General features: G+C 43.0%; 1 non-coding gene across 1 annotated transcript; it reads left to right on the top strand.

The window, feature by feature from the left end:
- Positions 1 to 49,038: 49,038 nt before the first annotated feature.
- Trnat-cgu (transfer RNA threonine (anticodon CGU)) lies at positions 49,039 to 49,112 on the top strand. The gene has a single exon. It is a non-coding gene; the product is annotated as a tRNA-Thr (tRNA).
- The last annotated feature ends 95,067 nt before the right edge of the window (positions 49,113 to 144,179 follow it).

The following is a 144,179-nucleotide window of genomic DNA, read 5'->3' as shown; positions in this document are numbered from 1 at the left end:
TACACCAACAGCTTGCCTTACAACATAAACTTATAAAACAACACGTTCCCACATACAAGTATGCACCACAAAATGTACTGGAGAATGACGAGTACAAATTATACTGGAACAGAACCATTATAACAGATAAAACAACACCACATAACAAACCTGACATCATACTCACCAATAAAAAGAATAAATTAACACAACTAATCGAAATATCCATACCCAATACAACAAATAACCAAAAGAAAACAGGAGAAAAAATTGAAAAATACATCCAACTGGCTGAGGAAGCCAAGGACATGTGGCATCAGGATAAAGTAGACATTATACCAATTATACTATCAACTGCAGGAGTCATACCACACAGTATCCACCCGTACAACAACGCAATACAGCTACATCCAAACGTATATATACAACTACAGAAATCTGTAATTATTGATACATGTTCAATTACCCGAAAGTTCCTAAATGCAGTGTAACATATACCGTACAGTTAAAAGGAAGTCATGCTTGATCAAGGTCCACCTCACATTCCATTTTTAACCTGACATAACGTCTGAGAAAGAAAAGAAATAACACTAATAATGATGATAAAATAATGGAGATTAAGAATGACATTTGTTTAAAAGAGAGAGAGAGAGAGAGAGGGAGGGAAAGAAAGAACACATACACACTCACACACAACCACAATCTCTGGCAGCTGAAGCTGAATCGTGGTATGCTGTGCTTATCACCAACTCAGCATCTCTGCTGTATGGTGTAGCAAATATCTCTTTCATAATACTGTTACATTCCATCCTGGATTCTCCATTGTTTAAACTCAATAATAATAATAATAATTTGCATTATTAACAAAATTAATCATTTGCACTAATAATAATGTAGAAATTAAGTTTGATATTGATTAGGTTAGCACTTTTGAACCCTTGTTTGGTATTAGAAAAAGTGGAAATGATAATGACAGAGGAGAGGATTGAAATGAAAGTGACAGTGGTTGCTACGAAAGAAGAGAATTTCTATAGAGAACTCTGTAGACAAGGGGAGGACAAAGTGGAAGGATGAGGAGAGTGATCTGCAAGAAGAGAGAAATATTTTAAAGGATTTTAATTTCTGTAATATTTTGAGGAAGATTGTTCCAAAGTCAGGTTCCTGATACAGAAAATGATTTAAAGAGTGTGGTAGTGTTGTGTAGTGGTACAGAGAGGACTTTAGTTTGTTGGAAGCCAGTATTTCTTCCATGTTGTTCAGATAGCAGTGCAAGGGTTGAAGATAAATAGGAAATAGTGCAATGATTGAGAAGCAGATATAGAAAATACAGGGTATGAAAATCTCTGCTCTTATCAGCACATAGCCATGATAATTGTTCATAGGAAGGAATGAGATGGTCGAGATAGTGTACATCACAAATGTGTCACATACAAACATTCATTCCAATTCCAGCTGATGTGAGCTCACATATGAAAGTCATTGAAGAATAGGATCACCATAATCAAGGATGAGGAGTATTAGTGACTCTAAAGAGTTTCTTTTTAAATTTGAGACAAAATACTTTTTTATATTTCTATAATGAATGAAGTGATGCTGACACCTTCTTACAGATTGCAGTTGTGTGTTCAGTCCAGTCTAGGTGATGATCCGCAATTATCTCCAGATTCTTTGCAGAAGAAAAGGTGATTTCTGGGCTGTTTAGGATTAATGATGGAAGAGCTCCTCTGCACTGAGGCGTAATAAGTCATTTGTTAACATCTAAGATTGCTTGCATTTTAGATGGGTTAAGTTTCAAACCTATGTCTTGCGCCCATTCAGATAAAGCAAGTACCGTACGCAGTGGTTAGCACACTGGACTCGCATTCGGGAGGACGACGGTTCAATCCCGTCTCCGGCCATCCTGATTTAGGTTTTCCGTGATTTCCCTAAAGTCTTTTCAGGCAAATGCCGGGATGGTTCCTTTGAAAGGGCACGGCCGATTTCCTTCCCAATCCTTCCCTAACCCGAGCTTGCGCTCCGTCTCTAATGACCTCGCTGTCGACGGGACGTTAAACACTAACCACTACTAACCACTACTACAAGTACCGTAAGTCAGCATTTGCATTTGGGTAACATAGCTGAAAACAGAATGGAATCACAAATCTTGTCAAGCAGGCTAGTGTCATAATTTAGTACTGATCAAAAGTCCCTGTAATTCTGGTCCTACATCACAAAAGATAATCATGTAGATACCAGTAATACTTTAAGGAGTTAGGCATTTTGACTACTGCTTCACAACATGGAGTTTGTAGGGAATAAACCGCTACAATTCAAAAGGAACAGTGATGTCAATAATTACAATTCCAGATGAAAAAACATTTATTATTCCACATTAAGGTTCACCACAAGAAGGCATGCAGAATCCTGGCACAAAAATTAGATCACTTACCCATTGATATAAACTGTCTGACAGCAGCAAAGTTACACTTGAGAGCTAGCTGAAAATGTTTCTCATTAACAACTTTCTTCATTACACAGAAGAATTTCTCTTTTTACAATATGTAAAAGGTGATGGGAAGGAATTACTAATCCAAAATCACATTTTTTTACTGAAAAAAAGAGTCATTTGTAAATGTTCAAAATGTAGCCATATATGAATATGAAATGTGAATGCAAAATGAATCATTCCACATCATAATGATTCATTATATAAATAATGCGTAGAATATAAAACTAACAAACTAACTTGAACAATATTCAAAGTTTACAATTCCTAATATCTATGTGCACTGGCAAAAGCTGACCTCTCTAAAAATTCTCTTTTTAGCATTGACATACTTATATTTAGAATTGTTGTCATCATAACTATTCCCGAATTTTCGAAATCAAAATTTCTGTGTTGTTGTCTTTGTAGTCCTAATTTCCTGTTTCTAAAATGTATAATTTTCCTAGAATGAAATATTAATTTATTAAATATTTCAATTAGAAAATTTGAGCTGCTAACCTGTTGAATGAAATTAAGGCAAGCTCTACATCTGAGAATTGAACTTGCACCCAATATCCTGTTATTTGCTGGATATATTCCAACCTCTGTTTTCATCTATTGTTTTCATCCTTTGCAGCTCCCTCCATTTCCATGGAAGGGATTCCCTAATGTCTTAATAAATGTCCCACATCCACATCTATGTGATTATTCTGCAATTCATAATTAAGTGCCTGGCAGATGTTTCATCGAGCCACCTTCAAGGTACTTCTCTACAATTCTACTCTCAGACAGTGCAGTTTGCAGCAGAGCTTCTGTGAAGTCTGGAAGCTAGGAGATGAGGTACTGGCAGAATTGAAGCTGTGGGGGTGGGTTGTGAGTCATGCTTGGGTAGCTCAGTTGGTAGAGCACTTGTCCATGAAAGGCAAAGGTTCTGAGTCCAAGTCTTGGTCCAGCACACAGTTTTAATCTGCCAGGAAGTTTCATTTCAGTGCACACTCTGCTGCAGAGTGAAAATCTCAGTCCAGTGCACAGGAAAAGTGAACACTCAAATTTTCCCATGTGAGCTCTGATTTCTCTTATTTTATGATGATGATAATATCCTGTCCCTCCTTCCTGTCAGTGTTCTCCATATTTTGCTTTCCCCAACATCTCTGTGGAGAACCTCCCCATGTCTTATCTTATTTGCACCATCTTTCTATAACCATCAGCTTTTATTCCATTGGGACCACAATGCACAGCAAATGTGCTGTAATTCAACCAGCAATCAGCTGTAACTCAATAGGTACTTTATTGCTGATCTTGATTTCAGTTGCAGCATTTATTCAGATTTGAATTAAGCTACGTTCATGCTAAAGTTGAGTAATATTGTGCATTTACAAACCTGTTGAGTCTATATGTTTTACTTCATGTGCGCTGATAATAGCTATACTTTTGCTGAAATCTAGATCTACCATAAAGTACAAATTGAATGGTGACTGACTGCTGATTCACTTCCAGTTTCACTCCTTCTACAGCACCACATTCAGTCCTTTCTGTTGCAATTTTCCCACTTTCCATTTTTCACTATCATACAATACATTGCTCCAGATGTCCAGTCTCAGAAATTTTTTCCTCAAAAGAAACCCAATCTTTGGTACCAGTAGCATTCTTTAGCCCAGGAATGCCCTCATTGCATGTCCTAGTCTGCTTGTTATGTACTTCCTTCAGCAGTCATGTGTTACTTTACTTTGAAGGTAAAAGAATTTCTTCACTTCATTTACTTCATGGTCACCAATTTTGATGTTAAATTTATCTCTAATCTCATTTCTGTTACAGGTTATTCTTCAGTTTACTGTCAAACCATATTGTGTGCTCATTAGACTGTTCTTTCATTCAACAGATCTTGTACTTCTTTTTATTGTCAATGAAGACAGCAATGTCATCAGCAAAAGACTGCATCCCTGTCTTACACCCTTTGCAATATGAACAATTAATTCTTTGTCTTTCATTCTTATTGTTCCCTATTGTGTTTTGTACATTACTCATCTTGCCTTATGGCTTACACCTATTTTCATGAAAATTTCAAACATCTTGCAGCATTTTATATTACTGAATGCATTTTCTAGGTTGACAAATCATACAAATGTATATTTATTTTTCCTTAGTCTTATATCTATTACCAAGTGCAAAATCAAACTGCTTATCTGGTGCCTTCACTTTTTCTAAAGCCAAACTGAAATTCATCCAAAATATCCCCAATTTTACTTTCCATTTCTCTACTTAATACTCTTGTAGCAATTTACATACATCAGCTATTAAGCTTATTGTTTGATAGCTCCCTTCACTATGATGGGAGGATTAAAACCATTGCACCTTTCAAAAACAGAGTAGGTGGCACAGCGGTTAGCACGCTGGACTCACTTTCAACAGGAAGATGGTCCAAACCCACACCTGGCCATCCTGATTTAGGTTTCCTGTGATTTCCATAAATCGTTTCAGGCAAATGCTGGTTCCTTTGAAAGGGCATGGCCGATTTCACTTCCCATCTTTACCTAATCCAAGCTCATGCTCCATCACTAATGACGTCACTGTCATTGGGACATTAAACGCTAATCTACTCCTCCTCTAAAATAATGGAAGAATGAGACTCCTCCCCAGATTGCTGCCATGCTCACAGACATTGGTCCTCCCGGCTAATGCAGAATTTATGAGCACAACGCAATGTCATTCATCAGTAGGTATTGCTTCCCAGTGTTAATGGCAGCCTACACCTGGGTTGGTAATTCCTTAGTGCAGCTACTACTAGTTCCCAACTAAAGGAGCAGAATGACAGACTGTTGATTTACATAAATGATCCTGTTGATGGTATTGACAGTGGCATTAGACTGTTTGCTGATGGTTCAAATGGCTCTGAGCACTATGGGACTCAACATCTGTGGTCATAAGTCCCCTAGAACTTAGAACTACTTAAACCTAACTAACCTAAGGACATCACACACATCCATGCCCGAGGCAGGATTCGAAACTGCGACTGTAGCAGTCGCGCGGTTCCTGACTGAGCGCCTAGAACCGCTAGACCACCGCGGCCGGCGTTTGCTGATGATGCTGTAGTCTACAGGAAAGTAGTATCACACGAAAGTTGTGATCAAATAAATGAGGATTTGCAGAAAATAAATGCGTGGTGTAATGACTGGCAGTTATCTCTCAATATTAGTGAGTGTAACCTACTGTGTATAACAAGGCAAAAACCCTCATTAATGTATGAGTACAAAATAAATGCTCAGTCTTTGGAAGCGGTAATGTCCATCAAGTATCTGGGTGTGACTATTCGAAATGATCTCAAATGGAATGATCAGATTACCCGAGTAACTGGCAAGGTGAACTCTAGATTGTGGTTTATTGGTAAAATCCTGAAGCAATGCAGTCCTCCAACAAAATAAATTGCTTACAACACTTTAGTTCATCCAGTCTTAGAGTATTGTTCATCTGTATGGGACCCTTACTGGTTGGGTCTTATTCAAGAGATTGAGAAGGTCCAAAGAAGAGCAGCAACGTTTGTTACTGGTGCATTTAGCCAGAGTGTTACAAATCTCATAGAAAGTTTAAAGTGGGATACGCTTGCAGACAGATGACGCTCTAAATGGAAGGGGCTGCTCACTAAATTCTGAAATTCGATCTTTGCTGAGGATGTAGAGCATATATTACTATCACCAACTTTCATATCGTGCAATGATCACCATTCAAAGTTACAGGAAATTAGAGCTCGTACTGAGGCGTTGAGACTCGTTTTTCCCTCATGCTGTCCGCGAGTGGAACAGAGGGGGAGAAATATGACTTTGGCACGAATTGTGCCCTCCGCCACACACTGCTTGTGGCTAGCAGAGTATGTATGTAGATGTAGATCATTCATAACTGGTTCGTGGATGGCAGGTGCAGTTGTGAATGGGTTAAGATGTGCTTGGTGCACAATGGGATGGTCAGATTTGGTTGCAGGAGACTTGGTACCAAGTTTTTCTGCCCTCGTGCTTCCAAGCAGTCTGACATTAGGCCACTCGCAGATCCAAATACAATACAAATCTGGATACTGCACAATTCGACTACCCGGCAAAATGCAGACTCACAGTGAGGCCACTTTAGAACTCTGTCAGGTGCTGAGTAGATGGCATCTCCATTGCCTTCACAGTAATCTTACAGCATGTGTTGCTGTTCACACCCCTTATACAATGTATGTTCAAAAAATTCTGGAACATTTGTAATTTTGCACCAATGGTGTCTTGGAGCAAAATGTTGTTGGTATCCCTGCACACGCCTGTGTTTAATGTGTAACTGCTGGTAGTTTCATTGTTGTATGTCTGTTAGTTATTGTCCAGTGCTGTATTGAGTAGAACTCTGTGCTGCACAGTTTCCAAATTTTGAGATAGCAGAGTTAGAGGAGCTATGCATCTGCATTAAATTTTGTGTGAATCTCACTAAAATCTTTACAGAGACACACCAAATGATGTGGGAAGCCTACTGCGATGAGTGCTAAAGCCATATTTGGTATTACAAATGGTTCACACAGTTAAAAAATTGCCAGACAGAAGTTGAGATGACCCTCGTTCATGGCGCCCTTCGACATCTACCGACGATGCTCATGTCAAGAACGTCAACGAAACTGTGTGTGTCAATTCAAGACTGGCTGTCCGACAGATTGCAGAAGAATGTAGGATTTCAGTTGAACCATTTTATGAAATCCTGACGCAGCATCTTGGAACGCATTGTGTTGCCACGAAGTTCATTCCACAGCTCATGAGTCAAGACCAGAAAGATCTTTGCCTCACAATCTGTGAAGAGCTTTTGGATCATCAAATGAGAATGAGATGTTCCTTAACAGAATCATAACTTGTGATGAGACATGGATGTATGGTTATGATGTTGAGATCATGATTCAATCTTCACAATGGTTCGGGAAAGGTTCTCCAAGACCAGAAAAAGCTTGTGAGGTCAGGTCAAATATCAAAGACATTCTGACAGTTTTCTTTGACTTCAAGGGATTAGTTTATCATGAATTGGTGCCACAGGAACAAACTGTTAATGGTACTATCAGGACGGTTTGCAATGCTTGTGAGAAGGAAATGGTCTGAAATGTGGCAAGACGATTCACGGCTCTTGCATCATTATAACTGACCCAGATATTTATCCCTGTTGGTGTGTGACAATTGCTCAAAATACAAAATTAATCTCCTTCTTCATCCCCCGTACTGTTCAGACCTGGCCCCTGCAGTCTTTTTTCTATTTCCAAAGTTGAAAATCTTGTTGAAAGGATGAAGATTTCTGACAATAGATGAGATAAAAGAAAATCTGCAGACAGAACTTTGCTCGACCGAGCAAGAGCTGTACCAAGAGTCTTCTGGAAGTGGAAATGGTGCTGGGAGCAGTGTATGAATTGTGGAGAAGAGTATTTTGAAGGAGGCCTTGCACAATACGTAAAAGGTAAGCATAGAAAAATTTTGTGGACAAAGTTCCAGAATTTTTTGAACAGACATTGTATACCATACCAAGCCTGGTAACAACACTAAACATGAACATTACTAATGTTCTCTGGTGGCTGTTCTACCTTTCCCAGAGAATTGCAACTCCAGTCATTGACATACCTACCAATGGTGTGTATGTGTACGATGTTGTATTGACATCCCACATCTTCCAGCTGCTTTGCTTTTTTTGTGAAGCATTGTAGTATATTATTATCTGTTGCATGTCTTTATAACTAACATTACTGCTTGCCATGTAGCAGTCGCTGAACATAGACTTCAGATAATTTGTAGAAATAATGGCTAATGCAGGTTTTTAATTTTGTTTTGAGTTGGGAGCAATTCCCAATTTCTTCCTTTATATTGGACAGGTTCTTTTTTCTGGATCTTAGAAATGTGGAAGATTTGAAATGAATGCCCTGTATGTTCATTATCAGAAACAGGAGGAGTTATATCATTGCAACTCAAATTTTCAATGACTGCTAGTATCAACATCATTGACAGGAGATCAAATTTGATGCTAGATTAGAAATTTAACTATGTTCAGGACTCAGCTATATTGCACATTGGTAAACTTGGATCCATCGAAGCAGTTTCAGATTTTATATTAGGTGGCACATAACATGCTTGGCAACATGGCTAAAATTGGCTGTCGACGCAATTATCGTGCTTCAGCTGCAGATATTTATTGTACATTGTAGATACACAGAGATTATCAAAGGTATTGTGCTATAACCATGGGAGCAAGTAAACAAAGGTAAAGGCAAGGAGAGAAAATGCTGCTAATTCTCTTGTAAGACTGATACCTTATGGACAGCTCTGCAAGCTGTTGCTGTCTTCTTTAAACAGATCACCAACCACTATTTGAAAGGTTCCTGTGGTGTAAAATCTTAAGGTTAACAGCAACATGCAGATTGTATTCAGTGATTGGTTTCTTTTGGTTTGTTTCATATACATCTACATCCATACTCCACAAGCCACCTGACGGTGTGTGGTGGAGGGTACCTTGAGTACCTCTATCAGTTCTCCCTTCTATTCCAGTCTCGTATTGTTTGTGGAAAGAAGGATTGTCGGTATGCTTCTGTGTGGGCTCTAATCTCTCTGATTTTATCCTCATGGTCTCTTCATGAGATATACGTAGGAGGGAGCAATATACTGCTTGACTCTTCGGTGAAGGTATGTTCTCGAAACTTCAACAAAAGCCCGTACCGAGCTACTGAGCGTCTCTCCTGTAGAGTCTTCCACTGGAGTTTATCTATCATCTCCGTAACACTTTCATGATTACTAAATGATCCTGTAACGAAGCGCGCTGCTTTCCGTTGGATCTTCTCTATCTCTTCTATCAGCCCTATCTGGTACGGATCCCACGCTGCTGAGCAGTATTCAAGCAGTGGACGAACAAGTGTACTGTAACCTACTTCCTTTGTTTTTGGATTGAATTTCCTTAGGATTCTTCGAATGAATCTCAGTCTGGCATCTGCTTTACCGACGATCAACTTTATATGACCACTCCATTTTAAATCACTCCTAATGCATACTCCCAGATAATTTATGGAATTAACTGCTTCCAGTTGCTGACCTGCTATATTGTAGCTAAATGATGAGGGATCTATCTTTCTATGTGTTCACGGCACATTACACTTGTCTACATTGAGATTCAATTGCCATTCCCTGCACTATGCATCAATTCGCTGCAGATCCTCCTGCATTTCAGTACAATTTTCCAATGTTACAACCTGTTGATATACCACAGCATCATCTGCAGAAAGCCTCAGTGAACTTCCGATGTCATCGACAAGGTCATTTATGTATATTGTGAATAGCAATGGTCCTACGACACTCCCCTGGGGCACACCTGAAATTACTCTTACTTTGGAAGACTTCTCTCCATTGAGAATGACATGCTGCGTTCTGTTATATAGGAACTCTTCAATCCAATCACACAATTTGTCTGATAGTCCATATGCTCTTACTTTGTTCATTAAACGACTGTGGGGAACTGTATCGAACGCCTTGCGGAAGTCAAGAAACACGGCATCTACCTGTGGACCCATGTCTATGGCCCTCTGAGTCTCGTGGACGAGTAGCACGAGCTGGGTTTCACACGACCGTCTTTTTCGAAACACATGCTGATTCCTACAGAGTAGATTTCTAGACTCCATGTTGTTGTTGTTGTTGTGGTCTTCAGTCCTGAGACTGGTTTGATGCAGCTCTCCATGCTACTCTATCCTGTGCAAGCTTCTTCATCTCCCAGTACCTACTGCAAATTACATCCTTCTGAATCTGCTTAGTGTATTCATCTCTTGGTCTCCCCCTACGATTTTTACCCTCCAAGCTGCCCTCCAATACTAAATTGGTGATCCCTTGATGCCTCAGAACATGTCCTACCAACCGATCCCTTCTTCTGGTCAAGTTGTGCCACAAATTTCTCTTCTCGCCAATCCTATTCAGTACCTCCTCATTAGTTATGTGATCTACCCATCTAATCTTCAGCATTCTTCTGTAGCACCACATTTCGAAAGCTTCTATTCTCTTCTTGTCCAAACTATTTACTGTCCATGTTTCACTTCCATACATGGCTACACTCCATACAAATACTTTCAGAAATGACTTCCTGACACTTAAATCTATACTCGATGTTAACAAATTTCTCTTCTTCAGAAACGCTTTCCTTGCCATTGCCAGTCTACATTTTGTATCCTTTCTACTTCGACCATCATCAGTTATTTTGCTCCCCAAATAGCAAAACTCCTTTACTACTTTAAGTGTCTCATTTCCTAATCTAATACCCTCAGCATCACCCGACTTAATTCGACTACATTCCATTATCCTCGTTTTGCTTTTGTTGATGTTCATCTTATATCCTCCCTTCAAGACACTGTCCATTCCGTTCAACTGCTCTTGCAAGTCCTTTGCTGTCTCTGACATAATTACAATGTCATCGGCGAACCTCAAAGTTTTTATTTCTTCTCCATGGATTTTAATACCTACTCCAAATTTTTCTTTTGTTTCCTTTACTGCTTGCTCAATATACAGATTGAATAACATCGGGGAGAGGCTACAACCCTGTCTTACTCCCTTCCCAACCACTGCTTCCCTTTCATGTCCCTCGACTCTTATAACTGCCATCTGGTTTCTGTACAAATTGTAAATAGCCTTTCGCTCCCTGTATTTTACCCCTGCCACCTTTAGAATTTGAAAGAGAGTATGCCAGTCAACATTGTCAAAAGCTTTCTCTAAGTCTACAAATGCTAGAAACATAGGTTTGCCTTTCCTTAATCTTTCTTCTAAGATAAGTCGTAAGGTCAGTATTGCCTCACGTGTTCCAGTATTTCTACGGAATCCAAACTGATCTTCCCCGAGGTCGGCTTCTACTAGTTTTTCCATTCGTCTGTAAAGAATTCATGTTAGTATTTTGCAGCTGTGGCTTATTAAACTGATTGTTCGGTAATTTTCACATCTGTCAACACCTGCTTTCTTTGGGATTGGAATTATTATATTCTTCTTGAAGTCTGAGGGTATTTCGCCTGTTTCATACATCTTGCTCACCAGATGGTAGAGTTTTGTCAGGACTGGCTCTCCCAAGGCCGTCAGTAGTTCCAATGGAATGTTGTCTACTCCGGGGGCCTTGTTTCGACTCAGGTCTTTCAGTGCTCTGTCAAAGTCTTCATGCAGTATCGTATCTCCCATTTCATCTTCATTTACATCCTCTTCCATTCCCATAATATTGTCCTCAAGTACATCGGCCTTCTATAGACCCTCTATACACTCCTTCCACCTTTCTGCTTTCCCTTCTTTACTTAGAACTGAGTTTCTACCTGAGATCTTGATATTCATGCAAGTGGTTCTCTTTCCTCCAAAGGTCTCTTTAATTTTCCTGTAGGCAGTATCTATCTTACCCCTAGTGAGATAAGCCTCTACATCCTTACATTTGTCCTCTAGCCATCCCTGCTTAGCCATTTTGCACTTCCTGTCGATCTCATTTTTGAGACATTTGTATTCCTTTTTGCCTGCTTCATTTAATGCATTTTTATATTTTCTCCTTTCATCAATTAAATTCAATATTTCTTTTGTTACCCAAGGATTTCTACTAGCCCTCGTCTTTTTACCTACTTGATCCTCTGCTGCCTTCACTACTTCATCCCTCAAAGCTACCCATTCTTCTTCTACTGTATTTCTTTCCCCCATTCCTGTCAATTGTTCTCTTATGCTCTCCCTGAAACTCTGTACAACCTCTGGTTCTTTCAGTTTATCCAGGTCCCATCTCCTTAAATTCCCACCTTTTTGCAGTTTCTTCAGTTTTAATCTACAGGTCATAACCAATAGATTGTGGTCAGAGTCCACATCTGCCCCTGGAAATGTCTTACAATTTAAAACCTGGTTCCTAAATCTCTGTCTTACCATTATATAATCTATCTGATACCTTTTAGTATCTCCAGGGTTCTTCCATGTATACAACCTTCTATCATGATTCTTAAACCAAGTGTTAGCAATGATTAAGTTGTGCTCTGTGCAAAATTCTACCAGGTGGCTTCCTCTTTCATTTCTTAGCCCCAATCCATATTCTCCTACTACGTTTCCTTCTCTCCCTTTTCCTACACTCGAATTCCAGTCACCCATGACTATTAAATTTTCGTCTCCCTTCACTATCTGAATAATTTCTTTTATTTCATCATACATTTCTTCAATTTCTTCGTCATCTGCAGAGCTAGTTGGCATATAAACTTGTACTACTGTAGTAGGTGTGGGCTTCGTATCTATTTTGGCCACAATAATGTGTTCACTAGACTCCATAAAAGTCATTATACTCGAACATAATATGTGTTCCAAAATTCTACAACTGAGCGATGTTAGAGATATAGGTCTATAGTTCTGCACATCTGTTCGACATCCCTTCTTGAAAACGGGGATGACCTGTACCCTTTTCCAATCCTTTGGAACGCTACGCTCTTCTAGAGACCTACGGTACACCGCTGCAAGAAGGGGGGCAAGTTCCTTCGCGTACTCTGTGTAAAATCGAACTGGTATCCCATCAGGTCCAGCAGCCTTTCCTCTTTTGAGCAATTTTAATTGTTTCTCTATCCCTCTGTCATCTATTTTTATATCTACCATTTTGTCATGTGTGAAAATCTAGAGAAGGAACTACAGTGCAGTCTTCCTCTGTAAAACAGCTTTGGAAAAAGACATTTAGTATTTCAGCCTTCATTCTGTCATCCTCTGTTTCAGTACCATTTTGGTCACAGAGTGTCTGGACATTTTGTTTTGATCCACCTACCGCTTTGACATAAGACCAAAGTTTCTTAGGATTTTCTGCCAAGTCAGTACATAGAACTTTACTTTCGCATTCATTGAACGCCTCTCACATAGCCCTCCTCACACTACATTTTGCTTCGCATAATTTTTGTTTGTCTGCAAGGCTTTGGCTATATTTATGTTTGCTGTGAAGTTCCCTTTGCTTCCGCAGCAGTTTTCTAACTCGGTTGTTGTACCATGGTGGCTCTTTTCCGTCTCTTACGATCTTGCTTGGCACATACTCATCTAACGCATATTGTACGATGGTTTTGAACTTTGTCCACTGATCCTCAACACTATCTGTACTTGAGAGAATACTTTTGTGTTGAGCCGTCAGGTACTCTGTAATCTGCTTTTTGTCACTTTTGCTAAACAGAAAAATCTTCCTACCTTCATCATATAGTTTCTGAATGTTAGTTCCAACTGTTCTACAGTACTTTTCTCCAAACGAAACCTCAGCTTAAATGACTTGATATTTAACTTCAAGAGTGGGTTCATTCTTTCACAGAACACCCAAGTAGCTCATTGTGTCTTATCATCATCATCCTTAGTGGACATGAGTGATTGCTCAGGTAGTTGTAAAGTAAATGAAAGGAAACAATCTAATTCACTTCGTGTAGGGTTGTTGCACACAGAATTTTGCCCAACAGTAGCCAGAACACATGGAAAAAGGAGAATATGGTATGGTTTCAATGCTATGGAATGGCATGGTTATGTTGTTATAATTATCTTTATGAGCAATAAAGTAGGCAAAGTAGTAACAAATGGAAAAAAAATTCAAGAACTGATATGGGTTCAAACATGAGGTATTCTACTTCTAAGTCCACAATGCAACCTCTGAGCAACCAAAATGAATGAAACATTAGTAAGTGGTTAGTTTGTGTCAAAATACTTGCTTATGTTCTGCTTATCATAACAGTTTAAGGACTTGTTTGGTAGTTAAAAATTTAATGTAAACTGCATAGTTACTGGTATTTGAGCCGAAATAGAACTTATGTAAGTGATGTTGAATTGTTATTGGCTACTGTCAAAATTCCTGTTCTTAACTGTTCATTGCAAATATTTTAAATTTTTCTTTCTTACTCTGCTGCCAAGTGTCTATAAGATGTCTTTTAACTAATCACATAAATTAAAAATTGTCTCCTAAGAGTTGCTATGAGATTGTTCTAGTGATCCTAAGTTTGATGAAATTGTTAGTCAGTGGATGAAGGAAAATGTCAGTGAAATATGTCAAGAGGTACACAAAAAGGATGGTGATTTTACAGCAACAACTGATGATAGTTCAGCTAGCAAGCAAGATGATCATTTAGAGGAAGAACTTCAGTGCAGCTGTGATGGGAACCTTTTTTGTTTCTCTAGTAAGGTACTTAAAATGTTAGGTGAAATCAAATGTGTCCTGAGTGGTAATAAAGAAAAAAGTAGTTCCCAGTACTGAATGTCACTTTTGAAGACTTTTTTTGTATGCATTTCAAGTGCTATTTTTAAAGGCAAAATTAAATCATCAAATTTAGTTTTATGTGGACATTTACTTACTACAGAGGTACTACAATTTTGTAGAATGTAAAACTCAGTCCTCCAACAGTTCATTTATGTGTACTATTTGATAAAAGATGCACAAAAGCATGTGATTTTGTGTGATAACAAGCAAAATACTGCAGGCATCATTTAGTGCAATAAAATTAACAAGGAGTATTTAAACAACACTTAAATAATTGTAAAAATAATTGTTGTATAAATTAAGTCAAATATTTTCAGATGGTTTGTGCCTTAAATCTCTGGTTAAACATAGGGGTCCCAGAGACCCTCCTTGTAGGTACATTAGAGAAATGTCACCTAGTCTGTTAAGGTTTGAGGATGTCTGATGATCCCATAAAAGTGAGTACTATAGCTGGTACCATTATATTTTAAAAATAGTCATTAAAAACTCAAAAACTGCGCATGTCACTACTGAAATTGACAACTCTAAAAACATAGCTAAAGCGATCTGGCAAGTTATAAATAGGGAGAGTGGGAAAAGTAGTGTGTCTGTCCAATATATGAACAGAAATAAGTTCCACACCAGACACAGTAAAAAAAACACCTTCAGTGAATAATTTTTTACAGCTGCACAGAAAAGTGGCTGTAAAGTATCAGTGAGTGAGGTGGTAGCCCTTCTGCATAAAGCTAGCAGCACTAAAGTCAGTCATTGGTGATTCAAACCTGCATCTCCTGCTCCCTAGGCAGATTTGGTGATCTCTGCACCATACAGACACAGTGGTCTTTGCAAATATGATGACTAGCTTACTACTTATTCACACATTTCTAATGTAGTGCCACTTGTCCATTATCCTCACTTGCGTCTGACTAGAAGCATCCTATGGTAATCTGTACAGTTGCAATGACTACTATGCTCAGATGGTGCAGTGGTCAGCACACCTGCCTAGTAAGCAGGAGATATAGGTTTGAGTCCCAGTCTGGTACAAATTTTCAACTTTTCCCATTGATTTAATCAAGGCCCACTTACAGCCAATGTCTCTAATTTCTGTGTGTTTTAATTCATAGTGTCTGTTCTTTTGGACATGTCTGGAGAACAGGCACCATGTATACGTAATTTCCATGCTTTGCTAATGTGGGATCCACAGCATCCTATTCCTTTTGGGTCCAGCTGGTATTACTGGTCATCCATCTGACTTCCTGTTGTGGCTGAAAGTGCTCATCTGCATATTTTTGAGGCTGTATTAGCCAATTTTCCTGGACAAATATTCAGGATTTGTGGTGAAAATGCATTGTAATTTGATTTTGGATATTTATTCACCATGTTACTGAGTAGCATGGCTGTGCTGTTTGTGTACACAAGACCATAGTTTTTTTCCAGTCTAATTTCAAGCTACCTATCTGGTATATTATTTGTTGAATGCTCACCATCCTACTTCATTTCATTGATTTTTTTGCAGTTTATTAAAATAGTGTGTAACATACTTACTGTTAAGTTTAAGTGTAAGGTATCTGTATTCAGTGTTTACCAGTCTTGTTTTATTAATGTATGTTAGAGTAGCGCTTAACACCTTTGGTGGCAAACTTGTTTGATACATTGGTGTTTGTATTTTATTGGATTAGTGTTTAATTCTCCTTATACATGTGTGTTACAGGACAGATTAGCCGTTATTTAATGCCTTGTTTATGAAATTCAGAAAGAGGCTTTATTGTATGCTTTGGTTGGGCCTGTGGCATTCACCAAATCATTTTGTAAATTCATCACACATTTGTGGAAGAGGTATCTGTAGCAATAAGTAAGCTGGCCAGTTGATTCAAGTAAATCCATATTACTTGTCATTAGCCAATTTCCAAACCAGCCACCTGTGTAATAGCTATGTTGTGATTTGTTTATTTGTTTTTCTGTCCATCAAGCTTAGCTCATTCTGTCTGTGTATTTGGTCAGCTATTGTCATTGTTTGCCTACCTGTTACCTCTGAGATTAAACCTCTGCCTCCTTGACGTTTTATATTTCAGTTGTATATAGTTTGATGCAACTGACTTCTTTTAAATCTTGCTTAAGTAAATTTATGCAACACCATTTGTGCCTTTAGTATAAGTGCAGCCTACTGTTTTGGTTGGCCATTGTGCCATAAAACTCACTGTATTTATAAATCTAATAATGTGCTTAAGACCCCTCCAAAGGTTGGTAATTACTCATATTTTAATCGAAATATAATGTAAATCCTATGGTACCTTCTTCTTCTTCTTCTTCTTTTCAGCAATAACAGGCCTTGTCAACCACATGCTGCGTCAATTATCTGCTTCTATCTCTCACTGTCTCCCTCCACCGTGTGGGGATTCCTAATGCTGCAATGTCCTTCTCTCTATCGTCTTTCCACAGTGTGTGAGGTCAGCCCAACTGTCTTGTTGCTTGGTGACTGCCCTCAGATGTCTTCTTAGGAATTCTCTTGGTTGCCATTTTATCCACATGCCCAGCTCATTGGAGATTCCTGCTTTTTAATTTCTGGACAATAGTGTGTTACTTCATTAACTGACAAATTTCAGTGTTCTTTCGAACTCTCCATATGTCGTCCTCCAGCACAGATCCCCAGATTTTTCTCATCACTTTTCTTTCAAAAACATTCAGTTTTTCACTTTCTTTCTTGGTAAGCATCCATCTTTCCAAACCATACAGTACTACTGGGCAGATGATGGCACTATGATCTTCATCTTAATGATGACTGACAAAGCTTTACTTTTGAGTGGGCTGCTTAGAGAATACAGAATGAACTTTTATGAATTTAGAATGTGATCAATTTCAAAGTGTGGTTTGGGTCTATGACTCAACCTAGTTCCATATATTCTGTTTTTCTTGGTTTATCAAAAATCTCATTTTGCTGGCACTGTGCCTGAGAGATCTGTACCTGTTGTTCAGATCTTCTTCTGTTTCTCTGAGTAAGACTATATCATCCGTGTATGCCAGGAATTTTACTTCACTGTGTTCGAATTGGAGACCATTGTATACTGTAAATTACTCTCTCGAACCACTTTCTCTAACGCAGGATTGAAGAGAACACATGAAAGTGCATCTCCTTGTCATAAGCCTGTTTCGATTGGGAAGTTGGGGGATTGCCCTTGAACTACCCATGCACAGTTGTATCATCCTAATGAGTTTACTGGGTATCCTAAAATCTCTTAGTTTGTTGTAGAGGCAACTTCTGTGGAGGCTGTCATAGGCTCACTGGAAATCAATGACCAGACAGTTGATGTTTTTCTTAAATTCCCAGTATTTCTCAAAGATCTGCCATAGGGTAAAAGATTATCATTTGTGGAATGGTTTGGTCGAAATCCAGCCTAGTACTGTAGAACAGTGTTTTCTGTGTAAGGTTTAATTTTTTCAAGTATGATCATTGCCAGAACTTTGTATTTTATGTTTAGCTAACAGAATCCTCTGTATGAAACTTCCTGGCAGATTAAAACTGTGTGCCAGACTGAGACTCAAACTCGGGACCTTTGCCTTTCGCGGGCAAGTACTCTACCATCTGAGCTACCCAAGCATGACTCATGCCCCATCCTCACAGCTTTGCCAGTACCTGTGAGGACGGGAAGTGAGTCTTGGTCCAGTACACAGTTCTAATCTGCAAGGAAGTTTCATATCAGTGCACACTCCACTGCAGAGTGAAAATCTCATTCTAGATTCTTCTGTAGTTTCCACATTCCATTTTGATTTCTTTCTTGTGTATGGGGCAAATTATTGCAGTTTTCCTGTCTTCAGATAGTTCAAAAATGGTTCAAATGGCTCTGAGCACTATGGGACTTAACATCTGAGGTCATCAGTTCCCTAGCACTTAGAACTACTTAAACCTAACCAAGCAACGGACATCGCACATACCCATGCCCGAGGCAGGATTTGAACCTGCGACCATAGTGGTCATGCAGTTCCAGACTGAAGCGCCTAGAACTGCTCGGCCACAACGGCCAGCTCTTCAGATAGTGTTTCAGTTTTCCGGATCATTGTGATAAAATTATAAATGTCTTTGTATAATTTGTTTGCACCCTCTTTTAACATTTAGTTACATGTTTAACATTCAGTTACATATTATTCATATGTGCACTCAATTCTTAGCTGTGGCATTCTTTTTTGGGGAACAAATGCACAAAATATGAACACAGTTTTCAAACTCTACAAAAGAGCCATAAGAATAATAACCAAAAATACTAGTCAAGCTCTTTGTAAAGATCTGTTCAAAATGCTGGGGATTTTAACTGCTCCATTTGAATACATTTACCAGTCAGTTGTACACATTGAAAATAACATTGGTAATTACTGCACAAAGCATTTTCTACCAAGGAATAAAACTGTACAATAAATTACCAAAAGAGATTAAAGAAATTGCAAAAATCCAATCATTTAAAAAGGCAGCTAAAAAGTATCTTTTATGCAATACATTTTATACATTGTAGGATTACTTAGCTAAAACAGAGTAGGGGTTTGATAAAAAATGTTATACAAATAAAAAATAATAATAATAATGATTAAAAAATATCCAACATTCCACGTAACACCTTCACTTTATGTTTTTTTCCTTATTTTTTTCCTTTCTAGAAATACTTAACCCCAAGCTATGCAAAGCACAATACGAACATGTCTTCCTCTTTCTGAGCTCAAAATCTCACTCATTATGGAGGGATGCTGACTCAGTTTTTCAGGATAGCAAATGGGAAGTTCCAATACAGAAAATGGCCCAGAGATCACCAGTGTGTGTGTGTGTGTGAGTGTGTGTGTGTAGTGAGTGAAGTGTTATGAAACAATGTGTGTATCTACGGATGAATAAAGCTACAACTACTACTACTACTACATCTTTGCTGATATCTGGTCCTCACCTACAGCCTTGTTGTTTTTCAGCTTTTGAATGGTGTGTACCATTTTCTGTTCTTTGATGCTGTATTTGTCAGTCTTACTGCTGTTACTCTCAGTCACTGCATAGTTGAAGGTTATGTGAGAGTCAGTGCAATTTGGTATTTCTTAGAAATACTCTTTGCATCTTGTGAGAATATCTTCCAGTTAGCATATATTGATTTTTATCTTATATGAATAGGTTTTCACTCTGATAACATCTCTTACTGCTCTTTGTATATTGAAACAGCTGCATTGAGTCTCTAGTACTGCTTTCCACTTCTAGAGATGCCAAAACTCCAGTTATATATTTCCTTTTCTCTATTCATAGAACTCCTGCCGTCTGTCTCCTCCCTGTGTTGAAGATCTCTCTCCTGTCCTCACTCTCCATTATGCAGCCACAGCAGCCTGGCTTCTTTCCTCTTTTCCATCTCTGACACTTTTCATTGAACCATTTCCATTTCTTCAGTTTCTTTTTCTTGCCCAATGTCATTTTTTGCTGCATCTCTTATCACTACTATACCTTCATCAATTGTAAAGCTCATTTGCACTGCTGCCAGCTGTTAATTTAGTTATACTGTATATGCTTTAAATATTATTAAAACTTCTTGTAGTGAATTTCTATTGACATATAAAATTTAAGCTCTTTGAATTATTTTCGGCTTCATTGTGCTTGGCGTTTATCATCTGGCCTTAAGCCATTTGTGTAGTTGTTATGAATAATTTTTTGCTTGATCTTTACTCGTAATTCTCTGTTAACCACTTTTACTGAGACTGTTTAGTTCCTTAATTATTTGGTAATTTTATTTTGGCATGACAAGATGGGGCGACTTTTATTTTCTTTAATTATCATGTTATTCCACTGCATTTCAACTATTGTATTTAACTGTGGATTTTCTCACTGTAGAAGGTTTACTTTTTTTTGTTCATAAATTGCTGTCATATTCTTGATTTTGTGGTCCCATAACCTTTCCATTGTGCAACCAATTCTGTGCCACTTCAGTTGTGTTGCTGAAAGAGATTGACATAGAGATATCAAAGATAGTGCTCAGTCATCAGCATGAAAAAGCCAAAACTGTAGTGGATGCTGCACAAATTACTGGATATAGATGCCTGAAGTGACCTTGTATACCCTATAGCATCCTGCACTATCGCACCAGGTGCATGAATGGAAGCTGGCAGCATTTGTTCTCCTTGGAGCCTCCACACAGTGAGTGCATCCATCATGATGCTGTATGCAGAACTAGGCTGATCTGAAAAGATCACATTCGGCCATTCCTGTGCCCATAGTTATTAGTGGGTGCCTCTCCCTGCTGTCAAGTCGAGGAAAAATGATCACTGTGTAGAGCAGTGCTTCTCATCCTGTGAAGTGATAATAAATGGTAGTTGCAAGCAAAAGAAAAAAATATTAATTCAAAAATTTATTGATTTACTGAAAGGAAGCAAAGTAAAATACATTCTGATATAATAAAAAAATGTTTTGAAGTTCCAACTCTAATAGAGTGAAATAGGGGATGAAGTTTGTTTTTTTTTTTTTTTTTTTTTTTTAAATGTCGCTATTCAGACAATACTGAAGCTAGACCAATGAAATATATGATACTTGGTTTCTCGATTAGAAATAAAGACATACATATTTCAGTAGCTTTGGAAATTTAACACTATTGGGGTGAAATAGTAGATGAAAGCTATTTTAAATATATCATTATTACAGAAAAAATACGTGCTTATTGTTTTTGGAAATTCAACCCATAAGAGGGTGGACTCACTGACCCATAATCAACTAGCTAAAACCACTAAGTATAGAAACATGAAGTTTAGAAAGGGTGTGGATCTTATACTGCAGGCATTGTTTAAGAAGGTATCCTCCAAAATCCCACTCCTAAGGAGGGGAAATAGGAATTGAAAAGCTTTTTGAATGTATGTTACTATTAAGGGACTTTTGGTGCTAGAACTATGAAAACTGGTATTTGGTTTGTCAGTCAGAAAATAAAAACTATGTGTTTCAGCATTTTTGGAAATTTAACCACTAAGGAAGTAAAATAGTGAGTGAAAGTTTTTTTGAAAATAAATAATTATTAAAAAACTACTAAAGGTTTGTAAGCCTACATCTATGACAACTGGTATTTGACTTCTCAGTCAGAAATTTAAAAAAATACGTGTTTCAGAGTTTCTGGAAATTCAACCCCCAAGGGAGTGAAATAACGGACAAAACTTTTTAAGAAAATATTTTGTTACATTAAAAAAAATTAAAGCTAAATGTATGAAAATTGCTGTTTCACTTCTCTGTCAGATACAAAGAAATATTTGTTAGGGGATGACAGTTGCTATGGAAATATCTTCACAAGAACACAAAAGGCATGATTAACAAAAACGTTGAACTCCAGCTATTAGAATAATTTATGGTCAGAAGTACATTGGGAAAAGACCATTGGTTGCAACTTGCGAATAACATAAAAATTTGATTAAATAAAAACAAAAAAAATCTCTGCAAGCTATAAAAATTATGCGAGCAAAGCAGCGGGTGCTAAGCTACTGGGTGCATAAATAGGACTGCATTGGTACTACACAAATGCACATAACAATTAACTTTTCAGTAATGAAAACAAGTTTAGTAATTATTAGTGACACCCTGGTCCTGATTTGTAAAGCAAAGTTTTTGAAGGCAATGTTAATGTTAGAAACAGAGGTTATTAATTCTTTTTCTATGTTTAGCTGAGCTGTATTTTGACTTAAATTCAGCTAATATAGAAAATTTGGTTTCACAAAGGTGGGATGTTGAAAATGGTAACTGTACACTAAATGCCCTTGTTTTCAGTGCAGAAAACTCATCATCCATCCCTGCCCAAAATTCAAAGAGTGATTTATTACTAAATTGTCTTTTGGTGTTACCACTTGCTGTGAAGGCTATGAAGATTTCATCTTAGGCAGTTCAGAGACTTTTAGGAGCATTTTGAAACGGATCCCTAATGTGGCACCAAGTTCTCATCAGAAAGGAAATACTTGCTAAAATTCTTCTCCAGCATGGTTAAGCCAGTTTCAGTGGTTATGAAAGAATAGTTTTGACATGTCTGTCTTCAGCCTTGTGGGTTTTACCACATTCATCCTCATTTGGAAACATTTCTATAATTTTTTGCTTCAAATTTCTGCTCCACAATTCCAATTATCTATAAAAAGTATTAACTTTATCATTCATTTCCAAACGTATGAGCATTTGCTTCTCGGAGATGAAGGTATCTATTTCTTGAATATATTAACCAAGTAGCTCAATTTTATCACAGATAAAAAGTCTCTGAAATTGTCAGCTTCCAATCAGTTATCCTCTTCTAGAAAAAAGTTGCGAAACAGCAATAAATATACCTATTCTTGGTAGTTTGTAAGGTTTGCAATTGTTAGTTCTAGTACCAAGATACTGAAAACAATATTGTTATTGTTTGTGAAAGGGGGAGGGGGCAGCAATGAGAATTATGATTGGGGCTGAGATATGCTGGTGTGGAGAGTCTGCAGTGCTTCAGGCACCATCACAGTGTCTGCATGGATACTTTCCCTGTTGCAAAAAGCTCATTTCCTCACTCAACGTATGTAATTTGGCTATCTGATCTTTCACAGGTGAACGAACAATATGTCTCTGGGGCACTATTCATGTGGGACTGTTGAGATCATGCATTGCATTCAGCATGACCCTTCTGAACCCCATGATCCCATATTTTCATTATTTCCATGACAGTCATAGCATCCTAGGCAACATGAGTAACAGTACCACAGAACAATAAGTCACAGCACTGATAGACCAAAATCCTCCCATTGTTGAATTATATGTGGCATGTTTTCTAAATATTTGCCATTTTGAAATAAAAATAGAGCAAGTACACTTTTCATAGCAGTTTTATTTTTACGTGAAACACTGTACCCTAACCTACTTTTCTCCACAATTCCTATCAATATTCGGCGTGTTTATGTTTCTTTATGAGTATTTGAAATACTTCATCTGATTGAGAATGCCGCCGACTCTGAAATACGCACTGCGATTCATTTTCTTTGGGCGAAAGGTGTGAGAGCATCTAAAATTCATCATGAGATCAGCAGAGTGTATGAAGGAAACATAATGCGTGACGGGATGATATGGAAATTGATGAGAGCTTTCAAAGATGGCCATGTGAATGTGCATAATGAGGAATGAAGAGTGTTGTCACTGCGACCAGGATGATCGCGGGGTAGCAAAGACGGAAGAGGACGGACACGACCAATGTAGGATGGAACGAATACAACAAGACCGAACAACAGAGTCACAAGGAAACAAACTCATACACAAACCAGGAAGTAAGCAGTCTAGTGCAGAGCGAGGTGTAAGCTGACGTAAGCGAGATTAGACTGACTGGCTGAGCGAGTGGCCGGCGTTTAAGTACACTATCGGGGGCGCCGCTATTGGCTGCTGGGACCATGTGTTCCACTGTGGTGCCCCCACACTAAAAGTGGGCCAGGAGGCGTGCGCCACCACAGCTTAAGGTGCGATGGTGCAGAGACCTCTGTGGGTCTTCGACGTCCATGACGTGTGGCGAGGATTCAAATTCCGTGGCACGTGGTACCAGAAAGAGGGCAACCTTTAGTCATTACTGATGATTTGGTACAGAAAGTTGATGAAAAAGTGAGACAAACAGACACCTTATGAATTTGATATTAAGTGATGAGTTTCCTCAAGTGTCAAGAAGTGTGCTTTATGCAATTTTTGCCTAATCAGGTAGCAGAATTCTGTGAGGATGCATTCAAAAGCTGTCTTAATATTCGTAGGACTTATGTAGAAAAGTTGAGTAAAGTACAGATTTCATGTTAAAATGAAACTGCTAACAAAAGTCTACTTCTTTTGTGGTGTCACCGCCAGACACCACACTTGCTAGGTGGTAGCTTTAAATCGGCCGTGGTCCATTAGTACGTGTCGGACCCGCATGTCGCCACTGTCATTGATCGCAGACCAAGCGCCACCACACGGCAGGTCTCGAGAGACGGACTAGCACTCGCCCCAGTTGTACGGACGACTTAGCTAGCGATGCACACTGACAAAGCCTCGCTCATTTGCAGGGCAGATAGTTAGAATAGCCTTCAGCTAAGTCAATGGCTACGACCTAGCAAGGAGCCATTAGCATTACATTACGTGTATCTACAGAGTCTCACTTGTATCGTCAAGAGCGATGTACAACAATGATGGATTAAAGTTAAGTATTCCAGCAGCTACGTACTTTTCTTTACAGCATTCATTACGTATCCTGTTTCAGACCTCACGCCAGCCTGCGTGAGTTAACGCGTGCATTCGGCCTCCTCAACCAAGTAGTGTGCGTAGTGTTGGCTAACTGCTAACACTACATCTTTTATTTTCATTTCAAAATTAGTGAACCTAGCAATGCGTCACAATTGCTAAACATATATGGGAATTGGATATACATCCTAATCTCCTTCTCCCTCCTTTTTCTACCCCTCTCTTTCTCCCCCCTACCTATGTCCACCTCCTCCTTCTCCCCCTATCCCTGTTCATCACCTCCACCCCCCGCCCCCCGCCCCACACATTGTGCACTGTGTATCTCTTATCCCACTCTCTTTCCATCCATCTCCTCCTCCATCATCTCTCTATCCATATCCGCCTTACCCTTCTTTATATTCATTTCCTCCCTGCCCCCCCCCCCCTCCCCCTTTTATCTGTCCATCTCCTCCTCACCCATCAATCTGACTTTATTTATTGTTATTGCAAACAGAACCTTGATTGGGAATAAAAGTTAAAATGAAAGGATAAATCAGTTAGAATAATTAGTACAGGGGACATGAGAGAAACCGTTCCAGTTTCTGGACCTGTGAGGATAGTAGCTTTAATAACAGTGTTTCACATGGCTTTAACCTACAAACAGGGGGATTATAAAACTTTGTGAATCACTGATGTTTGTTTGTGTAATGTGTTTGTATATGTGTTGTGTGGTGCAGTCAAAAAAGAATTTACTGAAAAGTTGGGTTAAAACCACATTCTCTGATAATATTCACCCCAACTCATGTCATTTGGAAGAAACTGTTATACTTTTGTATATTCTGCAAGCAATGCTTTGATGGAGGTCCTCTGCCACTGGCTATAATGCCAGTGGCTCAGATGGCGGTATCAATTGTGGTAACCTGACCATTCTGCTCATACAATATAAACATGGAGGTTCATGTTGAAACATCAAAGAATTGCAATATTAACAAATGTGCATTTTTCTGAAATTGACTGGTACATCCATGGTGCAATCAACTATTGGCTTGTATCTGAGCACCAAAGGTTCAGTTCAGATTGTCATGTTGGCTCTCTGGATTGTTGACATTCCAAATTATTTTGTGCATAAGTTCCAACTCAGTGAGTCAATCTCACCTGAGAAATTCTTATTCAATTTGTCTCCAAATGCTGTCTATGCTCTTTGGCAGTCTCATTGACTCAACAATACTGTAGTTATTCTGCATTGCATGGGTGCCAACCAACATTTTGATGCCTCACAGTTGGCATTTTTCTAAAGAAATAAACTATGACTGAAATCAGTTGAATGTTTGCAACACACCAAATTACCATGAACTGCCATCCATTCAATCTCTGTGACACACCAATGATATGATCACAATCAAAAACACACTGCAATATTTCTTTCGATTGTATTATTTTCTGCAAAATATCGGCAGTCAATGTAGAATCTGTTGCTGTTCTGGAAACATGTGACAGCAGAACTGTCAAACTGATCATCACATTTCCTTCATTGAGATTTTCATACAAAAATACCATCAAGATTTCCGAGTTTTCCACTGGATTTTTCAAAAAGGTTTGTATACCTTGTACTGACAATTACAAACAGAAGTCAAATCGGTCGAATGGTTCTCAAGTGATGATTTTTCATACACATGCAGGAAATGATTGTTGTTTATATAGATGGTACTTACTTAAAAAACACACCTTGTAGCATGTGTTGGTAGATGTTTCTCCTTCTTACATGAGGCATAACATGATCTTCCTCCAACCAACTAACACTCAAATTTGATTGATAAACTTGCTGCATAATATTTCCTTATATACATAATATAGATGGCATTACTCGTAGTCTACATCTATATCTATACTCTGCAGACCACCGTGAGGTACATGGCAGAGGGTATGCCCCATTCTACCAGTTATTAGGGTTTCTTCCCGTTCCGTTCATGAACAGTGATTGTTTCAATGCCTTTGTGTGTGCAGTAATTATTCTAATCTTATCCTCATGATACCTATGTGAGCGATACATAGGGGGTTGTAGTATATTTCTAGAGTTATCATTTAAAGCCAGTTCTTGAAACTTTGTTAATAGACTTTCTCGGGATAGTTTACATCTATCTTCAAGAGTCTTTCAGTACTGTTCCTTCAGTATCTTTGTGACGTGGATGAAACAAACCAATGACCATTCGTGCTGCCCTTCTGTGTATATGTTCAATACCCCCTGTTAGTCCTATCTGGTACGGGTCCCACACACTTGAGCAACATTCTAAAACCAATCACATGAGTGATTTGTACGCAATCTCCTTTGTTGATTGATTACACTTCCCAGTATTCTACCGATAAACCAAAGTCTACCACCTGCGTTACCCATGACTGAAATTATATGAGCATTCCATTTCATATCCCTACAATGCATTACATCCAGGTATTTGTGTGAGTTGGCCAATTCGAACAGTGACTCACTGATATTATAGACATAGGAACTAGGTTTTTTTTGTTTCTGAAGTGCAAAATTTTACATTTCTGAACATTTAAAGCAAGATTCCAATCTCTGCACCACTTTGAAAACTTATCAAGATCTGACTGAATGTTTATGCAGCTTCTTTCAGGCAGTGCTTCATTGTAGATACCTCCACCATTTACAAAAGCATGATTTTACTATTAATATTGACTGTAATGTCATTAATGTATAATGGGAACAGCAAGGGCCCCAACATACTTGCCTGGGGCACACCCGAAGTTGCTTCTACATCTGACGACGACTCTTCATCCAAGATGACATGCTGTGTCCTCCCCGCCAAAAAGTCCTCAATTCAGTCTCAAATTTCACTTGATACCCCATATGATCATACTTCTGACAATAATCACAGGTGTGGTACTGAGTCAAGTCCTTTCCAGAAATCAAGAAATACTGCATCTACCTGGTTGTCTTGATCCAAAACTTTCAGTATGTCATGTGAGAAAAGTGTGAGTTGAGTTTCACATGACTGGTGTTACCGACTGCTCTGAAATGCTGGTGGTGGTGGTGGTGGTGGTGTTGTGTTGGGGCTTATGGGCGCTCAACATCGAGGTCATCAGCACCCTGACACACATTAAAAGGAACGAATGTGGACAGACCTAAGAAAACTAAAGCACACACTCAAAGAAAGCAGGAAAAGAAGGAAAATGCTGCATAAGAAGGTAAAACCTAAGGAAAGGGGAAACATAGCAACAAGAATGTCACAGGAAATTGTTATTGGCTGGCCACTTACATAAAATATGGGCGAGCTTGTCACACAGTGAGCAAATTAAAATCCTCTCCCTAAAATCTTTGTAAAAACATTTGACAGGGCACAGAACTTTAAAACTTTAACCACATTCGTCCGAGTGTTGCCTAAAAGAGATGGCAGGTCCGCTGGCAAGTCAGCCGCGACCCGCTGGTCAGAAAATAAAACGCAATCCAATAAAACGTGGCGCACAGTGACCTGGATGCCGCAAGCGGAAGGAAGCCATGCGCCATAGGGCTGTGGCCTATTTGAAGCCAAGTGAGGAGAACCTCGTCCCGTCGATGGGGCCGAAAGGAAGTACACCACACATGCGTTGTGGGCTCGACTGTACGGAGCTTATTGTCAGTCACTTCCAGCCACAGATCCTCCCACCGACGCATGACCCGTGAGCTCAACAGCAAGGTAAGTGCGTGCAAGGGGATAGCACACTGAGATACTTGTGGGGCGAGACACGCCTCCTTGGCTGCGAGATCTGCCCTTTCATTCCCAGCAATGCCGACATGCACCGGAACCCAGCAGAAAGCTACAACCTTCCCCAGTCGCTGTAGTCGGAGGAGGGCATCCTGGATGGTCTGGACAATTTTGTCTGCCGGATACAAACGTTGCAATGAGTGAAGGGCACTGAGTGAATCGGAACAGACAAGAAATTTAGAAGCGGAAGAATTTCTCATGTGCTCCAGTGCCCGCAAGATCGCAGACAATTCTGCATCAAAGACAGTAAAAGTCTGAGGCATTCGGACCTTGAGGACACGATATGGAAAAACAACTGAGCAACCGACAGAATCCCCTTGTTTTGACCCATCCGTAAAAATAGCTACATAGTCATGGTGCTCAGATTAAATGGCAGAAAATGCTGCATTAAAAACGGTGGCAGGAGTGCAATCTCTCTTGTACTGCAATAAATCTAAAATCACTCCGGGCCTCTTTAGTAACCAGGGTGGCAGGCAGTTAAAACCTTGGATTTGGGGTTGTACAGACTCCACACCGAGGGACTCTAGTACACGTTGCACACGGATCCCAAACGGCAATGTAGCCCGTGGACGGCGGGAAAAAGGCGGTCCAGAGGTGGATGGGCAACAAGACGGTGAGCAGGCGAGCTGGGAGCTGCAAGAAACTTACAAGCCTGGCGCACCAGCAGGAGCTGCCGCCGGATGGTAAGTGGCGGTTCGCCAGACTCAGCACAGAGGCTGGGTACGGGACTGGTCCGATAAGCACCCGTGGCCAGTCGAATCCCAGCATGGTGGACAGCGTCAAGGATCCGCAAATAAGATGGCCTCGCTGACCCATATACTGTGCACCCATAGTCCAGCCGTGAACGCACAAAAGCTCCATAAAACTGTAGGAGACGCGCCCTGTCCGCGCCCCAAGACCTGTGGCTGAGGCACTTGAGAATGTTCAGTGCCTTCAGCGTTCTGACTTTCAAGTTACGTAGGTGTGGCTGCCATGACAACCTGGAGTCAAAAATTAGGCCCAGAAACCACACTGTGTCTCTAAAATGTAGGACAGTATCCCCCATATGCAAGGCAGGCAAAGTAAAAAGATGACGAGAACGATTAAAATGAACACAAACACACTTATCGGCAGAAAACCGAAAACCCGTCTTTGCAGCCCACTCCTCTAACCGCCGCACTGTTAGCTGCAACTGACAGCTCACAGTTGCAACACTGGAGGAGGAACAGAAAACAGCAAAGTCGTCCATAAACAAGGAGCACTGTACTGGACTCCTCACTGTAGACGTTATACTGTTGATGGCTATGGCAAAGAGGGTAACGCTTAAAACACTGCCCTGGGGGACACCGTTCTCTTGCTCAAAGCGATCAGACAGTGTGTTACCAATGCGGGTCCAAAAAAACCGCTGAGACAGGAAAGACTGAATGAAAATGGGGAGGCGGCCACGAAAGCCCCATCGATGCATTTGTGCAAGAATACAGTGTCTCCAAGTAGTATCATATGCCTTACTGATATCAAAGAAGATACCGATACAGTGATGCTGACGGAGAAAAGCCTGCTGAATAGCCGCCTCTAGGAAGGTCAGGTTGTCGACCGTGGACCGAAATTTTCGGAACCCACACTGAAATTGGCTAAGGAGCTGTCTGGTCTCTAACAGCCAGACCAGACGCCGGTTAACCATCCGTTCCAGGGTCTTTCCGACACAGCTTGTCAAGGCGATACTACGATAACTACCGGGACATGTGCGGTCCTTTCCTGGTTTTAGGAGAGGGATGAGGATTGCCTCCCTCCACGAGGTGGGGAACATTCCTGTCTGCCATATGAGATTAAAACATTCGAGGAGGATTTCCTTTGACGCCGCTGGCAGATGTCGAAGCATGAAGTACCGAATGCAGTCATAACCTGGTGCAGTGTCAGAAGTCTCAGTAAGTGCCGATTCAAGTTCTCACATGGAGAAAGGGGAATTGTAGGCCTCAGAACTGTTCGACTGAAAGTCCAAGGTCGCTCTTTCGACAGTCGCACGGTAGCGACGAAACGCTGGATCCTGATTTGCAGTGGCAGTACTTTGTGCAAAATGCTCTACCAGCGTCTGACCAATGGCTCTGGGTGTTGTTTGGAGGGATCCCTGGTTCAGGACAGCAGCTATTGGTAAACGGCTATGTTTACCGGAAATCTTCCGGATGGCTTCCCATACTCTTGCGGAACAAGTGGAACGGCTGATGGAGTCCAGGAACTCCTGCCATGACCTTTTCTTGCTCTCTTTAATGACACGGTGCGCCCTGGCTCTCACGATTCGAAAGGCAGTAAGATTGACCGCTGTTGGGCAGCATTTAAATCGGCGAAGAGCCGCACGCCTGTCCCGGATGGCTGAATGGCACTCTTCTGTCCACCAAGGCACAAGGTGCCGCTTAAGAGTGCCAGAAGACTGTGGTATGGACAGGTCAGCAGCATGATGGACCACAAGCGTGATGTGATCCACCCATTCCTGTACGTTATTGTGGCGGTCAAAGACAGCTAACCGAGTGAACAGTGGCCAGTTAGCCCTGCCAATCATCCGCGATGGTGGCCGCTGCTCCAGCAATACACCATCCAGGAGATGAATGCTGATAGGGAAGTGATCGCTGGAATGAAGGTCGTCAATGACCTCCCAGTGAACAGAGTCGGTGAGGGTTGGAGAGCAGAAAGATAGGTCAATGGCTGAGAATGACCCTGTAGCAGTAGAGAAATGAGTCGGAGTACCTGTGTTGAGGATGCACAACACTTGAGATGTTAGGAGGCTCTCCAAAATTCGACCTCGAGCGCAAAGAGAAGTGGAGCCCCACAGGACACGATGGGCATTGAAGTCTCCCAGGAGGAGAAATGGGCGGGGGAGTTGGTCGATAAGATGTGTGAGAGCGTCTAAGGTCATTGCATCCAGAGGGGGTAAATAAAGGGAGCAAACGGTAAGCCTCCGAGGTGAATGAATTTCAACTGCAATCTGAAATGCTAATCATTTGCATTTCCCTGCATGTTGTATTGACATTTGCTGAATGCTACCTTCATGATGTTGCAATTTTAATGGCCAGGAGAGCATTTTCAAATTTATGGGGAAAGTGATTCTGGTTGCACGAATTTTGGGTACAGTCTGCTTCTGTATCTGATCGATATTGCAGCTGACTGTGATGCTGGGGACCTGGGTTCAATTCCTGGTACTGCAGGGGTTTTTCCTTGACCAGAGGACTGGAAAGGGGTGCACTCAGCTTCATGAGGCCAATTGAGGAGATACTTGATGGAGTAGTAGTGGTTCCAAAGTCAAGAAACCCAACAATGGCCGGGAGAGCAGTGTGCTGACCACAAACTCCTTCATACCACATCTGATGATATCACTGGCAGTAGATGACATGGCAGACAGTCAGGCCCAATTGATCCATCCAGTGACAGGAAACAGAACTTCACTTTGTTTACTTAATTTTGCATCTGATGGAATAGAGGAAAGTCTAGATTTGTGGTGTGGACACTAGTGTGAAGAGGGTTTCTCTGCGATAGCAGACAAATCATGAACAATATTCCTCAATCTGTTTTTACGGGGATAAACCAATAAACAAGTACAATGCTGATGCCAACAAAGTAGTCAAAACAAAACACTATTTAAGCATGAAAAAAAGTATGGATCCCACTTCAGATCTTATAACAGAAGTCTCTCACTTGAGGAAGTCCACCGAAGAAAAGACAAAAAGATACTGCTAGAGAGTTGTCATCACAGCGTTATCACAAAGCTGTCCAGGTAGGCCAGACCACCATTACATGACACTTATGAGTCACAATCTGAAGCTACCACGCTGATGGTTCAGGACTACCAGCAGATGAGGCATGTGGATGTTGCGGCTGGTTTGGCAGATCCCTGCAGGTCCAGGGAGCATGACAAACTGCCTTCTGGCCAGCAGTACATTGGCTTATAAGACCAGTTGGCAGATGGATCTTCTGGGACTATTTTCGATCACACGAGTGGGGTAGGAAAATAGTCCGCTTGTCCATGGCGACTACGGTGCTGCTGTCGATCTGCTGTGCTCATATAGTGGGCCCTGGTGGCTATTGGCTGAGACACAAGGCTGTGTTTTTGTCTCCAGCAGTGACCTTGGTCATACTTTAAACATCTGCTTTGGTTTCACTCGGTGTGATGAAAGCATCGCGCATCTCTGTTCTGTCATGTGGGATGCCAATGTCGCAGGTGGACAGGATGGATGCTGCAAAGGCAAATAGTCTAAACATTCTTTTTTTATTGTTATTTAATTGCCTTACCTCATAAAGACAGAGACTCAGCTGTCACTGGTAACACACCCGTTCTTTCTCAATATACTGCACAGAGATAGTTTGCTTGCGACTTTGCTCCATGCGAGTTTCATCACTTAGAGACAGTGAAGGAATTCAGAACTGCACTGTTTGCAATGAATGATAGCTCACCTTTAACTAGGCCATATGTTAAAGATAGAGTGAATAAGAAAGACTCCTACACCACTTTATTGCAAAGCTACTTTGACACTTATCAAAACAACAGTGGTAGGTTGCAAAGCATTATAAAGTGAAAACACATAATGAAGCCATCAGTTTGACAAAGCACTTTTGAAGTATATTAGAGGACCTTTTAAGGAGAGAATCCATATAAAGCTGTTGTTCAGCCTATTTTTGAGTATGTTATGTTTGCAACCATAAAACAGTGACATGAAAAAAGAAGCTGAACGAACTTGGGGAGTTTCTAATGCTACATGCATCTTGTTTGACTAATGAATGAAATGTTTCACACACACTTGGGAAACATACATTGTGTCCATTGACATGTACATGTAATTTCTATAGTAACTTCCTGGAGATTGAAATTGTCAAGAAGTGATATAAAAACATTAAAAGTATTAAATTTGACAAGGTTTGTAAATTAAAACATTGATCACCCTTTTTGCATTTTCCTAAAATATAAAAATCTTTTTTCTTGATGGTACATTAATAATACTGCCAGTATGCTGCCTTTTCATGGCATTTTTACTATCCTAGTGCATATTTTTAAGTCGCAGCTTCACCATCAAGGTTTATGTTGTTACATAATGAACTCCAATGTACATGTATGCATTTCTGGCGTACTGACATCACAATGACTGTCCTTAAGTAACATCTGAAGCCCTAATGGTGAAGCTGAATTCAAAATGTACTCTGGCATAGTAAAAGAAATCTTATAATATACAGTAGAGCAGTATCATTATTAAGGTTTCCATTTATTTCACTGTTAAACTTATGCTAAAAATTGCTACTTTGGCTACATTTTTCTTTATGACTACATATATAAAACAAGATGCTTCCATTGGTTCTTCACATCTATGGCAATGGTTGGAAGCATTAGAATTGGTTCAGAACTCTTTGGGAAGTGGTTACCAGGTGTTATAGAAATTTAGAACAAATTCTGAGCTGAAACTTTATGAGATATCTCGAACAGCGTGATACTGTCCATCCCAAAAACATCCATCATATGAAACCCAACTTGTACTTTTCTTACATGTCATTCTGAAAGCTTTTATTCAAAACAGATAGGTGGGTGCAGTCTTTTTCAGTTTCTGAAAAGCATGCAACTCAGTACCACATCTATGCTTATTATCAAATGTATTGCACAATCGTATGCAACACTGAGAAAAATTTGTGACTGGATTGAAGATTTTTTCATAGGGAGAATACAGCAAGTTATCTCGGATGTAGAGTCATCATCAAATGTAGAAGTAACTTTGGCTGGAACTGTGTTGGGACCCTTGCTGTTCATGTTGTATATTAATGATCTCACAGACAATATTAATAGTAACCACAGACTTTTTGCAGGTGATGCTGTTATCTATAACTGTCTGAAAAAAATCTGCACAAATATTCATTCATATCTTGAAAAGATTTTGAAGTGGTGTAAAAGTTGGCACCTAGCTTTAAATGTTCATAAATTTAAAATTTTGCACTTCATAAAATGAAAAAAAAACATAGTATACTATGAATACAGTATCACAGATGGAGTTGGTCAACTTACACAAATACCACTTTGGAGGGATGTGAAATGGAATGATCACATAGGCAGACTTTTGTTTATTGGTAGAATACTGGGGAAATGCAATTAGTCTGTGAAGGAGATAGCATCCCACAACAGTGCCCTGGTGTGAAGGATCCTTACCAAATAGGACTGGCAGGGGATGTTGAATGTATACAAAGGAGGTCAATATTAATCGTCAGAGGTTTGTCTGATCCATGGAATAGTCACAGAGATACTGGAGAAACTGAAATGGCAAGCACTTTAAGATAGATGCAAACTATTCTGAGAAAGCCGGCTTACAGTGTTTCAAGAGCTGGCTTTAAATGATGACTCTAGGAATATACTAGAACTTCCTATATATCACTGCCAAAGACATCGTAAGGACAAGATTAGGTAAATCACAGCACACACTGAGAGGCATTTTAACAGTCATTCTTCCCATGTTCTATGTGTGAATGGAACGGGGAGGAACCCTGATAATCTGTACAGTGGGAAGAACTCTCTGCCATACAGTTCACAATGGTTTGCAATCTATAGATGTAGATACATAAGCCAAGTTCATGGCTCAGTATTGTCATCTGTGATTTAAGCTGTTTGGTGAAGAATTCTGGAAAAAAATATCACTCAATAATAGCAGAAGGTACTGGTACCAATTTTTACCATAACCTTAGTTAGCCTGTGAAACGTGTTAATGAACAGCTTGAGAAAATACTCTGGAGAGAGGGATGGTCACACATGGGTGTAACAAATGCTTTGCCCCTTGCTTGGTTGTATCATAAGTGGCATGGTTTGCATCTGAAAGCTTTTGCTAAGAGACTACTAGATGGCTAACTGCCAGTGGCATCCAGGCTGACGACCACAAACCTATCCCAGTGCCCATTAGGTATTATTATTATTATTTCTTTCTTGTCTCAGACGTTATGTCTGGTTAAAAATGGAACGTGACGCAGACCTTGATCAAGCGTGACTTCCTTTTAACTGTACGGTATATGTTACATTGCATTTAGGAACTTTCGGATAATTGAACAAGTGTCAATAATTACAGATTTCTGTAGTTGTATATATAAGTTTGGATGTAGCTGTATTGCATTGATGTACTGGTGGATATTGTGTGGTATGACTCCTGTAGTTGATAGTATAATTGGTATAATGTCAACTTTATCCTGATGCCACATGTCCTTGACTTCCTCAGCCAGTTGGATGTATTTTTCAATTTTTTCTCTTGTTTTCTTTTGTATATTTGTTGTATTGGGTATGGATATTTCGATTAGTTGTGTTAATTTCTTCTTTTTATTGGTGAGTATGATGTCAGGTTTGTTATGTGGTGTTGTTTTATCCGTTATAATGGTTCTGTTCCAGTATAATTTGTATTCATCATTCTCCAGTACATTTTGTGGTGCATACTTGTATGTGGGAACATGTTGTTTTATAAGTTTATGTTGTAAGGCAAGCTGTTGATGTATTATTTTTGCTACATTGTCATGTCTTCTGGGGTATTCTGTATTTGCTAGTATTGTACATCCACTTGTGATGTGATCTACTGTTTCTATTTGTTGTTTGCAAAGTCTGCATTTATCTGTTGTGGTATTGGGATCTTTAATAATATGCTTGCTGTAATATCTTGTGTTTATTGTTTGATCCTGTATTGCAATCATGAACCCTTCCATCTCACTGTATATATTGCCTTTTCTTAGCCATGTGTTGGATGCGTCTTGATCGATGTGTGGCTGTGTTAGATGATACGGGTGCTTGCCATGTAGTGTTTTCTTTTTCCAATTTACTTTCTTCATATCTGTTGATGTTATGTGATCTAAAGGGTTGTAGAAGTGGTTATGAAATTGCAGTGGTGTAGCCGATGTATTTATATGAGTGATTGCTTTGTGTATTTTGCTAGTTTCTGCTCGTTCTATAAAGAATTTTCTTAAATTGTCTACCTGTCCATAATGTAGGTTTTTTATGTCGATAAATCCCCTTCCTCCTTCCTTTCTGCTTAATGTGAATCTTTCAGTTGCTGAATGTATGTGATGTATTCTATATTTGTGGCATTGTGATTGTGTAAGTGTATTGAGTGCTTCTAGGTCTGTGTTACTCCATTTCACTACTCCAAATGAGTAGGTCAATATTGGTATAGCATAAGTATTTATAGCTTTTGTCTTGTTTCTTGCTGTCAATTCTGTTTTCAGTATTTTTGTTAGTCTTTGTCTATATTTTTCTTTTAGTTCTTCTTTAATATTTGTATTATCTATTCCTATTTTTTGTCTGTATCCTAGATATTTATAGGCATCTGTTTTTCCATTGCTTCTATGCAGTCGCTGTGGTTATCCAATATGTAATCTTCTCGTTAGTGTGTTTTCCCTTGACTATGCTATTTTTTTACATTTGTCTGTTCCAAAAGCCATATTTATATCATTGCTGAATACTTCTGTTATCTTTAGTAATTGGTTGAGTTGTTGATTTGTTGCTGCCAGTAGTTTTAGATCATCCATGTATAGCAGATGTGTGATTTTGTGTGGGTATGTTCCAGTAATATTGTATCCATAATTTGTATTATTTAGCATGTTGGATAGTGGGTTCAGAGCAAGGCAGAACCAGAAAGGACTTAATGAGTCTCCTTGGTATATTCCACGCTTAATCTGTATTGGCTGTGATGTGATATTATTTGAATTTCTTTGGATATTAAGGGTGGTTTTCCAATTTTTCATTACTATGTTTAGGAACTGTATCAATTTAGGATCTACTTTATATATTTCCAATATTTGTAGTAACCATGAGTGGGGTACACTATCAAAAGCTTTTTGGTAATCAATGTATGCATAGCGTAGCGACCTTTGTTTAGTTTTAGCTTGATATGTCACCTCGTGCTCCTTTGCAACAGCCTTTTTGTTCTTCATTTATAATTTTGTTCTGTGTTGTATGTGTCATTAATTTCTGTGTAATGACTGAAGTTAATATTTTGTATATTGTTGGTAGGCATGTTATGGGGCGATATTTAGCTGGGTTTGCTGTGTCTGCTTGATCTTTAGGTTTCAGATAAGTTATTCCATGTGTAAGTGTATTAGGGAATGTGTATGGGTCTGCAATGTAACTGTTAAATAATTTAGTTAGATGTGAATGTGTTGAGGTGAATTTCTTTAGCCAGAAATTTGCTATTTTATCTTTTCCAGGAGCTTTCCAATTGTGAGTAGAATTAATTGCTTGGTGACTTCATGTTGCAAAATTATCACTTCAGGCATTTGTGGTATCATCTTGTATGTGTCTGTTTCTGCTTGTATCCACCGTGCATGCCTGTTATGTTGTACCGGGTTTGACCATAAGTTGCTCCAGAAGTGTTCCATGTCTGTTATGTTTGGTGGATTGTCTATTTTAATGTGTGTGTTATCTATTGTCTGGTAAAATTTCTTTTGGTTTGTGTTGAATGTTTGGTTTTGTTTCCTTCTATTTTCACTTTTTTTGTATCTTCTAAGTCGTTTGGTCAGTGCTTGTAATTTCTGTTTCTTTTCATCTAATTGCTCTATCACTTCTTGTTGTGAGATTTTACCTAACCTTTTTCGTTTTTTTTTTTTTTCCTGACATTTCATTTCTTATAAATTGTGTTAGCTGTCCGATGTCTTTTCTCAGTTTTTCTATTCTGATCTGTAGCCTGTGTTGCCATGCTGGTTTTGTGGGTTTCTTCTGTGGGTTGGTTGGTTCTGATCTCTGCCTAGTGTGTATATTTAGTGTAGTGAGTGCTCCTATATAAACCAGTAGTTGTAACTCTTCCATAGTTGTGTTTTCATTTATTTTGTTGTGTATTATTGTGTTGATAGTTTTTATTGTTGTTTCAACTTGTGGGTTATTTGGCGGTCTATGCAAGAATGGTCTAATGTCTGTATTTGTGTCTTTGTATTCTATATATGTCAGCTGAAATTTTTCTTCTATATCTAACATGTGTGTCACTTTGTGTTCTATTTGTGCTTGTCCTGGTGGCTGTCTTAAGATTTCGTTTTCCTCTGACTGTTTAATTGATGCGTGTTGTTCTTTTTTTGTTTGCTCTGGGATGTTTGAGTCCATTACTGTATTTTCTTCTTCTTCTGATTGCACATTATTTTGTTCCAGTATTTATTGTACTTGTTGTTTGATGTTTTCTAATTCTGACTGGGGTATCCTGTTATTTTTGATTATTACACGGATCTGATCAGCTAGTCGTTGTTCTGTTAAAAATTTTAATTCTGGGTATCTGGTAATAAATGTTGTGTATACTTGTGATCTGTATCCAGTTGTGTTGGTTCCTAGGTTTGTTGCTTGGTAATAACAGAACATGAGGTGTCGATTCACTTCATCTGACCATCTCATCCTCTGTCTTTGTTTTCCTTCTAGGGTGGTTGCAGGAAGCATATCCTGCAAAACACCTCTATTTGGATTTGAATCATTTTCCAGTTGGCTAACAGTGTCATTACCATTGTGGGCGGGCATAGGGTTCAAGCGTCGTCCCCGACCATGACGGCGCTTGTCCGAGGCTTCTTTAGTTCTGTCCTGAACCAACTAATCACACTAAAAGGGGGGTTAGCCCTATTAGTGGTTTGTTCTTTTCGTTGCCTTTTACGACTGGCAGAACATACCGGAGGCCCATTCTTTTATTATTATCTGCAAACTCATCCTGAAGAGAAAGCTGCAGCATAATTACATTTGAACCAGTACAACAAATTACTGCAGCTTGGACAAAGCCAAGGATACTAGTGTCTTCCCTCAAAACATCAGAAGCATTATCTATACTATTATAAAGACAAGTTAACATTGTTACCAAAAATCTTAAAAAGAACTCACCAATTAACTTAAATTTTTACATGACACTCTAATAAATGTTCAATTAGACATAATTTAGACATTTTTTAATATTCTATAAATGTATATTATATAAAGGGGGAATTTTGATAGCAAAGATCTCAAGAAGTTCTTCACTGATCTATTTCAAATTTTTAAATGATACTCTAATAAACATTCAGATGGACATAGACTATATATTTTTTATACAGGTTTTCTGTTAAAACCAACTGTGAGAAAGCAAATGTCATCTCATGCTGTGCTGTGAAAATGAAAAGTTTCGTATCAGTTTTAACTATTATAACAGCACATTTAAACCATTAGATAAATTATTTCTCCTCTATGCATTCTTTCTCATTACACTATGTGATCAAAAGTATCCAGACACCCACCAAAAATATATTTTTAATATTAGGTGCATTGTGCTGCCACTGCCAGTAACCTCAGTAGTCATTAGACATCCTGAGAGAACAGAATGGGGTGCTCCGTGGAACTCATGGACTTCGAACATAGTCAGGTGATCCGGTGTCACTTGTGTCATATGTCTGTACATGAGATTTACACACTCCTAAACATCCCTACGTCCACTGTTTCTGATGTGATAGTGAAGTAGAAACGTGAAAAGGCATGTATAGCACAAAAGTACAAAGGCCAACCTCGTCTGTTGACTGACAGAGAACGCTGACAGTTGAAGAGGGACGTAATGTGTAATAGGCAGACCTCTATCCACAACATCACACGGGAATCCCTAACTGCATCAGGATCCACTGGAAGTAATACGACATTTAGGTGGGTGGTGAGAAAACTTGGATTTAATGGTTGATCGGCTGCTCATAAGCCACACATCATGCCAGTAAATACCAAACAATGCCTGGCTTGGTGTAAGGAGCATAAACGTTGGACGATTGAACAGTGTAAAAACGTTGTGAGCAGTGACGAATCATGATATGCAATGTGGCGATCCGATGGCAGGGTGTTTGTAAGGTGAATGCCCGGTGAACGTCATCTACCAGCATGTGTAGTGCCAACAGTAAAATTAGGAGGCAGTGGTGTTATTGTGTGGTCATGTTTTTCATAGTGTGTGCTTGCACCGCTCATTGTTTTGCATGGCACTATCACGGCACAGGCCTACATTGATGTTTTAAGCACCATCTTTCTTCCTACTCTTGAAGAACAATTTGGGGATGGCAATTGCATCTTTTAGCATTATAGACCACCTGTTTATAATGCACGGCCTGTGGTGGAGTAGTTGCATGAGCATAACATCCCTGTAATGGAGTGGACTGCACAGAGTCCTGACCTGAATCCTATAGAACACCTTTGGGATGTTTTGGAATGCCAACTTCGTGCGAGGCCTCACGAACCGACATCAATACCTTTCCTCAGTGCAGCACCCCTTGAAGAATGGGCTATCATTCCCCAAGAAACTTTCCAGTACCTGATTCAACGAATGCCTGTGAGATTGGAAGCTGTCATCAAGGCTAAGGGTGGGCTAACACCATATTGAATTCCAGCATTACTGACGGTGGGCACCAGGAACTTGCAAGTCATTTTCAGCCGGGTGTCTGGATACTTTTGATCACATAGTGTAAATGAAAATATTATGAAATGCATAGATTGCTACTCACCATATAGCGGAGATGTTGTGCCACATTTATCATGTATTTCTCATCTAGCATGAAGTCCAAAGCGACTGGAAGAAAGTTCAGGTGACTCCGGTATATAAGAAAGGTAAAAGAATGAACCTGAAAAATTACAGGCCAATATCATTAATTTCTGTTATAACATATTCTCTGTTCAAATATAATAGACTTTCTTGAGACCAAGAAGCTTATGTCCATGAATCGGTAGGTTCTAGGAAGTGTCACTTGTGAGAAACGCAGATTGCCCTTTTCCCATGGTATATTGAGAACTGTGGATGAAATTTGAAAGACATATTCCATATTTCTGTACTTCTGGAAAGCATTTGATACAGTGCCCCATTGCAGGCTGTTAACAAAGGTACAAGCATATGGAATATGTTCAAAGATATGTGAGTGGCTTGAAGACTTCTTAAATAGTAGAACCCCGTATATTTTCCTGTATAGTGCATGTTCATCAGAGACAAGGATATCGTTTGAGTGCCTGAGGGAAGTGTGATAGGACCACTGTTGTTCTCTATATACATAAAGAATTTTGGAAACAGGGTGGGCAGCAATGGCTCTGAGCTCTGAGGTCATCAGTCCCCTAGAACTTAGAACTGCTTAAACCTAACTAACCTAAGGCCACCACACACATCCATGCCCGAGGCAGGATTCAAACCTGCTACCGTAGCAGTCGTGCGGTTCCAGACTGAAGCACCTAGAACCGCTCAGCCACAACGGCCAGCAGTGGGCAGCAATATGCAGTAGTTTGCTGTTGATGCTATTGTGTCTGATAATGTGTCAAAGTTGAGTGACTGTAGGAAGATACAAGATGACTTAGACAAAATTTCCAATTTGGGTGATGAATGGCACCTAGCCCTAAATGTGGAAAAATGTAGTAAGTTAATGCAGATGAGCGGGAAGATAAAACTTATAATGTTCACAGTATTATTAGTGTCCTGCTTGACACAGTTAAGTCATTTAAATATCTGGGCATAAGATTTCAAAACAATGTGCGATGGAACGAGTATGTCAGAACTGTGGTAGGGAAGGAGAATGGCCAATTTCAGTTTATTGGGAGAATTTTAGGAAAGAGTGGTTCACCTGTAAAGGAGACCACTTATAGGATGCTGGTATGACCTATTCTTGAGTACTGCTCGAGTGTATGGGATCTCTACAAGGTCGGATTGAAGGAAGACATCGAAGCAGTTCAGAGGCGGGCTGCTAGATTTGTTAGTGGTATATTTGAACAACACATAAGTGTTACTGACATGTAGATCTCATCTACATCTACCTCTACATATATACTCTGCTAGCCACCAAGTGGTGTGTGGCAGAGGGCAGTATTCACACCGAAGTCATTTTCCCCCCTCCTCAGTTCCACTTTCGGACCGCGGGAGGGAGAAGCTACTGTATGAACACCTCAGTATGAGCTCTAATTTCCCTTATCTTTGAACGGTGATCATTCCACGATATCAAAGTTGGCGGTAATAATATATGCTCTACATCCTCGGCAAAGATCGGATTTTGGAATTTAGTGAACAGCCCCTTCCGTCTCACACAACTGATGCCACACTACAACCGGCAGCACTAGTGCATGATGGGAATGGTGACTGGGTGGGGGTAAGGAGGAGGCTGGGGTGGGGAGGGGGAGGCATAGTAGGGCAGGGGTGGGGGACAGTGTAGTGCTGCTGGGGAGAATGCAGGGACGAGGTGTAGAGAGTGTAGAGCAGCTATGTGCAGTCAAGAAGTTAGACAGTGGACAGGGGAAAGGTGGGGCGTGGGCAGGGGGTAGTGGAAAAGGAGAGAAGTACAAAGACTGGGTGTGATAGTGGAGTGAGGGCTGTGTAGTGCTGGAATGGAAAAGAGGAAAGGGGCTGGATGGGTGAGGACGACGACTAACGAAGGTTGAGGCCAGGTGGGTTACAGGAACATAGGATATATTGCAGGAAAAGTTCCCACCTGTGCAGTTAAGTAAAGCTGGTGTTGGTGGGAAGGATCCATATGCAGACATGCCAACTTTCAAAAGTGAAAAATCAGGAGAATTTTAGTGGTGTACTATTGTGAATTACAACACATCCCTGACAATTAAAGTTGCAATAATTCAATAACTGTAACAATTCAATTACATTTGCTTTATTATTTACATGTAAATACTAAATAATGGCCATACCTGAGCCTTCAGACTGTGTAATTTATCATTCAACATGATGAACAATATGAATGATGAGCTCTGCAGGTTTCTTTGGATTCACACACATTCAAATGAAGCACTCTCGAGAGAACTACAGTTCGAAATTACGATCCGAGGAAACAAATTAACAAATATTAGATTTCTGTTTTGACATTAGCACAGTTTTTGCATGAATAAATCACTGTTAAAGGATCACACATTTTCATTTCGTAATGCAACCCATATTTGCATGGTATCTTATATCCGTAAGACATTCCCCCTATATTGCACTTCAAATTCCCCTAAATAATTTATCACACCATCGGGTAAGCAAGCAGTGTAGTAGGGTGACAAAAGGGGGTCAAGAATGAAATTCTCGTGCAGAGGGGCGGTGAGGGGAGGGTAGTAACCCTAAATATTTTTCCCCCTGAAACATTTATCTCTCTAACTTCCCCCTAGGCAGCTTAATTCCCCCTAAATTTAGGGGGAAATCCCCCAACTTGGCAACACTGCCTTGTAGACACAACAATGCTAATCATTTCGGTCAGAACGACTATCGACTACTCCCAGTCTACGATAACTTTAAGATTGCGCTGGTGCTACCAGAATTGGAGGAAATTGGTGCTAGTTGAAAGATATTCATTTGTCTCCGAATGCTGCCAACGATAAGCTCCTAACTTCCTTGTAGATACAAAGCACGAGCTACGCCTACTGCCACTCCCGACAGCCACCGCACCAATCTACCAAGTTAACACAGACAAGTAGCAGCCGTACCTTGTCATCCACCAATATATTGAAGGCGCAGGATTTTCAAATAGTAATGAAAGTATTGAAACTGCTCTGAAAATTGGGAGATCGGTCTTCACTGTCGGGAGATCAGGAAGAAGAAGGAAAAATTGGGAGTCTCCTGCTTAAATCGGGAGAGTCTGCATATGGCACAGGAAGTGAAACAATCATTGAAATGAAGGATGTCATGTTTGGCCACAGTTTGTCGGTGGCCATTCATACGGACAGACAGTTTGTTGGTTGTCATGCCCATAGCACAGTGGTTGCAGCTTCACTTGCAGACCACATGACTGGTTTCGCAGGTAGCCCTGCCTTTGATGGGATAGGTGATGTTAGTGACCAAACTGGAGTAGGTGGTGGTGGAACAATGAATGGGACAGGTCTTAATAGATCTAGATGCAAGACCTGTCCCATATGTCCACTTATCACCACCTGCTCCCGTCCGGTCACTAACATGACCTATGCCATCAAAGACAGGGCTACCTGTGAAACCAGTCATGTGGTCTACAAGTTAAGCTGCAACCACTGTGCTATGTGCATGACAACCAACAATCTGCCTGTCCGGATGAATGGCCATCAACAAAGTGTAACCAAGAAGCAAGTGGACCACCCTGTTGCTGAGCACGCTGCCAAACATGACATCTTTTATTTCAGTGCTTTTCTTAATTGTGCAGATGGGAACTTTCCCTGCAATATATCCTACATTCCCATAACCCTCACCCATTCAGCCCCTTCCCTGTTCCCATTCCAGCACTAAACAGCCCTCGTCCCACTATCGCAACTGGTCTTTTTACTTCTCTCCCCACCTCCCCTACCCTCCATCTAAACTCCCAACAGCACATAGCTGCCCTACACTCTCTCCACCTCGACTCCCCACCCCACCCAGTTACCACTCCCATCATCCACTGGTGCTGCTGCCCATAGTGTGTCTTCAGTTGCCTGAGACTGCAGTTATATGTGTGTGAGTTGCAATCGCATGCAAGAGAGAGAATGAGAGACAGAGGGAGAGAGAGAGAGAGAGAGAGAGAGAGAGAGAGAGAGAGAGAGAGAGAGAGAGAGTGAGTGTGTGTGTGTGTGTGTGTGTGTGTGTGTGTGTGTGTGTCTATTTTTGACGAATGCCTTAATGGCTGAATGCTTTATTTGTGACAGTCTTTTTGTTGTGCCTATCTGCAACTCAGCACCTCTGCTATATGGTGAGTATAAACTTTCCTTTCCATAATACACTCCTGGAAATGGAAAAAAGAACACATTGACACCAGTGTGTCAGACCAACCATACTTGCTCCGGACACTGCGAGAGGGCTGTACAAGCAATGATCACATGCACGGCACAGCGGACACACCAGCAACCGCGATGTTGGCCGTCGAATGGCGCTAGCTGCGCAGCATTTGTGCACCGCCGCCGTCAGTGTCAGCCAGTTTGCCGTGGCATATGGAGCTCCATCACAGTCTTTAACACTGGTAGCATGCCGCGACAGCGTGGACGTGAACCGTATGTGCAGATGACGGACTTTGAGCGAGGGCGTATAGTGGGCATGCGGGAGGCCGGGTGGACGTACCGCCGAATTGCTCAACACGTGGGGCGTGAGGTCTCCACAGTACATCGATGTTGTCACCAGTGGTTGGCGGAAGGTGCACGTGCCCGTCGACCTGGGACCGGACCGCAGCGACGCACGGATGCACGCCAAGACCGTAGGATCCTACGCAGTGCCGTAGGGGACCGCACCGCCACTTCCCAGCAAATTAGGGACACTGTTGCTCCTGGGGTATCGGCGAGGACCATTCGCAACCGTCTCCATGAAGCTGGGCTACGGTCCCGCACACCGTTAGGCCGTCTTCCGCTCACGCCCCAACATCGTGCAGCCCGCCTCCAGTGGTGTCGCGACAGGCATGAATGGAGGGACGAATGGAGACGTGTCGTCTTCAGCGATGAGAGTCGCTTCTGCCTTGGTGCCAATGATGGTCGTATGCGTGTTTGGCGCCGTGCAGGTGAGCGCCACAATCAGGACTGCATACATCCGAGGCACACAGGGCCAACACCCGGCATCATGGTGTGGGGAGCGATCTCCTACACTGACCGTACACCACTGGTGATCGTCGAGGGGAGACTGAATAGTGCACGATACATCCAAACCGTCATCGAACCCATCGTTCTACCATTCCTAGACCGGCAAGGGAACTTGCTGTTCCAACAGGACAATGCACGTCCGCATGTATCCCGTGCCACCCAATGTGCTCTAGAAGGTGTAAGTCAACTACCCTGGCCAGCAAGATCTCCGGATCTGTCCCCCATTGAGCATGTTTGGGACTGGATGAAGTGTCGTCTCACGCGGTCTGCACGTCCGGCACGAACGCTGGTCCAACTGAGGCGGCAGGTGGAAATGGCATGGCAAGCCGTTCCACAGGACTACATCCAGCATCTCTACGATCGTCTCCATGGGAGAATAGCAGCCTGCATTGCTGCGAAAGGTGGATATACACTGTACTAGTGCCAACATTGTGCATGCTCTGTTGCCTGTGTCTATGTGCCTGTGGTTCTGTCAGTGTGATCATGTGATGTATCTGACTCCAGGAATGTGTCAATAAAGTTTCCCCTTCCTGGGACAATGAATTCACGGTGTTCTTATTTCAATTTCCAGGAGTGTATTTTTACATTCCACCCTGGATTTTCCATTGTAAGGCATTAGTTTTCAAAATATGACCTCTGAGTAGATTGCAGTATTCCTCCAGTTGCTAAAAAGTAGTAATTCCACTGGATTTGATGGTGTTTCTCACAGAATATTAAAATCTTATGCTGACTTAACTGAATTTCATTAAATTATAATTGTAGTCATAGGCTCTGGGCATATCTCATGTCAGACATAAACATACTGTAGTAACACTGAACTACAAAACTGGGCGCAAGGAAAGCAGCTTGAATTACAGGCCTATCATCTCAGAAATGTTTGAAAAAATGGCCTACGACGGAATATTGATTACCTTAACTGGACACAAAATCTACATTGGCATCTGTACTCTGCAAACCACTCCAAAGTGCATGGTAGAAGCTATGTCCCATTGCATCAGTTATCAGGACTTTTTCCCATTCCATACTCATATGGTGGTTGGTTGGTTGATTGGGGGGGGGGGGGGACCAAACATTGATGTCATTGGTCCCATTGAATTAGGGAAAGATGGGGAAGGAAGACAACCGTGTCCTTTCAAAGGAACCATCCCGGCATTTGCCTGAAGGGATTTAGGAAAATCATGGAAAACCTAAATCAGGATGGTAGGAGGAATAACTGCTTAAACATCTCTGTGCCACTGTAATTACTCTAATTTTTTCTTTGGAATCCCTGTGGGAGCAATAAATAGGAAGTTGTAGTACATTCCTAGATTCACCATTTAAAGTTGATTATAAAAACTTTGTAAGCAGGCTTTCACAGGATAGTTTCCATATATCTTCAAGAGTCTGACAGTTCAGTTTATTCAGCATCTCTGTGGCATTCCCACATGGATCAAGCAAACATGTGACTGCTCATGCTGCTCTTCTTTGTATAAGTTCAATATCACCTGTTAGCCCTGCCTGATATGAGCCCCACACACTTGAGCAAAATCCTAGAATAGGTCACATGACAAATTTGTAAGAAATCTCCTTTGTAGACTCATTGTGTTTCACCAGTATTCTACCAATAAACCAAACACTGCCACCTGCTTTACCCACAACTGAGCTTATGTGGTCATTCCATTTCTTTTACCTACAACATTTTACAACCTGGTATTTGTATGTGCTGGCCAATTCCAACTGTGACTCACTGACATTATAGTCATAGGATATCAAGTTTTTTTCATTTAGTGAAGCACACAATTGCAAATTTCTGAACATTTAAAGCAATGTGCCAATCTTTACACCACCTTGTAATTTTATCAAGATCTGACTGAATACACATGCAGCTTGATCCAAGACAGGACTTCATTACAGATAACTGTGCCATCTACAAAAAGTCTGAGGTTACTATTAGCATTATGTGCAAGGTAATTAATGTACAACATGAACACCAAGGGTCCCAACAAAGGTTGAGGCCAGGAGGGTTACAGGAACATAGGATATATTGCAGGAAAAGTTCCCACCTGTGCAGTTAAGTAAAGCTGGTGTTGGTGGGAATGATCCATATGCAGACATGCCAACTTTCAAAAGTGAAAAATCAGGAGAATTTTAATGGTGTACTATTGTGAATTACAACACATCCCTGACGATTGAAGTTGCAATAATTCAATAACTGTAACAATTCAATTACATTTGCTTTATTATTTACATGTAAATACTAAAAATGGCCATACCTGAGCCTTCAGACTGTGTAATTTATCATTCAACATGATGAACAATATGAATGGTGAGCTCTGCAGGTTTCTTTGGATTCACACACATTCAAATGAAGCACTCTCGAGAGAACTATAGTTCGAAATTACGATCCGAGGAAACAAATTAACGTATATTAGATTTCTGTTTTGACATTAGCACACCCAAAGTTACTTCTACAACTGATGATGACTCTTTGTCCAAAATAACATGCTGTGTCCTATCTACCAAAAAGTCCTGAATCAAGACATAAATTTCATTTCATCTTGATACCCTACATGATCATACTCTTTTTTATAATAATGCTTTTCACAACTCAAGAAATACTGCATCTACCTGTCTATCTTGATCCATGGCTTTCAGGAAGACTTGTGAGAAAAATGTGAATTGCATTTCACATGATCAATGTTTTTAGAATACATGCTGGTTGGCATGGAGGAGATCAAACACAATAGATACATGTAACAGAGGTTTTATTCTTCAATAATGTATTCTCTTTCACTATTCACATCAGTCTGCAAACACTGGGGAAATGACTGAAAAAATCATGTGATTTTGAGATGGAGAACTTATTGTCCTGCACTATATTCACAGTGCCCGAACTCTTATGGGAATCAGCAAAAAACTGCGAGTAATCAGTATAATGGGCAGGGGCACTATGAATGTAGTGCGGGACAATAAGTTGGGAATGTGGGTCTCACAGGAGGCATGCCAGAGATAAGTCCCTGCAGTCGCGCTATCCTCTGTGTCCTCGGTGGCTCAGATGGATAGAGCATCTGCCACGTAAGCAGGAGATCCCAGGTTCGAGTCCTGGTCGGGGCACACATTTTCAACTGTCCCCGTTGACTTATACCAACGCCTCTATGCAGCTAGGGGTATTTGTTTCATTGTAAGCTTCTCCTTGACAACTCATTCTATTACGGAGAAGAATTTCTGTTATTTTAATGTGTAAAAGACAGTAGGTAGAAGTTACTAACTCGCATCTGTACATTAAAAAACTAAAGCATAAAGCATGTTATAAATGAAACTTCCTGGCAGATTAAAACTGTGTGCCCGACCGAGACTTGAACTCGGGACCTTTGCCTTTCACGGGCAAGTGCTCTACCAACTGAGCTACCGAAGCACGACTCACGCCCGGTACCCACAGCTTTACTTCTGCCAGTATCTTGTCTCCTTCTGGCATGTTATAAATGTTCAACATGTAGCTATATTTAGAAATTAATATATGATATGAATGTAAAATGACTCATTCCACATGATTATGATTTATCATGCAAAATGATTCAAGGAGGACTGGCTGGCGAAGACTGAATGTGGCCTACTTTTCCCAATCCATCAGAGATCTTCACCAACCCTCTATTTTGCAAGAATGGCTTTCAGTACTGCAGCTTGTTACCTTTGTGCCTTATCAGCAGGGTGATAAGTGGTCCTGTAAACCTTTACTTTTTATTATGAAATCAAGTGATGCTCTCTGAATGACATGATGTCTTCTCCTTGCTGAAGTCACGTTTCTGAGTTTACAATTCCACCCCCTTGCTCATGTGAGGTGAGGCAGTATCTTCCAGGTTTCCTCAGCTATTTGCAATGTCAGGTTTCTGCCTGTTTCTCATTCTGGTTGTGACATGAGGCATTGGCCTGGCTTGTCTTGGCTTGGTACTGGCAGGAGAGCACCTGGAAAAAATTTTACATTTGTCCACAACACATTTGTGCCGTCTAACGGTAGTATAGTAATAGTATATTGTTAATACGAGGTTCGTTCAGTAAGTAATGCCCCACGTTTTTTTTAAAACAGCCATTAATATACATAGACAAACGTCCTTGTTGGTACTTCACATTTTTTTTGTGCTGTGTGCCAGTGAAGTTTCGAACCATTCTGGCAGATGGCAGGGCCATGGTACAGTGTCAAAATGTCATCTACATACGACTCACGATACAAGCAGCATGCTGTTATTGAATTCTTGTGTGTAGAAAAAGAAACCGTGGTGAACATCCAAAAACATTTGTGCGCAGTGTATGGTGATGCTGCAGTTGATAGGAGTACAGTTGGGCGATGGATAAAGAAAGTTACGGCGTCAGGAAATGCAGAAACAGAGTTCCATCATCAGCCACACTTTGTACATCCTGTCACAGCCACTGCTCCAGACATACTGAATCGTGCGGATGACATTATTCGTGCCAACATGGTGCATCACAACTCAATAATTGGATCTATAGTTGTCAGTCAGCATTGGAAGGGCGTCTGCAATGATCGATACTTGGATATAAAGAAGAGGTGCTCTCCATGGGTTCCACAAATGCTCACAGCGGACCACAAGATTCAAAGAAAGGCCATTTCATCTGAATCGTTGGAGCTTAAAGATTCCAGGGAACACACTTTGAAGATGACGAGAGTGTCAGTCATGTAGTGTAAACATGGCTACGCCTGCAGGACAAGAGCTTTTACCAGCAGGGAACGAATACATGCTCTTGACAACGTTGGTGTACGGCCGTAGAACGTGATGGAGACTATGTAGAAAAATAGGACAGGGACAAGACACGTTGATGTATATTGTCACCTAATTCTGACTCTTAACAATAAATATGTTCTGAGAAAAAAAATGTGGGGCATTACATATTGAATGACCCTCGTACAATATACACATTTGCTTTCTATGATGTCTTTGTCTTGTTTTAATGTGTATGTTAATTCATTCCACTTCCCTGGAGGTTGTCCTTTGAGATCAACAGACCACAATGAATGAATGGATGAATGATTGAATGATAGTTGTGGTGTGTGGTTTGGGTCTATTTAGGGATGGTGGGTGGTTGAATAGATAGAGTAGCATGGAGAGCTGCATCAAACCAGTCTCAGGACTGAAGACCACAACAACAACAACAACAACAACGGGTGGTTGAAAAGTGGGATTTGCTGATTTTTGTGAAAAAAGTAATCAGCGCATGATGAGAGTGTTTGAAAAATGATGTGTTGTGGAATTGGTGAGACTAAGGATCCCAGATAATGCTGCTGGAAAGGGAAGGAGGAAAATGGGGGGACATGAAGGTGACCGAGAGGGTCCGCGGCATGAAAAGGAGTATCCTATTATGTGGATGCAGATCAAAGAGGAGGCATGACCTTCCCCCTCTCCATCCAAAAGAAAAAGAAGTTAATGGAAGCATTTATAAAAGAAAAACATAAAAACAGCTCACAGATTAGGTGTTAGGCCTGTTCTACTGGCGAACTGCTGCCTAAAGGGCAGTATAAGCAGCCATCTCTTACTGTGGGACATGTGATCAGCACGTTGGGAATCACTTCAGATGTTTTTTCCAGTAGATGAATCCTGGCAGTGCCACTGCTTCTTTATTCAAGTAGCTCCTCAATTGGCCAATGAGGTGGAGTAGACCCTGTTCCAGACATATCTGTAGTTTTACATGTGAGCCACTTAAGAAGACAAAAAGTATAACCCACATATACAGGGGTCGTTTGAAAACGTGCAAAGTCTCAAAAATGGCACCACCGGCACATATCGAGCTCATGTTTAGTCAGTAGCATCTTTGGATAGAATGCACACCAAGTTTTAGCCATATTGGTCTATTTCTTTGTGTTTGACATTTGTGTGAATCAAGGAGGTCGAGTGATTGTCAAAAACTGGACGAAAAAGAATTTCGTGTGATGATTAAACATTACTTTATGAAAGGCAAAACGTGTCAGGAGACTAAAGAGAAGCTTGATAAACATTACCGTGACTCTGCACCTTCGATTAGAACAGTTTATAAGCGGTTTCAAAATTTTCGGAGTGGCCATATGGGCACAAGTGATGCTGAACGTTCTGGACACCGTGTGGAGGTTACGACTCCAGAAATCATTGATAAAATCCATGATATGGTGATGGATGACAGAAGAGTTAAGGTACATGAGATTGCTAGTGCTGTGGGTATCTCAAATGAATCGGGTACATAATATGTTGCATAAACATATGGACAAGGGAAAGCTATCCACAAGATGAGTTCTGCAATTGCTCATGCTTGACCAAAAAAGGAATCGTGTGAAGTGTGGCAAGGATGGTTTGCTGCTGTTCAGGAAGAATCCACAGGACTTTAAGAATCATTTCGTCACTGTGGATGAAACATGGATACATTACTATACTCCTGAGATCAAACGACAATCTAACCAATGGGTTACCAAGGGAGACTCTGCACCAAAAAAGGAAAAGACCATTCCTTCGGCTGGAAAGGTTATGATGACTGTCTTTTGGGATTCGCTATTCATCGACTATTATGGGTGCATATTATTCATTGTTATTGGACCGTTTTAAAACTGAGCTGCAAGAAAAACACCAGCGATTGGACCGCAAAAAAGTCCTTTTCCATCACGACAATGCACCAGCACACCACAGCAGTTGTGGTTGCAAAATTAATGGAAATAGGATTCCAACTCGTTTCACATCCCCCCCTATTCTCCAGACGTGGCTCCCTCGGACTACTATTTATTCCCCAATTTGAAGAAATGGCTCGCAAGAAAAGATTTTATTCAAACAAGGTGTCTGCAGCAACTAATAACTATTTTGCAGTCTTGGACAGTTTCTATTATTTGGAAGGGATCAACAAATTAGAACAGCATTGGACAAAGTGTATAAGTCTAAAAGGAGACTATGTCAAAAAATAAAAAAGGTTTACCCCGAGCACATAAGTGGTTTTTATTTTTGTACGGACTTCTTTCGAGATATTCCTACTCCTCCTCCTTCTTCTCCTACTTGAAACATTTCTGGCATGTTGCAACTATGCGCAAACGCCACACCACCAAAACAGCATTGTGGGTGGCCTACCACTCAAAGCCTGCAGCAGGCCATTGGCTGCAGGCGAGCGTTCAGATAGTTTAACAGCCAGTGATAGAAGGCCCCTCGGGTATGGAGGTTGAGCAGTGAGGTCACATGCGCAACACCGGCTTCATCAGTGGAGAATGCTGCACCATGTCATGCTTCTGCTAACACATCATGCCGCCAACAGGTATCCTGTATACATCTGCCACCAGTGTATTTAGAGCTGTGCTGGCAGCTCCACAGACAGCTTCATCACAGTCAGCTTCCTGACGCTGCTGACCCTGCAGCTGAGCACTGCCAGACACTACGCTGCCCGCTCCTCGTCAGTCCACTCTGCCAGGGTGCAATTCTGCTTGAACTGCGGTGATTGATTTTGGCCAATCTGATCAGCAGACTTGTCTCACAGTGTTGTAGCGAACTTTAAGTTTGCAAAGGTGCTTTAAATATGGAATTTAGTTTTCGCCAGTGTAATTCAAACTTCTTCTTATATGCCAAGAGAGGCAATATTTTGTTGAACAGACTTAATTTCTTCATTGGATGTCCTTATTAATAGAATGCTCACCATACAGTGATTCATATGTAGAGTAGTGATCCAAGATTAAATTATCTGTGATAACTGGAATTTCTGTTTATGAATTTTTACGGGAGGAATTTTTGTCAACTCCATTTTCTGATTGTTTGTTTTTGGTGCAGTGATAGACCTTTAGTTATTGATTTGTGCCTCAAACATTCAGAACTCAAACTTATGAATAAAATGTGTTCTCGGAATGAGATTTTCACTCTGCAGTGGAGTGTGCGCTGGTATGAAACTTTCTGGCAGATTGAAACTGTGTGCCGCACCGAGACTCAAACTCGGGATCTTCACCTTTCGCAGGTAAGTGCTCTACCGAATGAGCTACCCAAGCACAACTCACGACCCATCCCACAGCTTTTCTGCCAGTATCCCATCTCCTACCTTCCAAACTTCACAGAAGCTCTTCTGCGAACTTTGCAGAACTAGCACTCCTGGTAGAAAGTATATTGTGGAGACATGGCTTAGCCACAGCCTGGGGGATGTTTCCAGAATAAGATTTTCACTCTGCAGCAGAGTGTGCGCTGATATGAAACTTCCTGGCAGATTGAAGCTTTGGGGATGGGTTGTGAGTCGTGCTTGGGTAGCTCAGTTGGTAGAGCACTTGCCCACAAAAGGTCCCAAGTTCGAGTCTCAGTCCAGTACACAGTTTTAATCTGCCAGGAAGTTTCAAAATGTGTTCTGTTTCAGATAGTCATATGTTATTGTTGATATACAATCACGTGGCCCCGATGGCCAGGAGGCCCCATCTGGGGAAGTTCGGCTGCCGAATTCGAGTCTTATTTCAGGTGATGCCACATTGGACAACTTGCACATTGATGGTGATGAAATGATGACGAAGGCAGCACGACACCGAGTGCACGAGTGGAGAAAATCTCCAACCCGGCCAGCAATCGGACCCGGGCCCACTGTGTGGTAGGCAAACGTGTTACCACTCAGCTAAGCAGTGGACATTATTATTGGAGTGTCCCCACTGCGATTCATTTCAGATTCTGCTTATGCATGTTGCCAATCAGCATAAGCAAAAACATTCTGGCAAGAGGAAGAAGTTTAAGAAGCTTCATAAACCATTGAATATCTCAAAAGAAGTGCAGGACGATTCTAAAAGAAAGAACAAATTTCAAACGTTTATTACAGATAAATATTAAATGATAAAAATGCATTGTGCATATCACTGGATAGAGAAAGGTTCAAAGTTTCAACACAGCTGCACTGCTGTTTGTAGCAACATGGCGACCACACCACCAGAGAAATCGTTTTGTGTGTTGGAATTTGCATGAAGTCAATCCACTGTTCAAGTGCAGTGCACATTCCTGCCATCAATTCAGCAAGCAGCTGTCACTGCAAAAGCATATTTACCACTGGGAAACAAAATTCTTCGAAAATTGTTGCATATGCGAAGGGAAGAGTGCTGGTCAGCCACGAATGTCTGATGAAAATGCTGAGCGTATGCAGGATGTGTTCACATGGAGCCCTCTGAAGTCCACAAGTTGAGCAGGCCAGGAACTTCAACTTCCTCAAACAATTTTGCGGCATGTTCTGAAACAATGCCTGCCTATGAAGCCTTACAATCTGCAGTTAGTCCAGCAATTGTATCCTGTAAGTGAAGGTACAAATTTTGCATTTCAATTCTCCAATATATAGCAGAGGGCACTTTTTTTTCAGAACAGCTCATATTTTTGGACAAATTGATGTTTCATCTATTGGGTAAAGTAAACCTCTGTAATGTAAGAATTTGTAGCTATCAAAACCTGGCTTCGCCATCAAACATAAAAGAGACTCACCAAAATTGAATATGTTTCATGCCATTTGTGTTCGCAAATCTTATGGTTGCCTTTTTTTCAGAGAAAACTGAGACAGGAATGTCATACCAGGACATGCTGCAAAACTGGTTGTTTCTTCAACTTCACAAAGATTCCAATAATTCCATTTTTATGCATGACAGTGTCCCACCTTACTTTCATCTTGAAGTACTGCATTATCTTAACGACTTCATCCCACAACAGTAAATTTGCAGAGGTGGACAACAAGATCTTGTTCATTATTTTTGGCCTCCTAGGTTACCAGACCTCACAACTTATTACTCTTTTCAGTGGGGTGCATAAACGGCAGAGTCTTTGTCTCACCTATGGCAGCTACTCTTCAAGATCTAAGAAATTGAATTGTTTAAGCTTTGAATTTCATAAACAGAGATCTGTTGATCCATGTGTTGTATGAAATGGACTAATGTTTCCATGTTTCTCGAGGAATGCATGATACTCATGTTGAATGTACACTATAGTGTCTGTGCAAACACAAAACTTTGAACCTTCCTCTATCCTGTGACATGTGCAATGTGTTTCAATCTTTCTCAGTTTTCCAGCAATAATCAACTGAAATATGTTCTTTGTATCTGAATTAACCTGTATGTATGAGTTACATCATTTGTATCTGAATCAACCTGTATGTATGAGTTACATCATTTGTGCCCTAAGGGGTTCAAATATTGATTTACAAATTTCACAGCTAACTTTCAGAGAATATATCAGCATGATTGCTAAGGGTCACAGAAGTGGTGAGCATTTCTAGAATTTACATGCAAAGTTGAAGATGAGATAATTTTCATTTCCTTATGTGAGGGCCTGCCCACATAGATGGAGTGAGTGGTAACATTCTACCGCAGGAAAGATTGTTGTAAACCTGTTGGTCATAACTGTTGTCAACAACAAATCCAACAGAGTTTGTATTCCCACAGGTAGAAGTGGTAAACCACAGAAAGCTGAGTGAAGGAAGATTGAAAGAAAATGACGCTCGACTAAGACAAAATTACAAGAACACTGACTTCCCCAACACAGGTGGAAATGGCTGAAAGAAACAGCATTCACAACATTTATATGCTTACGCAGTTGTAGTTTTCAGATATGTGTTTACAGTAATACAGCTGGATGGGGTTACAATAATGGCACACGCAGACTTTGATTTTATATTAAGTTGATTATGATGTCAAATTTGTGAGAGTTTTTCACTGTGATAGTTCTTAAATTAATTGTATGAGACATATTGCTCTCAAACTTTAGATAATGCATTTCAAACACCATATTTCTTCTAACTGCACTTCCTTGTATGTTATGCTGAAAGTAAAGGCTGATATAAATCAATTTTTATTATACTGAAACATTACATATATTTTATTGCTATTTGTCTGGGGGAGGGGGTAGTGAGGACAGTAGCAGACTGTGACTTCCTTCCACAGAATGACTCCTGGATGTGCGCCTTCTGTTAAGGCTGGAAAAATGGGTAGTTCTAGCGGTAGCAGCAACAGTAATAGTAGTAGCAGTAGTGGTAGTAGTAGTTTCATTCATTCATAGATCACTTTTAAAATGATATTTGAAGAGCTCAAATACACTATATATATATATATTTAAAAAGAAAAAAAATTTCGATACACAGGGTGTCCCAAAAAGAATGACCTGATTTTAAATAGAATTTTTTATTAGGAAGAAGGGCTTAACACCAACAAATTGCATACTAAATTACTCAGAAAAGACAAAAGTTTATAAAATCCATCATGAATTTTCAATATGGCCTCCACTGGCTGCACGGACGACATGTAGCCGATAGCTTAATTTCGTCCCAAACTGAGCGTAAGGTGTCTTCTGTCACTGAACCTACAGCAGCTGATATTGTGGTTTTTAGTTCTTCCTCTTTATGGAGTTCCGGTACAATTGATTGTAAGACGAAAAACTTGGATATGAAATATTTTAATTTTTTCCAGTATCCATCACAGTTGTGATGACCTCTTTGTGGCAACTAGCTTTGGATCATCACATCAATTTTCAAACCAAGGTAAGGGAGGAACATAAACACATTGTTTAGCATGTCCCCACAGGAAGAAATCACATGATGTTAAGTCAGGGGACCTAGGAGGCCAAAAGTGTAAAACCTGGTCTCGCGGTCCTGTACGCTTTATCCAATGTTCAGGTACTTTGGCATTGAGGAAACTGCGCACGTTGCTGTGCTGGTGTGGTGGTGCCCCATCTTGCTGATAGATGAAATTGTCAGAGTCAAGTTGTGGGAATAACCAGTTCCGTAGCATTGCGAGATATGATTGTCCTGTTACGGTTTGTTCCTCAAAAAAGTAGGGTCCATAAACCTTGCTTTGTGAATCAGCATAAAAAAATTCACTTTCAGTGAATCATGTTCGTGTTCAATTGTTTCATGAGGATTTTCGAGCCCCCACATAAGCACATTATGATGGTGAACCTTATTGATAATATGGAAAGTTGTCTCATTGCTGAATATCAACAGTGACATAAAAGTGCCATCTTCCATGTCCTCTAGAATACTATTGCTAAAGGCCATTCGCAGTATGTTGAAGAGCTTGTACCAGCTGTAATCGGTACGGTTTGAGGGCTAAACAATGCCGTAACATACACCACACTGTCATGCACGGCAACGCAAGTTCTCGGCTAGAGCGACATGTAGACTTGCGGGGGTTCCGCTCAAATGCTCATTGGATTTGTTCCACAGTTTGTTCAAGTATGTGTGGTTGGCCAGGACTTTTGCCTTTACAGAGGCACACTGTTTCTTCAAACTGTTTATACCACTGTCAAAAGTTCTTTGGTGACCGTGGTTTAGCACAGAATCGAATATGAAACACCCGCTGAACTGCGATAGCTGACTGAGTATGACTAAATTCAATAACACAATAAACCTTCTGTTGCACGGATGACATATTGTGCAAGACTGGCTGCACGCTCCAGGTCAGCAGTTGTAGTGACATCTAGCAGATTTTTTCTGAAACTCTAGACCAGGGCTTCACAACATACATGCTCGCGGAGCAAGCCGTGAGCAGCAAGGCGCGAACACGGAGCAGTGCGAGCACGCTACCCCCACTACCGGACCAGAGCGGAGAGTGGGGAGAGTCACGTGGGGTACACAACAGCTGCCACCAGTCGATGTAAATCCGCGGCCAGCTGCAGGGATATCACTCACGAATTATTACTGACACAAATGAAACAAATAAAGGAGAATGTACACGTGCCACATAATTTTATTGGCTTAGTGTATGCCTCTACCATCTGTAGACAATGAAACTAAAGAATTCCACGACAATCCTATATTTTCAACACTTTCTTCAACACTACTTAAAATATCACCTCCGGTTGTAGTGTTCTTCATGGCTACTACATCGAGGAGTTCCTCCCTCACCTGAAGGTCTCTGTTAACACCTCTAATAAATATGGCAAGCTGCGCTGTTCCAGTGATATCAACAATTTCGTCCAGAGCTGGAGAATACGCCATAAAATCTTAACAGATATTTGCAAGCTGGCTCTGGACGTCGTCTGCCATGTCCTGTACGCGACGCATAATGGTCATGTTAGATAATGGCAAAATCCGAAACTGTTCAACTTGAGATGGACACAATTGTTCCGCTGGAACTACCAAACATTCTTTTATTAAATCGCCATCAGTTAAGGGGCGCAGGGATTTTGTTAAAAGCAAAGCAATTTTGTAACCCACTCTTGAGAGCTGTCTCAGTTGATTTTTCTTCGTCGTCCAGATCTTCTTCGGATAGCTTCCTTTTATGTTTAATAACTTCCTGTGCACGGTCTGGTCAATCACATTTTCCACGTCCGTAGTCTTTCGCATGGTACGACATATAATGTCACTGCAAATTAAATTTCGTAAAAGAATTAACCGTTTTGTGACATACTAAACATTTTGCAACACCATCTTTTTCAGTAAACAGATAAAATTCCTCCCAATGGGGGTTGAACTGCGAAAGCATGGTTGGGGTTGCACAACGGCGACTTCACATGATTCTTAACCAGCGAAGTGACTGTTAAGAGCTGATCGTAGTACTTTAAACGTTACACAGTCGGCACGAATTCAATAGGCACGCTGCGGCCCTATTCAAACGTGCGCGCGCATTTCCCCTCCCTCCCCTCCCTATCCCACTCCGCGACCTTGCAGCTGCTCGCGAGCACGTGCCTGAGCAAACGCGAGTACTCGCGCTCAAAACCGGCCAGTTGTTAAGCCCTGCTCTAGACCATGCCGATTACATCTAGCGCTGTTTCAGTTACGTAGTGACATTTGTCTCAGTATTATTAGAAGTTAAAATTGAGTCATACTTTTTGGGACACCCTGTAAATTTACTGTATAGGACAAGGAGTTATTTTTAGGAAATATGGTGCAAAATTGTGATTTAGTGTGTTTCAGTGCGCGATGCGCCAGCCTCACGGCAGACGGCTGACACAGGCTGGCCGGTGCGTTATGTAGGTGACACAGTTTTGCAACGAGCGTCGGTATGTGTGTACGTGTGCAGCAGCCATCAACAGCCAGAATGCAGCATTAGCAGAATTATGCAGGCGCGGGCCACATGTGGCGCGGTTGTGTTAGCCAACTCGGTGAGAACATTCTAATAAACACGGCGCCGCGTAACCGTCGGATTCAGCAGCGGTCTGCAGTATTTAAGGGCATCAGAGGTGGGCGTCGGCATTCAATTTGACCAATTGGGTGTTCGGTCGCTGTTATGTCGCCGTCATCAGTGACGCTGTCTCCGAGGACCGGCTGGTGGCGGGCGTTGCCCATTGCTGCACCGGCGACACCCGGTGTCTTCACGAGCTGCCATGTCTGCAGGAGGCGTGCTGGGCCGGGCCTCGTGCCGCTAACCTCCTACCACCTGCGCAGCCACTGACCGAGCCCAGCGTCGTGTTCCCCAGACTGTGTGCATCAGCACGTCTCCACCACGACATGAGCGGTGGGGCTGACCTATCGGAAAATGTATTGGGAGAACCAACAATAAAGAGGAAGATTGCTGAAAACAGCCACCTTCTTCTACCCAGCCACATCCTACAATCCCGACCACATCACCCACTCCGGTCATCCTATTACAGTACAGACAAACAAATGACTACAATTCCATAAAAACTACTGGATGATTTACTCAAGAGGAAGAGCTTCAAAAACTGAGCAAGTCGATAATGTTTTATTTTACCTGTAGCCCTTATGCAAGAAGTTATTCAGCTTGGCATTAATTGATAGAGTAGTTGGCTGTCCTCCTGAAAGATATCATGCTAGAATGACCAACTGGCGTGTTAGAGTGTCAAAATCCGTAGCTGGTTAGAGAGCCCTGCCCATAATGGTCCAAACATTCTTGAATGGGGAAAGATCCGGTGACCTTGCTGGCCAAGGTAGAGTTCGGCAAGCATGAGACAAAGACTAGAAACTCTCTTCGTATGTGGGTGGGTGTTATCTTGCTGAAATGTAAGAAAGGGATTGTTTGCCATGAAGGGCAACAAAACACGCCATAGAACATTGTTGATGTACGAGGGGTGTCCGTAAAATAAGGTTCCCAGTTTTTTTTTTCACAGTGTAAAACATATTTATTTCATGAATGCTTACACTTTTGGAAACCTATTTTCCTGCATAGTCACCACTGAGGTCAAAACATTTTTGCATGTGCTGTACGAGCTTATGAATGCCTGAGTCAAAAAAATCTGCTGCCAAGCCGCACAGATACCTGAGAACCACTTCTTCCGGCTCTTCTCTGTCGCTGAAATACGTTCCACCCACGTGATTCTTCATATCAGGGAAGAGATGGTAGTCACTTGGGGCTAAGTCCGGGCTGTAGGGTAGGTGTTTCACAATACTCCATCCAAATTTTGCGACGAGCTTGTTGGTGGCTCTAGCAGTGTGCGGTCGGGCGTTATCCTGATGCAAACGCACCCCCTCAGACAGCGTACCTCACCTCTTGTTTTGAATTGCGCGGCGCAATTTTTGCAGTGTCTCCCAGTACCTGGCAGCGTTGATTGTTGTACCGGTGGGCAAGAGCTCACACAAAAATACCCCCTTCCTGTCCCAAAACACTGCTGCCACCAGTCTGCCAACACTTTGCGTTTGTTTGAATTTTTCTGATCTCGGTGACTTTGGGTGCTTACATTGTTTGGACTGTTCTTTGGTTTCAGGTGTCTGGTAGTGCACCCAAGTCTCATCTCCAGTGACGATGGAGTCAAGGTATTCCTCGCCATGAGGTCAGTGATTTTGAAGAAGTTCTTGGGCCGCTTCAACGTGTTGATGTTTGTGGACTTCAGTCAACATTCTTGGCACCCACCATGCGCAAACCTTAGCATACCCTAGATGTCCCATGAAAATCTTGTCAATAGAGGTTTTGCTGACATCAGGGATCATTTTGGAGAGCTCAAGGACCGTTACTCTTCGATCTGAGAGCACCGCTGCCTCCATTTTTGCGATTGTTTCGTCAGAAACAGATGGCCGTCCAGAATGCTCCTCATCATGGACGTCAGTACACCCGAACACTCTGCACCATTTGCGCACATGTTGTATGCTCATAGACTTGTCTCCATAGATTTCGCATAGCTGGGAATGGATTTCTGCCAGCGAAATGTTTTTTGCAGATGTTGTTGTTGTGGTCTTCAGTCCTGGGACTGGTTTGATGCAGCTCTCCATGCTACTCTATCCTGTGCAAGCTTCTTCATCTCCCAGTACCTACTGCAACCTACATCCTTCTGAATCTGCTTAGTGTATTCATCTCTTGGTCTCCCTCTACGATTTTCACCCTCCACGGTGCCCTCCAATGCTAAATTTGTGATCACTTGATGCCTCAAAACATGTCCTACCAACCGATCCCTTCTTCTAGTCAAGTTGTGCCACAAACTTCTCTTCTCCCCAATCCTATTCAATACCTCCTCATTAGTTACCTGATATACCCACCTTATCTTCAGCATTCTTCTGTAGCACCACATTTCGAAAGCTTCTATTCTCTTCTTGTCCAAACTAGTTATCGTCCATGTTTCACTTCCATACATGGCTACACTCCATACAAATACTTTCAGAAACGACTTCCTGACACTTAAATCTATACTCGATATTAACAAATTTCTCTTCTTCAGAAACGCTTTCCTTGCCATTGCCAGTCTACATTTTATATCCTCTCTACTTCGACCATCATCAGTTATTTTACTTCCTAAATAGCAAAACTCCTTTACTACTTTAAGTGTCTCATTTCCTAATCTAATTCCCTCAGCATCACCCGACTTAACTTGACTACATTCCATTATCCTCATTTTGCTTTTGTTGATGTTCATCTTATATCCTCCTTTCAAGACACTGTCCATTCCGTTCAACTGCTCTTCCAAGTTCTTTGCTGTCTCTGACAGAATTACAATGTCATTGGTGAACCTCGAAGTTTTTACTTCTTCTCCATGAATTTTAATACCTACTCCGAATTTTTCTTTTGTTTCCTTCACTGCTTGCTCAATATACAGATTGAATAACATCGGGGAGAGGCTACAACCCTGTGTCACTCCTTTCCCAACCACTGCTTCCCTTTCCTGCCCCTCGACTCTTATAACCGCCATCTGGTTTCTGTACAAATTGTAAATAGCCTTTCGCTCCCTGTATTTTACCCCTGCCACCTTCAGAAATTGAAAGCGAGTATTCCAGTTAACATTGTCAAAAGCTTTCTCTAAGTCTACAAATACTAGAAACGTAGGTTTGCCTTTCCTTAATCTTTCTTCTAAGATAAGTCGTAAGGTTAGTATTGCCTAACGTGTTCCATCATTTCTACGGAATCCAAACTGATCTTCCCCGAGGTCCGCTTCTACCAGTTTTTCCATTCGTCTGTAAAGAATTCGCGTTAGTATTTTGCAGCTGTGACTTATTAAACTGATAGGAAACGGATTACCGAGCGCAGTTCACACCTGGCGGGCGAAGCGAGGGGGAGATCCGTCACGTACGGCTACCAAGCCGAGACTGAGCTCCGCAGGCAGCTCGCTAGGAAGGGAATTTGGAGTGGGGAACCAAGGTACATTACAGAATCGCAGGTTCCACCATGACAGCACTTTTGAGGACTGTAGCACCATAGGAACCTTATTTTATGGACAACCCTCGTATCTCTGTGCTGTAAGGGGGGCCATGGATGGCCACTGAAGGGGTCCCACTGTGAAAAAAAAAAAAAAAAAAAAATGATACCCCAGAGCACTACTCCTGGTTGACATGAAGTGTGACGGGCAGTAGTAAGGTTGGTATCCCACCAGGGCATTTCCAGACACTGGTACTCAGGGCTCAGTTTGAAGTAGAACTCATCACTGAAGACAATTTTACTGTGTCTCTGGAGATGTCCTGAACAGTGGTGGCATACCACCCTGACTGTTGCCCGCCGTATGGACCAACAGCAGGAGTGATGGTCTGGAGTGTTGTTTCTTTTCATAGCACGACCCCTTTGGCTGTCATCCGCGGCACCCTTGGAGCACAGCGGTATGTCGACGATATGCTACACACTATTTTGTTGGCGTTTGTGGCTAGCCTCCTGGGCTTATGTTTCATAAGATAACGCCCACTTGCACACAGCGAGTGGAGTGCTTGAGGAAGGCAGATCTGATTAGCTTTCCTGGACTTCTAATTATTATTTATTGCATTCATTTTGTTACTATTTGTTAAGTTCGACCAGCAAATTAATTGTTGGTAAGGCGGGTACCAGGTTGAGATTCATTGGGAGAGTCCTTAGAAAATGTAGTCCATCAACAAAGGAGGTGGCTTACAAAACACTCGTTCGACCTATACTTGAGTATTGCTCATCAGTGTGGGATCCGTACCAGGTCGGGTTGACGGAGGAGATAGAGAAGATCCAAAGAAGAGCGACGCGTTTTGTCACAGGGTTATTTGGTAACCATGATAGCGTTACGGAGATGTTTAACGAACTCAAGTGGCAGACTCTGCAAGAGAGGCGCTCTGCATCGCGGTGTAGCTTGCTCGCCAGGTTTCGAGAGGGTGCGTTTCTGGATGAGGTATCGAATATATTGCTTCCCCCTACTTATACTCCCCGAGGAGATCACGAATGTAAAATTAGAGAGATTAGAGCGCACACGGAGGCTTTCAGACAGTCGTTCTTCCCACGAACCATACGCGATTGGAACAGGAAAGGGAGGTAATGACAGTGGCACGTAAAGTGCCCTCCGCCACACACTGTTGGGTGGCTTGCGGAGTATAAATGTAGATGTAGATGTAGATGTATTTTTCTCGCCTCGTGGCCGCTAATGCCCCAGTTACCTGCCCTGGGGGTAAGTGTATGTAACAGCAGTGTACGTTTCCTCGCCTTGCCGCCGCTGTCGGGTGAAGTGTGCTGTTTTGACAGCTTTGTTGATTGTAGCTTGGTTGGCGATTCTTCTACTCTGGTGGTAGTGATTCCTTTATCGTTCCGGGTGCTCTGAACACAGTATTCTGTGGATGGAGTCTAGTCCGCCGGTTCCAGCTTTGACGTATTTTTATACCTCTGCATTTGGTTTATTGAACATCAGGTAGCCTCAGTAAGATTATCATTAGTCATTTGTTAGACTGCTACTAGTCTGATTTATCATCTTGTGAAGTGAAAGCAACTCTTCGCTGCCTATCTCATCGCTTCCGAAAGTGTTTTTTGCCTGACCTACTCAGAGGTCGATTGCTGGTGCACCGTCTGTGACTCACCCTTATGTTTTATTCTTGTATGTTTCTAAATTTGTTTATATAATTGCCATTCTTAGAATTACAGTAGGTTTAAATGGTTGCACTACCAAGTTTACCATCAATTTGTCTCACCCGTTTGCTGATCAGTTGCCTGTCTTTTTGAATTGACCTTTGTTATAGCATTGCTGTTTTATAGTATGTTTGTTAATATTTTTATGATTTCCATTATTGGTGTTAATGGCCTTCAGCCACAACTGTGGTTACTTGCCTTAAAATTCTAATTGGGATCACATTGGCTTGTTTTTAAAAGATTATTTGCTGTGTCTGTATTTTATGCTCATTTGGTAAATTGTAACGTACTGAAAGCACTATTAATTTCACCGTTGTTTGCTCCTTTATTAATAATGTGTGATATCTTTATTTATTGCTGAGTCTGGATTTACCTTTTCTAAAATAAATGTGTGTAATTGCAAAAGGGAACCAATACTAACTGATTACGGCTCCATCCACAATCGTAACCGAATCGTGCCTTCCTTGACTACCAGGTTTCAATTTCTAGTGATTTTCTTCACACTTGCCAAACCTACTTGGTCAGCAACATCACCAGATTGCTCCCCAACTGAGAAAGTGTACAGTTTTATAGGCAGGGCCCTCCAACCACCTCAGGCTTTTGATGATATAACATGCCAGATGGCCAGAATTCGGCACAGTACCCCTCAGGAGGAAATACAACTCTATCAGTCAATGCCAAGCAGATAATTGCTTGCATAACAGCAACAAATGGATCAACTTATTGACTGGCTCAGTTTGTGAAGCTCTTTCTGTTTAATAAATCATCCAATTGTTCTGAAATTGTAAGCATTTGTTTTTCTGTACTTGTACATCACGCTGGCCAGTTTCTGTCCCACTTCATAATTCCCTCATGGTGCACCATTTTATTAAGAACAACAAAAATAACATAATTTATGTTTATAGGGAGATGCATTCTTACTGGTCTAGTTTTGTAAGGGTGGGGCAGGTAATTGGCCTTAAAATAGGAACCACTCTGGCATTTGTCTGAAATAATTTAGGGATGGTGTGGTTATCAGCGCCTGTACAAATTCCCAGCCTTCTCACTTTCCAGTCTCACCATTTTCTGAATGATGATGAAATGATGAGGACAACACAAACACCCAGTTCTCGGGCAGAGAAAATCCATGATCCAGACGGGAATCAAACCCGGGACCCTAGATCTAGGGGCAGCAATACTAATCACAAGACCACAAACTGTGGACAAATGTATTTGAATAAGTGTCTCTACTTAGAGAATATGTGTTGCTATCTTTCTTCTCAAGAAAGAGTAATTGCTGCAGTGGGCTAGTGCCTGTAAATTGCAACTTGAGGGAAGTCTTAATATTTTAAAGTGTTTAATTTTCAGTATATGTTGTTTAACAAAGAGTAATTGATACTGGTGGTAAAAAAAAAAAGAAAATAGATAGAGGGCTGGTGCCCATAAATTTATTTATTATTCAGTACGTGTTAATTTTAACAAAGGTGTGTATAAGATGAACATCAACAAAAGCAAAATGAGGATAATGGAATGTAGTCGAATTAAATAGGGTGATGCTGAGCAAATTAAACTGGGAAATGAGACGCTTAAAGTAGTAAATGAGTTTTGCTATTTGGGGAACAAAATCACTGATGATGGTCAAAGTACAGAGGATATAAAATGTAGACTGGCAATGACAAGGAAAGCGTTTATGAGGAAGAGAAATTTGTTAACATCGAGTATAGATTTAAGTGTCAGGAAGTCGTTTCTGAAAGTATTTGTATGGAGTGTAGCCATGTATGGAAGTGAAACATGGACAATAAATAGTTTGGACAAGAAGAGAATAGAAACTTTCGAAATGTGGTGCTACAGAATAATGCTGAAGATTAGATGGGTAGATCACATAACTAATGAGGAGGTACTGAATAGAATTGGGGAGAAGAAGGAATCGGTTGGTAGGACATGTTCTCAGGCATCAAGGGATCACCAATTTAGTATTGGAGGGCAGCGTGGAGGGTAAAAATCATAGAGGGAGACGAAGAGATGAATACACAAAGCAAATTCAGAAGGATGTAAGTTGCAGTAGGTACTGGGAGATAAAGAAGCTTGCACAGGTTAGAGTAGCACGGAGAGCTGCATCAGACCAGTCTCAGGACTGAAGACCACAACAACAACAAATTGCTGCAGTGGGGAAGCCCTGTAAATTTCAGTTTTGGGGAAAGTTTTTAAAATAACCGTTGATGAATGACAAATTGTTTGGACTGTTTGTTAATAAACTGTTGTTCTAAAATTCCAGTGGCTCTCACTTCAGGATCTAGTGTTCTACATTATCAGCTCCAAGGTACTTCTGTCTTTTCACCTTGAATGGAGATGTTGTATCACCATCATAGCTCATACCATATGATCTTGCAGTCAATGACAGCAGATGTAGGAAACATGGTGTAGTCAGCCAGTAACGACATCAATGTTAAGAAGTGAAAACACACAAATAGGAAAAGTTAATGGTTTAAATTAATATACCATACATACAGTATGGCTACATGAAATGCTAACCTTTCACATATAATATTGGTCTTTTTTAGCATCTGTTACCCTGCAAGATACATCAAACACAAATGTGGCAATGAAATTTTAAATAATGGCATAAATGTCTCATCTTCTGGGCCCAAAATTTTTCTAAGTGACTGGTCCTCAAAGTGTTAAGTTTTAAATGAGACTCAAATGCTCCATGATTTAAGAAATTCATTGCACATTCTCACATGTAGCGTAATTCATCTTGTGTAAGAGGAAATTTACTTTCAAAGTAATGCTTCTCAAATCACAATTTGTAATATTATCCTGTAACCTGTTAGAAATGTAAACAGTTGTGACATCATGCTCATCGAAAGCATTTCGTTGTTATGAAATACTTCTTAGTTTCCACCCTAAAGCCTTTGATACATTTTGTTGTCGGCAGATGCTTGTGTGTGCACTGTGTTTTATTGTTGTAGATGGCATATTTTCTCTATAGTTAAAGTTTTGTTTTAGTCTTATTTTCTTGTTTATGTTTTATTGCTACAGTGTTATTCTGCAGTAGCAAGCTAAAGTAAAATTCTTTGTCAGGGTATCACTTCATACTAGTCCAAATTACAAAAATTTAACTGAAAACTACAATTCTAAAAAAATCCTGGCTTTATCTTGGATTTTTCCCAGGTGAAAAAATTCCTGCAGGCTTCCCGGTTGTCCTGGCGTGCACACACCCTGGTTAAAAATCTATGTAACACTAGCTTTTAAATCATTTTCTTGTAAGAAAAACACCTAACTACTACATTTCTCCTTTCCCTGAGAACTAGCTGGGAATGCCCGCTCCCCTCCATCTCCTCACCTCATTGCCCCTGAGCATGGGCACTCTTTGTCAGAGATACTTCTGTGAGTTGGTTACTTCAATTGCCTGGTTATAAATGGCAAGGTAGAAGTCATGGAAGTAGTTGCTGTGACAGGTTTGTCAAATAATTATGGCCTGATTTTGAGAAGCTACTGGTTGCACCAGGAGGTGAATAGTTCAACATGGAGTTTGTAACACAGTACTCTGTATTTGGTGATAAAGGAAGTTGTTTGATTTATCCAATATTTCAACATGAACACTAACTTCTGCTGATTCAAAATGAGCAAGTATTTATACTAATAACACAGAAAAATGCAAATAAATCATGCAGCCCAGGCTATGTTTGAAAATTCTCTGAAATTTACTATTATAAGCTATGCAAACATAACCAATAATAATTAGCACACCTCAGAAACTGCACATTAACTTCCCATGTTTTTGAATGCTTTCTTTTCTTCAATTATGAGCTTTTGTTGGGAAAGTGATGAAATTAGCAAATGATTCGCTCGTTACAGTAAACTGATAGTCAGTTGTCTCCAAATTTTGATAATTATTAACTCCATGTTATCAACAGTATTCAGCAAATGTATTTGGTAATAAATATGTTTCTGAAAAATTATAGTAATTTAAGAAAACTTTCATGTTTCCTTTAATTGGTATTGTATTTTTTTTCTTTAATAGTAATAATCGCAGGAAGGCAAACGGAAAACAGCTTGATGGTCATAAACACCAATTTTCAGTTATCTAATTTTGTTATTATTTCAAAACTATAAACATGCTGACAACATTTAAAATTTAAAAATTGATTTTAGTTTAAATTGATTTCCTTGAAAAGTAAGTAAACAGTCACACTTGGGAGCAAATTATATGGAAACAAATTATAAAAAAAAGACATGAGATGACATTGTGATTCTTCACGTGCTTTCCATCCCAGTCCAATCAACAGCTCTCACACATAATGGTTCTCCTCTCTCAACAGTCCAATCTCCCTGTCCACCTCTTGGTAGTCACGGGCTAGTCATTTTAGCTTCTTGTCATCTGGTGCTGTGCTCCATTGACAAAAATAGGAGTTATCTCCACACAATTTAAGCACTCTGGTTCATGATCAAATAATTTGTCAAACTTTAATGAGTTTGTCAACTATTTAACCATGTTTGGCACTGTTTGATGTGTTTGTAAACATGGAACATGTTTGACATGTTAGAAAAAGTTTTTATTGCAGCAGATTTGACAAGACAACACATGTTGTTTATGTCAGTGTTTCGCCACACATGTTTAGTGGAAAAGAGTTTCATCACAATTTACCTGACTCTGGGGAGATTGTGATCAAAGATATAAATAAAATAGCATTGGCAGTTTCCAAAATGGTAGAGGTGTTGTGCATCTTTCCAAGCCAAATGGAACATAGAAAGAGGTTAAGAAGAAAATCAATATTCCATTCAAGCTGGGTTGCAAAATTTTAATGAATTGTTATTAAGAGGACCAAACAGAAGAGAATAAATTATCACATTCCTATGTCTTCTTTTTCAGTATGAGGGTGAAGTAACTCAGTTATTAAAAGTTGACTGTCCATTGAAAGAAAACTGATGTAATCATCAGTAACTCAGTTATTAAAAGTTGACTGTCCAGTCAAAGAAAACTGATGTAATCATCAGTTTCTGAGTGTAATATTTCCACCGCTGTGGCAGAGCGGTTCTAGGCGCTTCAGTGTGAAACCGCGCGGCCACTATGGTTGCAGGTTCGAATCCTGCCTCGTGCATGGATGTGTGTGAAGTCCTTAGGTTAGTTAGGTTTAGGTAGTTCTAAGTTCTAGGGGACTGATGACCTCTGATGTTAAGTCCCATAGTGCTCAGAGCCATTTGAACCATTTTTCTTTTTTTGTAATATTCCTTAACACATTTATACGTGTGCCTTTCTCTCTCAATTTCCAGTGCCCCCTGACCGGCATCTTGTTTTATTTTTATTCTTTATAATCAGTGCTAAAATCAGAGCAGCCATTCCTACTAGTGCCAAAATACCTCATGACAAGAGCAGCATCTGCTTCGAAAATGAAGCTAAATTAGCAAACATTGTTAGTATGTGTACGGGCTTGTTTGACAAAGCCGTGAATAGGAAACAACGAATTTGACAAAGAAGTTTTATCATATACAGGCTGTTTTAAGAACACATTATTCCATTTCAAGCTGAAAGAACCATCAAGATTTCTCGAAAGAATGTTGTAGGGTAAGATGACAGTGTCACCCCTCTGACAAAATGAAGGAAATCAGAAATGTGTTCGGCATGTGCTAGCGAAGGACAGCTGACTTATCCCCCCCCCCTTTCACAAACTGAACTCACATCCTTGTTTAAGAGACAGTCAAACCATTTCGGTATCAGTTTTGTCCGCCCCTGGATATCTGAGTGGTTAGTGCACAGAATATCAATCCTAAGGGTCCGGATTCGATTCCTGACTGGGTTGGAGATTTTCTCCACTCAGGGTCTGGGTGCTGCATTGTCCTAATCATCATCATTTCATCCCCATCAACACGCAAGTCACCGAAGTGGCGTCAAATCGAAAGACTTGTACCCAGCGAACGGCCTACCCGACAGGAGGCCTTAGTCACATGAAATTTACATTTTTTTAGTATCAGTTTGAAGAGAGCAGATGAATATAATTGGTAACGATTAACACAAGGGCACTGAGAAGCATCTCTCCTTAAATAACAAAATTATGGTACCATTCACCACAAAACAAACATGGATTGCAGTCCCCCTCTCACCCCTTTCCCCTAGATAAAATCCTGGGTATACTTTTGCAGGAGAAAGACATCTACAAATATTATACTCCATAAGTCACAGTAAAATATATGACTGACAGGTGCTTCACATAGTACCATATGTTATGGTTTGTTCCTGTTCCAGTTGCATATGAAGTGTGGGAACAGTAATTTCTTAAATGGCTTTGTACGTACTGTAATTGGTCAAAGTAATCTTTTTGCTGTCAACAATGGTGGAAAGTACAGGTTTGTAGTAACTTCCCAGATTCATCACTTTATACTGCTTTCTGTGTCCTTTTTCTATTTATTTCCTCGGTGTATCATTCCCACTCTCTGGTTGAGGCAAGATACAAAACATCCACCAAGCAAGGTGGCGCAGTGGCTAGCACACTGGACATTTGAAAGGACAATGGTTCAAACTTGCATCCAGCCATTCTGATTTGGGTTTTCTGTGATTTCCCTAAATCACTTCAGGCAAATGCCGGGATGGTTCCTTTGAAAGGGTACGGCCGATTTCCCTCCCCATCCTTCTCTAATCCGAGCTTGTCCTCCATCTCTAATGACCTCATTGTTGATGGTTTGTTAAACACTAATCTCCTCCTCCTTCTCCAAAACATCTGAGCAAATCTTTTTTAATTAAAATCATAAAATACCTCAAGTTCGCTAGGATAATTGGGCTACAATTTTACAATGTGAACACATAGTTTATAAGATTAACTTGCCCAATAATAACCAAAAGATCTATTAAGACTTAAAATATATTTTGTTTATATCACAACAGGCAGTCTTTAATGAAGATGATTGTATCTTTGAATGTAGCAGACCTGATTTTAACAGGCTTTGGCATCTTTCGTATCACATCTTTATTCAGCAGTGCAAGGTTCTTCTTTTGTGCCTACAAACTTCATTGTTTGAAAATGAAGTTTAAACAAAACTTTCCATCACTATCAAGCATTTATTTGGTTTACCCCCTTTTGCTATGCACAGCTTGAAATTTAAACTTAATTTTGAAGGAAAGTTGCTACTCACCATATAGCGGAGATGCTGAATCATGATAGGGACAACAAAAACATTCACACAATTATAGCTTTCGGCCATTGAGGCCTTTGTCAGCAATACATACATACAAACACACTCACGCAAACTGAGACTGCAGACGTGTGTGCAAGTTGCGTTTGCATGAGTGTGTGTGTGTATGTGTGTGTGTATGTGTGTCTGTTGCTGACAAAGGCGTTAACAGCCGAAAGCTATAACTGTGTGAATCTTTTTATTGTGCCTATCACAACCCAGTAACTTTGCTTTCCCTCTCTAATATTGTTACATTCCTTCCTGGATTTTCCATTGTTTGATTAAACTTAATTTTGATTTTCACTAAACTTTTTCAATACAAAATTCACTCATATGTATTGAGTTCACATGATGCTCACCATGATTGTCACCACATTCACATAATTACTGAACATTTTCCTCATCTTTATGAAGTTCCATAATAATGGAGGGTAGGGACCAGCAACTTGGGTATGAAATATTTTTATTTTTTCCAATATCTATCACAGTTGCGATAATAGTCATCTCTTTGTGGTGACTAGCTTCGAACCATCATGTCCATTTTCAAACCTCAGTCTTCAACGTAAGTGTAATCACACAGTCCACCAATGTACTTATGAGTAACAAAAGTTCATGTTCATTGTTAGAAACCATTACATGAATTCAAAATCTTAGACTTCATACGAGTATGTAATATGGTTTCCTTCCGATCAAACACACTGCTGCATTTGCTAATAGCAAGCTGGTTGTGGCTCCACAATGGTGGGGGTTGGCTGGTCCAACTGAACTGATTATTGACTGGAAATGGGCATGTTTGGCTACTTGGAGATGATTTTCAGCCATTCACGGACTTCATTGTTCCCAAACAACAATGTCATCTCACCAGGCCCCAGTTGTTAGTGACTGATTTTAAGAACTATCTCAACAAATTGGGCAAATGATTTAGCCACCCATGTCACCTGACGTAAATCCCACTGAACATTTATGGGACATAATTGAGAGGTCAGTCTGTGTGAAAAATCCTGCATCAGCAATACTTTCACAATTGTGGATTGCTAGAGAGGCAGCATGGCTCAATATTTCTGCAGGGGTCTTCAGTGACTTGTTGAGTCCATGCCATGTGTGAGCTGCTGCACTGTGTTGGGCAAAAGTAACTCTGACATGATATTAGGAGGTATCCCAAGACTATCGTCACCTCAGTGTAAGATTTCATTCCTGAGATTCAATTGTTCGAAGAGTCATGGACGGGAAGGTTTATTGGTAGAAAATAACAGCACATGGAAAGAGAAATGACACCATCATGTTTCCTTCTCACACACGCAACAGCCTGAGTCCAACTGCCCAACAACAAACCTGGGGCTTTGATGCTACCAATTTGAAACGTTCCTTTCACATTCTGAGGTGTCCTGATTATAAGACCATATGTGTCGGAAATTGAAACTATTTGTCACTGTTGAAATAATCGGAAGGGTATGTTAGTAAAGGCAAGTAATTTACTAAAACTAATAAAGAATCAACCAAAGCATTTTAAATATTACAATACCAGAGAAGGAAAGTTGCTACTCACCATATAGCGGAGATGCTGAGTCGTGATAGGCACAACAAAAAGATTCACACAATTATAGCTTTTGGCCATTAAGGCCTTTGTCAGCAGTAGACACACACACACACACACACACACACACACACACACACACACACACACACACACACTCACACAAATGCAACTTGCACACACGTCTGCAGTCTCAGAGAACTGAAACCACACTGCGAGCAGCAGCACCAGTGCATGATGGGAGTGGTGACTGGGTGGGGGTAAGGAGGAGTCTGGGGTGGGGAGGGGGAGGGATAGTAGGGCAGGGGTGGGGGACAGTTTAGTACTGCTGGGGAGAATGCAGGGTGTAGAGAGTGTAGGGCAGCTGTGTGCAGTCAAGAAGTTAGACAGTGGACAGGGGAAAGGTGGGGAGTGGGCAGGGGGTAGTGGAAAAGGAGAGAAGTACAAAGACTGGGTGTGGCGGTGTAATGATGGCTGTGTAGTGCTGGAATGGGAACAGGGAGGGGGCTGGATGGGTGAGGACAGTGACTAACTAAGATTGAGGCCAGGAGGGTTACGGGAACGTAGGATGTATTGCAGGGAAAGTTCCCACCTACGCAATTCAGAAAAGATGGTGTTGGTGGGAAGGATCCGTATGGCACAGGCTGTGAAGTGGTCACTGAGATGAGGCATATCATGTTTGGCAGTGTGTTGAGCAACAGGGTGGTCCATTTGTCTTTTGGCCACAGTTTGTCGGTGGCCATTCGTGCTGACAGACAGCTTATCGGTTGTCGTGCCTACATAGAATGCAGCACAGTGGTTGCAGCTTAGCTTGTAAACCACATGAATGGTTTCACAGGTAGCCCTGCCTTTGATGGGAAAGGTGATGTTAGTGACCGGACTGGAGTAGTTGGTGGTAGGAGGATGTATGGGACAGGTCTTGCATCAGGTCTATTACAGGGGTATGAGCCGTGAGGTAAGGGATTGGGAGCAGGGGTTGTGTAAGGATGGACAAGTGTATTGTGTAGGTTTGGTGGACGGCGGAATACCACTGTGGGAGGGGTGGGAAGGATAGTGGGCAGGACAGTTCTCATTTCAGGGCACGATGAGAGGTAATTGAAACCCTGGTGGAGAATGTAATTCAGTTGCTCCATTCCCGGATGGTACTGAGTTATGAGGGGAATGCTCCTTTGTGGCCAGTCTGTGGGACTTTGGGAGGTGGTGGGAGACTGGAAAGATAAGGTGCGGGAGATTTGTTTTTGGACAAGGATGGGAGGATAATTACGGTCAGTGAAGGCTTCAGTGAGACCCTCAGTATATTTTGAGAGGCACTGCTTGTCACTGCAGATGCGACGACCATGGGTGGCTAAGCTGTACGGAAGGGACGTCTTGGTATGGACAGGGTGGCGGCTGTCGAAGTGGAGGTATTGCTGCTGGTTCGTAGGTCTGACATGGATGGAGGTACAGATGCAGCCATATCTGAGGTCGAGGTCAACGTGTAGGAAGGTGGCTTGGTGGGTTGAATAGGACCAGGTAAAGCAAATGGGGGAGAAGTTGTTGAGATTCTGGAGGAATGTGAATAAGGTGTCCTCACCTTCAATCCAGATAGCAAAGACGTCATCAATGAATCTGGACCATGTGAGGGGTCTAGGATTCCGGGTTTCTAGGAAGGATTCCTCTAGATGGCCCACAAATAGGTTAGCATAGAATGGTGCCATGTGGGCACCCATAGCCATACTGTGGATTTGTTTGTAGGTAATGCCTTCAGAGGAGAAGTAATTGTGGGTGAGGATATACACTCCTGGAAATGGAAAAAAGAACACATTGACACCGGTGTGTCAGACCCACCATACTTGCTCCGGACACTGCGAGAGGGCTGTACAAGCAATGATCACACGCACGGCACAGCGGACACACCAGGAACCACGGTGTTGGCCGTCGAATGGCGCTACCTGCGCAGCATTTGTGCACCGCCGCCGTCAGTGTCAGCCAGTTTGCCGTGGCATACGGAGCTCCATCGCAGTCTTTAACACTGGTAGCATGCCGCGACAGCGTGGACGTGAACCGTATGTGCAGTTGACGGACTTTGAGCGAGGGCGTATAGTGGGCATGCGGGAGGCCGGGTGGACGTACCGCCGAATTGCTCAACACGTGGGGCGTGAGGTCTCCACAGTACATCGATGTTGTCGCCAGTGGTCGGCGGAAGGTGCACGTGCCCGTCGACCTGGGACCGGACCGCAGCGACGCACGGATGCACGCCAAGACCGTAGGATCCTACGCAGTGCCGTAGGGGACCGCACCGCCACTTCCCAGCAAATTAGGGACACTGTTGCTCCTGGGGTATCGGCGAGGACCATTCGTAACCGTCTCCATGAAGCTGGGCTACGGTCCCGCACACCGTTAGGCCGTCTTCCGCTCACGCCCCAACATCGTGCAGCCCGCCTCCAGTGGTGTCGCGACAGGCGTGAATGAAGGGTCGAATGGAGACGTGTCGTCTTCAGCGATGAGAGTCGCTTCTGCCTTGGTGCCAATGATGGTCGTATGCGTGTTTGGCGCCGTGCAGGTGAGCGCCACAATCGGGACTGCATACGACCGAGGCACACAGGGCCAACACCCGGCATCATGGTGTGGGGAGCGATCTCCTACACTGGCCGTACACCACTGGTGATCGTCGAGGGGACACTGAATAGTGCACGGTACATCCAAACCGTCATCGAACCCATCGTTCTACCATTCCTAGACCGGCAAGGGAACTTGCTGTTCCAACAGGACAATGCACGTCCGCATGTATCCCGTGCCACCCAACGTGCTCTAGAAGGTGTAAGTCAACTACCCTGGCCAGCAAGATCTCCGGATCTGTCCCCCATTGAGCATGTTTGGGACTGGATGAAGCGTCGTCTCACGCGGTATGCACGTCCAGCACGAACGCTGGTCCAACTGAGGCGCCAGGTGGAAATGGCATGGCAAGCCGTTCCACAGGACTACATCCAGCATCTCTACGATCGTCTCCATGGGAGAATAGCAGCCTGCATTGCTGCGAAAGGTGGATATACACTGTACTAGTGCCGACATTGTGCATGCTCTGTTGCCTGTGTCTATGTGCCTGTGGTTCTGTCAGTGTGATGACCCCAGGAATATGTCAATAAAGTTTCCCCTTCCTGGGACAATGAATTCACGGTGTTCTTATTTCCATTTCCAGGAGTGTAGTTGGTCATGGAGTCTAGGAAGGAGGTTGTTGGTTTGGAATCCATAGGGCATCTGGAAAGGTAGTGTTTGATAGTAGGAAGGCCATGGTACAGGGAGGTAACATTAATAGTGACGAGCAGGGCACCATGTGGTAAAGGGACAGGAACTGTGGAGAGTAGGTTGAGGAAATGGTTGGTATCTTTTATATAGAAGGATAGGTTCTGGGTAATATGTTGTTGGTCTACGAGAGCAGAGATTCTCTCAGTGGGGGCACAGTAACTGACCACAATGGGTCCTGGGTAGTTGGGTTTATGGACTTTAGGAAGCATGTAGAGAGTGGAAGTGGTAGGGGTAAGTAGAGTGATGGACTCTGGGGAGAGGTTCTAGGATGGGTCTAAGGATTTGAGTAGTGACTGGAAATCCTGCTGGATTACTGGAATGGGATCACTGTGGCACGGTTTGTAGGTGGAAGTATCTGACAGCTGACGGAGCCCTTCTGCCACGTAATTCTTGCGGTTCAAAACAATGGTGGTGGATCCTTTGTCTGCAACTAGGATTGTAAGGTCGGGATCAGTTTTTAGATGGTGGACTGCAATTCTTTCTGCGGATGTAAGGTTAGTTTCCATGTTGAGGGATTTGGGGAGTGATGGTGAGGCAAGGTTCGAGGTTAAGAAATTCTAGAAAGTTAACAGAGGGTAGTTTGGAGGCAGTGGGGGTGGATCACGATTGGATGGAGGAGTGAACTGAATTAGGCAAGGTTCAATATTGGTCTTTGGTTGAGTCTGTTTGGTCGGGTTGGTGGTGAAAAAGTGTTTCCACTGTACGGACTGGGAGAAGGAGAGAAGGTCTTTAACTAGTCCTGCATGGTTGAATTTGGAAGTGGGGCAAAAGGTGAGGCCTTTGGAAAGGACTAATATTTCTGTGGAACTAAGGCTTCTGGAGGAAAGGTTCATAACTGTGTTGCGGGTCTGTTTAGGTTCCGGCTTCTGTGTGGTGGTGGGAGGGAGTTTTGGAGGGTGGGGTAAGTTTGCGAGACAGGGTGTGACAGCTATGAAGAGGCGTGGGGGAGGTTTGGAGGTGGTTGTAGAAGTGGTGGACAGTGGTACTCCGAGGGGGGAGTAGGAAGTGAAGTGGCGTTGTGCATGCTGCTCAAGTTCCTGCAGGGCAAGAGTTTCAATGTGTGTTATGGGTTCCAGGAATTTGGGATTACATGATGAGGTTCCATACTCCGTGGAGCGTAGGGAACGATGCGGGAGACCCGCACCGCTGACTAGGCAAGGTCCTAGCGGAGGTGGTTTGCCATTGCCTTCCTCCGACCGTAATGGGGATGAATGATGATGATGATGAAGACAACACAACACCCAGCCATCTCGAGGCAGGGAAAATCCCTCACTCCGCCGGGAATCGAACCCAGGATCCCACGCGTGACAAGCGAGAACGCTACTGCAAGACCACGAGCTGCGGACTGGGATTACATAGCAGGAGAATTTTTCGGATGGAGAGAAGGTACTGCAAGGAGGATTGGGCTTTGTTGATATGGTTTTGCAGGACTATGTTGGTGAGGGCTAAGGATTGGAGGAATCTGAACAGGTGGAGGTCATTGTGGAAGGAGGGGTGGCAACCAGTGATGGGTAATTTGATGGTAAGGCCATTAGGGGGGATTTCATGAGCCAAGCAACAACGCAGGAACAGTATGTGGGGCTGGGATCTGGCTAGGGATAAGGAAACTTTTCTGTATTGGCGCAGGTGGAAGGAGCAAGGATCCGTGGTGGTGCAAAAAAAAAAAAATGCGAAAAATTACGTAAGAAAGTAGAATTACGTCCCAAAAATTACTCAAAAATACAACCAAATACGTTTGAAAAGTACGAAAAGGACGAAATGGATGCACAAGGGGGAAAAAAACGAGATGAAATCTGAGGAAGACGACGATAGTGGAAGGCGAAAACTCACTAAAATTGCCGAGAAGTCACAAGGGTCAAAGTAGAAAATAATTAATCATTAATAAATATATATATATTATTGTGGGTAGCAGGTTTGAGGGCGGATAAGCGTAAAGAAGGGGGACGGCAGGTGTGACTGGATGACGTGGATTTAGTGGGTACAAACAGGGACAGAAGGGAGAAAGTGTGTGTGTGTGTGGGGGGGGGGGGGGTTCAAATGGTTCAAATGGCTCTGAGCACTATGGGACTTAACTTCTGAGGTCATCAGTCCCCTAGAACTTAGAACTACTTATACCTGACTAACCTAAGGACATCACACACATCCATGCCCGAGGCAGGATTCGAACCTGCGACCGTAGCGGTCGCGCGGTTACAAACTGTAGCGCCTAGAACCGCTCGGCCATTCCGGCCGGCAGGGGAGGGTTTCGTAGTTAAAGATGTAAGATCGTGTGGCACCGGAAAAGTGCGGAACATAACACGCAAAAATACGGGAACTGACACAAGAAGCATGATCACTTTGAAGGTATAGCCTTAATTATATCGGCGGGAGTAATGTGGGACAGGTCTGCACCAACAACTGGCGTGGTCTTGAGGGCGTCTGTTGCGCGCAGCCGAGGCGATTGATACAGTGTGGCTCATAAGTAGAGCGTGCAGTGTGGTTCGTAAGGGAACAAGAGAAACAAAGGAAAGAAAAGAAAGAAGGATGGACATTGAGTATAGCGATTCAAAAGAAAGTAGTTATAAAGGAAAACAGCACAGGGTTAGGATCGAAGAAAAGCCGTCAGGCTTAAATATTAGATACACAGAGACTAACATACTGGATATTTTTCAAAATTTCAAAACGCCTGCCAGACACAACTAAAATCTTAAAAATCCTTTACAGCATAGAGAAAACATGCTGGAAATAACACTTCCAGGCTTTCCTCACTCCCAGCTGCAGTCACTATAATGTTCATGATCCTTTCAGTGAGCCTGTTGATATTTCATAAAAGTAAGGTTCCACCAGGTTGTTATGGAAATTTTGCTCTACAAAGCTGGACAAATTGCTTCAGTAAAGCTGTAGCGATCAAGAGACGTGAGACAGATCATTGAAAGGCGAAGGCCCAACGGTTCCGACCGACCGCCGTGTCGTCCTCAGCCCACAGGCGTTAGCGGGTGCGGATATGGAGGGGCATGTGGTCAGCACACCGCTCTCCCGGCCGTATGTCAGTTTCCGAGACCGGAGCCGCTACTTCTCAGTCAAGTAGCTCCTCAGTTTGCCTGAGTGCACCCCGCTTGCCAACAGCGCTCGGCAGACCGGATGGTCACCCATCCAAGTGCTAGCCCAGCCCGACAGCGCTTAATTCCGGTGATCTGACGGGAACTGGTATTACCACTACAGCAACGCTGTTGGCATCTTGCCAGTACACTGGCAGTTAACTCGGAGGTACCACTACAAAGTACGTCCGCTTGTGATTACCCACTGTCATCCGCTTTTTGCAGCAAAACAACTATCAGCTGTCGATTTCCATGGGGAATCAACCTCTGAACAAGGTTGTACGAGCATTCAAAAGGTGATGAGATCCTCGCCCATCATTCGACCTCTCAGACAAAACAGCAGAGTATGGCGTGGAAGGGAGGTGGCGAAAGCGTCCCAATAAAATTCAAAGGTCACAGATTCGGCAGGGAAAGTTATGGCAACCATCTTTCGGGGCTGTCATGGGATGTTACTCGCTCACCATAATGAATGCAGAAAGGTGCGTAATGCCTTGAGTCATCTGCGAGCTGCCATGAGAAGAAAACATCCTGGACTTTGGTCTCAAAAAGTTCTCCTGATTCCTGACAATGTTCCGCCTCATGAAGCTCAAATTTCATGCGCTTCGACTGCGTGGGCGCTCCGGGGTTCGAGCACCTACATAATTTTTAGTTTGACAAAAACAAAATAAAAACAATAGAAATAAACACAAAATAAATAATTCTCGCTTACTATTGTCCAAAAATTTAAAAAAAATGGTTCAAATGGCTCTGAGCACTATGGGACTTAACTGCTGAGGTCATCAGTCCCCTAGAACTTAGAACTACTTAAACCTAACTAACCTAAGGACATCACATACATCCATGCCCGAGGCAGGATTTGAACCTGCGACCGTAGCGGTCGCGCGGTTCCAGACTGTAGCGCCTAGAACCGCTCGGCTACACTGGCCGGCTATCCAAAAATAAAAAGCAGTTAAAACTTTGAGATGGAAGTTAAAACTTCTAACCTCTAAAACGTAATTGTTCCTTTCAAAAATGTGCTAAGGCAAAAATGCAAGTGACAGGCAGGCCCCACAATAACAGTGGATATACGGGGTGTTCAAAACGTGTCTCCGCAGTGCCGCATTATTATTAGCCGCGGATGTCGTCCTGCCTATTTTTTTTTTCAACGAAACAATAAACGTACAACGATACTGCAGTGATATTGTGTACCCGTTCATAGGAGAACTTCTCTTAAGCGAAATACTGAACGGTTATTTTCAACAAGATGGTGCAGCCGCGTATAGAGGTCGCGTTTCAATGTCACTGCTTGCTGATGTTTTTGGTGATCACATAATTTCACAGGGACTTAGGCCTCCACGATCGCCTGACCTAACACCACCTGACTTTTTCTTCTGGGTTGCAGCGAAAGCAACTGTCTATAAAAATGGTCCAAAATCCATCGATGAATTGTAAACTGCAATATCCACTTTCACTGCTTCTATTACAGAAGAAATGTTACAGCTTGTGTTTGGAAACATGATTAGACGAACCGAATTGTGTATTGAACAACAGGGTGGACACTTTCAACATTTAATGTGAAAATTTGTAAGTAAAAATGAATATTCAATAAATCAGTAACATGTATTTCACCGAATTTCAGTTCGGTATATTCACTGCGGCATAAGGCACACGCGGCTAACAATCATACGGCCCTGCGGAGAGACTTTTTGAACACCCCGCATATTGTGAATATAATCACGTCTTTTCGGCCTGCTTTCACGTTTTCTTACAAATGACACACTACAGTACGCCCACTCCACTCGTCAACGATTGTTTTAAAATAACTACTTGCCGATATCGTGCACTAACAAAGAATAAACCAAAACACAAGGAAGCTGAGTGTGATCCACTACCTCAGTACTGTAGTTGAATTTTTTCTTCTTTTTTTCAATTCGATAAGAGCGGTGTGGTTATCGATTTCAATGTAGTCGTTAACATGTAATATTAGAACAAATAAGCCCTCGCTCACAAATATTAAGTCAAAATTGACCAGGTTTCTATGTTTTAGAACAGTTAGTTTAATTCTGAAGACGACCCTCATAGTAGCGTCGAAACATGGTCAATTTTGAACCAATATTTGTGACCGAGGGCTTATTTGTTTTAGAACAGTTAGTTTAATTCTGAAGACGACGCTGATAGTAGCGTCGAAACCTGGTCAATTTTGACTTAATATTTGTGACCGAGGGCTCATTTGTTCTAATATAATTCTGACACGGTCACTGAACCTTAGCAGCTATGTTCAAAGTTTTACGTTTTCATGTAATCTGGATTGTTATCGTTTTGCTTGTTATCCTAGGCACAATGGCTTGGAAGAACGCGGGAGCTTAGACTGTAGACTAGAAGTTCTTATTTTCAGAAAAAAGGGATGTTACCGTGGTAATAGTACAAGGATCTGCTGACCGGATACGCAGAACGAAAGCTCTTCCTCAGCTAAAATTTTCGCAATTTTTCAACGTGGCACGATAACTGGACGCATGTGGAAAGCTTATATACAATCTTGAGTATTGCTTCTTTAATGTACTTTCGGATTCCAACAGTACATTTGCTAGTCGCTACGAGTAAATTCGTCATACTTTTCTCGTCGTCATCATAGGTAGGGGATATAGTCAAAAACTAAAGATCCCGAGAATGTGTCATCTGCCAGTTACTATAGTATATTAGCAACAAACAAATTTAAAAAAAGCAAGCACTCCGACTTCAGGCCACAAGTGGCCCATCGGGACCATCCGACCGCCGTGTCATCCTCAGATGAGGATGCGGATAGGAGGGGCGTGTGGTCAGCACAACGCTCTCCCGGTCGTTATGATGGTTTTCTTTGAGTGGAGCCGTTACTATTCGGTCGAGTAGCTCCTCAAATGGCATCACGAGGCTCACTGCACTCCGAAAAATGGCAACAGCGCATGGCGGCCCGGATGGTCACCCATCTAAGTGCCGGCTACGCCCGACTGCGCTTAACTTCGGTGATATGACGGGAACCGGTGTATCCACTGCGGCAAGGCCGTTGCCCAAACAAATAAAAACTATAGTATATTAGCAACAAACAAATTTAAAAAAAAAAAACAAGAACTCCGACTTCAGGCCACAAGTGGCCCATCGGGACCATCCGACCGCCGTGTCATCCTCAGAGGATGACACGGCGGTCGGATGGTCCCGATGGGCCACTTGTGGCCTGAAGTCGGAGTGCTTGCTTTTTTTTTTAAATTTCATTGTTGCTAATATACTATAGTTTTTATTTGCAGTTGGGGTTGGGTTGTTTGGGGGAAGAGACCAAACAGCGAGGTCATCGGTCTCATCGGATTAGGGAAGGAAGGGGAAGGAAGTCGGCCGTGCCCTTTCAAAGGAACCATCCCGGAATTTGCCTACAGCCATTTAGGGAAATCACGGAAAACCCAAATCAGGATGGCCGGACGCAGGATTGAACCGTCGTCCTTCCGAAAGCGAGTCCAGTGTGCTAACCACTGCGCCACCTCGCTCGGTGGTTAAGGTCATCATTCCCTAAGCTTACCCACTACTTAACCTAAATTATCCTAAGGACAAACACACACGCCCAAGCCCGAGGGAGGACTCGAACCACCGCCGGGAACAGCCGTACAGTCCATGACTGCAGCGCCTAAGACCGCTCGGCTAATACCGCGCGGCTGACGCATGCAGAACTCGGAAGATTCATCCTCCACATTCACCAGATCTTTCCCCTTGAAGTGGTTTTCTCGTGTTCCCCAAACTCGAAGGTCATCTTGGAGGTAAGCACTTCAACACCGATGATGAAGTCATATCAACAGTCAACAGCTGGCTAAGAGCACGACCTGGTACAACACTGATTTGGGAAAAAAGAAATCTTGTGCCATGTTACCAAAAAAGCTTGTAAAAACACGGCGACTATGTAGAAAAGTAACTGTGCCATTGTATACTGTGAATAAAATTGTTTCAACATTATAATTGTGTGTAATGCTTTTCTTTTTATAAAATAAAGGAACTTCCTCATTGGGCACCTCATACTTGGTAACGTATTCTATAGATCGTCTGAATGATTCTTTTATCGAAGTGGTGTGTAACGAGTTAGTTTCAAGGATACGTGTACGTGCTTCGTGTTAACATAAATGATAATATTTTTTAGTCCTATTCATGGAAACACACTCAAAAACTAATTGTTTTTCTCTTTGTTTGACATGCTATCAGTTTTTAAATAAAAATTCTTCCATGAAGTAGGTGTTGTCCAGGACAAATGATTTAGGTTTGGTTAAAAAAACTTGGGTTGATATCTGTCAGGTAATTTATGTTATTAGGAAAATAATTTAAAAATTTGGTGGCTGCTTACTGAAGTCGTTTCTGAGAAACTGACTCTTTTAGTAAAGGGGATAACGGTCAGATTTTTCTTCTACTTTTGTGGTGTGGATATCACTGTCCTTCTCAAATTGTAATGGATATTCACGACAAATTTCGCTAACGAATATATGTATCTGTTCACTTAAAATGCCTACGTCCTTGAAGAGAAGCACCTTGAGAAAACAGCACACATTCTTTCTGCTCGCTTTCGTGCAGTTGAGTAGAAATATGAAAAATACGCCAGGAGGTTGATTCGTTTGTTTCCAAGATATGCAATTACACAGAGAGGAAACCCAGCCGAACTTAATCGTCTGAGTAGCTCAGTAATGTGCTTCTTCCAGTTCAAGTTCCCATCAAAACGCACACCGAAAAATTTGTAGCAGTCAGACCTGCTTCACCGCTGGTGCGGGCACGAACGGACTAAGAAATTTTCTGGCAACGTATTCTTATGGGCAGAACTTTTGCTACTTAATCTCACTTACCGTGATTATTGGGAATGATTAGTATGAGTGGTTACTGACACCATATCGATGACAAGAATGAGAACCATTCACTAGAGCTTCCTTCATTATCGTGGGTAGCAAATGGTTTGACTCTGGGGTGGGTTGGTGGGTACTAGACTTGGCCACTGTTTCTACACTCCTGGAAATGGAAAAAAGAACACATTGACACCGGTGTGTCAGACCCACCATACTTGCTCCGGACACTGCGAGAGGGCTGTACAAGCAATGATCACACGCACGGCACAGCGGACACACCAGGAACCGCGGTGTTGGCCGTCGAATGGCGCTAGCTGCGCAGCATTTGTGCACCGCCGCCGTCAGTGTCAGCCAGTTTGCCGTGGCATACGGAGCTCCATCGCAGTCTTTAACACTGGTAGCATGCCGCGACAGCGTGGACGTGAACCGTATGTGCAGTTGACGGACTTTGAGCGAGGGCGTATAGTGGGCATGCGGGAGGCCGGGTGGACGTACCGCCGAATTGCTCAACACGTGGGGCGTGAGGTCTCCACAGTACATCGATGTTGTCGCCAGTGGTCGGCGGAAGGTGCACGTGCCCGTCGACCTGGGACCGGACCGCAGTGACGCACGGATGCACGCCAAGACCGTAGGATCCTACGCAGTGCCGTAGGGGACCGCACCGCCACTTCCCAGCAAATTAGGGACACTGTTGCTCCTGGGGTATCGGCGAGGACCATTCGCAACCGTCTCCATGAAGCTGGGCGACGGTCCCGCACACCGTTAGGCCGTCTTCCGCTCACGCCCCAACATCGTGCAGCCCGCCTCCAGTGGTGTCGCGACAGGCGTGAATGGAGGGACGAATGGAGACGTGTCGTCTTCAGCGATGAGAGTCGCTTCTGCCTTGGTACCAATGATGGTCGTATGCGTGTTTGGCGCCGTGCAGGTGAGCGCCACAATCAGGACTGCATACGACCGAGGCACACAGGGCCAACGCCCGGCATCATGGTGTGGGGAGCGATCTCCTACACTGGCCGTACACCACTGGTGATCGTCGAGGGGACACTGAATAGTGCACGGTACATCCAAACCGTCATCGAACCCATCGTTCTACCATTCGTAGACCGGCAAGGGAACTTGCTGTTCCAACAGGACAATGCACGTCCGCATGTATCCCGTGCCACCCAACGTGCTCTAGAAGGTGTAAGTCAACTACCCTGGCCAGCAAGATCTCCGGATCTGTCCCCCATTGAGCATGTTTGGGACTGGATGAAGCGTCGTCTCACGCGGTCTGCACGTCCAGCACGAACGCTGGTCCAACTGAGGCGCCAGGTGGAAATGGCATGGCAAGCCGTTCCACAGGACTACATCCAGCATCTCTACGATCGTCTCCATGGGAGAATAGCAGCCTGCATTGCTGCGAAAGGTGGATATACACTGTACTAGTGCCGACATTGTGCATGCTCTGTTGCCTGTGTCTATGTGCCTGTGGTTCTGTCAGTGTGATCATGTGATGTATCTGACCCCAGGAATGTGTCAATAAAGTTTCCCCTTCCTGGGACAATGAATTCACGGTGTTCTTATTTCAATTTCCAGGAGTGTATGTTTCGATGCAGTGTATCGATACGTGGAACTGTTACAGTGTTTCGGAACGGCTATGGTTCACTGTTTCGAAACAGTGGTGTTTCATTCCGCCCCTGTCTCGGATAACCGCACCAGATTCGATCTCGAGCCAGACACAGAAACTGTATCGTTGTTTCAAAATAAGGCTGTTTCAGTCCACCTGCGCTTGGAACAGACTAATTGTATCGAAACAGTGATGTTTCATTCCGCTCTGTGTCGTACGATATTCGAGCTCGGCACAGACACTAAAACACAACATAACACTTCATGAAACACTTTCAAGAGTGCCGAAATCTTTTTGACAAGCAATAGAATGAAGCTTAAGATACCCGAAAATAAAGCTTCGTTTCTAGCTGACTGTCCTATTACGAAATGGCGTGACATCTGCTTTATAAACACTAACCAAACAATAAAACAACGCATACTACTCACATTCAAAATAGTAATCATTTGATTAAATTACACTTTTTTACAACATACGCTTCTCTTTTTATGTGCAGTAATCGTATTAAGAAACGCAAGTAAGCCGACAACATTTTGAATAAAAAGGGCGTAGAGTGACAGTTATTAGACATATAGATAAATTTGATCTAGGTATAATTGCAAGCAATCTGTTTGACATATCACTGATAGTGTAATGGTGAACGGGAAGGGCTGGGAAGCATGGCGACTTTATAGTAACGGTTCGAAACACCTTGAAAGACAAAATTTTTTCTGTTATATTTTGTTATTTATTCGAATTATTTGGCATTATTTGTGAGTCTATAGTCACTGTGCCTATTATCCACAATGATTCCCTTTGTGTGCATGGAAATTAACAGGATGGGTGTATTACCCATACTAACGGAATGTGGGAATCCCAGTAGCATATCTGTTGTTTCTGCAGTTTGTTCCCAAATTCAAATGGCTCTGAGCACTATGGGACTCAACTGCTGAGGTCATTAGTCCCCTAGAACTTAGAGCTAGTTAAACCTAACTAACCTAAGGACATCACAAACATCCATGCCCGAGGCAGGATTCGAACCTGCGACCGTAGCGGTCTTGCGGTTCCAGACTGCGGCGCCTTTAACCGCACGGCCACTTCGCCGGCGTTTGCTCCCACCTCCAGTTCCGTTCGTGGTGGTTCTTCTGTCTTCAGCTATGGCTGTCCTCAGCCAATTGAAAAGTATGAAAGTCACACGACACGAAAGCAGCGCATTTGCTGCAGGAAATACGAAACTGCCAAGACGCCCAAGTGATAGTTTCTTACTTTCTGCGAAACGATTAGCGGTCTCGCACCTCATTTGTGTTTATATGGACATACTTATACAGTAGACATTCAAGATGATAAAATGTGTAGGTTTATTAGATTACAAAACACAAACTGTTTCACTGTTTCGAAACAGCGTATCGAAACATTACATTGTACTGTTTCATTTGTTTCGCAACAGTTAAGTGTTTCAGTTTACCCATCTCTAGTGGGTACGTGCTGCAACAATTGTAGGGTGACCATCCGTCCCGTTTTTTTTCGGGACAGTCCCGATTTTTGTGTGTCTGTCCCGAATTTTTTCAAAGGTAATTCGGGACACCTGTTTGTCCCGGAATTAACAATCATGACCCGAATTAGACATTCATTTCACCTGTATCGGTATATTTTATTATTAGTTTTAGTTATGGTGGGAAATTGACAAGAGGGCACGACAAATTGTCGAAACCGTTATCAAACTGTCTCTACTGTGCAAACACGTGCTGGCCGCAGCTCGAACAGCTAATGGGCAGTCAGAGACCACGCCAACTGGGAAAAAGTCGCACTCTAACTCATTCGCGCAGTCGAAACGGTTCTAAACGTAACTCGAACAGAAGAAGGAAGAAATCTGCATATTTTCTGATAGCCATGGAAGAGGCAGAGGATGTTTTATGGCAAACATGCAGACGAAATACAAAGTAACTGGAACAGACGAACAGTAATATACGCTCTCGTTGACTTCGGCGTCACCAACGCAGTGTATGCTGGTCTCTAGAATACTACAATTTGTCATCTGTGTGCGCCATATTACGAGGACAGTTCAATAAGTAATGCAACACATTTTTTTCTCGGCCAATTTTGGTTGAAAAAACCGGAAATTTCTTGTGGAATATTTTCAAACATTCCCGCTTCGTCTCGTATAGTTTCATTGACTTCCGACAGGTGGCAGCGCTGTACAGAGCTGGTAAAATGGCGTCTGTAACGGATGTGCGTTGCAAACAACGGGCAGTGATCGAGTTTCTTTTGGCGGAAAACCAGGGCATCTCAGATATTCATAGGCGCTTGCAGAATGTCTACGGTGATCTGGCAGTGGACAAAAGCACGGTGAGTCGTTGGGCAAAGCGTGTGTCATCATCGCCGCAAGGTCAAGCAAGACTGTCTGATCTCCCGCGTGCGGGCCGGCCGTGCACAGCTGTGACTCCTGCAATGGCGGAGCGTGCGAACACATTCGTTCGAGATGATCGACGGATCACCATCAAACAACTCAGTGCTCAACTTGACATCTCTGTTGGTAGTGCTGTCACAATTGTTCACCAGTTGGGATATTCAAAGGTTTGTTCCCGCTGGGTCCCTCGTTGTCTAACCGAACACCATAAAGAGCAAAGGAGAACCATCTGTGCGGAATTGCTTGCTCGTCATGTGGCTGAGGGTGACAATTTCTTGTCAAAGATTGTTACAGGCGATGAAACATGGGTTCATCACTTCGAACCTGAAACAAAACGGCAATCAATGGAGTGGCGCCACACCCACTCCCCTACCAAGAAAAAGTTTAAAGCCATACCCTCAGCCGGTAAAGTCACGGTTACAGTCTTCTGGGACGCTGAAGGGGTTATTCTGTTCGATGTCCTTCCCCATGGTCAAACGATCAACTCTGAAGTGTATTGTGCTACTCTTCAGAAATTGAAGAAACGACTTCAGCGTGTTCGTAGGCACAAAAATCAGAACGAACTTCTCCTTCTTCATGACAACGCAAGACCTCACACAAGTCTTCGCATCCGAGAGGAGCTCACAAAACTTCAGTGGACTGTTCTTCCTCATGCACCCTACAGCCCCGATCTCGCACCGTCGGATTTCCATATGTTTGGCCCAATGAAGGACGCAATCCGTGGGACGCACTACGCGGATGATGAAGAAGTTATTGATGCAGTACGACGTTGGCTCCGACATCGACCAGTGGAATGGTATCGTGCAGGCGTAAGGCCGTAGCATTGAATGGAGATTACGTTGAAAAATAGTGTTGTGTAGCTAAAAGATTGGGGAATAACCTGGTGTATTTCAATGCTGTATAAAACAACCCCTGTTTCAGAAAAAAATGTGTTGCATTACTTATTGAACTGCCCTCGTATATCAGATTGAATTTTGTGTTACGTCGTGTTATGGTATACAGGGCTATTACAAATGATTGAAGCGATTTCATAAATTCACTGTAGCTCCATTCATTGACATACGGTCACGACACACTACAGATACGTAGAAAAACTCATAAAGTTTTGTTCGGCTAAAGCCGCACTTCAGGTTTCTGCCGCCAGAGCGCTCGAGAGCGCAGTGAGACAAAATGGCGACAGGAGCCGAGAAAGCGTATGTCGTGCTTGAAATGCACTCACATCAGTCAGTCATAACAGTGCAACGACACTTCAGGACGAAGTTCAACAAAGATCCACCAACTGCTAACTCCATTCGGCGATGGTATGCGCAGTTTAAAGCTTCTGGATGCCTCTGTAAGGGGAAATCAACGGGTCGGCCTGCAGTGAGCGAAGAAACGGTTGAACGCGTGCGGGCAAGTTTCACGCGTAGCCCGCGGAAGTCGACGAATAAAGCAAGCAGGGAGCTAATCGTACCACAGCCGGCGGTATGGAAAATCTTACTGAAAAGGCTAAAGCAAAAGCCTTACCGTTTACAAGTGCTACAAGCCCTGACACCCGATGACAAAGTCAAACGCTTTGAATTTTCGGCGCGGTTGCAACAGCTCGTGGAAGAGGATGCGTTCAGTGCGAAACTTGTTTTCAGTGATGAAGCAACATTTTTTCTTAATGGTGAAGTGAACAGACACAATGTGCGTATCTGGGCGGTAGAGAATCCTCACGCATACGTGCAGCAAATTCGCAATTCACCAAAAGTTAACGTGTTTTGTGCAATGTCACGGTTTAAAGTTTACGGCCCCTTTTTCTTCTGCGAAAAAAACGTTACAGGACACGTGTATCTGGACATGCTGGAAAATTGGCTCATGCCACAACTGGAGACCGACAGCGCCGACTTTATCTTTCAACAGGACGGTGCTCCACCGCACTTCCATCATGATGTTCGGCATTTCTTAAACAGGAGATTGGAAAACCGATAGATCGGTCGTGGTGGAGATAATGGTCAGCAATTCGTGTCATGGCCTCCACGCTCTCCCGACTTAACCCCATGCGATTTCTTTCTGTGGGGTTATGTGAAAGATTCAGTGTTTAAACCTCCTCTACCAAGAAACGTGCCAGAACTGCGAGCTCGCATCAACGATGCTTTCGAACTCATTGATGGGGACATGCTGCGCCGAGTGTGGGAGGAACTTGATTATCGGCTTGACGTCTGCCGAATCAATAAAGGGGCACATATCGAACATTTGTGAATGCCTAAAAAAAACTTTTTGAGTTTTTGTATGTGTGCAAAGCATTGTGAAACTATCTCAAATAATAAAGTTATTGTAGAGCTGTGAAATCGCTTCAATCATTTGTAATAACCCTGTATTACGTTTGATAAGTTTAGTTGTTTTTTCTCGTCAATAACAATAACAATACTTCTTCGTAAGAATGAGTTCAAAGAAGCGCAAGTGCTCCTTCAATGAACAATTGCAGAAAGAATTTCCATTCATCAGTGACATTGGTTCTTCGGGCTCAAAAGGAAAAGTATGGTACAACACATGTGCTTCTAGTTTCTCACTACGTCACAGTGGACGTCGTGATATACAACTACATTTAAAAGTGACAAACATAAAAGAGCAGTTTCTGCAGCAGCGTCTAGTGCAACATTAAAGTCATTTTTTACATCAGAGAAACAGCAGGAGAGGTTAGTTGCAACTGAGGGCGTTTTTGCGTATCATACAATTCAGCACAATCATAGTTTCAGATCTATGGACTGTACATCGAAGCTTCTTCAAGCGACATTAGATCCTAAATTTGCTTGTGCACGTGCAAAAACAGAGGCAATTATTGTGAATGTGTTAGCTCCTCATGCATTAGATATGTTGCGACGTGATTTAGAAAAAGTGACATTTATTTCACTTCTGACTGATGCATCTAACCACAAAGAGATTAAGGTCTTTCCTATCCTCGTCAGATATTTTGATTACAAAACTGGTGTAAAAGTAAGATCATTACAATTAAAATCGTTGCCTGGGGAAACATCTACTATTGTGAGTGGCTATTTAACAGACTGGCCTAGAGAGAACAGCCTAGAAGAAAAAGTTGTTGGACTGTGTGCTGATAACACTAATTGCAATTTTGGAGGTGCTGAAAGAAAAGGTCAGAATAATGTTTTTACTAAACTACAAGTGGAACTCGGTCATCGACTGATAGGGGTTGGTTGTGCTGCTCATATACTGCATAATACTGTTCGAGCAGCTACTGATATTTTGCCTGTAGATATAGAATTGGTAGTTTCCGAAATATTTCTGTATTTCAAATCATACACTGTGAGAGTTGAAACTCTGAAGGACTTTTGCAGCTTTGTTGAAACAGATTTTGCAATGATTTTGGGTTATGCTCAAATCGCTTGATACGGGCAAGTCTTCAGGTCCAGATTGTATACCGATTAGGTTCCTTTCAGATTACGCTGATACAATAGCTCCCTACTTAGCAATCATATACAACCGCTCGCTCACCGATAGAGCTGTACCTACAGATTGGAAAATTGCGCAGGTCGCACCAGTGTTTAAGAAGGGTAGTAGGAGTAATCCATCGAACTACAGACCTATATCATTGACGTCGGTTTGCAGTAGGGTTTTGGAGCATATACTGTATTCAAACATTATGAAACACCTCGAAGGGAACGATCTGTTGATACGTATTCAGCATGTTTTCAGAAAACATCGTTCTTGTGCAACGCAGCTAGCTCTTTATTCGCACGAAGTAATGGCCGCTATCGACAGGGGGTCTCAAGTTGATTCCGTATTTCTAGATTTCCGGAAAGCTTTTGACACCGTTCCTCACAAGCGACTTCTAATCAAGCTGCGGGCCTATGGGGTATCGTCTCAGTTGTGCGGCTGGATTCGTGATTTCCTGTCAGGAAGGTCGCAGTTCGTAGTAATAGACGGCAAATCATCGAGTAAAACTGAAGTGATATCGGGTGTTCCCCAGGGAAGCGTCCTGGGACCTCTGCTGTTCCTGATCTGGTATAAATGACCTGGGTGACAATCTGAGCAGTTCTCTTAGGTTGTTCGCAGATGATGCTGTAATTTACCGTCTAGTAAGGTCATCCGAAGACCAGTATCAGCTGCAAAGCGATTTAGAAAAGATTGCTGTATGGTGTGGCAGGTGGCAGTTGACGCTAAATAACGAAAAGTGTGAGGTGATTCACACGAGTTCCAAAAGAAATCCGTTGGAATTCGATTACTCGATAAATAGTACAATTCTCAAGGCTGTCAATTCAACTAAGTACCTGGGTGTTAAAATTACGAACAACTTCAGTTGGAAAGACCACATGGATAATATTGTGGGGAAGGCGAGACAAAGGTTGCGTTTCATTTGCAGGACACTTAGGAGATGCAACAAGTCCACTAAAGAGACAGCTTACACTACACTCGTTCGTCCTCTGTTAGAATATTGCTGCGCGGTGCGGGATCCTTACCAGGTGGGATTGACGGAGGACATCGAAAGGGTACAAAAAAGGGCAGCTCGTTTCGTATTATCACGTAATAGGGGAGAGAGTGGCAGATATGGTACACGAGTTGGGATGGAAGTCATTAAAGCAAAGACGTTTCTCGTCGCGGCGAGATCTATTTACGAAATTTCAGTCACCAACTTTCTCTTCCGATTGCGAAAATATTTTGTTGAGCCCAACCTACATAGGTAGGAATGATCACCAGAATAAAATAAGAGAAATCAGAGCTCGAACAGAAAGGTTTAGGGGTTCGTTTTTCCCGCGCGCTGTTCGGGAGTGGAATGGTAGGGAGATAGTATGATTGTGGTTCGATGAACCCTCTGCCAAGCACTTAAATGTGAATTGCAGAGTAATCATGTAGATGTAGATGTAGAACAAGATGGTTAGCACTGTTGCCTGCTGTTGAGCGAGTCATCAAAATGTTTAAACCACTAAAATCATACTTCCAATCTAATGTGTCCATTGTTACTTCAAAACTTCTTTCAAAACCCTTTGTCTGAAGTATGGCTATACTTTGTTCACAGTCAGGCTTCATCATTTCATGAAGCAGTTAAGAAAGTTGAAGGACAGACAGTCACTATATTTGAAGTGGCTGATTGTATTAGTAAGTTGAAAACTACATTGCAGTCCAAAACTGAAGACCAGTTCCTTCCCTCAAGAGTTAAAACAATTCTTGAAACTCTTGAAACAGAGGTAGGTCTGCTTCCAGCAGAGGTAAAGAGTTTTCATGGTGCTCTATCCTACTTAAAAAAAGTGCACTGAAAAAAGTTTCCAGACTGCTACAATTGGGTTACCCTGAATCAAATACCCATATGGGATGACATTGAAAGAACTTCTTCTCTAGTTAGCGAAACTGTGCCATATGTTCAGATTGCAGAAAATGTAATGTATGATGAGTATGTCAGTGTCAAACAGTTTGTCACCACTGAGAAAATCATTGAATGGACTGCTAACAACACTGTCCCAGGTCAAAGATGATTTCTCATTTCAGCCAGAATCATGTGCCATTCTCAAATGTACTCAAGCTAGTGGAGTTTCTATTCTGCTTTCCTGGCACTAATGCTGCTACTTAAAGTGTGTTTTCCCACATAAACAATATATGGACAAGTGAGAAAACACAGTTGGCTGTAGAAACCATGAAAGCAATGTTGGTAAGTAGAATAAATTATGATGAAACTTGTGTCGAGTTTTTTCATATGTTGTTGAAAAATACAGACTTGATACAGAAAATTCATAGCACTGATAAATACAGTTGCTCTGATCACACTCATTCATCTTAGAAGGTATTAATAAAATGTAAATGTCTTTTCTTTGTAACAAATTTAATTCATATTTTGTATTTATTATATTTAATTGAAACCTTCTCATGTAATTAATATAGCCTATTTTGCAAAATTTTTAATATGTCCCGGATTTGGGCCTAGGAAATATGTTAATGTCCCGAATTTGAGTCTAGAAAATATGGTCACCTTGTCAATTGTTGGTACGATTTTGTTTGTTATACAGAATTCGGCATAGCGTGTTTTCTCAAAATTTAGGGTCAGTCCATTTTCAGAGAGCTACAGAATAATTCATTGCGAAACATCTTTAAGGCTAGGCGCAAATTGAGAAGCGTATAGCACGTGTGACGTGACACTAGACTACAGCGCGACACGCACGTGCCGCACGGGTCGCGCGGGTGCAGCGCATATTGCGACGCGTACACCGTACCTCGCACGCCCCGACTGGCGACGCTCTGCGCTGACTGAACCGAAGCGCGCGCAAGCTCTTATCTTCCTCAAACTACTTTACAGAAACTATTCTCTGAAAATATATGATTTTTGCCTGACTTGTAGCTTTTCTGTCAGCTTCGTGACGAAGTGCCCATCACCTCGTTAATGACCATTCTTATTGTGATGTACACATTTTAGTGAGACACTACGCAAAACTCAAAAAGTTTGCAACGAAAATTAGGGGTCGCTATGATTTTGCGTTTGGTGCGTATTACACCATATGTAGCTGCGTATGAAATTCAGCTAACATGCTGAATTTTTGTTTAGACTTGGGAGGAGATCTCTATCTGCCTCCGATCTCGAGAAAATGGATCCTATGTAGCGCGCTCACTTCCGATCTCACGCCCGCGAGAATGAAATACTTGCAACATCTCTCGTATCTCCTAAACCGCTCGAGACATCGAAAGTTTGGCGAATGATGGCACACAAGGAGGAGAGTGTTTTGCCACGGAACTTTCTTATCTATGGCGATATATCACTACTTATACTTCTTTTTTTATTTATTTCACTCCAGTGACTAATTTTTTAAGAGTTATCGACAGCTAGCGAAACAAGAGCTTCCTAGTATGAAAATAAACATGAAATTTCTTCTTTTATGTTACTGCAGACCGATACTATGCAGTTTTTCGTAAGCTATTGAGCTCTGTGATTGCCAATTACTTGTTTAATGAGGCACACCGTTTCGGAATTCTGTCTCAATAGCTGCTGTGAGATGAGTTTGGCAAATTACATTGTGACAAAGGAAGTACAATTAAACCAGTCACCAAGAGAAATGTGGCCTTTACTCATAAATGGTGATGCTTCTTCGAATGAGAAAAGGTTAACAACTCACACAAAAACAGATTGGCAATTCTGTTGGAATTTTGGTGGAATCCCCGTAACCCATCGTATTTTTAACACTGAGCGACTGGAATGGAAACTTACCAATGGATTTTATTCCTTCTCTTGATCTGAGCAGTATTAAAATAATGACGAGCGTTCCTTCAGGCGTAATGATAGGCACATACCAGATACTGTTTACTCACCTAGGGCTTGCCAAACTGACAATGCGTGATCGCGAATAAAATAGTTGGTCTTGAGAAAAATAAACAATTGATCTGTCGCACAACACAATGGTGAGTGTGTTGTCAGCAGCGAAGGATAATGCGCGCGACAGGAATGCACAAGCTAGCCATGTGTGCCTTGTGAGTTGGAGTTCGGAAAACATTGTCATGAAAGTAGATCTACCTTTGTCAGCAGCACATTTCAACAAATTAAATATATCTAATCATAACAGTCTTTTAGGATATTCCTACTTTCGTAATAATACCGACCATTTTCTTCATTTGTATAGCCTGTTGTTGTATAATTACTTTATTAATGCTGATAATGTCCATGCAACAATTGAAATGCTTTTTCTCATCACGGCGAACCAATTAAAACATTGTTATTTGTGACTGCTTTTCGACTGTTTCTAGCTTGCAGTGGAAATATGTTGTTCACATGCATGTAGTACAGTGTGTCGTATTACATTGTTACATCCATATCAGAGTAATCACAGTGAAACTTCTGTACTTCAGTTCTTGGACGCTTTTTACCAGGTGCACAAAGGGATCACACCTGTGGAGATTATCCCTTTCTAAATTTTTTTAACAGATCGTACAGATACGCTAGCTTACTAGGCAGCGAGAAGATAACCTTGTTTTACTTTCCTGCCTTGATTCTTAATCACATAATTTTATAATATTCCTTGCTTCCTTATTCACTACCCTCTGTCCCTTCTTGCGATCTGAAAACATCGCGGAGGCGTATGGTGCAATTCCAGCGGCCAATGGCTCATCAGTTACTGAAGTATACATTTTTCTTGACAGAAGAAAAACAAAACAAAACTATGCACATATAAGTAACAGAAAAGTATAACGTGCTAACGAAGAAAACTGGAGCGTTTAAATGGCGAAAAACGAAACACTACCCAAAGGCAATAAAGTTCAGTAGACAGTAAGGCAAAATTTATCGTATGGGCAATATTACCACTGCTCATATGCGCTGTTCCGATGTGAGCATACGGCCGTGCTACTTTTCCGCTACCCGCCTCACATTTCCCACGGTGCTAGCGAGGCAAGCGCGACGCGCGGCGCGAGAAACTGTGCCTCAACCACAACGCCGCGCGACCTGGCGCAGGCGCGTGTCGCGTCCCAGTCGCGTCGCGTCGCAATTTGCGCGGTCCCATTTGAACCTGTGATGTTACAAAAACACGCGCTGCGCTGCGTCGCGCCACACGTGCTATACGCGTCTCAATTTGCGCCTAGCCTAACATTCTCGTCCATTGCTTTGACTGCTATGGGATTTTTTTATGGCAGTATCGTCTGCAAAAAGTACCAATTTTGCTTCTTGTGGAAGGTGATTCACAGACTTATGGAATAGGAGTGGACCCAGAACACTGTGGGACACCCTTCATGATTCCTCCACAGTCGCTAAAATTTTCTACCCTACCAACAGTTTGAATTACTCAGTGCAGGTTTTTCCATCCTGTTTATTAAGTATGTCACAAACGAGTTGCATGTGAAGCCATCAGTTCCAGAAAAGTTAGGCTTTTCTAAGGCTGGTATTACACCATCAAATTTCTTTGTCAAAGATATTTGATGGTGTAATAGGGAACTTTGTCAAATGTCCAATATTTGATCAAATCTAGGGCCTCGCTGTAGATTTGATCAAAGTAGTCGCTTGTCTTCTGTTCACTGCAATGTGACATGTTACCACATGGAGCGCTAGCATCTCTGCATTCTGTCGTCTGTAGTGTTTTTATAAACATTGCGGGTAAATACAATTGGTGTGTGCCGACAACTACAAAATTAATAGAGATGTATGAAGCTGATGAGGCGCTATACTACGTGAGGGACGCTGAATACAAAAATAGATTACGAAGGTTGGAGACTTGACCTAACTTAAACTCTCCTGTAGCAAGGAATCGGAGTGTTACTGTGAGCCTGTCTTCTGCAGATGTAGCAGTTTTTAAGTGAATATTGTGCTTTGTGATATGAGGATACACTTCACTGAGCACATACAGAAACGTATGGTTCAAATGGCTCTGAGCACTATGGGACTTAACAGCTGTGGTCATCAGTCGCCTAGAACTTAGAACTACTTAAACCTAACTAACCTAAGGACATCACACACATCCATGCCCGAGGCAGGATTCGAACCTGCGACCGTAGCAGTCGCGTGGTTCCGGACTGCGCGCCTAGAACCGCGAGACCACCGCGGCCGGCCAGAAACGTATGCTCATCCATTCTTAAGTAATTGAAGTACGACTTGACGTCCTCCACTATAAGCTCACGTAACAAGCTTTGTTGAATGCTTTTATCGTGTCGTCGTAAAACCCACGGCGTCACCCAGATTTATTTCCTTTTTTTTCCCCGCTTCCCCTCCGCATATGCACACAGTGCAATTGTGGTACATGAAACTGCTGCGGATAATAACAGGTTGTTGTTGTCAGCCATCTTGAACATTGACGAAAAATATGATAGTGTAGTACCCCTTCTAGCGCTACGTCAAAGATCTTTGTCAAATATATTTGACGGAATATTTGATCAAATCTTTGACAAAGAAATTTGATGTAGTGTAATACCGGCCTAAGGGAATAACATAAAGTACGTAGTCAAATAATGAAATGGGTGAGAATTTTGTAACGAACACCCAGATTCCTGGGATGAGCAAGAGAGGTCTCTAGCGGCGCCTATGTCTACGACTGCAATGCTGGTAAAGGCATATCCGCTCCCGCTGCGCGGCAGCGCCTCTCTGTGGCCAATCCGGAAACCAGGCACTCGCTACCGGCCGCCCTGGGAGGCCCACGGCCTACGGGAGATTACGCGGCCCCCAGACAAATGCGCCGCCGCCGAGCCACACATCACCCTGGAAACAAATGAATGCCGCCGCGCGACGGCAGCGCCTCCCGCGGCAAGAATGCGCACCGCGAGCCGGCCGCGCGGCGCGGCCGTTTAGGCCTTCTTTTTCGTCCCTTTGGCCTCCTTGACCCTTTTTCTCGTCGTCGTCCTTTTTCGTCTCTCGCCCTCTCCGTCTCTTTCCTTTTTTTTACTCCCTCGCTCCCTTTCCCTTCCCTCCCGCTGCGCATGTGGCCGGTTTAAACGCCCTGCTCGTGCAGCGGGAACTTCATAATGACTGGAGGCGTGTTAGTGATACGGAAAGCCGGCCGTGCCGACACCATTTGCTCGCGCGTCACATCCAGTGCCTGCTTACACGCTCGCCGCTTCACACCAGCTCCCCGTTCCTCGTAGCAGGAGCCCGCGGAAGTAAACAGAACGCACCACCGCCTTTCGTCCAGTGCCTCAGTAATCCGCATCCCCTGCTCCTGTGAATCATTTACATTTTTTAATTCATTAACTGAACAGTATTTGATACTCCGAACGTGACAGCAGCAACAATCTGTGTCTACGTTCATACTCTGCAGCCGACTGTGAAGCGCATGGCAGAGGGTACTTGGCAATGAGCTTCTTATTCTGCAAACGTACTAAAGCTACGAAAGAAGACTGTAAGAAGCATAACAAAATAATCTGATAGACATTCCGGCGGAAAAATGATTCAAATGGCTCTGAGCACTATGGGACTTAACAAATGGTTCAAATGGCTCTGAGCACTATGCGACTTAACTTCTGAGGTCATCAGTCGCCTAAAACTTAGAACTTAGAACTAACTAAGGACAGCACACACATCCATGCCCGAGGCAAGATTCGAACCTGCGACCGTAGCGGTCGCGCGGTTCCAGACTGAAACGCCTAGAACCGCTCGGTCACACCGGCCGGCTCGTCGCTGTACACATTGAAAGAATTATTTACGTAAGAAATAACCATTTTGCATTGTTAAACAGAGATATCCATAACTATAACACAATAAACAAAAATGAAGTCGGCTCAAATAAACTGACAAAGAGTCTGTAAAAGCAGGACGCCTTCTATAAAACAGTTTGCCAAACTATATAAAGATGGTAGAAAACATGTCTGTTTTCAAAAATAAACTAAAATGTCACTTGATTAAACTTTGTCCGTGCAGTGTTCAAGAATATCTTGAAGGAAAAAATTAATCTAATGTTTCATATGTACCTGTGCAAATAGTACAAAGTAATTTTAATGTTTGGTAGTTATGTACGTATAACAAATATTTTTAAAGATGCTTGTATTTTGGTAGCTATTCTTAAAGAAATCAGTCATTTTACTGATATATGCATGTAGTTATGTAATTTTGAAACTTGTAATTTTTCAAACTTAATGGAAGCTGACAATAAAGATGCACAGAAACAGATACATAAGTAAATAAATTATAAGGGCGTCGGGGTTTGTTCTCTAGTGGTTGGGGTCCTTCTTGATAGCGGCCAAAGACTGAAGTGATGCAGCTTCTTCGATGCTCCTTCTTAAATTCAGGGTAAAACTGACGATAGCATTAGCTTCTATTATCATAGTCTTCGGTATATTCAGTAATTTAAGAATACAACACACACACACACGCGCGCGCGCGCGCGCACTACTGAAAGAAAAGGAAGGTAAAACGCTTGAGTGCAAGACAAGAAGTTCGAATGCCCATCGGATCTTGCATTTTTCGATTTACGTTTTAACCTAGCTCCACGGCAGAAACACGGATTCCACGTTAAACTGTAGGTCTCCTTTCCCCGGTTGGATAACTAGGGTTGGTTAGGGACACTCAAGTCGCTGAAGTAACATCCAACAGAAAGACTTCGCCAAAACATTGACCTACACGAAATTATTATTATTTATTAGGGCTTCCCACCACTCCATTCACCTATGGTGTGCCCAAAGAATGATTGCCATTCGCGTGGGCATTTTTTGTAGCGACTCGGCGAAGTTAATTTTGTGACATGAAAACGTCTAATTGAACTTTATCTGTCACAAAGTACCGTGAAATTTCAATCGCTAATAATCCAGAGACTAATTGTGTCTAACCAACGATTGAATCCACAGTGGATAAATCATGTCTGGATGTGTTGTCGTGTAGCATTTGTTAAGCCTAGAGCTCCTATAAAGGGTGTAAATTTTAAGTTGACAAACCAAAATAACTGGAAAAATAAGCTTCACACCAAAAATGTGTAGAATCCAAAGTTGATTATTTTCGAGTGGGACATCTGCTGGTGCTAAAATTAGCCCGCCACCCCAGCCCCCTGGGGTTGGGGTGGGAGGCAACTTTAAAATTTCAAATTGGAACCCCCATTTTTTATTGCAGAATCAGATTCTTCATAAAAAAACTACGTACATTTTGTCTTAAACATTTGTTTTGATTCTTAGTAGCTGGCGCTGTAATTTAAGAAAATCAATGGTCTCATTTTTGCGTGGAAAATGGTTACGGATAAATAAAAAATACTTACTTGCTTCGGAAATTTTGATGCGTTAAAACGAAAACTCTCCCCATAGGATGGGGTTTGTGAGAGAGGAATTAGAGTTTTACAGATGTTGACCCAAATATTAATTTTTCCCGCAGATTCGGAAAAGTTTTGTTTGTTTCGTGGTCAACATTTGTAAAACTCTAAATCCTCTCTCTCAAACCCCGCCCTGTGGCGAGAGAGAAGGAGTTCACCTCGTCGTCGGAGCTGAATCGCTGGGACCACAATTAACGCTGACAGGTACTGTGAGACTCTGAAAAAACTCAAACTGGCAATTCAGAACCGGAGAAGAGGAATGTTGAGCAAGGGCGTACACATTCTCCATGACAACGCTCGCCCACACATCGCTCGGCAAACCGTTGCTCTCCTGCAACAGTTTCAGTGGAACATAATCACCCACGCACCCACCCTATAGTGCTGACTTGGCGCCCAGTGACTATCACCTGTCCCCTAGGTTAAAAGAACATTTGGCCGGAAAGCGATTCGGCTGCGACGACGAGGTGAAAGAACAGGTTCATAACTTTCTGAACAGCATGGCGGCGAGCAGCTATGACATGGCCATACAAAAACTGTCACAGCGTCTATAAAAACGCATCGACAGAAATGGTGGTTGTTGTTGTTGTGGTCTTCAGTCCTGAGACTGGTTTGATGCAGCTCTCCACGCTACTCTATCCTGTGCAAGCTTCTTCATCACCCCAGTACCTACTGCAACTTACATCCTTCTGAATCTGTTTAGTGTAACCATCTGTTGGTCTCCCTCTACGATTTTTACCCTCCACGCTGCCCTCCATTACTAAATTGATGATCCCTTGATGCCTCAGAACATGTCCTACCAACCGATCCCTTCTTCTAGTGAAGTTGTGCCACAAACTTCTCTTCTCCCCAATCCTATTTAATACCTCCTCATTAGTTATATGATCTATCCATCTAATCTTCAGCATTCTTCTGTAGCACCACGTTTCGAAAGCTTCTATTCTCTTCTTGTCCCAACTACACTCCTGGAAATGGAAAAAAGAACACATTGACACCGGTGTGTCAGACCCACCATACTTGCTCCGGACACTGCTAGAGGGCTGTACAAGCAATGATCACACGCACGGCACAGCGGACACACCAGGAACCGCGGTGTTGGCCGTCGAATGGCGCTAGCTGCGCAGCATTTGTGCACCGCCGCCGTCAGTGTCAGCCAGTTTGCCGTGGCATACGGAGCTCCATCGCAGTCTTTAACACTGGTAGCATGCCGCGACAGCGTGGACGTGAACCGTATGTGCAGTTGACGGACTTTGAGCGAGGGCGTATAGTGGGCATGCGGGAGGCCGGGTGGACGTACCGCCGAATTGCTCAACACGTGGGGCGTGAGGTCTCCACAGTACATCGATGTTGTCGCCAGTGGTCGGCGGAAGGTGCACGTGCCCGTCGACCTGGGACCGGACAGCAGCGACGCACGGATGCACGCCAAGACCGTAGGATCCTACGCAGTGCCGTAGGGGACCGCACCGCCACTTCCCAGCAAATTAGGGACACTGTTGCTCCTGGGGTATCGGCGAGGACCATTCGCAACCGTCTCCATGAAGCTGGGCTACGGTCCCGCGCACCGTTAGGCCGTCTTCCGCTCACGCCCCAACATCGTGCAGCCCGCCTCCAGTGGTGTCGCGACAGGCGTGAATGGAGGGACGAATGGAGACGTGTCGTCTTCAGCGATGAGAGTCGCTTCTGCCTTGGTGCCAATGATGGTCGTATGCGTGTTTGGCGCCGTGCAGGTGAGCGCCACAATCAGGACTGCATACGACCGAGGCACACAGGGCCAACACCCGGCATCATGGTGTGGGGAGCGATCTCCTACACTGGCCGTACACCACTGGTGATCGTCGAGGGGACACTGAATAGTGCACGGTACATCCAAACCGTCATCGAACCCATCGTTCTACCATTCCTAGACCGGCAAGGGAACTTGCTGTTCCAAGAGGACAATGCACGTCCGCATGTATCCCGTGCCACCCAACGTGCTCAAGATCTCTGGATCTGTCCCCCATTGAGCATGTTTGGGACTGGATGAAGCGTCGTCTCACGCGGTCTGCACGTCCAGCACGAACGCTGGTCCAACTGAGGCGCCAGGTGGAAATGGCATGGCAAGCCGTTCCACAGGACTACATCCAGCATCTCTACGATCGTCTCCATGGGAGAATAGCAGCCTGCATTGCTGCGAAAGGTGGATATACACTGTACTAGTGCCGACATTGTGCATGCTCTGTTGCCAGTGTCTATGTGCCTGTGGTTCTGTCAGTGTGATCATGTGATGTATCTGACCCCAGGAATGTGTCAATAAAGTTTCCCCTTCCTGGGACAATGAATTCACGGTGTTCTTATTTCAATTTCCAGGAGTGTAGTTATCGTCCATGTTTCACTTCCATACATGGCTACGCTCCATACAAATACTTTCAGAAACGCCCTCCTGACACTTAAAGCAATACTCGATGTTAATAAATTTCTCTTCTTCAGAAACGCTTTCCTTGCCATTGCCAGTCTACATTTTATATCCTCTCTACTTCGAGCATCATCAGTTATTTTGCTCCCCAAAGAGCAAAACTCCTTTACCACTTTAAGTGTCTCATTTCCTAATCTAATTCCCTCAGCATTGCCCGACTTAATTCGACTACATTCCATTATCCTCGTTTTGCTTTTGTTGATGTTCATCTTATATCCTCCTTTCCAGACACTATCTATTCCGTTCAACTGCTCTTCCAATTCCTTTGCTGTCTCTGACAGAATTACAATGTCATCGGCGAACCTCAAAGTTTTTATTTCTTCTCCATGGATTGCAATACCTACTCCGAATTTTTGTTTTGTTTCCTTCACTTCTTGCTCAATATACAGATTGAATAACATCGGGGATAGGCTACAACCCTGCCTCACTCCCTTTCCAACCACTGATTCCCTTTCATGCCCCTCTACTCTTATAACTGCCATCTGGTTTCTGTACAAATTGTAAATAGCCTTTCGCTCCCTGCCACCTTCAGAATTTGAAAGAGAGTATTCCAGTCAACATTGTCAAAAGATTTCTCTAAGTCTACAAATTATGTCGAAAAATAGCTAAATGTTCAAGCTGTAAACTGATGTAAAGTATTGTGGAAATAAACAGGTCTACGTACTTATAAAAAAATAGGGGACCTTACTTTTGGGATTACCCTCGTAACTCCTAGTGACTCCTTGTTTTTCCCTAGCTCGAAACTTTGGCTTGCAGGGAAGAAATTTTCATCAGCTGAGGAAATCATAGTTCCATCAACAGGTATTTTGCACAATTTGATAGACTCTAGTTTTCCGATGAGATGCAAAAGCTGAAGGATCGCTGGACCAAGAGTATAACCCTTCAAAGAACACTTCGTTGAGAAGTAAGGTGAGTTGTTTACGAAATAAACATTTCTTCTTGCTTTTTTACAAGACTCATCAAACCACCGTCATATAATGCAACGGAATAGTGATGCACATTACACCAGTTAAGACATCATGGAATAACTTCCATAGTAAAAAAAATGGTTCAAATGGTTCTGAGCACTATGGGACTCAACATCTGTGGTCATTAGTCCCCTAGAACTTAGAACTACTTAAACCTAACTAACCTAAGGACATCACACACATCCATGCCCGAGGCAGGATTCGAACCTGCGACCGTAGCGGTCGCGCGGCTCCGGACTGAGCGCCTAGAACCGCTAGACCACCGCGGCCGGCTTCCATAGTATTAGAGGGAGCTGTAGAGGGCAAAAACTGTAGAGCAAGACAAAGAGTAGCCGGCCGTTGTGGCCGAGCGGTTCTAGGCGCTTCAGTCCGGAACCGCGCTGCTGCTGCGGTCGCAGGTTCGAATCCTGCCTCGGTCATGGATGTTTGTGATTTCCTTAGGTGAGTTAGGTTTAAGTAGTTCTAAGTCTAGGGGACTGATAACCTCAGATGTTAAGTCCCATAGTGCTTAGAGCCATTTGCACCATTTGAAGACAGGGACTGGAATACATCCAACAAGTAATGGAGGACGTAGGTTGCAAGTGCTGCTCTGAGATGAAAAGATTGGCACAGTAGAGAAATTCGTGGCTGACCGCATCAAACCAGTCAGAAGACTGATTACCCAAAGAAAGGACACAAACGGAGTTTGTGGCAAATAATTCAGATTGCAAGGTTCGACATATGAAGAATTCAAGTGTGCATGCGATGGTACGCAATCGCTACGGTAGCAAACCATTCGCTTTCTACATCTACATCTACATTGATACTCAACAGGCTACCGTTCAGTGCGTGGCGGAGGGTGCCCTATACCGCTAATAGCCATTTCGTTTGCTGTTCCACTCACAAATAGAGCGAGGGAAGAAAGACTGTCTATATGACTCCTTACGAGCCGTAATTTCTCGTATCTTCGTGCTCCTTACGCACAATGTGCAGGGTGTTTCAAAAATGACCGGTATATTTGAAACGGCAATAAAAACTAAACGAGCAGCGATAGAAATACACCGTTTGTTGCAATATGCTTGGGACAACAGTACATTTTCAGGCAGACAAACTTTCGAAATTACAGTAGTTACAATTTTCAACAACAGATGGCGCTGCGGTCTGGGAAACTCTATAGTACGATATTTTCCACATATCCACCATGCGTAGCAATAATATGGCGTAGTCTCTGAATGAAATTATCCGAAACCTTTGACAACGTGTCTGGCGGAATGGCTTCACATGCAGATGAGATGTACTGCTTCAGCTGTTCAATTGTTTCTGGATTCTGGCGGTACACCTGGTCTTTCAAGTGTCCTCACAGAAAGAAGTCAGAGGGGTTCATGTCTGGCGAATAGGGAGGCCAATCCACGCCGCCTCCTGTATGTTTCGGATAGCCCAAAGCAATCACACGATCATCGAAATATTCATTCAGGAAATTAAAGACGTCGGCCGTGCGATGTGGCCGGGCACCATCTTGCATAAACCACGAGGTGTTCGCAGTGTCGTCTAAGGCAGTTTGTACCGCCACAAATTCACGAAGAATGTCCAGATAGCGTGATGCAGTAATCGTTTCGGATGTGAAAAATGGGCCAATGATTCCTTTGGAAGAAATGGCGGCCCAGACCAGTGCGTTTTTAGGATGCAGGGACGATGGGACTGCAACATGGGGCTTTTCGGTTCCCCATATGCGCCAGTTCTGTTTATTGACGAAGCCGTCCAGGTAAAAATAAGCTTCGTCAGTAAACCAAATGCTGCCCACATGCATATCGCCGTCATCAATCCTGTGCACTATATGGTTAGCGAATGTCTCTCGTGCAGCAATGGTAGCGGCGCTGAGGGGTTGCCGCGTTTGAATTTTGTATGGATAGAGGTGTAAACTCTGGCGCATGAGACGATACGTGGACGTTGGCGTCATTTGGACCGCAGCTGCAACACGGCGAACGGAAACCCGAGGCCGCTGTCGGATCACATGCTGCACTAGCTGCGCGTTGCTCTCTGTGGTTGCCGTACGCGGTCGCCCTACCTTTCCAGCACGTTCATCCGTCACGTTCCCAGTCCGTTGAAATTGTGCAAACAGATCCTTTATTGTATCGCTTTTCGGTCCTTTGGTTACATTAAACCTCCGTTGAAAACTTCGTCTTGTTGCAACAACACTGTGTTCTAGGCGGTGGAATTCCAACACCAGAAAAATCCTCTGTTCTAAGGAATAAACCATGTTGTCTACAGCACACTTGCACGTTGTGAACAGCACACGCTTACAGCAGAAAGACGACGTACAGAATGGCGCACCCACAGACTGCGTTGTCTTCTATATCTTTCACATCACTTGCAGCGCCATCTGTTGTTGAAAATTGTAACTACTGTAATTTCGAAAGTTTGTCCGCCTGAGAATGTACTGTTGTCCCAAGCATATTGCAACAAACGGTGTATTTCTATCGCTGCTCGTTTAGTTTTTATTGCCGTTTCAAATATGCCGGTCATTTTTGAAACACCCTGTATGTTGACAGCAGTAGAATCGTTTGGCAGTCAGTTTCAAATGCCGATTACTTAAGTTTTATCAGTAGCGTTTCCCGAAAAGTATGTCGTCTTCATTCCAAGGATTCCTATTTGAGTTCTCGAAGCATCTCCGTAGCACTTAGATGCTGTTCGAACCCACCGGTAACAAGTTGAGCAGCCCGCCTCTGGGCTGCTTTGATGTCTTCCTTCAATCTGACCTGCTACGGATCCCAAACACTTGAGCAGTACTCAAGAATAGGTCGCACCAGCGCCCGATATGCAGTCTCCTTTACAAATAAAGCACCCTTTCCTAAAACTCTCCCAATCAGGTGAAGTCGACATTCGCCTTCCCTACCACTGTTCTCACATGTTTGGTGCATCACATATCACTTTGCAATGTTACCCTCAGATATTTAAACATCTTAACCGTGTCAAGCAGGACACTAGTAATACTGTTTCGGAACATTACAGGTTTGGTCTTCCTACACATCCGCATTAAGGGGCTCCAGAACGCCCTATACTTGCAATGTTAAAATAACGCTTATAAATTACATCTTTCCTCACAAAGTATTTGGGGTAGGAAGTTGAACTTTTTACAGATTATTTATTGTAATATGGGCTACAACTTAACACAGGGATTTTACAAAATTTTAGTTCAGTTATTAAAGATGATTTTCTTCAATTGTAATGAAAATTCACAACATTTTTTTTGCAATTTTTTATTTATATATTCAAAAATATACAGTTTTTTTTGGAAAAAGGCTGTGTTAAATTATGCAGAAGGTACTGTGTAACATTTACTGAACGTTTGAAACAAATATGTTTGGAAGATCCTTAGAAAACATGTAATTAGTATGAGAAAATAAAAGTTTTTGGAATCGAGCGACAAAGATTGGATTAACTTTTTAGTGCATTCCAGGTCCATAGGATGGATTATCTTCATCCTCTGCAAACTTCTCCTCCAGCTTCCTCTTGTTCCTCCTCCTGTTTACTCTTGCTTGTATTTCTAGACTCTTTACAGCCCTGTCTGCAGCCCGAAGGCGTTCCTTGTCTAAAGCAAGCATCGCTCGTACCATGTTAGAACCTATCTTCATTCCCATATTTCTAAATACCTTGCACCTTACAATGTTGCCATCATTGAAAGTCGCAACAGCATCATACACACCAAAGTGAAGTGTTTCTATTCCAACAAATACAGTCTTGGGGATTCTCGACCCTATAACACTATTTACACTTTCATTGGGGTTTTGAGTTTTTCCGTGAATACACTTTTTCAACAGTTCAGGTGCTGCTAAGTCTCTGAAAATAGGTTTTATACTTTATCTCACATCACTAAAATGTACCTGATGAACACGGACGTTAATGGTTCAAATGGCTCTGAGCACTATGGGACTTAACATCTATGGTCATCAGTCCCCTAGAACTTAGAACTACGTAAACCTAACTAACCTAAGGACAGCACACAACACCCAGCCATCACGAGGCAGAGAAAATCCCTGACCCCGCCGGGAATCGAACCCGGGAACCCGGGCGTGGGAAGCGAGAACGCTACCGCACGACCACGAGATGCGGGCACGGACGTTAATAATAACACCATTTGACAGCAGTTTAACAGCGCCACAGTGGGTCACGCCCATGTAGAACACATTTCAAAAAAAATTTAAAAATAGTTGTAGTCTTCGGAATTGAATAAACTATATATCTATTAAAAGGTAATAGTCTGCAGATTCAGAAAACGCAAAAAAGTAAAAATTGAACTTTTCATGATTTTGAGCCTTTCCGGAGCCCCTTAACTTACATTTTTCCACATTTAGGGCTAGCTGCCATTCATAATACCAGCCGGAAATTTGGTCTAAGTCGTCTTGTATCTTCCTACAGTCACTCAATTTTGACACCTTACCATACACCACAGCATCATCACCAAACAACCGCAGATTCCCGCCCACCCTATCTGCTAAATCATTTATGTATACTGAGAACAACAGCAGTCCTGCCACACTTCCCTGTGGCACTCCTGACGATACCCTTGTCTCTGATAAACTCTCGCCATCGAGGACAACATACTGGGTTCTACCACTTAAGAAGTCTTCGACTCGAGTATGATTGCATCTTCATTAACAGCCTGCAATGGGGTACCGCCTAAAAATGCTTTTCGAAAATCTAGAAATATGCAGTCTACCTGTTGACCTTCATCCATAGTTCGCCCTATATCACGCGAGAAAAGGGCAAACTGAGTTTTGCACAAGTGATTCTTTTCAAACCATGCTGAATCGAGGACATAACCTTCTCAGTCTCAAGAAAGTTTATTATATTCAAACTGAGAATCATAATCATTTCCTTTGGGCCTTTGCCCCACGTGATCGCGGGGTCGGCCATGTTACTATGGATTTGGCGATGTTAGTCAGAGGGTGGCCGGATACCCTTCCTGTCGTCGCCACTCCCATATCCCCCCGGACGGAAAAAGTCTACCTCAGCTGTCTGCGTCTAGTGTAAAGCCGTCGGCACACGGACCGTGCATCCGAACGTTGAGCGTTGAGCGTGCCGACTTTCTGACGTCATAGCGTGGAATAGCACGTTCGGGAGTCTTTCCGAACGTGCAGAGCAATATCTGGCATGTCAGATATTCTGAGCGTGCCTCTGAGCGTTGACCAATGAGATGGCACAACGCCACCTACGTCACACGCACGCCGTCTTCCTTCAGTACAGAGTTGTGAAGCGCCATATTGGCATTCATTTCAAGCCTATATGTATATATGCGGTTTCTGAGGACCAGAAAATTGAGAATCACTGGAAAACCCGTTGTTAACTGTGTGATTCGTTCCAATAAAATAATGAGAAACATCACATACATGGCAAAAGAATTATTGTAACTTGGGTATTATGAGAGTAGGCTATTTGAAGGCAGCGACACACCGAAGATTCACCCAAAACAAATTGATCTTGGTACAATGTGTTGTAATTAAATTTCAATTAGTAACAGTTATCTACGATTAACGATTTTAGTAAGGCGTAACACAATTTGGCGTACTACAAACAGCGTGTTGTAGGTTTAGCGTAATGAATACTGTCTCTGCTCGGTAATAAGTTTTTGCTGGGGCGGTGGTTCGCGTCTGAATACTTCCAATTTTTTTTCCCTAACATTCGCGCTTTTATTAGTTTCTGATACTTTATTACTAGTTTAATATAAGCATATGCTATAATCTTTGATGTTATGTAAATATAAGCTCACCTTTTTTTGAAGGGTGTCTTTGTTCGATTGGCTTAATCTAGAGGACAGCTTGCGCTACTTGTATAAAGATATTTTGCTCCTTTTTCTTTTACGCTTCGTAATTCACCTGTTGCAAAGATTCTGCTCCTAGGTAGGAACAGTCATCAAGTAAGACTGACCTTGAGGTTTCAGTAAAATGTGAGAATGATGAAACAATGTTCATATTACGCGGAGAAGTATTCCAAATTTGTACAGCACTGTTTGTAATGGAATTTTTATACGCCTGTGTCCTTACTGATTGGACACGGTACTTTTCTTTTTGTGGTGTCACCGCCAGACACCACACTTGCTAGGTGGTAGCCTTTAAATCGGCCGCGGTCCGTTAGTATACGCCGGACCCGCGTGTCGCCACTGTCAGTGATAGCAGACCGAGCGCCACCACACGGCAGGTCTAGAGAGACGTACTGGCACTCGCCCCAGTTGTACAGCCGACTTTGCAAGAAACGGTTCACTGACAAATACGCTCTCATTTGTCGAGACGATAGTTAGCATAGCCTTCAGCTACATTTTCTACGACCTAGCAAGGCGCCATAGCTTTGATAATTGATATTGAGATTCTATTAATGTATCATCAAGAGCGCTGTTCTACAAATGTGGATTAAAGTTAAGTATTCCAGAAGCTACGTACTTTTCTTTATAGCATTCATTACGTATCCTGTTTCAGACCTCACGCCAGCCTGCGTGAGTTTAAGCGCGTGCCTTTCGGCTTCCTCTCATTGTGTCTAGGCTGTCTTGCCCAGACACAACACTTTTCGTGGACGATGGAGGGAATGTGCGTTTTAATAGAGCAAACGTGGAAATTTTATGCGTGCCCGTTGGGTAGACAGTGTGATTTACGAATTAGAAACATCCCTCAACTGCCGCAGGAGTGCGTTGCTATCGCGCATACCACGTTGGGGCCCACGTACCGTATGCACAAGTCGCATCGTTCCTGAGCGTTCAGCAGCACGTTGAACTCGGCACGCTCATCGTTGACGTTCGACAGCACGGCCCGTGTGCCGACGGCTTAAGCTGTGAAATAGTGCGAACGTTTTCAAATATCTGCGAGCCATGTAAGTGAGGCGGGACGTGGGGACCAGCCCAATATTCACCTAATGGGACTTGGAAAACCGCCTAAAAACAACATCCAGGCTGGCCCTCGTCGTTCGACGGTCGGATTCGATCCGGGGCCGGCGCGCCTACCCGAGTCCAGGAAGCAGCGCGTTAACGCCCTCAGCTAACCTGGCGGATTATATTCGAACTGAGAGTGTGTTCAAGAACTGTGCAGCAATGTTGTTACTATTAGTAAAGGATTGTGGTGCATTTACTGAGAAATAAAAACATAGTTCAAGTTAATTACTTCTATAATTAAATCCGCAATTAATAATAAAATTACAGAGAGCAAGAAAATAGCGTGCTTGCATTCTGCAAGACGGAAGACAAGTGAATGACAAGAAGGAGGCTATACTCCTTACCTTGTTTTAAAACAAACGATAATCGTCACAGATACATACAGTAAAACGATATAGTTCAGATATAACCACAAAATGGTGAGACCACTGATCTTACTAGATACATAGGATATTTATTCAGGTGTCATTGTGAAGATCTATTGGAGCACTGTTAAGGACCCAAAGTCAGTTGTTATTGTTGTTGTGGTCTTCAGTCCAAAGACTGGTTCGATGCAGCTCTCCATGCTACTCTATCCTGTGACAGCTTTTTCATGTCTGAGTAACTACAGCAACGTACATCATTCTGAATCTGCTTAGTGGATTCATCTCTTGGTCTCCATCTACAATTTTTACCCTCGATGTTTCCCTCAAATACTAAATTGGTGATCCCCTGATACCTCACAATATACCCTACCAACCGATCCCTTCTTCTTGTCAAGTTGTGCCACAAATTCCTTGTCTCCCCAATTCTATTCAGTACCTCCTCATTAGTTAGAGGATCTACCTATCTAACCTTCAGCATTCTTCTGTAGCACCACATTTCGAAAGCTTCTATTCTCTTCTGGTCTAAAGTGTTTGCCGTCCATGTTTCACTTCCGTACATGGGTACACTCCATACAAATACTTTCAGACAAGACTTCCTGACCCTTAAATCTTTACTCGATGTTAACAAATCTTTCTTCTTCAGAAAAGCTTTCCTTGCCATTGCCAGTCTACATTTTATATCCTCTCTACTTCGACCATCATCAGTTATTTTGCTCCCCAAATAGCAAAACTCGTCTACTACTTTAAGAGTCTCATTTCGTCATCTAATTCCCTCAGCATCGCCTGATTTAATAAGACTAAATTTCATTATCCTTGTTGTACTGTGTTCGTGACACCAGGCTCTACGGGCTCTCCTGTTACCAGGGGCAGTGGAATGCACCTTGCAGGTCTCCGGGCGAATAAACCGTGTCTGTTCAGTCGTCTGTAGATGTGTGTCTGGAGACAACTGTTCCAGTGTCTGTGGTAAGGTCCCGAGCAAGGCTACCAGCAGTACTCCGTGGCCGTCTGCAGGCACTGATGGTGAGATATCGGTCTTCTTGTGGTTTTGTACACTGTGGACGTCCCGTACTGTAGCGCCTGGACACGCTTCCTGTCTGCTGGAATCGTTGCCATAGTCTTGAGATCACACTTTGTGGCACACGGAGGACCCGCGCTACGACCTGCTGCGTTTGACCAGCCTCCAGTCGCCCTAGTATTCTACCCCTCGTAACGTCATGAATATATGTTCTTTGAGCCATTTCCAACACACAGTCACGATTATCACGTCTGAAAAAGTCTGCAACTTACTCGCTGCACCGTACTCTGACATGCACCAACACACCTCTGCTTATGTGGACTGCTGCCAGCGCCACCGTGCGACGACCACAGGTCAAATGCACCGCATCGTCATACCCCGAGGTGATTTAAGCTCGCAAACCTCCCACCAGAGCGTTGTTTCACAATATACGTATCAGCATTATCCTTAATTTACGAGCATGAGTGTACATCAGAAACATGACGTCTATTCGAATTACGGACCATTCCCATAGGTGTGACTATGATACAAGGTTGCTTTAGATACGAACTCTAACGGTCGTGAGCTAGTTGCTTTTGAGATTGGACGTAGTGAGTCGATGTTAGCCAATAACGCCTATAAGGCGACAAAGTCGCCATTATCAACACCTCACTGAGATTCAGCGACGTCGTGTAATAGGGCAGCGACAAGCATGATGTTCTTTCTGCCATATTTCAGAAAGACTTGGCAGGAATGTAGCCACTGTACATGGTTACTCACGAGAATGTACGGTCGCAAGAATACCGGGCTCCGGACGGCCACTTGGCAGAAAAACAATGGCTCTGAGCACTATGGGACTCAACTGCTGAGGTTATGTCCCCTAGAACTTGGAACTAATTAACCCTAACTAACCTAAGGACATCACACACACCCATGCCCGAGGCAGGATTCTAACCTGCGACCGCAGCGGTCGCGCGGTTCCAGACTGTAGCGCCTAGAACCGCTCGGCCATTCCTGCCGGCAACACGTGGCACTACCGAGAGGGAAGACCATCGAGTTCGGTCTAGGACTGGTGCATCGTACTGCATCTGCAGCAGCAATTCGAGCTGCAGTTGGCACCACGATGACACGACATAGTGTTACAAATCGTTTACTTCAATGACAGTGTAATATTAGTAATTTTTCGCCTCACAAACACTAATATACGCTCAATAGTAAACGCCTGATGGCCTAAAGTTATTGAACAATTGTAAAGTAAAAGAAATGAACCATCGCATAGCAGCGACAGAATCTATTATTCTTTATCTTTGCCGTTCTTGCGCGGTGCCAGTAAATCTCTATGTACATGTATTGATTAATGGTGTAAAAAAGAATTCTGTTGTTTCAAGACAAATGAGGCTTTTGGCGCCTCACCTTTTACTGTTTGTATTCCATGAGAGGCGTACGCGGACTTGCTGCGTTCCGCAACTGTATTTTATATTCTATGTGAAAATATCGAGTGAATATGCTAATTGTCATTTTTTTTCCAATCAGAAAACATGTAGTTTCTTGTAACTGATTACGAACAGACAGCATCAAGAGGACATTTTGACTGTTATGTATAAAGTATTTAACCACAATGGTCATCTATTGTAATTTAATATGAAAAGGTACGTAGCATTAAAAAAACGTGTGTTAAAGATAAGTGTGCTTATTTTCGTAAATTAACCTTGATAATTCCATCTCCTTATTAAGTTGAATATTAATCATTTTGTGTTACTTCATCACCAGAAATTACGATCACGCTGATGGGCCGAACGCAGCATGAGGCAGAAGGAACATTATCGTTTTCCTATTATTTCTGAACCAACTCTTTTTTAATTGTGTAGTGTTGCATTTCTTTTAAAGTCTATAAATCTTCTGGTCCCTTAGTGTTGATCCGGGTATGACTACATCGCGACTATGAAAATGCACAGAAATGATAATGTTTCTTCCGAGCGATCTCAAATATATATATATCAATATGCTGCTCTTATTCAGGTATTTAATGGTCAACGTATGTTATTATAATAGCGTAATAAATCCCTGATTCTGTTGCCAAGTGGCCCACCAAAAATATTTACTTTTTCGACATTAAAAAAAAGGTAACAATTCTTTTTATTTTCGTCCCCCAAGAGCAACGCTACAACAGATCCGAGCCATACGCTCTGTAGAATGCATTCGACTGACCCCAAACCACCACCATTTGCGACTCCAGCAGTATCAAGCGAGTGCTTATTGGAGGGTAGGGTGGGGGTCTGTTGGAGAGCCTGCAGCCAAACTGTCTGTGTGCTAGACATACTGGACTTACAAGGTGCGACAATAAAGTAATGAGACTGATTTTCTTTGCAAGATGTGGCAACCCTGCAGGCTTGCGTAGGAACAATATCTTTGACCTCGGCCTATAAGCTGCTTCTAGTCCAAGCGGCACATCGATGCAACTGCTCAATCGTGAGTTGTACTGTAATAAGTTAACATGTGTTTGTCTCTCTCGTCACGGAAATGGAACCGGATAATATTGCGCAACGGTATGCCATTTCTTTTTGCGTTGAATTGGGTGAGAACGCGACGACAACTTACGGTAAGCTTCAGAAGGCTTTTGGAGAGGAGGTTATGTCAAGAGCTCAAGTTTTTCGTTGGCATAAAATGTTTAGTGAAAGTAGAACGAATGTTGAAGGTGAAGACCGCAGTGGACGACCATCAACCTCACGGACGGATATCGACTTGGCCAGGGTGCGTGAACTCGTACGATCTGATCGAAGATTATCCGTGAAAACGATTGCACAAGAACTGAACATCAATCGAGAAACGGTTCGTCTGATAATAACTGAAGATCTTGGTATGAGAACGATTTGTGCAAAAATGGTTCCCAAAAATCTCACACCACAACAGTGAGAAACACGGAAAAATGTGGCAGCCGATCTGTTAGAGCAAACGGAAATCAATCCAGAATTGTAGAATGGTTCAAATGGCTCTGAGCACTTTGGGACTTAACATCTGAGGTCATCAGTCCCCTAGAACTTAGAACTACTTAAACCTAACTAACCTAAGGACATCACACACATGCATGCCCTAGGCAGGATTCGAACCTGCGACCGTAGCAGTCGCGCGGTTCCGGACTGAAGCGCCTAGAACCGCTCGTCCACCGAGGCCGGCCCGGAATTGTGGTGAAAGTCGTTTTTTTTTTTTTTTTTTTTTTTCAATACGATCCAGAGACAAAACGCCAAAGTTCGCAATGGTGCACAAAGGGTTCACCCAGACCAAAAAAAGCTTGCATGTCAAAATCAATAGTGAAATGCAAGCTTCTTTGCTTTTTTGATTCCAAGGGAATTGTTCATAAAGAGTGGGTACCTTCTGGACAAACAGTTAACCAATATTACTGAAAAGAAATTTTAGAAGGCCTTCGTAAAAGAGTTCTTCGTGTCCGTGCCAACATCACTGATAATTGGATTCTGGATCACGATAACGCGCCATACCATACTGCTCTGCCAGTACAGCAATTTTTAACCTCAGAACAAACTTCAGTACTACCACAGCCACCTTATTCGCCAGATATCGCTCCGTGCGACTTTTTTCTGTTTCACGGCGGTGAAGGGACACCATTTTCAAACAACACAAGATGTCCAAAAAACTGTGATGAGGGTCTTGGAGGAAATTACAGAAGATGAGTTCCAGAAATGTTACCAGCAATGGCAGAAGCGCTGGAAAAAGTGTGTGCAATCAGAAGGGAACTACTTTGAAGGAGACAACACTAAACTTGACTAAAACGGTAGGCGCCGGCCGGAGTGGCCGAGCCGGCACGGTAACTCAGCGTGTTCGGTCAGAGGTTTAGCTGCCCTCTGTAATAAAAAAAAACTGAGTTAATGGGTCAACGACGAACTAAAACGGGTGTCTTGCGACTTCCGCCATGAGCACATGCAACGAACAAAATGAGATCATTTTTGTGGCCAGCGGTGCGAAACCAGCCCATTTTTTGGTGACAGCCACTGCCTCGGCAGAACTGAGACGTAAGAACTTCGGTTCAGCAGCGCTGAACTGACTTCCGGCAAAGCTGTTCTTTGAACTTCATTACTTCAAGAGGGCGAAATTAGTTTAGGAATCTGCAAACTTCAATGTTGCTTACGTTATCGAATATTTATTGTCCTGAGACCGCGTTGAAGCACACATTGCAGTACTGCCGCGTTGTTACGTGGTGTATGAAGAAAAAAAATATTCTGTGTTGGTAAATAGGAAAAAATACGATAGTAACCAGTTTAGTGTCTAACGTCCAGTCTACTAGAATGACGCCAGAAAGAATTCGCACGTTCGGATCGGACGAGGATAGGAAAGGAGATTGACCTTCTCCTTCTGAAATGAATGTTTCCAGCATTTGCATTAAGTGATTTAGGAAAACTATTGCAAAGCTAACCCCTTATTGTCAGGCGGGAAGTCGAATACTTCCCCACCCGATCGGGAATACAGCTTGTTAACCACTCCGCCTGTGTTCGAGAGATGCAGACGATTAGTTGACGATTTGAACAGAACAATCTCCCATTGTGAATTCATAACACATTCACAGCTACAGACTGCCAAAGGTTTAGCCTGTCTCTGTCGCTCCTTTTAATTATACATTCCAGATCATACCACTTAGCACCTTCTCAGGAATTGTGACCAATTCGTTCTACGCCAGCTGGCCGTTGTGGCCGAGCGGTTCTAGGCGCTTCAGTACGGAACCGCGCTGCTGCTGCGGTCGCAGGTTCGAATCCTGCCTCGGGCATGGATGTGTGTGATGTCATTAGGTTAGGTTTAAGTTGTTCTAAGTCTAGGGGACTGATGACCTCAGATGTTAAGTCCCATAGTGCTTAGAGCCATCATCTGAACCGTTCTACGCCACCTCTAATGATGTCATTTACGGGCTAACGAACCGTACCCGATGAAATAAGTAACGTTAAAAGACCGAAAAGATTTTAAATTGTTTTTAGCCCCAACCGGACCGAGCAGAGTGATACAGTGACAAGGCACTGCTCGAGTTCGGGAGGACGGCGTGTAGGGAAGCGGCCTACTCACGCTGTAGTAAATTCACATCAGTTTCCATTGTGTGCCAGCCAGTCTGCTGTAACTAGCTCTGACGTCATAAATGTTGCGCAATACCTTAAAAATCAAGCAAATGACCTAAAACTTTTCTGGCATGTCAGAAGTAATATTAAATTAATGTGTGTTGAATATCAGTTCGATAACTTAAGCCATTTCCGAGATTTGGACGTTTTTCTGTAAAAATCATTGGCGCAACAGAAAAGAGCTAGAGACTTCAAAATTTATATTTAGATTCATCTTTCATAATGATTTAATAAAAACAGGACTTTGGATTTCACAGATTAAGATTTTAGTGGAAATTCATGATTTTGTGGTTTTCGTCTCAAAACTGAAGGAAGCAAGATAGATTAAGTAGGCTAATAAATAAGGCTAGGATGTTTAGATTTAAATAGGTTGGAGGTCCGCTATGACTATGAAGATGTGAAAAGTTTCTTCTGAATACCTATAAAATTATAGCGATAGCGGATCTCAAAAGGGACAGTTCAGAGCTCATCTGCTGCGTGCAGTGCAATTAAATTAATTCTCTCGCCCAAAATACTTAACTTAGCCACGTCAAAATTTTATTATCAATACTTACCTACGTGCTGAATGCACAGCAGAGCTCATCTGCTGCGTGCAGTGCAATTAAATTAATTCTCTCGCCCAAAATACTTAACTTAGCCATGTCAAAATTTTATTATCAATACTTACCTACGTGCTGAATGCACATTTAAATTAAGAGCTTCATCGGCCATCAGCAAAAGAAGCTATAATTTATTATGTAACTTGAAGTGGTGCGTTACTAGCCCAGCGGCTAGTCGGGAGAGCCGATTTGATCAGGCGTTCCCTTAGCCGTCCGCACCGCGGCTTTATATATAAGAACGCTGCGCGAGGAAGCAAGGCCCCAGTTCTCTCCAGACGCTGAATGACACGCCATCTGTGTCGCGTCGGTATCACTGCGACAAACAGCCTCGGGTGCCGTATTAAGTTACTAGAGATACGTGTAACCATGAAATCATTTCAAGTGAAGTGTTCATTCTGGGACGATTTTCATTATCTAGCTTCAGTTTGCGTATTGTCGTATTTTCACGTGCCGTCGCGGGACAGACATTCTACCAAATATTTAGCGTGGCGTTTGATGAAATATTCTCATCAAATTATGGCGAGCATTCTTTTTAACATTTAATTCGGACATTTATAGTTGCATCAGCGCATTAGACTCTGAACAGCTCTGTTAGTTAGGTTGTAGGGATACTTGTGTTTTTTAATTTTGTGACTGTGAGAATATACTCAACTATTTTGGAAAATCGTTTTTGATTAGAAATCCCGGACAATCTCCTAATTCCTCAGAGCTATAAGCTGCAGCTATAATTATATTCTCATCTGAAGTGGGCACTAGGAACTCTAATTACAGGCTTCACGTTTTGTTAAATCACTTTCTGGGGGCTAAAAAGGAATTAGAGAGCCAGTGTTGAGAACGGCGAAAGACAGCATTAACAACATTCTAAAAGCTAGAAACTGATTCAACAAATAAACATTTATACAACAACAACAATAATTTCCAATCCAAACAAACTCGCCGCCCCACAGGCGGTTCAAACCCCGTCCGGCCATCTAGACCGGCACGGTAACTCAGCGTGTTCGGTCAGAGGGTTAGCTACCCTCTGTAATAAAAAAAACTGAGTTAATGGATCAATGACGAACTGCAGGGGGTGTCTTGCGATGTCCACCCCGAGCAGATACAACGAACGAAAAAAAAAAAAGAGCGGTTCTAGGCGCTACAGTCTGGAACCGCGCGACCGCTACGGTCACAGGTTCGAATCCTGCCTCGTGCATGGATGTGTGTGATGTCCTTAGGTTAGTTAGGTTTAAGTAGTTCTAAGTTCTAGGGGACTGATGACCTCAGCAGTTAAGTCCCATAGTACTTACAGCCATTTTTTAAAACGATAAGCAACATTTTTTTTCACATCAGTCTCATTACTTTATTCTCGCACCTCGTACGCCTGGAGTTATGTGAAGTGTCGGCAGAAGTGCCAACACCGTGTTGTTTGAGGAATCCGAAATGCACGGTATAAGCTCACGCAGGATGGCGTGAGGTCTGAAACAGGATACTTAATGAATGCTATAAAGAAAAGTACGTAGCTTCTGGAATACTTAACTTTAATCCATCATTTGTATACATCGTTCTTGATGAGACATGCTTCATACGATATCAATTGCTATGGCGCCTTGCTAGGTCGTAGCCATTGACTTAGCTGAAGGCTATTCTAACTATCTGCTCTGCAAATGAGCGAGGCTTCGTCAGTGTGCATCGCTAGCTAAGTCGTCCGTACAACTGGGGCGAGTGCTAGTCCGTCTCTCGAGACCTGCCGTGTGGTGGCGCTCGGTCTGCGATCACTGACAGTGGCGACACGCGGGTCCGACATGTACTAATGGACCGCGGCCGATTTAAAGCTACCACCTAGCAAGTGTGGTCTCTGGCGGTGACACCACATTATGGTCTGAGGAGCGATTTCGTATGACAGCAGGAGCACTCTCGTGGCTATCCGACGCACCAGAATGTAATTCGACCTGTTGTGCTTCCATTCACGAACTTCCAGGGGGTGTTTTCCAACAGGATAACGCTCGTCCACGTACCGCGGTCGTAACCCAACGTACTCTACCGAGTGTCGACGTGTTGCCTTGGCCTGCTGGATTACCAGATCTGTCTCCAATCGAGCACACATGGGACAACATCGGGTGACAACTCCAGCGTCATCCACAAACAGCTTTATCCGTCCCTGTACTGACCGACCGAGCGAAAATCCCAAGGAACTCCATCCCAGAAACTGACATCCGACACCCGTACAACACAATGCACGCACGTTTTCACGCTTACATTCAACATTCTGGCGGTCTCACCCATTATTAATGTACTAGCATTTCACATTTTCGATAGCTCAACTCGCACTCGCATTAGCCAGTGATATTGCAATAATACTGTCCCTCCGACTTATCTTAGAAAATAGATTAAGGAAAGGCAAACCTACGCTTCTAGCATTTGTTAACTTATAGAAAGCTTTTGACAATGTTGACTGGAATACTATCTTTCAAATTCTGAAGGTGGCAGGTGTAAAATATAGGGAGCGAAAGGCCATTTACAATTTGTGCAGAAACCAGATGGTAGTTATAAGAGTCGAGGGGCATGAAAGGAAAGCAGTGGTTGGGAAGAGAGTGAGACAGGGTTGTGGCATATCCCCAATGTTACACAATCTGTATACTGAGCAAGCAGTAAAGGAAACAAAAGAAAAATTCGGAGTAGGAATTAAAATCCATGGAGAAGAATTAAAAACTTTGAGTTTAGCCGATGACGTTGTAATTCTGTCAGAGACAGCAAAGGACCTGGAAGATAAGCTGAACGGAATGGGCAGTGTCTTGAAAGCAGGATATAAGATGAACATCAACAAAAGCAAAACGAGGGTGATGGAATGTAGTCGAATTAAATCGGGTGATCCTGAGGGTATTAGATTAGGTAGAGAGACGCTTAAAGTAGTACATGAGTATTGCTATTTGGGGAGCAAAATAACTGATGATGGTCGAAGTAGAGAGGATATAAAATGTAGACTGGCAATGGCAAGGAAAGCGTTTCTCAAGAAGAGAAATTTGTTAACATCGAGTATAGATTTAAGTGTCAGGATGTCGTTTCTGAAAGTATTTGTATGGAGTGTAGCCATGTATGGAAGTGAAACATGGACGATAACCACTTTGGACAAGAAGAGAATAGAAGCTTTCGAAATGTGGTGTTACAGAAGAATGCTGAAGATAAGGTGGGTAGATCACGTAACTAATGAGGAGGTATTGAATAGGATTGGGGAGAAGAGAAGTTTGTGGCACAACTTGACTAGAAGAAGGGATCGGTTGGTAGGACATGTTTTGAGGCATCAAGGGATCACAAATTTAGCATTGGAGGACAGCGTGGAGGGTAAAAATCGTAGAGGGAGACCAAGAGATGAATACACTAAGGAGATTCAGAAGGATGTAGGTTGCAGTAGGTACTGGGAGTTGAAGAAGCTTGCACACGATAGAGTAGCATGGAGAGCTGCATCAAACCAGTCTCAGGACTGAAGACCACAACAACAACAACAATCAGTTAACTATGTTACCTAGGCAAGTGTATTCCCGAAATTTCATTACTATGCATTAATTACATTTTGGTGTTGCGATTTTTTTCCCATCAGTGTGGTCTGTCCGGTGTAATTATTAATGTACGCTGTTTTTCCTTAAAGGAAGACGGAAGGCAAGTGGGCTTCAAAAATTCGATTTTTATATTTTAGCATATTTGAACGCCTGGTCTTTCCTGCGTGAAACAGTTTCTGCTTTATATAAATACGCCAATTTTTTCGTGAGATATGATGGTTTTCGTGACGCTCTGTGCAATGTAGCATTTAAATGGCACGCTTTCCTTTTTGCTCCATGCAAAGATAATGCACAGCATTTAATTAAATGAAATTAAACCCATATTTAGAGACCTCTGTAAAGATACCTTGTTGAAGAAATGTCTTGATGGAAAACCCAAAATTTAAAGGAATGTGTGAATTCTGTCATTTGGAACCGGTTACCGAAAACTGCATTCGTTCAGCTTACAACATTCAAATTTAGTGTTTTTGATGCTATTTTATGCTCCAATGACGGTATAATTAGAAAACTGGATGTTTTGGAATTATTGGGCATAAAATCCAACGGAAATACTGCAAAATCCTTGGTGCAAATAGATAAAGAAAGAATTCGGAATGCAGAAATTGCTAATTTAAAATGCACAAAAGAAGCCAGACAGAAAAGAAGAGGGACCAAGAGAAGAAAAGAAGATCAGTATGGTTCAGATGATGCTTAGTATGGTGCAGGAAAATATTAGTGGTAAGTAATTCTCATCAATAGCTATACTAGAACTGCAATATTAAACTATAATTGGATTTTTCTCAAAACTACACTTTTTACCTGTTAGGTACAATTATTTGATAAACTAATGGGACTAGAAACATGAAATTTGGTCAATTTGTCCTGCAGATGGTAATAAGTTATTACAAGTAAATTGAGAACCACCAAACAATCATGTGGTGTGACCGCCAGACACCACACTTGCTAGGTGGTTGCCTTTAAATCGGCTGCGGTCCGTTAGTATACGTCGGACCCGCTTGTCACCACTATCAGTGATTGCAGACCGAGCGCCGCCACACGGCAGGTCTAGAGAGACTCCCTAGCACTCGCCCCAGTTGTACAGCCGACTTTGCTAGCGATGGTTCACTGACTACAGACGCTCTCAACTGCAGAGACGACAGTTTAGCATAGCCTTCAGCTACGTCATTTGCTACGACCTAGCAAGGCGCCATTACCAGTTACTATTGATGCTGTAAAACATGTACCGTCAAGAGCGATGTTCTCCAATTATGGATTAAAGTTAAGTATTCAAGCAACTACGTTCTTTATTTATTAGACTCAACTCCTTTAATTGTTCCAGACCTCACGCCAGCGCCGGCCGAAGTGGCCGTGCGGTTAAAGGCGCTGCAGTCTGGAACCGCAAGACCTCTACGGTCGCAGGTTCGAATCCTGCCTCGGGCATGGATGTTTGTGATGTCCTTAGGTTAGTTAGGTTTAACTAGTTCTAAGTTCTAGGGGACTAATGACCTCAGCAGTTGAGTCCCATAGTGCTCAGAGCCATTTGAACCATTTTGAACCTCACGCCAGTCTGCGTGAGCGTAAACGCGTGCATTTCGGCCTCCTATAGCAACACGGTGTTGGCTCTTCTGCCAACACCTCAAATCATAAACTGTTTTTTAGTAACCAATGTACAAAAAAAGTTAAATTTTACTAGTGAAAGAATAAATTTCTTTTTTCTTCAATACCAGAAGTGGTATTGTGTTCATTTTAATTGTGAGTTGAGGCATATACACTACTGGCTATTAAAATTGCTACACCAAGAAGAAATGCAGATGATAAATGAGTATTCATTGGACGAATATATTATACTAGAACTGACATGTGATTACATTTTCGGGCAATTTGGGTGCATACATCCTGAGAAACCAGTACCCAAAACAACCACCTCTGGCCGTAATAACGGCCTCGATACGCCTGGGCACTGAGTCAAACAGAACTTGGACGGATACGATAAACCGCAATCGCGATAGGCTACAATCCGACCTTTATCAAAGTGGGAAACGTGATGGTACGCATTTCTCCTCCTTACACGAGGCAGCACAACACGTTTCACTAGGAAACGCTGGTCAACTGCTGATTGTGTATGTGAAATCGGTTGGAAACTCATGTCAGCACGTTGTAGGTGTCGCCACCGGCGCCAACCTTATGTGAATGCTCTGAAAAGCTAATCATTTTCATATCACAGCATCTTCTTCCTGTCGGTCTAGTTTCGCGTCTATAGCACGTCATCTTCGTGGTGTAGCAATTTTAATGGCCAGTAGTGTATGTTATACATATGCAGTAAGAGTTTCATTGTTTTATCACTTGTAGTTCTTTTGAAAAGTGTACCTATTCAAAGGGTATGATAGCATTGGCGGTATAGGGATAAAAATTGCCTTCAAGCTCCCCTTAAGTGTTTCTTCCCTTATCGAGCGTAGTGAAGGCAACATAGTCGTGCTGTTCCGTCAGTACGGCGGATTACGTAGTATGGCTTGGTGTGCAACCTGAAGCGTAGTTAACTGTCGGTTCTGGTGATGAGGTACAATCCGAATCTAACGATCTCAGAAGCGTTTCCGTGCTTCGCGTGTTAAACAGGATAAGATTCATCTGGCGTTGCAACATGGCCACCCACTTCGGCAACAGTAATCTCGGAGACGTCCAAACCGTACTTCTAGTCTCTAGATATCTCTATGTTCGTATTAAGTAAGTGAGGAACACTTATCAGGAGATGGCTGTTTCCAAACAGTATTAATCGGCTGATTGGTATACCGGCTTAGAACAGCGATACATCGATTGTGCATTACGGAAGAGTGAGCTGGGAGAGACAAGATTGAAAGCGATGTAGCGGTAGCCCTCATTAACAAAAGCTTACACGCCCCCCCCCCACCTCCTCCCCCCCCCCTCCCTCCTCGCTCTCTCCCTCTCTACATCTACATCTGCATGGTTACTCTGCAATTCACACTTAAGGGGCTCCGGAAAGGCTCAAAGTCATGAAAAGTTCAATTTTTACTTTTTTGCGTTTTCTGAATCTGCAGACTATTACCTTTTAATGGATATATAATTTATTCAATTCCGAAGACTACAACTATTTTTAAATTTTTTTTGAAATGTGTTCTACATGGGCGTGACCCACTGTGGCGCTGTTAAACTGCTGTCAAATGGTGTTATTATTAACGTCCGTGTTCATCAGGTACATTTTAGTGATGTGAGATAAAGTATAAAACCTATTTTCAGAGACTTAGCAGCACCTGAACTGTTGAAAAAGTGTATTCACGGAAAAACTCAAAACCCCCAATGAAAGTGTAAATAGTGTTATATGGTCGAGAATCCCCAAGGCTGTATTTGTTGGAATAGAAACACTTCACTTTGGTGTGTATGATGCTGTTGCGACTTTCAATGATGGCAACATTGTAGGGTGCAAGGTATTTAGAAATATGGGAATGAAGATAGGTTCTAACATGGTACGAGCGATGCTTGCTTTAGACAAGGAACGCCTTCGGGCTGCAGACAGGAAATACAAGCAAGAGTAAACATGAGGAGGAACAAGAAGAAGCTGGAGGAGAAGTTTGCAGAGGATGAAGATAATCCATCCTATGGACCTGGAATGCACTACAAAGTTAATCCAATCTTTGTCGCTCGATTCCCAAAACTTTTATTTTCTCATACTAATTACATGTTTTCTAAGGATCTTCCAAACATATTTGTTTCAAACTTTCAGTAAATGTTACACAGTACCTTCTGCATAATTTAACACAGCCTTTTTCCAAAAAACTGTATATTTTTGAATATATAAATAAAACATTGCAAAAAATGTTGTGAATTTTCATTACAATTGAAAAAAAAAATCATCTTTAACAACTGAACTAAAATTTTGTAAAATCCCTGTCTTAAGTTGTAGCCCATATTCCAATAAATAATCTGTAAAAAGTTCAACTTCCTACCTCAAATACTTTGTGAGGAAAGATGTAATTTATAAGCGTTATTTTAACATTGCAAGTATAGGGCGTTCCGGAGCCCCTTAAGTGCCTGGCAGAGAATTCATCGAACCATTTTCATACTACTTCTCTACCATTCCATTCTCGAATGGCACGTGGGAAAAAGGAACACCTAAATCTTTCCGTTCGAGCTCTGATTTCTCTTATTTCATTACGATGATCTTTCACCAACTGCGACGTAATAGCGTATACAAACAGTGATCCAATACTGTCAAATGTTTTTTATTCCAGTCTGTGTTCACAATATCAGTTCTTTAGCCAGTTGCAATAATCACTGTTTGGACGATGTGGCCTATTCTGTCTTATTTTAGATGTATGTGACGATACTGGGATGATTGTTTTTATATGTTTCGATGGTGCCATTATGGCGTTATCACTTTAGGACATGGTGTAAAAAAGATCTGAGAATGGTCATTACAGACTGAAACCGGTCATCGTCTAAAGAATTGATATTGTGATCAGAGACTGGAATAAAAAAAAAATTGACGATCTTTTCTCCGTACGTAGGTGGGTATCAGCAAAATATTTTCGAATTTCGGAAGAGAAAGTTGGTGACTGAAATTTCGTAAATAGATCTCGCCGCAAAGAAGGCCGCCTTTGTTTCTGTGGTGTCACCGGCAGACGCCACACTTGCTAGGTGCTAGCCTTTAAATCGGCCGCGGTCCGTTAGTATACGTCGGACCCGTGTGTCGCCACTATCAGTGATTGCAGACCGAGCGCCGCCACACGGCAGGTCTAGTCTAGAGAGACTCCCTAGCACTCGCCCCAGATGTACAGCCGACTTTGCTAGCGATGGTTCACTGTCTAAATACGCTCTCATTTGCAGAGACGACAGTTTAGCATAGCCTTCAGCTACGTCATTTGCTACAACCTAGCAAGGCGCCATATTCAGTTACTATGAATGTATTCTGAACAGATAATATTGTGAATCATGTACCGTCAAGAGTGATGTTCATAATTAATGGATTAAAGTTAAGTATCAAACTAATTACGTCCGCTTTCTGAATTCTAATTCCTTGTCATGTTCCAGACCTCACATCAGTATAGTTCTTCCCTCCTCACGCCAGCCAGCGTGAGCTAAAACGCGTGCATTTCGGCCTCCAGTTGTAACACGGTGTTGGCTCTTCTGCCCACACAACAGTTTCAGTGGCTGCCACCCCAACTCGCGTATCATCATATCAGTGACACTCTCACCTATATTGCGCGGTAACATGAAACGAGCTGCCCTTCTTTGCACTTTTTCGATGTCCTCCGTCAATCCTACCTGGTAAGGATCCCACACCGCGCAGCAATATTCCAGCAGAGGACGGACAAGTGTAATGTAGGCTGTCTAGTGGGTTTGTCGCATCTTCTAAATGTTGTGCCAACAAAGCGCATTCTTTGTTTCGCCTTCCCCACAATATTATCTATGTAGTCTTTCCAATTTAAGTTGTGCGTAATAGTAATTCCTAGGTATTTAGTCGAATTGACAGCCCTTAGGTTTGTGCGATTTATCGTATACACAAAATTTATCGGATTTCTTTTAGTACCCATGTGGCTGATCTCGCACATTTCTGCTGGCCGCGGTGGTCTAGCGGTTCTGGCGCTGCAGTCCGGAGCCGCGGGACTGCTACGGTCGCGGGTTCGAATCCCGCCTCGGGCATGGGTGTGTGTGATGTCCTTAGGTTAGTTAGGTTTAAATAGTTCTAAGTTCTAGGGGACTTATGACCTAAGATGTTGAGTCCCATAGTGCTCAGAGCCATTTGAACCATTTTTTTCGCACATTTCTTTGTTTAGTGCCAATTGCCACTTTTCGCACCATACAGATATTCTCTCTAGATAATTTTGTAATTGGAATTGATCGTCTGATGATTTTACTAGACGGTAAATTACAGCGTCATCTGCAAACAATCTAAGGGGGCTGCTCAGATTATCACCTAGATCATTTATGTAAATCAGGAACAGCAGAGGGCCTATGCAACTACCTTGCGGAACGCCAGATATCACTTCTGTTCTACTCGATGATTTACCGTCTATCACTACGAACTGTGTCCTCAGCTCGTGGTCTTGCTGTAGCGTTCTCGCTTCCCGCGCACGGGGCCCCTGGTTCGATTTCCGGCGGGGCCAGGGATTTTCTATGCCTCGTGATGACTGGGTGTTGTGTGTCTTTCATCATCATTTCTTCATCATTGATTCGCCGAAGTGGCGTTAAAGAACTTGCAGTCCGGCGGCCGAACTTCCCTGCATGGGGCATCACGGCCAACAATGCCATACGCTCATTCATTCATACTACGGACTGTGACCTCTCTGAGAGGAAATCACGAACCCAGTCACACAACTGAGACGATACTCCATATGCACGCAGTTTGATTAACAGTCGCTTGTGATGAACGGTATCGAAAGCCTTCTGGAAATCTAGGAATATGGAATCGATCTGAGATCCCTTGTCGACAGCACTCGTTACTTCATGGGTAGAGGTCTGCGCGGATGCAGATATCCGCGGATATCCGCGGTATTTGTTACTTGGCGGATAAAATCGCGACCGGCGCGGATATCCGCGGATCATCTGCGGATTATGAGCAAGGCATCTGCCCAGTACGTATGTTGCAATGTTAGTTGAAAACTTCAAGTCTGTTGACATTCTTGGAATCTTGCAGGGTCCGGGTAGAGCGACCGACGTAGCTGTACCCAAGAGACCTGCGCCTAATCCGTTTCCGCGACCGTGTCTTTTGTGTGGCCTGTGAAGTGCTCTCTGGGTGGCAAACCTGCCCACTGTCTACCAGACAGGTGCCCGTTGCAATTTTCCGCTGCCTTCAGTTAGCGCTTTGTAGTGACCGAGTGACAACGTGCAAAAAAACTGTCGGTAAATGATGCAATATGCTAGTAACAATTTAAAACCATCGTCATTTTCAGCTGCCTTGGCACAAGAATGGATTGGTTCAAATGGCTCTGAGCACTAAGGGACTTAAACATCTGAGGTCATCCGTCCCCTAGAACTTACAACTACTTGAACCTAACTAACCTAAGGACATCACACACGTCCATGCCCGAGGCAGGATTCGAACCTGCGACCGTAGCGGCCGCGCGGTTCCGGACTGAAGCGCCTAGAACCGCTTGGCCACCGCGGCCTTGGCACAAGAGCAGCGAAAGATAATTGTTTTTATACACGTATTTTCATCATTTAATACTGTTACATTGAATTTTATTTTTGTAAATAGTGTTTCCAACCTCACGAGATCCGAGCCGCTACTGTGTGTGCACCGGAGCGCCAATGCTTTCCTGTTTGGAATGGTCTGCTTTAGAGTAGGTATAGAGCATTTCCTGTGATTTAAGAAGTCATAAGTAGTTAAGTTGTCGCAGAAATGGCACCCTAACAATAACTATGTCATTACATACCATAATTCTAAGTACTGCTGTCTGTTACTATTAATTACTCATTCAAAACTTAAATATATGCGGATGCGGATAAGGACCTTGCGGATGCGGATTGCACTTTTCTTATCCGCGCAGACCTCTATTCATGGGAATAAAGAGCTAGCTGTGTTGCACAGGTACGATATTATACACTCCTGGAAATGGAAAAAAGAACACACTGACACCGGTGTGTCAGACCCACCATACTTGCTCCGGATACTGCGAGAGGGCTGTACAAGCAATGATCACACGCACGGCACAGCGGACACACCAGGAACCGCGGTGTTGGCCGTCGAATGGCGCTAGCTGCGCAGCATTTGTGCACCGCCGCCGTCAGTGTCAGCCAGTTTGCCGTGGCATACGGAGCTCCATCGCAGTCTTTAACACTGGTAGCATGCCGCGACAGCGTGGACGTGAACCGTATGTGCAGTTGACGGACTTTGAGCGAGGGCGTATAGTGGGCATGCGGGAGGCCGGGTGGACGTACCGCCGAATTGCTCAACACGTGGGGCGTGAGGTCTCGACAGTACATCGATGTTGTCGCCAGTGGTCGGCGGAAGGTGCACGTGCCCGTCGACCTGGGACCGGACCGCAGCGACGCACGGATGCACGCCAAGACCGTAGGATCCTACGCAGTGCCATAGGGGACCGCACCGCCACTTCCCAGCAAATTAGGGACACTGTTGCTCCTGGGGTATCGGCGAGGACCATTCGCAACCGTCTCCATGAAGCTGGGCTACAGTCCCGCACACCGTTAGGCCGTGTTCCGCTCACGCCCCAACATCGTGCAGCCCGCCTCCAGTGGTGTCGCGACAGGCGTGAATGGAGGGACGAATGGAGACGTGTCGTCTTCAGCGATGAGAGTCGCTTCTGCCTTGGTGCCAATGATGGTCGTATGCGTGTTTGGCGCCGTGCAGGTGAGCGCCACAATCAGGACTGCATACGACCGAGGCACACAGGGCCAACACCCGGCATCATGGTGTGGGGAGCGATCTCCTACACTGGCCGTACACCACTGGTGATCGTCGAGGGGACACTGAATAGTGCACGGTACATCCAAACCGTCATCGAACCCATCGTTCTACCATTCCTAGACCGGCAAGGGAACTTGCTGTTCCAACAGGACAATGCACGTCTGCATGTATCCCGTGCCACCCAACGTGCTCTAGAAGGTGTAAGTCAACTACCCTGGCCAGCAAGATCTCCGGATCTGTCCCCCATTGAGCATGTTTGGGACTGGATGAAGCGTCGTCTCACGCGGTCTGCACGTCCGGCACGAACGCTGGTCCAACTGAGGCGCCAGGTGGAAATGGCATGGCAAGCCGTTCCACAGGACTACATCCAGCATCTCTACGATCGTCTCCATGGGAGAATAGCAGCCTGCATTGCTGCGAAAGGTGGATATACACTGTACTAGTGCCGACATTGTGCATGCTCTGTTGCCTGTGTCTATGTGCCTGTGGTTCTGTCAGTGTGATCATGTGATGTATCTGACCCCAGGAATGTGTCAATAAAGTTTCCCCTTCCCGGGACAATGAATTCACGGTGTTCTTATTTCAATTTCCAGGAGTGTATTTTCTGAACCCGCGTTGGTTATGTATCAATAAGTCATTTTCTTCAAGGTGATTCATAATGTCCGAGTACAGTATATGCTCCAAAATCCTACTCTCGTCCTCGCCCCCTGTTTCTCTTTCTCATGAGACATTTTCCTTTTGAAAGTTGCCTTATGCACGGCGATAAACATTCATCGCACTAACTTTCATCGCGGTTCTACAAGGGCTGAGTTCCGGATCGAAGGCCATACAGTCCAGAATCTGTATGTGGATAAGGCAAAATCGGCCTGAGCATTGGGGCGCCAGGTTGAAGATAAAATGCTGGCTCCCTCTGCATGAAGAAACCCGTAAATGCCTGCTACATATCCACGTCCGACAGAAATCGTCGTCTCTTCAAGGTCTTTTTAACACGGTGCTGGTCTGGTAGGTAACTGGCATTACCTGTTGACTCTCTACAATACATTCTTTAATTATGATTCAAAATGGTTCAAATGGCTCGAAGCACTATGGGACTTAAGATCTGAGGTCACCAGTCCCTTAGAACTTAGAACTACTTAAACGTAACTAACCTAAGGACATGACACACATCCATACCCGAGGCAGGATTCGAACCTGCGAAGGTAGCGGTCGCCCGGTTCCAGACTGACGCGCCTAGAACCGCTCGGCCACTTAAATAGTTTGAGACTGATTCTATTAATGAAAGTACAAGAACTCCTTCAATGACAGTATGTGGATATGGTAATTAATTCTGATTTAATCACAAATTTAAGTGTGCCTATTTGCTGTAAGTCGCCTTGTGTTTTGCGTCCGGGGGGGGGGGGGGGGGGGGAGGTCTCGATATATCGTACGCTAGTTACTTATCGGGACTTCTGCTCTGTTTGTCTTGGTAGCGGATGGGTGGTCCTGGGTTGCGTCCTGCTTGTGCTGTTGTGTATTATACGCCCCCTTTGCCCGCGCGTGCCAGCTGGCCCTGGCCGTGCATCAACACTCCTGCTCATAAATTAAGGATAATTGCAAAATGTGGTGCCACAGAACGTGGCACTACACAAAACTGGCGCTAATAGCATAGGCATGTAGGGAACACACACGACGCAGATCTGCAAGTCCACCTTAAGGGTGATAGGTTGAGAAAACCGTCCCGAAACACATGTGCTACAAAACGCCACTGTTTACTGAGCATGTACCCCGACGTCAGCATGGGATATGATCGCCGTGCACACGTACACAGGCCGCACAACGGGGTTGGCATACTCTGGATCAGGTGGTCGAGCAGCTGCTGGGGTATAGCCTCCCATTGTTGCACCAGTGCCTGTCGGAGCTCCTGAAGTATCCTAGGGGTGTGAAGACGTGCAGCGATACGTCGACCGAGAGCATCCCAGACGTGCTCGATGGGGTTTAGGTCTGGAGAACAGGCAGGCCACTCCATTCGGCTGATATCTTCTGTTTCAAGGTACTCCTCCACGATGGCAGCTCGGTGGGCCCGTGCGTTATCATCCATCAGGAGGAAGGTGGGACCCACTGCACCCCTGAAAAGGCGGACATACTGGTGCAAAATGACGTCCCGATACACCTGACCTGTTACAGTTCCTCTGTGAAAGACATGCAAGGTTGTACGTGCACCAAACATAAACCCACCCCACACTGTCAAACCACGACCTCCATATAGGTCCCTTTCAAGGACATGAAGGGGTTGGTATCTGGTTCCTGGTTCACGCCACATGAAAACCCGGCAAGACTGTTCAGACTATACCAGGACTCGTCCTTGAACATAACCTGAGACCACTCTTCCAATGACCATGTAATCTGTTCTTGACGCCAGGCTTTACGGTCTCTCCTGTGACCAGGAGTCAGTGGAAAGCACCTTGCAGGTCTCCGGGCGAATAAACCGTGTCTGTTCAGTCGTCTGGAGACTGTTCCAGTAGCTGCAGTAAGGTCCCGAGCAAGGCTACCTGCAGTACTCCGTGGCCGTCTGTGGGCACTGATGGTGAGATATCGGTCTTCTTGTGGTGTTGTACACTGTGGGCATCCCGTACTGTAGCGCCTGGACACGTTTCCTGTCTGCTGGAATCGTTGCCATAATCTTGAGATCACACTTTGTGGCACATGGAGGGCCCGTGCTACGACCTGCTGTGTTTGACCAGCCTCCAGTCGCCCTAGTATTCTACCCCTCATAACGTCATCAATATGTGTTCTTTGAGCCATTTTAAACACACAGTCACGATTAGCACGTCTGAAAATGTCTGCACCGTACTCTGACATTCACCAACACACCTCTGCGTATGTTGCCAGCGCCACCGTGCGACGACCGCAGGTCAAATGCACCGCATGGTCATACCTGGAGGTGATTTAAACCCGCAAACCGCCCACCAGAGCGTTGTTTCACCATGTATCAGAATTATCAAAATGGTTCAAATGGCTCTGAGCACTATGGGACTCAACTGCTGAGGTCATTAGTCCCCTAGAACTTAGAAGTACTTAAACCTAACTAAGCTAAGGACATCACACACATCCATGCCCGAGGCAGGATTCGAACCTGCGACCGTAGCAGTCTCGCGGTTCCAGACTGCAGCGCCAGAACCGTGCGGCCACTTCGGCCGGCTCAGAATTATCCTTAATTTATGACCATGAGTGTAGTTCGCTCGCGCCTTAATGTATAATTGACGTTATGCACATAAGATAATAGATTTGTACTGCTTAGCTGATGTTAATTAATAACGTGATTAATTCTACAGATGATGTGCTGAAATGAATTATTGTGTTTCTAGTTACTTAAGGTAGATGTCAGTCTGTTATAGATACCCACTACTTGTGGGATTTTTCGTGCCTATTCGTGACCGTTGCTGCTCCCGTTTGGAGGTCCATGCTGAGCCTGTATTGGAAACAGCTGAGCGAGCGGGCGTCCGCTTCTGGGCGTAGTTTGTTGAATCCCACGAGCTTGCTTGGTCACATGAAATTTTATATGTTACAGGGTGTTTCAAAAATGACCGGTATATTTGAAACGGCAATAAAAACTAAACGAGCAGCGATAGAAATACACCGTTTGTTGCAATATGCTTGGGACAACAGTACATTTTCAGGCAGACAAACTTTCGAAATTACAGTAGTTACAATTTTCAACAACAGATGGCGCTGCGGTCTGGGAAACTCTATAGTACGATATTTTCCACATATCCACCATGCGTAGCAATAATATGGCGTAGTCTCTGAATGAAATTACCCGAAACCTTTGACAACGTGTCTGGCGGAATGGCTTCACATGCAGATGAGATGTACTGCTTCAGCTGTTCAATTGTTTCTGGATTCTGGCGGTACACCTGGTCTTTCAAGTGTCCCCACAGAAAGAAGTCACAGGGGTTCATGTCTGGCGAATAGGGAGGCCAATCCACGCCGCCTCCTGTATGTTTCGGATAGCCCAAAGCAATCACACGATCATCGAAATATTCATTCAGGAAATTAAAGACGTCGGCCGTGCGATGTGGCCGGGCACCATCTTGCATAAACCACGAGGTGTTCGCAGTGTCGTCTAAGGCAGTTTGTACCGCCACAAATTCACGAAGAATGTCCAGATAGCGTGATGCAGTAATCGTTTCGGATCTGAAAAATGGGCCAATGATTCCTTTGGAAGACATGGCGGCCCAGACCAGTACTTTTTGAGGATGCAGGGACGATGGGACTGCAACATGGGGCTTTTCGGTTCCCCATATGCGCCAGTTCTGTTTATTGACGAAGCCGTCCAGGTAAAAATAAGCTTCGTCAGTAAACCAAATGCTGCCCACATGCATATCGCCGTCATCAATCCTGTGCACTATATCGTTAGCGAATGTCTCTCGTGCAGCAATGGTAGCGGCGCTGAGGGGTTGCCGCGTTTGAATTTTGTATGGATAGAGGTGTAAACTCTGGCGCATGAGACGATACGTGGACGTTGGCGTCATTTGGACCGCAGCTGCAACACGGCGAACGGAAACCCGAGGCCGCTGTCGGATCACCTGCTGCACTAGCTGCGCGTTGCCCTCTGTGGTTGCCGTACGCGGTCGCCCTACCTTTCCAGCACGTTCATCCGTCACGTTCCCAGTCCGTTGAAATTTTTCAAACAGATCCTTTATTGTATAGCTTTTCGGTCCTTTGGTTACATTAAACCTCCGTTGAAAACTTCCTCTTGTTGCAACAACACTGTGTTCTAGGCGGTGGAATTCCAACACCAGAAAAATCCTCTGTTCTAAGGAATAAACCATGTTGTCTACAGCACACTTGCACGTTGTGAACAGCACACGCTTACAGCAGAAAGACGACGTACAGAATGGCGCACCCACAGACTGCGTTGTCTTCTATATCTTTCACATCACTTGCAGCGCCATCTGTTGTTGAAAATTGTAACTACTGTAATTTCGAAAGTTTGTCCGCCTGAAAATGTACTGTTGTCCCAAGCATATTGCAACAAACGGTGTATTTCTATCGCTGCTCGTTTAGTTTTTATTGCCGTTTCAAATATACCGGTCATTTTTGAAACACCCTGTATATCCTACATTGTAGGGTGCCAGCCATTTAAGTAACATGGTTGTGTGGCATGGTATGTGATTTGTTGTTGCCTGTACTTTCAATTAATTTCGTAATATCAATCATTGCAGTAGCGAAAGACTGCATTTCCTCTTTAAATTTTAGTAAATTGTTGTTCAGCTTGATCGTAGTTTTGAGTATATAATTTGTAACTCATTTACTAAATGTGTAATAGGCCATAAGTGCAGTGGTTTATGAATGTTTAAATTTTGAAGTAACTTGCTCCCACCTAAATTGTAATTTAAAAAATGTGTTGATGGTTTTATTTGTTATTTCTATTGTTTGAATGTGCCAAATAACTGTTCAGTGCAACTGTCATTGGTGATTGCCTGATGTATCACTTGGTCCGGTCCTACCATCCCACAGCCTATTGTGCTGAGCTTGTGTCGTTGTGTAAAAGTTGAATTCCATGCTGTGCTGACACATCACACGTATCTTGGTATTGCTAGTGTTAGATCTTGAAATCGCAGATGAAACTTCAATTCAACAGTAATCATCAAAGAGAAAACCTAAAAAGTAATTCTGGTGTTCAAATATCTACATCTACATCCATACTCCGCTAGCCACCAGACGGTGTGTGGTGGAGGGTACTTTGTGTACCTCTATCGGTTCTCCCTTCTATTCCAGTCTCGTATTGTTCGTGGAAAGAAAGATTGTCGGTATGCCTCTGTGTGGGCTCTAATCTCTCTGATTTTATCCTCATGATCTCTTCGCGAGATATACGTAGGAGGGAGCAATATACTGCTTGACTCCTCGGTGAAGGTATGTTCTCGAAACTTCAACAAAAGCCCTTACCGAGCAACTGAGCGTCTCTCCTGCAAAGTCTTCCACTGGAGTTTATCTATCATCTCCGTAACGCTTTCACGATTACTAAACGATCCTGTAACGAAGCGCGCTGCTCTCCGTCGGATCTTCTCTATCTCTCCTATCAACCCTGTCTGGTACGGATCCCACACCGGTGAGCAGTATTCAAGCAGTGGGCGAACAAGAGTACTGTAACCTACTTCCTTTGTTTTCGGATTGCATTTCCTTAGGATTCTTCCAATGAATCTCAGTCTGGCATCTGCTTTACCGACGATCAACTTTATATGATCATTCCATTTTAAATCACTCCTAATACCTACTCCCAGATAATTCACAGAATTAACTGCTTCCAGCTGCTGACCTGCTATATTGTAGCTAAATGATAAGGGATCTATCTTTCTATGTATTCGCAGCACATTACACTTGTCTACATTGAGATTCAATTGCCATTCCCTGCACCATGCGTCAATTCGCTGCAGATCCTCCTGCATTTCAGTACAATTTTCCATTGTTACAGCCTCTCGATATACTTCAGCATCATCCGCAAAAAGCCTCAGTGAAAAAAGGGTTCAAATGGCTCTGAGCACTTTGGGACTTAACTTCAGTCTCCTAGAACTTAGAACTACTTAAACCTAAAAAACCTAAGGACAACACACAACACCCAGTCATCACGAGGCAGAGAAAATCCCTGACCCCGCCGACAATCGAACCCGGGAACCCGGGCGCAGGAAGCGAGCACGCTACCGCACGACCATAAGCTGCGGACAAGTCTCAGTGAAATTCCGATATTATTTACAAGGTCATTTATGTATATTGTGAATAGCAACGGTCCTACAACACTCCCCTGCGGCACACCTGAAATCACTCTTACTTCGGAAGACTTCTCTCCATTGAGGATGACATGCTGGGTTCTGTTATCTAGGAACTCTTCAATCCAATCACACAATTGGTCTGATAGTCCACATATTCTTACTTTGTTCATTAATCGACTGTGGGGAACTGTAGCGAACGCCTTGCGGAAGTCAAGAAACACGGCATCTACCTGGGAACCCGTGTCTATGGCTCTCTGAGTCTCGTGGACGAATAGCGCGAGCTGGGTTTCACACGATCGTCTTTTTCGAAACCCATGCTAATTGCTACAGGGCAGATTTCTAGTCTCCAGAAAAGTCATTATACTCGAACATAATAAGTGTTCCAAAATTCTACAACTAGGTCTGTAGTTCTGCAAATGTTCGACGTCCCTTCTTGAAAACGGGGATGACCTGTGCCCTTTTCCAATCCGTATATGCAAACAGACATGTAATCTTCCTGTTTATATTTCTTTTACATCCCGTTTACATCTAAAGAAACACACAAAACACAATATTAAACCAAATTTTGCAATCATAGTGGAGTACGGTGTGATTCAAATTGAAACATGGAGAGATACACAGGCCAACGTAACATTCACTGGTTCTTATGCTCCCATTCGTTTCCTGATGTACCTGAAGCATAATCCTTCATGACGACACAATCTGTGAAAATAATACAACAAACAAACGCAGCGACTCATCCTAAAAAATTTATAGAGTTTTCAGATGGTGCGTAATCTGAATCGTTAACAAATACTTCTTTTTCATCGTCTGTAGACTCGTGAAGGGCTTTGTAAATCATTTTCTGCTAACGATTCTCGTCTTAACTGCACATTTTGAACAAAAAGTCACCAGGACGGCAGCGGTTCAATTACACTACTGGCCATTAAAATTGCTACACCACGAAGATGACGTGCTACAGACACGAAATTTAACTGACAGGAAGAAGATGCTGTGATATGCAAATGATTAGCTTTTCAGAGCGTTCACACAAGGTTGCCGTCGGTGGCGACACCTACAACGTGCTGACATGAGGAAAGTTTCCAACCGATTTCTCATACACAAACAGCAGTTGATCGGCGTTGCCTGGTGAAACGTAGTTGTGATGCCTCGTGTAAGGAGGAGAAATGCGTACCATCACGTTTCCGACTTTGATAAAGGTCGGATTGTAGCCTATCGCGAGTGCGGTTTATCGTATCGCGACATTGCTGCACGCGTTGGTCGAGATCCAATGACTGTTAGCAGAATATGGAATCGGTGGGTTCAGGAGGGTAATACGGAACGCCGTGCTGGATCCCAACGGCCTCGTATCACTAACACTCGAGATGACAGGCATCTTATCCGCATGGCTGTAACGGATCGTGCAGCCACCTCTCGATCCCTGAGTCAACAGATGGGGACGTTTGCAGGACAACAACCATCTGCACGAACAGTTCGACGACGTTTGCAGCAGCACGGACTATCAGCTCGGAGACCACGTCTGCGGTTACCCTTGGCGCTGCATCACAGACAGGAGCGCCTGCGATGGTGTACTCAGCGACGAACCCGAGTGCATGAATGGCATAAGGTCATTTTTTCGGATGAATCCAGGTTCTGTTTACAGCATCGCGATGGTCGTATCCGTGTTTGGTGACATCGCGGTGAACGCACATTGGAAGCGTGTATTCTTCATCGCTATACTGGTATGGGGTGCAATTGGTTACACGTCTCGGTCACCTCTTGTTCGCATTGACGGCACTTTGAACGGTCGACGTTACATTTCAGATGTGTTACGACCCGTGGCTCCACCCTTTATTCGAATCCAGCGAAACCCTACATTTCAGCAGGATAATGCACGACCGCATGTTGCAGGTCCTGTCTTGGCCTTTCTGGATACAGAAAATGCTCGACTGCTGCGCTGACCAGTACATTTTCCAGATCTCTCACCAATTGAAAACGTCTCGTCAATGGTGACCGAGCAAGTGGCTTGTCACAGTACGCCAGTCACTACTCTTGATGAACTGTGGTATCGTGTTGAAGCTGCATGCTCAGCTGTACCTGTACACGCCGTCCAAGCTCTGTTTGACTCAATGCCCAGGCGTATCAAGGCTGTTATTAGGGCCAGAGGTGGTTCTTCTGGGTACCGATTTCTCAGGATCTATGCACCCAAATTGCGTGAAAATGTAATCACTTGTCACTTCTAGTATATTATATTTGTCCAATGAATACCCGTTTATCATCTGCATTTCCTCTCGGTGTAGCAATTTTAATGGCCAGTAGTGTATTTATTAAGTTTAGCAGTATTACTGGATCGATTCCCAGTCAGGCATTTGCACTGGGTGGGAGACATCTCTGACGCACGCCGGTATCCGACGGGTTGGTTCATGCTTACAGCACACTTGAGATGGCAGTGGACGCCCACAGTAATTGTGATCCTATCAAAGCGAACCGTCGGACCTTAAAACACTGGCGTTGGCTTATACGTACTCGCGGGCTGTCGTGACACGATAAAATAATGATGTCTCACATCCTACGAAAGTTAATTTCATAATTTTCTTAACAACTTCCCCGCTGGAAGTTTCCACAAAGTCCAACAGAAAGCAATTTCCTCAGCGACGACATTTTTCGTTACATAGGTGGAACAGTGTCACACCTCTAACAGAGGACGGGGAGTGAGTCGTGCTTGGGTATCTCAGTTGTTAGAGCACTTGCCCGCGAAAGGCAAAGGTCCCGAGTTCGAGTCTCGGTCCGGCACACAGTTTTAATCTGCCAGGAAGTTTCACCTCTTACAGAGCTTCATTTTTTATCTGGGAATGTTTTCACGAGAAAATATGTTTCACATGATTCTATAAATTTTGAGAATGTTATTATATTATTTTCTGCACAATTATGTCAGTGGTTTTCTTCAACATTTCTTGTAACGTTAGTTTTTATTGCCTTTCGTAGCAGCTGCCGAGAATTTTCTGTTTGAAATGTACTCCTTCATCTTCTAGACTAAACATAGAGATGTTTAACATTCTTTTCGGGATTTTTACTAAAATGTGAAATTATCACTAGCAAATAAGGGTGTCTATAGTAATGGTACGATGTAGATGTAAATGTACGTACGACCGTATTTCGAAGTCACACAACATAAGCGGTAAGTGACGTGCAAGAAGTATTACCACACGAAGAGACCCGTTGAAGCGATTTCGTATGCAATATCCCGGCAGAGCGGAGTTAACACAGGCCGCACCGCACCTGCCCGGAGGGAACCGGTCCGCAGGTAACAGAATTGTGTTTGACATTTAAATAATCGACTTTTCAGCTGCGTGACGCGCCCCGACTTTCCGGGCGGGCGCGCTCCCCTGGAACGACGCTATCTCGACACCCGATCTCGCCCATAACCTAATCTGCCATTGTTAGCGCGCGCAACTTACACCTCGGCGGGCGTCGGGCGCGCTCGGCCGCCTTCGGGCGGGCGCTGGGCACGCGCTGCCACCTGGGTGGCCGCCGGGGGAACTACCGCCGACACGCGCCGCCGCGTCTTGGGTGGCGCGACCGCCAGCGAAGATCTTTGACTCGGCTGTTCCCGCTGCCGCTGCGCCAAAGACCCTCGTCGAGATTGCGGCGAGTAAAAAACACGCGACTCGCGCTCAATTTGTCGGCTCGGTAACAAGGCCCCCTCGCCGCCTTCCCCGCCACACCCCTCACACATTTAAGTAAGTTTCGTCGCTTTTTCGGGCCTTTAATTTATGTCGTAAAACCAGTTCCGCCCATAAACCAGCGCTAATGAAACGCTCCGAGGAGTAATTTAATGAGAGCGACTTACATATTATTCCCATTAATAAGCAAAAAACGGCGCCCGACTAAATCATTTCTGTTTTCACAAATTGGCGGCATTAATTCTAAATGGCACATTGCGCAATTACCAAATTGCACGCTTGTAAACCACTATCTAATTAATGATCTGTCGCTTTTTCTTAAAATATGTCGCCATCTGCACAACTTCCAAGCATTTGATTAGTTTCGTACAGCGATGTATAGCCAGATATGCAACTAAGCGAGTGCTACTTCATACAAATAATGCAAGACATTATTGCGAGACAAAGCTCACAGAGTTGAGGTGACGAAAGTCGGGGGATAGTGATATGTATGAATGTTGTTGTAGTGGTCTTCAGTCCAGAGACTGGTTTGATGCAGCTCTCCACGCTGCTCTATCCTGTGCAAGCTTCTTCATCTCCCAGTACCTACTGCAGCCTACATCCTTCTGAATCTGCTTAGTGTATTCATCTCTTGGTCTCCCTCTACAATTTTTACCCTCCACACTGCCCTCCAATGTTGAATTTGTGATCCCTTGATGCCTCAGAACATGTCCTACCAACCGGTTCCTTCTTCTAGTCAAGTTGTGCCACAAACTCCTCTTCTCCCCAATTCTATTCAGTACCTATTCAGGAGGAGCCAGGTGTACTGGACTGACAAGGCAGCCAGTCCACAGTGACGGGTAGCCGAGAGGGCACACGTACACGCACGCCGACTGGCGCGAAGTCTGGAACAGGATTCGTAAAGAATGTGATAAAGAAAAGAACGTAGCTACTAGAACACTTAACTTTTATATCGTCCTTTGGTATACAGCATTGTTGATGATACAAGTGAGACTATCTTGAGATACATCCAATGGTACAAATGGCGCCTTGCTAGGTAGTAGCCATGGACTTAGCTGAAGGCTATTCTAACTGTCTCTCGGCAAATGAGAGAAAGGCTTCGTCAGTGTAGTCGCTAGCAACGTCGTCGTACAACTGGGGCGAGTGCTAGTACGTCTCTCGAGACCTGCCTTGTGGTGGCGCTCGGTCTGCGATCCTGACTGACAGTGGCGACACGCGGGTCCGACATGTACTAATGGACCGCGGCCGATTTAAGCTACCACCTAGCAAGTGTGGTGTCTGGCGGTGACACCACACCAGGTCCGCTCAGTGCGAAAACACGCCGGGATCGCTGGCGGCGCGCATGGACTGTTGGACAGAAGGGCTGTGGTCACGAGGGTGCACGACCTCGTCGTAAACAGGATCCAGCAGGCTTTAAGATGAGTGCATTTCAATCCAAGTAGAGAAACCTCCACCATTGTGATATCTCGCGATTCTCCAGTGACTCGGGTTCTTGTTGCTGCTCGCAGTGTCGCCGAGGCGAAGAGCGGCGAGTGGAGTGCTTGGGGAAGGCCGATCTGATTAGCTCTCCTCGACTTCTTATTACTATTTACCGCGTTCAACTTGTTACAATTTATTAAATTCAACCAGCGGTAATTTTTCTTGCCTGGTGGCCGCAAACGCCCCAGTTACCTGCCCTGGGGGTTGGTGTACGTAACGGCAGTGTACGTTCTACATCTACATCTACATTTATACTCCGCAAGCCACCCAACGGTGTGTGGCGGAGGGCACTTTACGTGCCACTGTCATTACCTCCCTTTCCTGTTCCAGTCGCGTATGGTTCGCGGGAAGAACGACTGTCTGAAAGCCTCCGTGCGCGCTCTAATCTCTCTAATTTTACACTCGAGATCTCCTCGGGAGGTATAAGTAGGGGGAAGCAAAATATTCGATACCTCATCCAGAAACGCACCCTCTCGAAACCTGGCGAGCAAGCTACACCTCGATGCAGAGCGCCTCTCTTGCAGAGTCTGCCACTTGAGTTTATTAAACATCTCCGTAACGCTATCACGGTTACCAAATAACCCTGTGACGAAACGCGCCGCTCTTCTTTGGATCTTCTCTATCTCCTCCGTCAACCCGATCTGGTACGGATCCCACACTGATGAGCAATACTCAAGTATAGGTCGAACGAGTGTTTTGTAAGCCACCTCCTTTGTTGATGGACTACATTTTCTAAGCACTCTCCCAATGAATCTCAACCTGGTACCCGCCTTACCAACAATTAATTTTATATGATCATTCCACTTCAAATCGTTCCGCACGCATACTCCCAGATATTTTACAGAAGTAACTGCTACCAGTGTTTGTTCCGCTATCATATAATCATACAATAAATGATCCTTCTTTCTATGTATTCGCAATACATTACATTTGTCTATGTTAAGGGACAGTTGCCACTCCCTGCACCAAGTGCCTATCCGCTGCAGATCTTCCTGCATTTCGCTACAATTTTCTAATGCTGCAACTTCTCTGTATACTACAGCATCATCCGCGATAAGCCGCATGGAACTTCCGACACTATCTACTAGGTCATTTATATATATTGTGAAAAGCAATGGTCCCATAACACTCCCCTGTGGCACGCCAGAGGTTACTTTAACGTCTGTAGACGTCTCTCCATTGATAACAACATGCTGTGTTCTGTTTGCTAAAAACTCTTCAATCCAGCCACACAGCTGGTCTGATATTCCGTAGGCTCTTACTTTGTTTATCAGGCGACAGTGCGGAACTGTATCGAACGCCTTCCGGAAGTCAAGAAAAAT

The sequence above is a fragment of the Schistocerca nitens genome, chromosome 12 (assembly GCF_023898315.1).
Source record: "Schistocerca nitens isolate TAMUIC-IGC-003100 chromosome 12, iqSchNite1.1, whole genome shotgun sequence".
NCBI lineage: Eukaryota > Metazoa > Arthropoda > Insecta > Orthoptera > Acrididae > Schistocerca > Schistocerca nitens.
This window is presented reverse-complemented; position numbering and strand designations above follow the sequence as displayed.